General features: G+C 43.3%; 2 protein-coding genes and 1 long non-coding RNA gene across 4 annotated transcripts; 1 reads left to right on the forward strand and 2 right to left on the reverse strand.

Moving 5' to 3' along the window:
- Window positions 1-4,587: 4,587 nt before the first annotated feature.
- On the forward strand, window positions 4,588-50,348 carry CDHR3 (cadherin related family member 3). Its single transcript, XM_081535907.1, has 17 exons — window positions 4,588-4,753; window positions 8,091-8,188; window positions 18,976-19,070; window positions 19,831-19,935; window positions 24,699-24,847; window positions 25,589-25,778; window positions 31,962-32,133; window positions 33,381-33,483; window positions 34,608-34,706; window positions 36,147-36,373; window positions 38,344-38,515; window positions 40,056-40,306; window positions 42,294-42,475; window positions 44,564-44,577; window positions 46,059-46,090; window positions 47,763-47,811; window positions 49,343-50,348. The coding sequence occupies exons 1-17, from the start codon at window positions 4,603-4,605 to the stop codon at window positions 49,645-49,647; spliced, it is 2,394 nt and encodes a 797-aa protein (XP_081392033.1). The 5' UTR covers window positions 4,588-4,602; the 3' UTR covers window positions 49,648-50,348.
- Window positions 37,360-82,354, reverse strand: LOC145524154 (uncharacterized). Its single transcript, XR_014067260.1, has 4 exons — window positions 81,092-82,354; window positions 80,263-80,351; window positions 42,309-42,453; window positions 37,360-38,581 (listed from the first exon to the last, which is right to left on the reverse strand). It is a non-coding gene; the product is annotated as an uncharacterized LOC145524154 (long non-coding RNA).
- Window positions 82,355-99,893: 17,539 nt separating this feature from the next.
- On the reverse strand, window positions 99,894-131,832 carry SYPL1 (synaptophysin like 1). Of its 2 annotated transcripts, XM_081535909.1 has the most exons (6): window positions 131,736-131,832; window positions 131,416-131,487; window positions 108,631-108,752; window positions 107,202-107,409; window positions 103,279-103,467; window positions 100,045-101,456 (listed from the first exon to the last, which is right to left on the reverse strand). In XM_081535909.1, exons 1-6 carry the CDS (start codon window positions 131,784-131,786, stop codon window positions 101,328-101,330), a joined length of 771 nt encoding a protein of 256 aa, XP_081392035.1. In that variant the 5' UTR covers window positions 131,787-131,832; the 3' UTR covers window positions 100,045-101,327. The 2 variants fall into 2 exon arrangements, with proteins under 2 accessions (XP_081392036.1, XP_081392035.1); XM_081535910.1 differs by lacking the exon at window positions 103,279-103,467 and having other exon boundaries at window positions 99,894-101,456.
- Between the last annotated feature and the right edge of the window lie 12,347 nt (window positions 131,833-144,179).

Below are 144,179 nucleotides of genomic sequence, written 5' to 3' on the forward strand. Positions count from 1 at the left end.
TATTGAGATATAGTACACATAGCATGTAATTCATCCATTGAAAGTATACAGTTCAGTGGTTTTTACTCTATTCACAGACTGTCACCACAATCCAGTTTTAGAACATTTTCATCCCCCAAAAATGAAACCTCAAATCCATTAGTAGTCACTCCCCTGTCTCCTACCCTCCTAGGCCCTGGTAACCACTAACCTATTTTCTGTCTTAATGGATTTGCCCATTCTGGTCCCTTCATATGAACTGAATCGTATTGTATTTTTTTTTTTTAATGAATGGCTTCTTTCACTTAAGCATAAAGTTTCAAAGGTCACACATGTTGTAGCATGAATCAGTACTTCATTCCTTTTAATGGCTGAATGATACTCTACTATATGGATATACCACATTTTGTCTGTTTATTCACCAGTTGACAGATGTTTGAGTTATTTCCACTTGGGAGCCCTCATTCTCAGCCTCTTGCAGCCTATTGCCTTTAATGAGGAGGATGTCCAAACTATCTCAGATTTGCAGAGGTTTTAAAGCACATTCACATCCTGATCTCTTAATTGTTACTACTAACACTGATATTATCACTATGAAAATTGTAAATCCCTATTTTATAAATAAGATCGCAATGAGACAGCAAGGTTAACTGATTTGTCCAATATCACAGAGCCAGAAAGGATGAAATAAGAACTTGACTCAGGTCTTTCCACTCCCAGTCTCAGGCTCTGTTCCCTCCATTGCCATGCACAGCTATTACTGTTTGGATAAGCATCCAAATATTTCACTATCATATCTCCCCTCCCCACATCCCATGTGATTTAGACAGGGCTGTCAGTCAAGGAGGAATTCCATCCTGTTCCTGACCCCTACAAATGGAGAATTTCTTAGTCACTCTACTGATCTGGGCTCACATGTTCAGTGTTTGGTCCCAATCCTGGTGCCCTCCTGGCACCACAGCCTGCAGCTACCCAGGACCTTGTGTCAGTACTAGGATGGGCCACAGGTTCACATATTCTTAAGGACTGGTTGCTGCTCCCCAGAAACTACCGGATATCATCAACCATCCCCTCCAGGAAGATCCTATTCTCCAACCCAAACTGCTTACAAGGGCTGTTCCTACAGAACATGACAATGTCATCTCTGTGGTAGAACCTAACTCCTCCTGGACACTCTGCAGTATCACCTAGCCATGAGGTTTTGGGGTCTCCAGCCCACAGGTCTGTCACTCTTGGCCTTGGGACTCAGTCATGTAGGACTTCCTCAGGGTGACCTCCAGTCATGCCAGAGGCCAGGCCACCCTGCTTTTGGACACAGCTGCTGAGACTCTGGGGGTGATAAGGATTAATGATGGAGGGGTGTGAGGGGTATGAGGAGGATTAATGATGATGAGGACAGTATCTCACATTTACGGAACACTTAACATATGTCAGGAATTCCCCTAAACATTTCTGTGAATTCACTCATTTAATCCTCATAACAACCCTATGAAGTGCTATGCTATTATTATTTGTTAAAGGTGGGGAAACTGAGGCATAGAGAGGTTGGGCAACTTGCTCAAATTCACATAGCTAATTGATGGCAGACTTCAGATCTGAGATCAGGCAGGCTGGTTCCAAGAACCCCTGTTCATCACTCCCATGCTGCACTGCCTCATTACTGCCCAGCAAGAGGGATGCCTGAGGCTCATCACTGGGGTTTCCTCCTGGAGCAGCACTAAGAAGGAAAGCTCCCAGGAGTCAGGGAGGTGTGACAGCCAAGTTGCAAGGGCAGGCACTCTCTGAGGTCACGTGGCAGCCACGGCTGCTCCCCTGCCATTGGCCCATCTCTGAGCTTGATACCCCTTTGTCCTCATCTGCTGTCATGAGAACTGTAGACCCTTTAAATTTGCTCAGTCTTGTCCAAAACAACCTAAAACCTAAAACCAAACTTATCATGTTTGACCAAAACTCTACAGCTAGATTGCCTGCCATCAAAGAGGCTCCATCAGGGAATTCCCTGGTGGTCCAATGGCTAATGCAGGGAGCATGGGTTTGATTCCTGAACAGGAAATTAGACCCCACATGTTGCAACTAAGAGTTCACATGCCGCAATTAAAGATTACACATAGCACAATTAAAGATCCCACGCAACTAAGGCCTGGCACAGGCAAATAAATAAATATTTTTCTTAAAAGGTGGGGAGGGTGCTCCACCACTCTCAGCCGTGACTCTTGTAATTCTCTCCCCTCCCTGCCCTGGTCTCCTGATACATGAAATAGGGGAAGTTATCCCAACCTACAACCTAGTTGTTGTGATGATTAAATAAAATACTCCACAAAACAGCTTGGCAAGAGCCTGGCACATGAACATTTAATTAATGCTGGTGTTAGTCACTCAGTCATGTCTGACTCTTTGCAATCCATGGACTGTAGCCCACCAGGCTCCTCTGTCTCTGGAATTCTCCAGGCAAGAATACTGGAGTGGGTAGCCATTTCCTTCTCTAGAAGAGGAAACTTAGCAGAGGATGGTTTTGATCCATCAACCTCTGGGTTATGGGCCCAGCACGCTCCTGCTGCACTACTCTGCTGACATTCAACCAACCAAGACATTTCCTTTGACCCAGAATCAAACCAGCAACTTAAGGATGTCCACATTTATCAAGTCTACAGTCCTCTGCTCTACCTGCTGAGCTATCAAAGGATGCTGATAAAGACAACAACAAAAGCAGCTTTTCCATGTATTGGCAGAAACCCAATTCCTCTGGTTCCAAGAGACAACATTTGAGACCCTTACTTGACTGTTCTAGTTTCTTCCTCGAGGATGGAATGAGCCAGTCCCCAGGAGAAGGGCTGTCAATAGGGAACACTATGGTGAAGGGTCTGGAAACGTGGGATTCAGAAGAGGGCTCCAGGCTTAGCTGGAAGCTAGGGGGTAAGTCAGAAAGCAGAGTAGATCATTGTGATGGGGGAGCAGCTCTGATGGGCACTCATTCACTGAACAGTTTTTAACATCTAATGACAATAAAAGCCAGCATTTGCTGGGTGCTCACTCAGCCCCAGACAGTGATCTAAGTAACCCATGGATTAGCTCATGGAATCCTCACAACAACCCCAAGAAGCAGATGCCATCAGTATCCCCACTTTATAGCTAGGGAAATTGAGGCACAGCAAGGTTAAGCCACAGGAAGGCTGGGCTTTAAAGCCAGTCTGGCTCCAGGGTCTAAGCTCTTGACCTCCGTGTTATGCTGCCTCTCACTGCCCAGGTGCCAAGCAGAGAGGCAGGTCATCTCCACTTTTGTGTAGCCTAGGCTGACTCTGCTTGTGGGTAGTGACAGGACTACTGTGATGTCTCTCCCAACTCTCCTCCGTATATGCTTCCTCCACAGCATGAGTTCATTCACATCTGTGACCATCCTCTCCTCTCATAATCAATCCAGATTTATGCAAAGTCAAATACGACACCCACCACCTCCTCCATGAAGTACTCCTTGACTAAACACATCTCACAATGAATGCTTTCCCCCTGACTTTCCACACTACCCTGATCTAGCTCTTTGTTTTCATATCTTGTATTATACTCCAGCTGTTTAACTACGGTGAGACTTATTTATCTAATGATAGTCATGTGGAAACAAAATCGGAGAAAGGGCAAATAATGTTCCCAAGGTCACACAGAAGTCCAGCGATGGAAACTGGATTGGAGCTAAGTGTTCTTCTCAACAGAGAATACTGAAGGCCTCCTTGCCTGGCCCCAATTGTACTAATAACATTTTGGATATTAAGACATAATTAAGACACTGATGAAATTTAGTCCTTGACGTGCAAAGGGCTCTGGGCCTTCTTGGAGCTTCATAGCTAAGCTGGTGGGAGGGATGTGCATGTTGATGTGAGGGGTCAGACTGGCCTCCAAGTAACCTCAGCAGGGACCTCCCACTATGTACCACCGAGGTTCCTGCTAGCCACAGACTAGATTCCAGTGATATATCTCTGGCCTCGGTTCTTGGTGCCCCTCTCACATCTCCAAAACACTTGTGCAGAGCATACTTTTCCATGTATACATACAGTGGGAGAATGTGTGGAAATACACCCCCAAACCCAAAGAGGCTGTTGATATAAATAAATATCATTTCTTATTTTTGCAGATTTATCCTTCTCCTCTTGTTTAGTCTTAGATATGGCCTTGGAAAATTAGAAGGGAGAAAGACTGAAGAAGAGGCAACTTAACAGCAATCCCAGGGAAGTGAGGCATCTTACTCTTAAAGAAGAAAAACTCAAACTTTATACAGGGTAGCTAAGGGACTTGCCTAGGAGCCTACCCCAAATAGTGACAGGTTTTAAAGCTTTCATGCTTTCCATCTCCAGTAGATGGAACCAGGATGTCTCCTGAATGTTTGTCTTCCTGTGAAGAGCAGCTACACACACAGGAGTCCTTTTAGTGCAGTGTCATGGGGTTTATGTAGGAAGGACTCAGGCAAAACAACTCATTCCCCTGACATTGAAGGAAAGATGGTTTTCAGAATGCTGGTTGCCTCCTTGCTAGTTAATATTCGTTTGCAAAATGTAAACACACAAAACAGACCTTCTTTTCTTAACACATGGTTACTATGACTTCTGCATTTGCTTTTAGGTTGTCACCACTGGGATGGAACAATTAGATTTTGAAGCAGGACCACACATATTTGACTTGCAGATTTATGTGAAGGATGCCATGGCTGTCACTGACCTGCAGGTCCTGACAGTCCAGGTGACAGATGTGAATGAACCGCCCGAGTTTCAGGGAAACTTGGCAAAAGGTGAGACACACTGGGGTGTGCAATGCAGTCCAGACAGCAGCATCAGGCGGGACCCTGGGGGATGGAGAAAAACAGAAAAGTAAATAAACAAACAGCTGTTTCTCTGGAAAAGGCAGCTGCTTAATGAACAGGGAATAAATGAAATGTCCTCCAGCCCAGGACTCCCAATAACAACACCCAATAATTTACAAAGCCCTAGCCATCCGTGTCTTGGGCCTCTCCTGATCCTGGGGAGGGAGCTGGAGCTCAGGGACCACAAGTGGATCATTCTGGAGGAATCTGGGCTGAGACCACTTCAGGCTCAGCACTGGGTACCGGCCGCTGACTTCCATGGTTCATCCTCCCCATGGATGCCGACGCCTCCAGGGGACTGTGTATCTGGGATCTGCTATAGAGTAGACACAGTATAGGGGACTGGAGCGTAAGATAACTTCCTGTGTGATCTCCCCTAAACTCTTGGCTTCAAAGACCATGTATACACTGACAACTCCCAAGTCCATCATTATTTTTGTTTGTTTGTTTGTTTGTTTTGGGGGGTTGTTTTCCAGTCATCTTTATTAACCTATCAACATTATATTTTATACAAACTATCTTGAGGTCTACTCATAGGAATCTGCTTTAGTATAGCATGTTAATAATAAAATCAAGTAAGATGGCCAAACTTCAACCTAGCATTCTACTATCCTCTGGACATAGCAAGCTAGAAACTCAATCACATTACACACATGTAAGAGTTGTGCTCCAAGATAATTAGAAAGCTGCCACACCAGCTTCTCCCTTGAACTCTTGACTCAAATAGAAACTGTCTTACCCAACATCTCCACTTGGATGTCTAATCAGTATCTGTGATGTTGTGATTTATAGTAAGAAATATATATTTGGTCTTCTTTTCCTCCTGACACAGAAATCCTAAAACTCTTGGAATTTCCTAAGTAATGAGAGTGATAAAGGTGTCTTTTGTTACATTAATGAGGTAACTTTTGGACCCCACCTAAGGATGGGGGCTGCCCACTAGGGGAAACAACCATGTGATTAGATGGTTGAACAGTGGAGACGGGGGTAGAGGCAGGAGATGGAGTTAAACTGAGCTCCGTCAGCAGTGGCCAATGATTTCATAGTGGCCTATGCAATGAAGCCTCCATAAAAGCCCAAAAGGGGTTCGGAGAGGTTGGTGAATATGTGGAACCTGGGGAGAGTGGGTGCCTGGAGAGGGCGTAGAAACTCTCTGCCCCTTTCTTACACTGTACCCTATGCATCTCTTTCATCTGTCTGATCCTGACTTATATCCTTTCATAATAAATCAACAATCTAGTAAGTAAATGTTTCCTTGAGTTCACTAGAACACACCCCTCTAGCAAAGTATTCCAACCTGAGGAGGAGACTGTGGGAACCTCCAGTCTAGACCTGGTTGGTCAGAAGCAGAGGGGCCCACCTAGGCCTGTGACTGGCATCTGAAGGAGCGGGGGCTGTCTTGTAGGATGGAGCCCTGCACCCGTGAAGCTTGATACTATCTCTGGGTAGACAGTGTCCGAATGAGTTAGATTGTGGGACACCCAGCCAGTTTCAAAGAATTGCTTGGTGGTGTGGAAAGCCCCCTACACACACACACACTGGAACTGGTGCTGGAATCTAAACTGAAATGTGCCCCCAGACCACTTGACTCCCATTCCATCTCCCTCCTCACCGTTATATTTTATTTTTGTTTAGCAGCTAAGTTGTGTTCAACTCTTTGGGACCTCATGGACTGTAGCCCACCAGGCTGCTTCTGTCCATGGGATTGTCTAGGCAAAAATACTGGAGTGGGTAGCCATTTCTACCCCAGGGGATCTACCCAACTCAGGGATCGAACCCGAGTGTCCTGCTTGGCAGGAGGGTTCTTTACCATCTGAGCCACCTGGGAAGCTCCCCTTCCTACTATCTCTGCCCAAATCTGCTTTTCTCATCTTCCCTGTTTCAGTTAATGGCAACTCCATCCTTCTAGTTTTGTGGGCCCAAACCTCACAGTTATGCTTGACTCCCCTCTGTCTTTCACACCCAACATCAAATCCATTAGGAAATCCCACCAGGTTCTAAGTCTATGCAAAACCCAGCCCCTCCCCAGCATCTCCACCATGGCTCACCTGGGTCACGGCAGTGCCCACCTAACTGGCTTCCCTGCCCTGCAGCCAGAGGGATCCTATTAAACATCGAGAGCCAGAGTCTCCTTAAGGCCCTAGAAGATCTGATGAGCCCCTACCAGTCCCCATCTCCTCTCCCACACATCTCTTCACCCACCTATGTATACCCCAGGCACACTCTACACTGGCATCTTTGCATCTACTGTTTCATCTGCCCCTTCCCCTTCTTCTCTATGTCTCCTCCTTTAAGAATCTTGACACTAATGTCAGTGAACCTTCCAGAAGCCCTCTATTTAACATGGCAATCCAACTTACCATACTCCTTTCCCTGATTTTTCCCCATAACATTGCTCACTAACACTCACATATTTTATTCATTTTTTATTATTGAATTGTGATTCTATTCTTTACCAGGTGAGACAACCCCACAACTCCTCTAAGCCTGTTTCCCTGTTTGTAAAGTGGAGATAATTATTACAATATCTACTCTATAGGGCTGTTATGAAGATGAAAGGAGAAAGCATATAAGTCCTCAGCACAGTGTCTCCAAAAGAGTGAGTTAATGTCAAAATTCGTAGTCACGTCTCAGAAAGGTTCTCAGAAAGAAGACACCGGAGCAGAGATGGCAGCCCCTCAGGCAGGGCTGGTGGTACCCAGTGACCCTGCCTGCCCTCCTGCCACCCGCCAAGAACTCTGAAGTAGATGACACCCGTTTCTGGTTCCTTTTCCTGAGCCCCTGTAGCCCTCTCTCTCCCTTTTCACATCTTCTCTGTGTTCCACTATGAGGCCTCTCATTTCAGCGACTTTCTGCTGAGATGCTAACTGCACTTGAAGGGTGACCTTGGTTCAGTTTGAGAGGAAAGGACACACAAAAGTAGCTCTGGAATGGGAGCAGCCTCACATTGGAAATTCGCACCTGGGGTACTTTCCACTTCTCTACCCTTATTACTTCCTTCCCCTAGTCACCCCTCAGCCTGGGAGATACACAAAGACTTGACACCAGCTTGGCCAACCCTAGCTCTTTATTAATCCCTATAAATGGATCCACCCCTACAAGCTGACCAATGGTCTTACTCACAGCCTTTATTATAGCTGTCTTCTTTCCCACAACACCAATACGCTTGGCTCCCTTTGACTGTGAATGGCTGTCCTGGTTTGGGAATTCCTCCTTTGCTTTACCTAATAAAATGTTTCTTATTCCCCTTTGGACACTGGTATAGGTCTAGACCTCTACATAGTGGAAGGAACAAAGCCTGGATTCGTTTACCAGGTGGAGGCCTTCGATCCAGAAGACACAAGTCAAAACCTACCCCTCAATGTAAGTTTCCTTATTAAATGGAAAAGCAGCTTTTCTGTGTGGCCTTTGACACAGGAGCCTGGAGTCTCAGCAGGGCGGGCTGGGAAGCGGCAATGGGAGGAAAGTGCTGTCTACCTCCAGGCACAGAGCACCAGGAGGCTGGAATAGGTGAGGGGTCTCTGGAGACAGACATCCCACATTGGATCCATGGTTCTGTGTGGTCTTGGACAAGTTCTTAACCTCTCTGAGGTTCAATTTCTCCATCTGTAAAATGGAAGAATAATAGAATAACACGTACCACAGTAAGGAGATTATTAATATTAGATAATGCACGGAAAGTCACTTAGCCTGGTGTATCGAAATTGCTCAGCATTTTTTAATTCCAAGGTAATAAAAAAACAGCTATATTATTCTAAAAATAAACACGAAACGTGTACCTCAAAGGCAGGTAATAACACTTCCTTTTCAAGAGATGAGGCCAAACTGCTTGGAGCCAGTTTTAAAAGAAAATTCTAAGAGAATCCCAGGAATTCCAAAGTAAAGGAGGACTTCCACAAAGGAAAGCAGGAGACTTGAGTCCTGATGCGTTGCCTCCCTGCCTCAGAGACAGCTGATCTCTACCTTTTAATCAGTTTCCTTAAGGGGACTGCCAATGGAGCTCTTCTAACCACTCACCCTCACGCCAAGAGGCTTCTCAGTTTATTCCTGAGCAAGGATGCCTCAGCTCCCAGTTCTGCCCACCAGCAGGGCCTTGTGTACCCACTGCAGCCGGGCAGCCCAGGCTGGAGAGGACAAAACCAAAGCTAATGCCACCTGACTAACCTTGGAAAACCTGCCTTACAGAGAAGCGAATACTTGAAATACGACACCTGGGGAACTGGCAATACAAGGAGGCTGTTCTGTGTTCACTGCATGATTTACAGCTTCAGCAAGACTACTTTCTCTAACAGGAAGAAGAGAGCTTTGGGAATGAACTCCAGGTCTGATAGAATATGGTTCTACAGGGTTTGCAACAAAGCTGTTTTAAGGTTATTAGTTTGTTATCATTAGAAGACAATCCTTCTGTCAAAAAAACAACCAACCGACCCAATCATTCATCCAAGATCTATTTGCATGCATAAGTGATTAACATTCAAATTCTTAATGGGTTCCTACTATGTGTTAAGAGCAATACTAGGTGCTTTAATGCACACTTATTAATAACACACTTGTTATATAAGTTACAAATGTGTTTGTCTGAAAGTAACAGAAAATTTAACCTCAGGGGTGAATATGGGATTCGTTTTCTTCCATAAAAGAAGACCAGAGGCAGGCATGCAAGCAGTCCAGGGCTGGCACAGCTGCCACCCTTAGCAATCTAGGTTCTTCCTATTTTTCTGCTGTTCTATCCAGTGCATTCTAGCTTTGTTCTCTTTTTGTTCACCTCCTTATTACAATATGGCTGCTGTACCTCCAGGCTTTACCTCTAAGTTCCAGGCAGGAAGAAAAAGAAAAAACGAAAGCAGGAAGGGATACAGGGTAAACAGGGCAGGCCAACTTAATTTGTCCCTTTTTTTGGTGGAAAAACCAAGACCCTCCTGGAAACCCTACCCAGAGATCTGCTTACTTCTCACTGGCCAGAACCACGTCCTATGCAACTGTTGCTTGGTAGTGACCGGGGAAAAGGGGATTTTTGGATAGAGATTACATCAGCAACCCAAAGCATAGTACCTCACTTCTACATTTGGTTCATCTCAATATTTACCAAGAATCCACTATGTACCAGGCTTCCTATTAACTGCTCTGGAGACAAAGATGGATAAGATACATCTTTGTACCTCAAGAAGTTTATAGGCTAGGTGGGAGACATTCACGCATACAATAAATAATGATAATTCAATAAAATTATTACTATAAAGTTTGTACAAGAGGCAGTGGGGGGCAGAGTGGAAGGAATCTCAGCTGTGAAGAAAAAGATTTATTTTTAAATCTCCATTTTTAAAATTTATCTTCCCAAAATTAGGCAGAGGAACAAGGTCATGGCCACCTCAAATGTATGTCCTAAGTCAGGTCATTACCCTTTTAGATGAAGGGAAAGTAGCCCAGGTTGGAAGCAAATACAACAGGTGCATACATGCTAAATCACTTTAGTCGTGTCTGACTCTGTGACCCTATGAACTGTAGACCTCCAGGCTCCTCTGTCATGGGATTCTCGGGGCAAGAATAATGGAGTAGGTTGCCATGGCCTCCTTCAGGGGATCTTCCCAACCCAGGAGTCGAACCCGCGTCTCCTATATTATAGGCAGATTTATTTATTTATTTATTTATTTACCACTGAGCCACTGTGGAAGCCCAAAACAACAGGTATTGCTCCCTTAAAAGAAAAATGTAATGCCATCCAAAGCTTTCAGAGAGCAGTTGCAGGGGCTTGGAACCAGGTGGCTGCAACTGTGGCTTCTACAGTGAGTTTAGGATTGTTTGGGGATGGGGCACTGCCGCAGAAATTGTTAATGAAGTATTTAACACCTGTGCTGCGACTAACAGCTGCACTGAAAGTCACAGCCAGCCCGCAGGAGCAGTGAACACAATCTAGAAGGAAACTTTCTGAGACTAGCAAAAGGTAATAACAGTCTAGGAAGTAATATGCCATGACCTTTGTATACAGACATTTTATTCTGGCTGCTTGAGGGTACTAAATAACATATTTTGCTTCCTACAAGGAGAAAGGAGATGGGTTAATTTCCTATTGACCAAACCTGTGCTTCTCAACCTTGGCAGTAAATTGAAACCACCAGAGGAACTTTCAAAAGCACAGAGATCTGGGTCCCACCCCTGAGGAGTCTTATGTGATTCATCTTGGGTGTGGCCCCAGGCATCGGGTTTTCTAACCCTGATCCTCCACCCTGAGTGAGCTCTTGCAAACCCAGGGTTAAGAACTGCTGATTTTTTTTTTTAATTGAAATATATAGTTGATGTACAATAGTATATGTTACAGGTGTCCAATATAGTGAATCACAATTTTTAAAGGTTATACTCCATTTAGAGGTATTATAAAATATCAGCTATATTCTCCGTGTTGTACAATACATCCTTGTAGCTTATTTAATATCTAATAGTTGTACCTCTTAAGCCCCTCCCCCTATATTGCCCCTCCCCACTTTCCTCTTCCCACTGGTAACCACTAGTTTGTTCTCTATGTCTGTGAGTCGGCTTCTTTTTTGTTATACTCACTAGTTTGTTGTAATTTTTTGATTCCACATATAAGTGATATTATCCAATATGAGTCTTTCTCTGTCTGACCTAGTTCACCGCTTTAAGATACTATTTCCCACACTTCCCAGGTCTCTCCCTTGGAGTTTTGGACTCTGTGGGTCTGGGATGGGCCTGGGAATCTGCATATTTTCCAGATACCTTGCGTGACTGGTCTGGTCGGAAAGGCTGGCAACAATGAGTATTTCTCAGACAGTGTTTGCAGCCCTACATGCAGACATACTTAGGATGCTTCAAAACAGGCAGATTCCCAGCCTCTGTTGGAATGCTGAATTGGAACACAAACTTCCCAGGTGATTTTGATACCTTCTGCCCTTTGAGGACCACTGGCCTGAGTAAACAAGCACAGACTTAAAGAAAATACCAGCACATGTGCAGGAAGCTGCCTGGGCTTGGTGTGTACCTTTCATCTTACCTGGTGGGTTCCAGGATCCAGGAGTCACCTTGCTGGTGGCAGCAACTAGAGGAGGAAGGATGAATAAAAAGCTAGTTCTAGGGCAGCTCCAGAACCCCCAACCCCAAGGGTGGAGATTTACAACAAATCTCCACCCTTAGCCAACTTAATGAAGTGAAACTGTGTCCGTCACAGACTGTGCAAAATTGAGGCTAATAGAAAAACCACTGTATTTGCTCCCTTCCTTTTACTTATGTATTTTTAAATTTTAAATTTATTTTTTATTTTTAATTAATTTTGATTGGAGTAGAGTTGCTTTACAGTGTTGTGTTAGTTTCTATTGTTAAGCAAAATGAATCAGCTATACATACACATATATCCTCTCTTTTCTGGATTTCCTTCCCCTTTAGGTCACCACGGCACATTAGGAAGAGTTCCCTGGGTTATACAGTAGGTTCTCACTAGGTATCCATTTTATACATAATATCAATAGTGTATATATGTCAACCCCAATCACTGAAGCGTTTTAGCATCCACGCACATCAATCCCAATCTCCCAATTCCTCCCACACCACCTCTCCCCCTTGTCATCCATACATTTACTTTCTACATCTGTATCTCTATTTCTGCTTTGCAAATCAGGCCTCCCAAGTGGCTCAGTGGTAAAGAATCCACCTGCCAATGCAGGAGATGCAAAAGACATGGGTTTGATCCCTGGGTTGGGAAGATCCCCTGGAGGAGGAAATGGCAACCCACTACAGTATTCTTGCCTGGATAATCTCATGGACAGAGGAGCCTGGCGGGCTACAATCCATAGGGTCGCAAAGAGCTAGGTACTACTGAGCATGCACACACATACCATTTTTCTAAATTCCACATATATGCATTAATATATATTTGTTTTTCTCTTTCTGACTTCACTCTGCATAATATTCTATAGTGAAGTGAAGTCGCTCAGTCGTGTCCAACTCTTTGCCACCCCATGGACTGTAGCCTACCAGGCTTCTCCGTCCATGGGATTTTCCAGGGAAGAGTACTGGAGTGGGTTGCCATTTCCTTCTCCATGGGATCTTCCTGACCCAGGGATTGAACCTGGGTCTCCCGCATTGTAGGCAGACGCTTTACCCTCTGAGCCACCAGGGAAGCCCTGTAACACTCTATAGGTGTATCCATATCTCTACAAATAACTCAATTTCGTTCCTTTTTATGGCTAAGTACTATTCCACTGTACTACATCTTCTTTATTCTTTGTGTTATTCTTTGTTGATGGATGTTTAGGTTGCTTCCATGTCCTGGCTCTTGGAAATAGTGCTGCAGTGAACATGGAGGTGCATGCGTCTTTTTGAATTATGGTTTTCTCTGGGTATAGGCCTAGTAGTGGGATTGCTGGGTCATATGGTGGTTCTTGCTCCCTCTGTTTTAAAGAAAGTTTTAAAGCATATAGTTGCACATTGTTTGGACCTGCACTGCCCAATAGAGCTGGACTGTGAGCCAGAAATGAGTGCTATGTGTTTAAATGTCCTAGTAGCCCAATGAAACAGGTGAAATAATACAAGTGAAATTCATTTTAGTGTAGCTGACCTCAATATATCCAAACTATTATCCTTTCAACATATAACCAACACAAAAATGATTCATGAGATATTTCACACCCTTCTTTCATAATATGTCTTCAGACTCGTGTATTTTACACTTACAGCTCATTTTCTTTGGACCAGCCAGAGTGCAAATGCTGTGTGATCACAGGTGTCTGTGGTTGGTGGCTTCTGTGCTGGATGGTGTGGCTGAGACCCAGTACTTGGTCCCCTGCCCATGCACCTTTTGTATTGTGATGGGTGCAGGTGGAGCAGGCTCAGAGGCAAGCATCAGGACACAAAGACATGCAGAATGGTCCCTATGTGGATAATTATATTCATTGGCATTTCTTCCTGCCCTTTCTCCACCTCCTGAAGGAGGCTCTATGTGCCCCATTCCCTCCCACCCAACTCCCACACTCCCTGCCCCCTGCTGCTTGGAAATGGCCACCGTGACTGTAGCAAAGCCTCCTCAGAGACTCAAAGAACCTTAATCAGTTTCACAGCTGGAGGCAAAGTGATCTAGTGCAGCAATTCCTCCATTAAGGGGCTTTCTCTTGGCCTTTCCATTAGGGAAGGACTTCTGCATAAAGTGAAATGTGCTTTGTCTTCACCAGGGCAGACAAAGGATGAAATCAAAAGAGCCATAACCTTGCTACCAGCTGGGCTACCAGGAGAGGCAACAGGGGAGGCAGTTCTCTCTCCACTTCCATCTCGCTCATAGCTCTGAAAAGTGGTAGCAACTTTTGTCAGATGCCTGCCGGTCCCACTGGATGGGACTATTAAGATGCCTTGAGCAGCATTCTATTTCCTGATGAGGGAAGGAACTGAGGCCCTTGCCGGGGCTAGGTAATACCAGTGAGAACAAAGGGATCCTGCTCATCCCCTTCTACCCCTTTCTGGCAAATTGTCCTTGGTGTCCTGTCCCTTTCTTTCATGAGCGACAGCGCCCTTCCTGTTCCCCCAGGGACGTCCACCCCCACAACAGGTACACACACACATACATCCCATTCACTGCCCCCCAGGCATCTGCCTAACTCAGAAGTCACCACGGGAAGTCTTTGCAAAATGCTTTACACCTCAGGTTCTTGTGAGACTGCTCAAGAAAGGAAAAAGCAGTGCTATTGGATACTTCCTACTCCAAATACACCACTACTGATGACTATTCATACATCAGGAGAGATACTTCCTTGAAGAGAAGGGGATTGTTGTCCTTATGATTAGTGAAGTCTGAATCAAAGACCAGGACCCAGGGCTAATTAGGAAAAAAGACTGACAGAAGAAAGGAAGGTTTGCAGCTTCCTCAGTAAAGGATGGTATATCTATAGCATTTTGCATTAATACATGTGGCTCACCTTAAAAACAAATATTTGTCTATAACCCACCTAGCTCACCCTCATGATAATACATATACAAGCCGAGTCCAGCTGAGTTAAGGGCTTGAACTGGGTTGTTTGTTTTTTATGATACTTGTTCTTTTCTCCTAGGTACCCTTACCTTCCACTCTCATCCCCCACCTCCCACCTCTGAGCTGGTTTGGGGAGGAAGGGTGAAAAGAAAAGAATGGGGCTTTTATAAAATATCCAGCTTACACTGAAAAATAATTGGACTGTGATGTCGTATTTACAACTTTCCCCGGCTCAGTAGGAAGATGCTGCTGTGTCTGGACCTTCTGGGTGGGCTTGGAGGCATGCTCTCAGTGGCTGGTGAAGTTACTGGTGCTCTTTGGACTTGGAAGGAATAAGGGTCCTTCTTTCTCTCTGGAAACTTGGCCCCTGGAAACTGCCTGCTGTGTTCCTATGAGCTGAGAGGCTGAATTCTTGTTGCTTGATTCCACCGCAGGCCTGGAAGCAACCGAGGGCTGCAAACCAGCACAGGTTGAATCATTATTCACCCATGACGTCAAGTGCAGCGGGGGAGCCAGCCCGGAGGTGGCGCATCCTCCCAGGGGAGCCTGACATTTCAGGAAACTGGGCCAGCTCTCTCACATCCTCCTTCCTCCTCGAACTGGTGGCACAATAAAGGATGAATGGGGCAGGAAGCCTGCTCAACGTCCTCCACCCTGAAGCTCTGTGTCCATGAGCAAAACGCTGCTGCCAAGGGGCTGCAAATAGAGAAACCTGGGGTGGCGGTAAAGGAATATTCCCTGCAGGGAGGCTAGAGAGCTTGTCTGACAAGCGTTTGTTCACCGAATTGATCTGATTACTCAGGACTTTTCTTAGCCAGTGCTGGAGCAGAGAGAGGCTGCCGCTGCTTTTCATTCTATTTAATTTCTGTTTTCCAAGAATGAATATCAAGGGAGCAGCTTTGATTAAACAAGCCTTTAAAAAGGGGAGAGAATGCCAGGTTTTACAGAAAGCTTTGCTGAGTCGTTGGCAAATGGCCACATGACACAATATTTTTAGTCTATGGATATCATCTCCTTTCTAAGTACAAAACTGTTATTCCCATTAACACAAGCTCGTAAGTTCAGGGATAAAAGAAATTAGCCTGGCTCTAAAAGAAAAAAAATCAGGATTCCAGGAAATCAGCCTCTTAATAAAATTTAAAAGAAATTCCCCACGTTCTAATTCTCTAGCTCTCTACCTTTTCTGTCGCTGTTGATCTTTTTCTTCCTTGCTGAGATAGGAGGCATAACTGGAGATTTCATACCCCAGTCTAGTATTACCAAATCGAAACAGAATTTTTTTTTTATAAAGGCTGGCAAGATTGTTGTTGTTGTCCTTTTGTTTTGTTAAGATTCTTTAAGGTGGGAATGCTGATCTCAGATGGGAAAAGGCTAGAATAAAGTCCCAATATTTAACCAATATTTATTGAGCATCTACTAGGTGTTACGCACAGGGATAGAGCAGTGAATAAAATGAAGCCCTTTCCCTCGTGGATCCCACATTCTAACTGGACAGTAGTAGTTAGCATACATGGAGGGCTTATCATGGCTGGGCACTATTCTAGAACTTTACGTAATCACTCCATGGGTCATGCCTTAGTATTCCTCTTTGTTGCACAAGTTCTCACATCTGGAAAGTGGTAGAACCAGGATTCAGATTCAGCAGTCTGGCTCCAGTCTGGATCCAGAGCCACTTCATGACTCAACAGCTCTGACCTGTGACTCACGTTCCAGACGGATCTAAGAGTCTTCTCTCTGTGTCCCATCATATCCTACATTTATCTCTCCTAGAGCACCTGGCCCAAATCTTCTTTGTATGTTCCTTTGGTTGACCATCATCTTCAGCAGGGCAGGGCTGTCTGTCACCTCTGCATCCCAAGACTTTGACTGTCTGGAAAACAACCAGATCTGGGGACCTATCTTGTAGAGCATTTAAAAATTAAAAAAATAATAAAATAAAATAAATAAAACACATGCGAAAAGGCCAACCGATTCAGATGCCAGGCTCTGAACCCTACCATTCCAGCACCTTCAACTTGCACCTCTGATATGTGGATACGTGAGGATTCTCCGCAGGAAAGGCTCTGCTCACAGGGCCAGAACTGCTCCACATGCTGCCAGCTGCAGCCCCCGCCAGTCAATCGGTGGGGGGCATGGGATAAGCATCACATCTTTGAGTGCTGCCAAGGTGTTCACACAATTTGGAGAGGAAGTGTGGTGGGAGCTGGGAGAAGGGCAGTCCTTGGCATTGCCCGAATATTTCCTCTTAACAATGGGTTGGAAGCACTTAAGTAACCTGCAAGGAAGGCTTCATAAAACAAGCCGTTACAGTAGAATGTTGTATCATCATTAACCAACCAGGGTGTAAAATAAGACAAGAATATGGGCAAATGCTCAAGCTCTAAATAAAAAGAACAAAATATTATGATTTTGGTTAGAACATCATCTCAATTTTTTTTGGAGAGTGTATGTTTACATAGAAAAGAACAGAAGGCTATTCATGAAAATGATGAGATTTTATAGGTGATTAATATTTTCTTTTTTAAACTTTTCTGTCTTTCTCAATTTTTGTGTTAAAAATACGTTCATTACAGCTAGAAAATGTTATTAAATAATAAACGGAAAGTAAACACTTAAAAATGGTTTAAAAATCTTATATTGGCCCCAAAGGAGAGCTTTCATCTCTTTTCTGTGCATTCTCTCTTCTCTACGGGGAGCTCAGCTGCAATCACAACACAGCAAATTGCTGGGTTGGAAAGCTTGGCTAGCGTTTCCTTTGATTCTAGACTTCAGGGGCTGTGACTCTGGTCACAAAACCTCCATTTCTGATCTGACCAGGGATCATTCCTCATCCTAGTAGCAAATAATGACACCTTCTACCCTTAAAGCCCTTTGGAACAAATGGGTATAAATATGCAAGCCTCACATGTTGCTGCAGCCCTCTCCATTACACAGTGTGCATTTGATTTAATCCTTACTCATCCCTAAATTACAGACAAGGAATGGAATTGTCCCAGGTCCTGAGGTGAGATCCAGAACTTGGACTCAGCTCTTCTGATCCTGGGCCTTCGCCCACTTCTTGACTCCATAATGGGAGCAAGGAAGGGACTCCATGATCCTGATGAGCACCCATGGATGGACAGGGTGGGCCTCCTATGGGCTAGCCCTTAGTAGGATGAACAAATAACCCTGTGTCCCTATCAGAGCAAGTGGTGCTGGGCAGGGGGTCCCTCAGAAGAGCTGGCCCAAGCACTGGGAACCAAGGAGGACAGGCTCTCAAGTCCCCAACTTGTACAAAGACTTGACCAGTTGCCACAGCCCTGCAATCAAATGTTAAAGAGTCCAAGCTAGCTTCCAACTTGGATGCCAGTACCTGCTAAGGTTATTTTCTCTCGCACTTGTCTCTTCCCTTTTCCCTGCCATCATTTTAATGAACAATGCTTGTGAACATTTTCGTACCACATCATGTCCCAAGTTCTTTTAAGGGAAGAGACTGAATCATATTTGCTTTGTTATTGTTGTTCAGTCGCTAAGTCAAGTCTGACTCTTTGTAACCCCATGGACTGCAGAATGCCAGGCTCCCCTGTCCTCCACCATCTCCCAGAGTTTGCTCAAATTCATGTCCATTGAGTGGGTGATGCTATCTAACCATCTCATTCTCTGCCGTCCCCTCTTCTCCTTTTGCCTGCAATCTTTCCCAGCATTAAGGTCTTTTCCAATGAATCAGCTCTTCACATCAGGTAGCCAAAGTATTGGAGCTTCAGCATCAGTCCTTCCAGTGAATATTAGGGTTGATTTCCTTTAGGACTGTCCTATTTCCTAATGCATGGGAGCTGTGTCGAAACAGTGTTGATTAAAGCCAAGACATTGAATCAAAGCCAGAAGTGAGAATATGGTGGTGGGGATAAGGATGTTGGACTCAGAAGCAGGGGGCTGTTTATGTGCATTTTCTGTAACTGAAGTAGGATCCAGTGACCAGCTTCTCAGGGTACTGCCAATCAGGGTCAAAGGCTCAGACCAACTGATTCAGAGTTTTCTTGAATCAAGAACCATTAAGCCAGAGAACTGCCCATTTGGGCTTTCATCCTGTTTCATCAAAAAGGTTCCATGGGCCATGAATATAAAATGGGAAGTGAACAACCTCACTTCCTGGGAAAAGCTGCATAGGTGTACTTAGTTATACTTTTTCCCTTGTTTTTTTTAGTATCTCCTGATTTCCCCTTCAAAGAGTTTCAGAATGTCTGCTAATGGGACCCTCTTCTCCACAACAGAATTTGACTTTGAAGCAGGACACAGCAGGTAGCCTTTGCCAATGACCTTACTTGAAGTACCTTTTATCTGAGGGTCCAAGAGCAGGCCTGGTGCAGCCAGGGAAGCCCCGAGTGATTTGTGGCCTTGCTGCCAGGTTCAGAGGGTAGTGAGCTTCAAAGAGGGATCAGAAGCAAGGCCATTATCCAGAAGGCCTCCTTCCCTGTCCAAAATCCTCCTCTCTGGACTACAGGGATGAAGGTGTGGGAGGGGGCCCCTGGGGCATCTGGAGGATTGCCTTGGATGCCCCTCTGGCTCCAGGGAGGCAGCAATCGGAGCTGTCCACTGACATAGGGCAAAATGGTGGAGGCAAGCAGGCCTCTGAGGAAGGAGGTGAGGAGAGGCCAGGGTTCAAGGATGAAAACACAGAGGTCTTGGGGTCAACCATGTTTGCCTCTGGGCTCTGCACCAGCTGTGAAAAGCAGGGCTAGTTCCTTAATCTACGGCAGCCTTGGTTTCCTTACGTAGGTGTACTAGGCACTTTGCTGGGATGTCGTGAGGAAGGATGAGAACAGAGTGTGCAATGTGGTGACTGTGAGATGGCGGCCATGGATAATAACTGTACGATGAGAAATGGAAGGGTCTTAGAGATGAGGAAAGAAGGGTGTACATAGCAGATCTAACTCTGCAGGGGCATATGGAGAGGGGGTGGCCAGAAAGGGGAAAAACACTTTCCCCACTCCCCCCACCTCATTTGTGGTAGTGTCAGCAAAGCTTGACTCCCTCCCTGACTTGGGCTCTTTCCTGACAGTTATCATCTCATTGTGGAAGTGAGAGATAGTCAAGGACTCAGAGCATCCACGGAGCTGCACGTGAACATCGTGAACATCAATGATGAGATCCCACGCTTCACCAGGTAGGCCTCGGGGCATGGGGAGGGGTCTCAAGTGGCCGAGTCTCTTCAGATTCATTTCATCCCAGGCGGAGGGTTGTCCCTGCTCTGCCTGGAGGAGAGGTAAGAGGCTCCAGACCACCAGGGTCCTTTACCTGGGCCTCTGGACTTCTACCTTCCCCCTCAGCTCCCCCTGCCTCCACAGCCCACAGACACGTGCACCATGGGATTCTGAGTATGTTGGGGAGGGGGTGGGGGCCACACACTTGGCCTTGTGCAAGGCCTGCCAATGGGCACATGGAGAAGGTAAATATGAGGTACTCATAGGATAAAGCACTCACTGTTAGTAAGAGCACAGTCCTAGAGAACGTCATCAGTCCAGACACTTTCCCTCCTCTTGGGATATCATTGTCTGCTCTTGGGATATCATTGTCTCTGACTGAGGGAAGGGCTGTTTTGATGATGCCTAAGGGATCTGCTCACTGCTGGGTGCTCTGAGTTTCTTCCTGCTGTGGTGGATCCAGGACATGTGTCCGGCAGCTCCTCCATCCAGTTTACATGAGGAAGTGAATCTGGTGGAGACAGCCTGTGGGAGTGTGCCCAGCAGTAGCGTAGGCACAAAAGGGAGACCAGAGCCTGTCACCCATAGGAGGATTTAGGAGAGGGAGGTGGGATTCTGAACTAGTATATGACTCTGCAAACAGCCTGACTTACTGGTTACAAAATTCTGCCTGCCCTAGTTTCTGAGCCAGGCTCAGAAACCACCATAAGGAAACTGGCAAAATGCCCTGCCTTGGTTCACTGTATTCATGGAATAAATTCAGCTCAGGATATCCCACCAACAAAAAGCCACTGGGCCCCAGAACTATGCAGAATGCTTGCAAAGTATTCTGAGAGTGAGGTATTAAAGCCACTCACAGGCTAACTGAGTGCCTTTTGGCAAAACACACCACAGTTGTGAAACTTCTGGATGTTATCACAGTCTACAGCCCAGAAGCTGGGTGTCAATGTGAAGGGAACAGCAGCAGAGATACTCCCATGAAATACTTCCCATCCATGCCTGTTGCCAGGTTAAGCTCAGAAGGATGACACAGTACATTCCTGCTGACAGGCTCCTGCAGGAGCACAGTACAGGCAGCTTATAAATGGTTGTGACATCCCAGCCTGGATTCAGACTCAAGTACTGGCCAACATGGCAATGCGGATTCATCGGTGATCCCCAGAGGAAGGTGATGGTGGTGGGGCTGGAGCTGACATGTTCTGTGATTCCCTTCCCAGTCTGTGAGGTGGGAAAGCAGACTATCAAGTTCACCCATGGGGCAGAACTTGTAGGCCACCTGGTTTGAACTATGTCTTTCAAAATAAAGCAGTTCGCCTCTGCAGAAAGAGAACATGACCTTGGCTGTTTGTTGAGGCCCCCAGAGATGGCTCTGGAACTCTGGTTCTCACTTTCAGTTTGAGAGATGAACCTGTTAGGCTCCATCCCAGACAGGAAGCATGAACTATGTGACTGTCTAAATATTTTTTTGAAAAAATAGTCGACTTTCTTTCAGAGTATTCCCCTGGATGTTGGTAGGGATGGGTCTGCAAGAGCTTGTGATCTAGAAGGACTGGGGGCAGGGTGACTGCTCAGTTAGAGCCAACCTAGTCCCTCAGCCATCTGCTCCTTCAACAGGTTTGCTCAGTTTCAGACTAGGTACTGACTTTGAGGGTTTCCTGGTTCCCTTGAACCATGATACTTCTTTTCCCCCAAATCAGTACTAGGACTAAACATTTGTTGTTGTTCAGTCACTCAGTCATATCCAACTCTTTGTGACTCCATGGGCTGTAGCACACCAGGCTTCCCTGTCCTTCACTGTCTCCCTGAGTTTGCTCAAACTCATGTCCATTCAGTTGATGATGCCATCCACCCATCTCATCCTTTGCCGCCCCCTTCTCCTCCTACCCTCAATCTTTCCCAGCATCAGGGTCTTTTCCAATGAGTCAGCTCTTCACCTTAGGTGGTCAAAGTGTTGGAGCTTCAGCTTCAGCAGCAGTCCTTCCAATGAATGTTCAGTGTTGATTTCCTTTAGGATTGACTGGTTTGATCTCCTTGCTGTCCAAGGAACTTTCAAGAGTCTTCTTCAGCACCACAGTTCAAAGGCATCAATTCTTTGGTGCTGAGCCTTCTTTATGGTCCAACTCTCATATCCGTTCATGACTACTGGAAACTTGGGACTAAACGTAAGTTATTTAGTTCAGCATTAACACAATTAATTCCTCAAATGGACTTGAGTAGACCGAGTTTGAGTATGAAGTAGAAGTGCAAAATGTGGAAGCAACTCTTGTCTCTTGACTATTTGTTAAGGTTCTGCAATGAACACAATCAATGCAAGTACTATTTCTGTTTTTGAAAATGTCTCACCATTGTATTCCTGGATGGTGACAAATGTCTCAGTATTTCCTGGACTCGCGACATGCACTCCAGGATGCTGCCATTATGAAAGCTGGGCAGCTGAGTATAAGAGTACCTGACTTAGATTCACCATCTACATCGCAGGCAGAGTGCTCTATATTTTTACAGAGATCCTTGTTTTAGAGTTGGGCAGGGGGGGTTCTTTCTCTTTTTGCCCACCCCTTTTGCATTCAGTCACAGTCCTTTTCAACCTGGTGCCAGATAGTGTAGACACACTTCAGAGGCTTAACAGACACCATCTCAGGTCATCCCGGATTCACAGCATTTCCCCTGAGTGTGGCCATAGGCCCAGGCTCTGGTGAGTCAGTGTCATGGAGAGAAGAGTATGAGGAGAGGTAATATCAGAGCTTCCCCTCTCTGGGAACTGCCAGGGTCCTGGTTTCAGCGCATTTGAACAGATCTCTACTATGGTCTCAGGGTGACACTTCTAAGTAAGTGATATTTTATACACACTTGGGCCTTGGATCCTCAAGCCAAATAAACCACAGATTTTATCTTCTGCCAGGCTCAATATCAAGGTAACCCCAAATTACCAACTTACCCACCTTCCTCAGACTTCCACTGCCTTGCAACAAGACAGATAGGTTTGAAGTTTTAACTGCACAACTTGGTAATTGAATAATTAGCACCCCTGGGAAGCCCAATTCCTTACACAGGTAGTCTTTCTCAAACTTTAAAGTGCATACACATTCCCTGGGCATCTTTGAAAATGTGGATCCTAATTCAGTGGTCTGGAGGGGCTGGAGGTCTGTCTGCAGACCCCTAATCCTCAGGAAGCTGGTTAGAAAGGGAAGGCAGGAACCACATTTGGGGTAGCAAGGGTGAGGCTGTGAAGGTAACATGGTTGTCTATCTCTTTGTTGGAAGTTAGCAGAACCCCCTCAACGTAGCATCCCTCCAAAAAGATCCAACATGTTAGAAATAGGGGCTCTCACACAGTAGAATAAGGACTTAGTGCAGCCTGAGAAGCCAGAGCCAAATCCCTCTCCCCTCTGTCTCTGCTGTTGGTTCCTGTCACCCCTGCTTCCATGGCCACACCAACTTTGTCCATCCCTGGATTCCAGTGGGTGGCAGTTTCCCTGAGAACGAGCTGTGACCAGCCAATAAATGGATGAACGGTGGCTTCTGTGGGACCACCAGTGGTGAGAGGTCCAGAGCCCTGGGGTGGTCTCTTGGCCTGAACAAGATTACTGTCCCCAACAGTGTAGTGAGCCTTCAGAGGGTCACCCCACAAGTGAGGGCAGGCCCAGGATCCGGGGAGGAGCCTGGCTGGGGAGGGCCTGCCTCTGATTCCCCCAGAGATCCCCTCCCCTTTCTCCTCCCTCTGGCCCTGCAGATGATGGCAGGAAACCACAGAGGCATTCAGAGCTCATGAAATGAATTCAATCCTTTAGATACGGGATATAGTATTCCCCTCTTAAAGAAGCTCCCGCGTGGGAAAACCCAAATTTAGGAGACCAGGAAATTAGAGATGACTATTTGCCCCACAGAAGTGATTTTCCCTCCACAAAAGGACTTTGTGCAGAGTTATTTTAAACAATAAGCCTCCCTTGGTACATGCAAAATTACTCAATTACCAAGTTGTGCAGTTAAAACTTCAAACCTATCTGTCTTGTTGCAAGGCAGTGGAAGTCTGAGGAAGGTGGGTAAGTTGGTAATTTGGGGTTACCTTGTAAGAAGTCATCCTTGGAGGGCAGTGTGCTGACATTGGCTTCTGGCGGGGGGCTCATTTTCTCCCTTCAGAGAACTGACCTCATGGTTAACACAACTTGGACAAGCATACATGTTCTGTGTGTGAATTCTGCCTCCTCAGCCTAAAAAAAAAAAGAACTAAAAAGTGAGCAGAGGCACTAAAACAAAGAAGGTTCGCAATTTATTGTGAACCTCTAGCAGCAGCTATGGGATGGGTGTCAGGAAACCATAGCTCTGGATATTGTGTCCAGAGGGATTTTCAAAAGAATTTAGGGGACTTCTGCACACATACTGGGAGAAGAGAAGACAGCTGGACAGGCCAACAATCTTTATTTTAAAAGACGTGAATGCTGAGACTGATCTGAAATGGCATCAGGCCTGCGTGGAGGCAGGGACCGAAGCCGATATAAATTGTTGTCGTCACAGCGTGGTGACTTCTTTGCATCCACAGGGACGTGATCTTTGGAAACACAAAAGGCAGTCACCCCTCTTTTCAGCTGCTGAGTTCTCCTTCCCAAACACTGTTGATGCAATTTCAACAGCTCAGTTCTATATTTAGCTTGAACCAAAATACCCACCTCCCAGACTCCACCCTCCTGTGCCCCTGAAAATTAGCTATGTCTGCTGAAATTCTGTTCCAGCCTGACGCACATGTACACGATTCCAGAGGAGCTGAGTCCAGGAATCATTGTGGCCCATATCACAGCGGAGGACCCTGATGATAGAGGTTTTACCAGCTTCCTTCTCTACAGCATCACTACTGTCAACAGCTATTTCATGATCAATCAGTGTAAGTCAAACACATACATCCTTGTGCCTTCTTTAATTCAGCCATTTGGCTTGTTTTACAAATATTTTCTCTTTTGGTCTGGGGCATGCCTTTATATCTATAGACTATTGTGAGTTATTGGAATAATAGGTATATTTTTTTGGCTGCACCTCATGGCTTGCTGGATCTTAGTTCCCTGACCAGGGATTGAACCCAGGCCCTCAGCAGTGAAAGCTCAGAGTCCTAACCACTGGGCCAGCGGGGAATTTCCTATAATAGGTGTACTAAAAGCAGCTGGCCTAGGGGTTGGGGTCACTGAAGAGGGTCCTGTGCGACAGCTGTATCACTACTTACCCTTTGAGGCAGGTGGGTATCTAGGGGCAAATGAGTTCACTATCGTGAGGGTACCCTGAAGCCTCCTAAACAGAGAACCCAGACTAGCACTGTCCAAAAGAAACAGAATAGAAGTCAGATTTGTAATTTTAAAGTCTCTAGGGGCCACAAAAAGTAGAAACAGGTGAAATTCATTTTAATAAGGCATTTTATTTAACCCTGAAGGCTTCTAAACAGAGAACCCAGACCAATCAATGTCCAAGACAGGAACTTACATGAGGTTTTTTTTTTGTATGTGTATAGAGGATATTCTCTTTGTAAGCCAGTCCTCAGATCCGAACGTTCTTTTCCAGTTTACTCCAAGTCTTCATCTGCCTCTGATTCTTCATTTCTCTCCAGAGAGCCATGTTCTGACCTTTGCTTTCTCAGTGACTGGGACCATCCAAGTGGCGCGCAGGATAGACCGAGATGCAGGTGAATTAAGACAAAATCCCACCATATCTCTGGAGGTTCTAGTGAAGGATAGACCCTCCGGGGGTCAAGAGAATCGCAAGCAGATAACCTTCATTGTGGAAGACATTAATGACAACCCCTCGACCTGCACCAAGTTCACCTTCAGGTATTTGCCTTCTGAGACATGTGCAGACCCGTCACCCCTTTAGGGGCCCTTGGCTCCTCTGCTATAGTCTGGCAGGGACTGAAGGATCATGGGCACTGGAGACATGCTCAATAAAATAAGTTGATTTGAACTGTCTCTTTAGGTGAGAGATTTTCCTTCCTCATCATTTTTTCTTCCCTCTCTTCCATTTTCTTTCCTCTTTGTATGTCCCTTCTCCATTTCCTTACTCTGTTGAAAAATATTCTTATTTTGCTTTCCTCTACAACATGTTCACCTTTGTTGGTGACAGGTTCACAGGACTTGTCAGATCCTCTCTGGACTGTGCCTTTTCTTTATTTATTCGGACTCATGGCAAGACCGTACTGTGGGTTAGCAGTTATAATAGATAATTCAGACTTAGGACCAGTAACTAGGAGCTCCCAGAGAAGCACACCATCAGCAATATGAATAAATCAAACCAAGTATTTGCTTAAAACAAAGCATCTAATTCACCTACACAACTTAATGCCTGTAAACAAAAGACAGCAGAGAAGAGGGGAAAGGCAGATACAAGTAGGATGTAAGTTCTTTTGGATATTTTGACCTGTTTTTTGTCTCACAATCTACTCACCATTATTTTTAAATAAAGTCCCTTGTGATTTTGAGTTAATATGCCTGTTGGAAAACAGTACCATCTTTCTGGGCAGCAGAGGATGAGATGGTTAGATAGCATCACTGACCTAATGGACTTGAACTTGGGCAAACTCCAAGAGATAGTGAGGGACAGGGAGGCCTGGCGTTCTATAGTCCATGGGGTTGCAAAGAGTCAGACATGACTGAGCAACTGAACAACAACAACAACAACTGTCTTTCCACTAACTATTTTGTCTAAATACCACAAGATGAGTAGCTCCCCAGATTAGCTTCATCTCTGTGGTTTCTTAATAGCAAGTCTCCCATTTCTTGGGAGCCTGAAGGTGGCCCCTCCTGGAGTTGGGAGGGCAGTGACCCTTGCTGAGGGAGTGTCCTATGTCTGGAGCAAGGCTGAACACCAGAGCTGGTCTCCCTTTCAGATGTCCCCAGTGAGAGAGTCTCACTCTGAGTTTACCTTTGACTGGTTTTGAGGTTCACTTTTAAGCTCTAGGTGACTTTAGACACAGACCCAATACATAGTGTGGTTGTGCAAAGGACAAAGAACCCTGGACAAAGACTCTAGGGTAAGCAATAGAAATACAAACTCCTGTATTATGCTTCTCAATGTCCCCCTATTTCCCCCACTGGTATGCCCATCATAATGCTAAGAATCAAGTGGCTTTGAGTCTGATATCAAAACAGTTAAACCCTGTTTTGGACTCTATTTGCCTCTTCAAATCCGGCCTCCAGCCTTCCGCACCCTGCTCTTTTCACCAGGAGGCTGACTTCCATGGATATCAACTGCCCCCTTGCCTTGCAGCTTCCGATTGGCTCATGGAAAGCCTTGGAATGAGGGGGGAGATAGAAGTCAGGGTATTTATCCTCCAGATTCCTCCCTCTGGTTAGCTGAATGAGCCCCTTCAACCCCCTGAAGGTCTCCGTTCCTATAAGGCAGGGCCCTGTACACAGCACCTTCTGTCCCTGGTTCTGGCTTTAGGAACTGCTCCCTCTGACTCCTCCAGGCCTAGGAGTAGAAAGGGAGGTCCATTCTTCCTAGCCTGAGATACTGGACCATCCTTTGAGGTTTTCATGTACCCTGTGTACACACTGTAACAGTTCCTTTACTAAACCTCTCAGAATTATCCTAATTTGCCATCTGCTTCTTGCTGAGGCCCCTATCAAATCAATAATAGCCTTGAACATGTGATAAGTTCCTACCCCAACCCCAACAGCAGAATCTGTTTGATGGGTGGGAACAGTTGTCTTGAATAGTTAGGATTGGATTTCCACACCATTTTCTGCATAAATCAAACCCACCTCTGTTAAGAGAAGTCTGGTCTCTGGAACACAGTAGAGATGATCCATAAACTTTACACTCTCACTTTCTTTGTGAATCTAAATCTATGCTAGGGCTACTGGGTAGCTCCAGTGCATCTTGGGAAATTCTCTTCCTCATGTCCTCTTGCTTTCTCCTTTGTTCTCCTGAACTGAGAGGTGGGGGAAGATGGTTGAAGAGTAAGAACTCTGGGTATCAGTGACTGGAGAGGCTGTGCTATCTCCAATCTTCCTGGTCAATTTTCTCCCCTCAATGCATTTCTGATAAGTGTGTCCTGTGGCTTCCTGCAGTCCAGAGTCCCCTGATGTGTGAGATGGCAGTTTGCAGACTGCGTTCCATATTAGCTGGTAAAATCACATTTTGAATATCCTAGACTGTCCAGACAAGCCCACGCAGAGTCCTCCTTTTGATAATCTTCTCTCCAAATGAGCCTTGAAGGTTAACACCAGCCAGGAACTGAACTAACTGTATTTTTTACTAAAGGTAACTCCAAACAAGGTTCCAGGAGGGCTCTGGGCTTTTCCAGCGGGAGTAACCTGCAGTCTCTCCGCAAAGGCCAGAGCATGAGGAGTGGCAACAAAAGGGCTCCTTCTTCGGCCGTCCTGGAAGTGGAAGTTTTTACTTCCAAACCCCAGCCTCATTTGCACACTCTGGGGGCTGGGAAACGCCAGTCTGCATCACCCACCATCCTCCCATGCTTGGGCATCTTCTCGATTCCCACCACACCAGAGCGGAAAAACACTATCAGATCAAAACTGAACCAAATGACAGAACCGGTGTTGCCACAGGCTCTGACAGCCTCGCCCCTGAATGTGCATTCCTTCTTCAGGGATCTTGGCGCAGACCCTGCAGCGGGGTTTGAGAACTCAGGTAGAAGAGGGTGGGAGGGCGCCAAGCTGCCCAGTGGATCCAAAGAGGCAGGTGGCTTTGTGCTGTGTTTCCCACCACCCCCGTGGGTCCAGGCAGCCCAGAGATAGAAACAGCCCGTGCGGCTTTCCTAGGCTGGTGATGAATGAGCCCATGGCCCGATGGAGGCATCAAAGGCACCGTGACAGCCCCGCTCTGGTTGTAAATTGTCAGGCGCTTGGCTGAAAGCACTTGGCAAGCTGTTTGTGAGCCTAAGCAGAGGAGGTCGACGACTCATAAGGCGGCTGAGCCTGTCACCTCTGCGTAGGGAAGGAACCGTGGTCAGGTGACTGGGAGTGAGGGCAGCCTGACTTTGAGGCAGGGAGTGATGAATGAGGGGGAGTGGTATTCCAAGTCATGCGTTTAGGGGAAAAATACCAAGTGGCAGGGGAGAATGAAAAGAACATGCCAGGTGGCCCTAAGCAACTGAATGTGAAGGCCTTTTTTGGAGGGCGTGAAATGTCTGGCTTCAGGACCCGAGAGTCTTTGCATGATTGCAGCCTCCTGGCTTCTGCAGACTTGTAATCGGAGCTCATATTTCTGAACTGTTTGGGGCCTGGAGAGTCACTGATGGAACCTAAAGTAAAATGTACTGTGACTCTTTACACCAACAATAGAGGATGCTGCCTAGATGTATCTGCTTTCTGGGATAGGTCTTGAAACTACTCTGAACCAGTCATTCTTCATCTGTAAAATGGGGACAAGAATACAAACCCCCTGGTGATGAGAGGATGAGAGACAGAGTTTTTAAAGTTTGGTAGGATGCATTGAGTTGGTATTTAACAGACAGTATATGTTCTAAGCATCCAGGACATCATGCAATCAAGATAGGAGCAGAGATGCTGGGACTCCTGTCTGGATGAGACACAGAGGCGATCTTTGCCCATAGAGGCATCATGGAAATGTAGTTACACCTGCAAGAAAGACCACTTTCCCGGAAGCAAACCCAGTTATCTTCAGCAGCCCAAGACCATCCTTGTCGTCAGACTTGGCTCCATGTTTGCTGAGCCCATTTTAGCTGCCATGAGGAGCTAATGTTAAAGGTAGAAAGCAGCATAATTTGGTTGCAGAGAGAAGTGAGAGTACAGAGGATTAGAGAATTTACAGGTGTTGATGCTCCGAGAACAAGATGCCAAGACAGGATTAAAGGTGCAAGGCTTTTATTAGTGGAAATGCCTATGGGAGAAGATGGGGACAGAGCTAGGCTAGGCTGCAAGAGCCATCAAATTGCGATGCAAGTCTGACCTGAGTCAAGGAACAAGGGAGGATGCGTGGGTGAGAATGTTCTAGTCAGCTATGCTGTCCATGAACTTGGCTAGGGCAATGGGGAGTCCTGGAGCCAAAGTCAGCTGTCATAGGACAGGAATGAGTCTGCCTTAGTATCTCTGTCCTGCCCTGTCATTGGCATACGACTTCACTGCAAATCCAGCAATGGGTTTCAGAGCCCGGAAGCTGGGATCTGTGGTCCATTATGTTCCCTCAGGTGAAGGTCTTCCAGGCACATTCTCATGACAGCCACAATATATTTTTGTAAGAAATTCTGCCCAAGGCAAAACATGATTGTGGTAGGTACAGAAAAAAGAAAAGAAAGAAAACGAAAAAGAAACAGCACTCATACAAATCCCTCTCTGCCTATACACAGGCTGTTTTGCAGTGTGATTTTGCCATTCCTCCCATTGAAAGATGGGTATCTCCTTCTACTCCTTGAATCTGGACTTAACCAGGTGAATTGCTTTGGCCATCAGAACATTCACAAACATGGCATGGCAGGGGCTTGAAAAGTGTGTACGCATTGGGTCTTGCCCTCTCTTGCAACTTTTGGAAGTAGCACTTCCTGAGATCTCCATGAGAAGAGCCCAGCCTAGCCTCCTGGAGGATGAGAGACAATACAAAGCAGAGACCACCCACTTTCCCACCAGAGGTGTGAGTGAGGCTTTCCGGGAGCATCAGCCCCCAGCAAGCTGTCAGTGACTGGAGAGACCAGCCAAGCAGGACTAGAACCAAAAGCAAATGCATAACCATTAGTATTGTAAGAAAGAATAAGTGCCCATTGTTTTAAGCCCCTAGATTTGGGGCTGGTTTGTTACGTAGCAGAAGCTAACTGACAAGTCCATTTTCTAGATGGGAAAACTGAAACCCGGAGACACGTGAAGACACTCAATGAACTGAAGCCTGGAGGTGTTAACCACACCTCCTTGGAGTCTTCCACTCCAAGCTGGGCTTGACCAGACGGCTCTGAGTTTGGTGGCAGCTTTACTCATTTGCATGTTATTAATATTTGCCTTGCTCCTGGAGTGAACTGAGATTGGGACCCAGAATTCCACCCTTAATAAGCCTCTATTGAATGAATGATGCTAAGGTGTCAGGAGGACCTTCCATGCCTTTGAAGTCATGAGAACACAAGTAGAGGAATTTCTAATCTTCTAAACATGGGTGTGGAGGGATGTAGGGGTACAGGGATCTCCCCCAATCAGATTATGAACTCCTGCAGGCAGGGACAGGATTTATATTTCTCTTATATTCTTCTTCACTCCTGTACTAGTCCCATAAGCTGCCATTCATTCATTCAACAAATATTTCCTGAGCATGCCAAGAGCAAAGCAGATAAAGATCTTCACCCTTGTGGAGCTTACATTCTTGGAGCCAGGGGTTGGGGGAACGGGATAGGTAATAGAATAAGTAAGTAAACTATACAAGTGTATTGAAAAAAGATAGGTGCCAATCATTAACCATAAAGCAGGGAAGGGGAGAGGGAGCAATGGGCAAGGGGCGTTGACATTTTAGATAGGGTAGCCAGGGAGCCTCCTGAGAAGGTGCCATTTGATTCAAGACTAAAGAAAGAGAAAGAGCAAGCCATGTGCACATTTGTGGGAGGAGCATTGCACAGTAACTGCAGTGGCCCTGAGGCCAGGGCCCAGGGAGTGTCCAGGAGCATAGGGAGGCCAGGGCAGAAGGACAATGAACAAGAAGAGTTAGTAGATGAGCTCAGACAGGTAAGGGGTAGGGGTGAGGGGCAGGCACACATCATGAAAGATGCTATAGATCGGAGTTAGGACTTGGAGTGAAAAAAGGAGCCTTTTGGGATTTAGGAGCACAGAAGTGGCATGATCTGACAACATTTTTCACAGGCTCCCTCCAGCTGCTGTGCTAAGAATCTTCTGAAAGGAGGCAAGGGCAGAGCGGGGACACCAGTTAGGCCGGTACTGCCTTAACCACAGACTTGCTTTCAGTTGAAATGAAAGTCAGGCTGTCTAGCCTAAGGCCTATGTTAGAAGGAACATTCAGTCACCATTTGTTGAGGAAAATATTGAATCGTGTCTTTTTGCCAGCATTATGGTGCCTGAGAGAGCAGCCAGGGGGACGTCGCTTTTGGACCTGAACAAGTTCTGCTTTGATGATGACAGCGAAGCACCAAACAACCGATTCAACTTCACCACACCATCTGGAGTGGGGAGCGGCAGCAGGTTTTTACAGGATCCAGCTGGCTCTGGGAAAATCGTGGTCAGTTAATGGGCACTGCATCATCGAAAGGGCGTTGGGGAGGTTGGTCTAACATGCATAGTGCTCCTGCTGCCCCACAGAGAGAAATTTCCTAGGTAACTTCCTCTCTGACTGTAACTGCAAACTGATAGTGACTCTGTTTTCCCCATTTGTTCTTTATTTTACCCAAGTTCCAGGAATTGTTTATTATGCATGGTTATGCCTGGGGTGCTAAGGATTGGATTCTCTCTTGCATGGCTTGCAGTTTGCAGCCTGCGAGTCTAGTTAGCTGCCTCCACAGTCACCTCTGTTCCTTCTGGGCTCAAGCACTTTTGTTTGTTTCAGGGCTCCTTCCTGGCCATAGAGGTGTGAGCTGAGAGAGAGCAGGGCCTGGGGTCATGAGTGTGTCTTGCTAAATTCTACACTGTAGGACCATGGGAGACCCAAAGGAGGATAAGAAAAAGAGGAGTATCTCCACGAGGGCCAATACAGAAATGGAAGAACATGAGCATGAAACGCGGGTCTCAGTGAGCTGTGTGAGATCTTTCACAACAAGGTTCCCACTGGATGGTTGTAGGGACGAAGAAGGAGAAAGATAGAAGGGCAGAGGGAGGTGGGGATCTTAAAGGGAGTGGTCTTGATGGGGGAGGTGGTCTTTGCATCAGAGATAAAGCCTTAGGAAGAACAAGCAACCCACCAACCATCATCTCATCTACCCCCTTCTTCACCTCCCATCCTCAAGGTTATACCAATTTTATTCATCACATCAACTAAAAATAACTTCTATTTTTTTCTGTTTAACAAATTAATATATGTTCACTGTACTAGGAAACACAGGAAAGCATTACTATTCAGTAATAAGCACTATTAACATGTTGATATGTTTCCTTCTTGTCTGCTTCCCTGTGCACAAATTTTATGTATAGTCTATACATATATCCATAAGTATTCTAAATGATGGAAATAACCCTGTATGTAGGATTCTGTATCACATTTCTCTTCAAGTTACTTGAAGTCTTGAGCCTATGCTGGACAATAGTGCTTGATGAACATCTTTAAACATAGATTCTGTCTCTTGATAAATTCTATCAAATAAGTCCTCTAGTAGTGAGCAAGGGTACGCACATAACTTTAAAGTTCCTTCTATGGGCAAAATGCTTTCCAGAAAGGTTTTGCAATTTATATGTACACCAACAGTATATGAAAATGTCAGTTCAATTAAAATAATTGTTTATGCTGTGTAATCTGATCTCTCTGTTTTAATCTAGTTGATTGGTGATCTAGATTATGAAAATCCAAGTAATCTAGCAGCTGGCAATAAATACACCATGATAATTCAGGTACAGGATGTTGCTGCTCCTTACTATAAAAGCAAGTATCATTTTGATTTATTTCATAAAGCATCTTCCTTAAACTCCAGTGACTAAACTGTGCTAGACCAGGCTCGGTCCTGGGCTGGGGACGTACTAGTATTCAAAAGGAGACTTCCAACACCCCCAACTCTTGGGAATCAGACCGACCAGTCTCCTCTTGTCCTTCACCAAGAATAGTTAAGCAGTCTCCAAATCCTTTCTTCTGTGTCACCTACTAAAATCTCAAAGACCTGGTGCCTCCCCCTCCCCTCTACCCCACCTCCATCCTACTGGTACTGCTCTAATGCAGAACCTCCTCTTCTGTAGCTGAATTACCATGCTGAGTCTTTTAAGAGTCTTTCTGCCCACCTTTAGTCTTGCCCATTTCCAACGCACCCATCACATTTCTGACAGTGATTTTCAGGAAACACAAATGTCATCATATTACTTCCTTACTTAAAGCCCCATATCTGTGTCTCCTCATAGCTGTCAAGTTCCTGTTCAAACTCTTTGACTTGGCACAAAGCAATAGAACGGGTCCCATGAATTTTTTTGGTTCCCAGTGCATATAAAAGTTTTATTTATACTATGCTGTAGTTTCTTAAGTGTGCAATAGCTTTACATCTGAAAAAATAACGTACAGGGGTTTCCCTGGGGGTCAATGGTTAAGACTCTGCACCTCCAATGCAGGGGGCATGAGTTTGACCCCTGATCGGGGAACTAAGATCCCATAAGCTGCATGGCACAGCCAAAATAACAATAATAATAAATTTTAAGTAATGAACATACTTTAATTAAAAACACTTTATTGTTTAAAAATGCTAACCATCACCTGAACCTTTAGTGAGTCATAATCTTTTTGCAATGGTAACATTAAAGTTAATTGATCACAGATTACCATAACAATATAATAATGATGAAGAAGTTTGAAATACTGGAAGAAATACCAAAATGTGACACAGAGACACAAAAATGAGCAAATGCTGTTGGAAAAATAGTGCCATATTTTTCAACTTACTTGACACAGGGTTGCCACAACCTTCAATTTGCAAAAAATGCAGTTATCTGCAAACTACAATAAAGTGCAACAGATCAAGGGATGCTTGTATTGTGATTTAATATTTTTCCTATTTCCACTTACAGATAACATCTACATTTATATCTTAACAAGCCCAGAAAATGAGTTTCCTCTTGTCTTTGACAGTCCGTCCTATGTATTTGCCGTATCAGAACTGAGCCCACGTAAGTAACCTACAAGACAGGGCTGCAGGGCCCTTGAGGGACCCGTTCATATGGAGGCACTTGGGTGGAGGGAGGCTCCCTACCAGAAGCCCTGGTGGTATTATGCACAGCAAATCACCACTGATTTCTGTTTACTGCATCTCTTACTTCTTTTTAAATTGTCTCACTGTGGAGGAGCCCTTCAAGTGAAATCTAGATTTTAAAAACTGTTGACTAAACTGCATTTCTCCCTAACCCCCTGATTGCCTCTTTGTCTGGGTGCCTGATTCTGCTAATCCTCTCTTTTTGCAGCCTAAGTTTTCCCTTGGTCTCCACTGTGATTTTTATCCAGCTCACTCAGAATTGAGATTTAAAAATAGAAGGATTCCCATTTCTAGATTTCTCTCATTTACAAACAAAATAAAGATGCTTTCTCTCTCCATCACAGGACTCCCTGGAGGCCTCTTCTTCCCACCCTTTAGGACTCCTCGATTTCTGCAGGCTCCTTCCAATCAGGCTGAGTTTCTCCCTGTCTCTCCCAGTTTGAAGAGAACACTGTTAACTCTATAATAATCAGTTTATCACAACCTTTGATTGTAGCTACTTCTATACTAAAAACCAAACAAACCCAAAACTCTGCCTCTAAAATCATTTCTGGTTCATTTCATTCTCTGTCTTTATGATGAGCTCCATTTTCTGACATTACATTTTAAAGAAAACACAAACAGAGGGTCTCAAGAAAATGCTTTTAGTTCCTTATGCCTTACCCAGTGAATAACAACTGCAACAGGAATGGGCTTTTTATGAATTTATAGATCCTGATACAATTGTTAATCACCTGTTTCAGGTCAAGCACGTAGTGCCAGCCTATGTATTTGAATAAGAGAAAATTCTGCCCTCGAGAAGTGTAATTTATGAGGAAGAACTTCTACAAAACAAGCAAGACAGAATTCCAGCAGCCACACCAACAAGACTTGTAAAATAAGCCAAATGGAACAGGATTTAAAAATAAAAAATATTCTGATCATCCTGTAGCTAAACCCTTAAAAATTAGTTTTTATTTGGCTTATAAGAGCACCCCAGGCTCATTAGAGAAAATCTGAAAGATAAAAAAGAACAATGCTGCAAAAAGATGTATATGGGAGGATTTTCTTTCCAGTGTTATGGTCATATAATAATTGGCGTACTTGGAGTCTATATAAAGGCATGAATTGTCTTTTACACTTCACTGTATTGCTTGGATTACATGGCCAGTTTCCTAGTGGGTGTCATTAACGTAATTTGAATGTAATAGAATTGAAGATGTAAAACACACAGAGTTTGAACAGCAAAGAGGCCTCCAAAAGTCTGTCGGCCCATGGCACTGAGAATGTCTGCTCCTGGTTCCTCCCCTCACCCCTGAAGCAGGACTAATCTCAGATATTATTCTCAGGAGTAACCACAGGCACTTTATTCTTCCAGCTAGAACCCAGGTTGGACGAGTGCAAGCGACAGATAAAGACTTCCCCCAGAGCCGCATCACGTACTCCATCTCTGCTGGAGGGGCCAGCCAGCAGTATCCAAATATATTTTGGATTAATCCCCAAACGGGAGAACTCCAGCTGGTGACTAAAGCAGACTATGAAACAATCCCTGTCTATATTCTCAGAATCCAGGCCACCAACAGCGAGGACAGCAGCTCAGTCACTGTGAGTGGGGCTGTGATGCATTCACACGTGTCCAAGTGGTTGACTTTGGGTCTCCCTGGCACTCTCCAGGTGTGGCTGTAGCAATAAAGAATCTTAAAAGGGCACCTCCTGCAGGAAATGGCTAATGGTATCCCAGACAGCACAATCAGACCCACACAGGAGTGCCAGGAAATAAAGATTGACATCTGTAAGCCCACGTTTGTGTGTGACTGGGAGAAGCACTGAGATGGAAGGCTGCCCTGGGGGACAAGCTTCCTTCCGTTGCTTTTAAATTTCCCCTTGCTTTTGTGGTGGGCTGGTGCTGTGCATCACCCCCAAGTATTCATAGTTTTCCCCTATTCCTAACTTCCTAACCCACCCCCATCACAGCAGGTGGGCTAGGTCTTAAGAAAAAAACGATCTGGCTAGACATGGGGCTATATTGCTTTGCCACCTCTGATGCTGAGAATCTGGTTACATGTGTTTCTGAGTCAGGAGGTCTGAGTAGGGCCTGAGAACCTATATTTCTGACATGCTTCCAAGTGGTGCCTATGGAGCTAGTCCACATCCATACTTTGAGGAGCCTGGGTTTAAGTGATCTGTGCTAACAGTGTTTAGGACTATTTGAGGATAATATGAGGGCCACAAAGAGGGAAATATTTCTTGGTCTTGCCCATTGATAAAGTGAAAAAGCATAAGGCAAAATGAACTCAGCTAGCGGCAGGCATCCCTATGTGATAGAGAAAATGACTGGTTCAGAGTCAGGGAGGCAGAGTTCATTTCTCAACTTTGATCCCTATTTTCCAAGGGGGTCTGAGCAATGCTAATCTTTGTACCCTGATTTCTCTCTCTCACCTGGAGAATCACCTCATAACCCAATGCCTGAATAGTCCAGTTCCTCTGATGACTTGCTTTGAATTAGTGGGACAATGTTTTTAACAATGTGTGAGGCTCAGCATCACTAGCTAAGGAAAAGATATGCTTAGTTGAAGGTAATTGTGTTTGTTAGGTTGGGTTTTTGAGAGGAATGAATGGAGTCCACTTTGGGAGCTAACTAGAGAGAACATTTCAATTTATTCCCAGGCTCAGGAATAGCTGAAATCCCCAAATTTCAAAGGTAGAATGAATACGACTCAAAAATTCATAAGCTTTTAAAAAGGGTGATGATCACATAAGTCCCTTTCAGGGCTGACATTCAATGTTCTGTGCTGGCAGGCATCCCAGTCCATATTCCAATTCACCAGGCATAAAAGATGGTGATGAAAGAGAACAGGCTGGCCCCTGCTTGTGGCCTGCCAGCACCACCAGCTCAGTGCGGTGCTGATAGCCTGGGTTACAGATGAGAGCCTGGCTAACCGGGTAGCCTCCTTCTATTCCAGTGGTTCTCAACCCTGACTGCATGTCAGAATCAGCTGGAGAACGTAAAAAACAGGCCTGGGCACCAACTTCCAGAGAGTCTAATTCATTTGGCCTGGAGTGGGCCAGACAAGTGGAACCAGTGTTGAGAGCCATTGCTGTATCTTCCAAAGTTAAAGATAGAACTTCCAACTCACAGAGGCAGCAAGCAAGGAAGCATTGGAGGGTCACCACAGACCCATCATTGTTACTGAAAAAACAGCATCATCTGGGGATGAGTGCATGTGTCTAGATGCATGCGTGTGAGGGGTGTGGAAATATATTATTATGTATATTATGCACACATGCACGTACACATACACACACATGATAAGTTAATAACATAGGACTTGGAATAGGGTAAACCTGAGTTCAAATCCCAGTTCCACCACTCACCAACTGAATGAATAGCCTTAGGTCAATTACCTAATCTCCCTAAGCCTCTGTTGCCCCACCTATAAAGTGGTAATAATCATATTATCTATCTTGGGTGAGGTTAAACCTTACTAATTCACAAAAAGCACACAGCCCAGCGCCCGGCACACATAAGGACTAAATGATAACTACTTCACAAGGCCACTTTCTTGCTGCTCTAGGTTATTGTGAACATCATTGAAGAAAATGATGAAAAACCAATTTGTACCCCAGACTCATATTTCCTGGCCATCCCAGTGGATCTGAAAGTTGGCACAAATATTCACAACTTCAAGCTCACATGTACTGACCTTGATTCCAGCCCTAGGTCTTTTCGTTACTCCATTGGCGCAGGTATGATACTGATGTCAGTGTTCCTGGATCCTTGCTGAGGGCTCCTGGTGTTGGAGGCTGCAGCAGCTGTTTAGGTAGAAGGGATGGGAGTCAGAGCTCACATACTGATCTGGGACCGTGTGAGGGGTGGGCTGTCTTGAATGAGGAAAGCAGGGATGAGGAGTCTAATGGTTCTGGAACCCCTCTTTCCTGCCTTGGCTTCCCCTTCTCACCTAATTCTTCCCAGACTCCCATACTTAGCTGGCCAAAGGCCCAAGGAAGGGTGAATCCCATTGATGGTGACTCCCCGCCCTTCCATTCCCAGCCTTCATGATTCATGAATCAGATTAGTGTAGTTAAAAAAATATTTTAGTTCAACTCCTCCCCCAGCTCTTTTGCTGGAAGCCTGTAGTGGGGGCAGGGGATCCCAAACCTCTCTCTGGATAATAATAGATGAAATAGATTAAATGCATTTTGAAACATGTCCTCAGGAATTCTCTTCTGCTCCATTCATTTTCTCTCTTTAAAAATATACCATTGTGGGAGAGAGAAAAAAGAGCACCCCTCAATGGAAATGAGACCAAAATAGCTCATCTAATGAAGTGCTGGGGCCAGAGATTTAAACCCAAACAAGCAGAGCAATTTCACGTGAGAGAGTAAAAATCCAGCTCGGCCACCTGCTGAGCCCTGGCAGAGCAGGAATTCAAGCAGCAGGAAGCCTCTCGAGCAGGCTGTGTCACCAGGGACAGAGCCTGCCTGGAGACAGCAACTGCAACTGCCGGAGATGGAAATAATCCATTCTGAGAACCCTCCAGGTCTTTACAATGGGGCACTTCGCTGCTAAGGGAGTAACAATTGCATCATCCCTTGCTCCATTTACTGGTTTTCAGTCGGTAAGGAGTCTGGAGCCACTGGAGGAATGAGCAAGGGCTGCTTGGGAGGGGCAGCCTCTCTGCTCCGAGCTCCCTAAACTGTGAGCCTGCGGCCCCCACCAAAGGAGGGTGGAGAGAGGCAGATATGGGGACTGCAGTCCCTGCCTGAGCAGGCGGAACCTTCCTTTTGAGGACTCTAGGGTCATCTGTCACCGGTGTGACCAGCCACGTTCCATGAAAGACGTGGAGTGAATTTGGCCTGTGGCTAGGGACCGTGGCCCCCCTTCCTTCTTGCTGCCCACTGATTGGTCTGAGCATGAGTTACACATGGTTACTAAACGAATGCCGACGGTGATCACTGACCACACCAGGATTGTTAGGTTTCTGCCTGACGCTCAGCAGGATGGCAGCCATTCTCCTGAGACACATGTGCTGGTGCCCTTTTCTGCTCTTGTTTTCATTGCAGCCACACTGGTTGTGAGCAACACAACCAGATTTCACTCATGAAATCTCTGGAGCAGTTAAGGACCATATTCTATCATTGACCCCTACCTTGGTACATCAGAAACAATCTACATCTGCGGTGTGGGTGTTTAAGGAAAAAGACTGGATGCGGTTTTCTTTTAAACCTTTATTCCTCATGCTCTTTTCTTCCTTTTCCCAAAATCCTTGCATCATATCTCATTTAGGCAACATCAACAGTCATTTCACTTTCTCTCCCAACGCTGGGTCCAATGTTACAAGCCTGATCCTGGCGACTCGCTTTGACTATGCTAGTGGGCTTGATAAGATCTGGAACTACAAACTGCTTGTCTACATAACCGATGACAACTTGCTGTCCAGCAGGAAGAGAGCTGGGGCTCTTGTTGAAACCGGGACCGTAACACTGAGTATTAGTGTCATTCCTCACCCAACCACAATTATCACCACAACTCCCAAGGTAAGGGCTCTGGGAGCTGGACTTCCTCAGATACATCTCCTGTGATTGATATTGGTGGGGCCCTCTGACCTAGGAAAAATATGGGATGGACTGAAAAGAGTTGAAATGTTAGGATACTGACAGAACCACCAACCATGGGTTGGATAGGATTAGTCACTGGGTGGTAGAAAAAGATCTGGGTGAGACCTTGGGCTTATAGCACCATTAACTTTTCCTAATCTGGTAAAGAAGGATGTGCATTTATGCAGACTTGTAAGAGATCAGGTATTGACCATCCAGAGTCCTTGTGACAAAGGAGCCAATATTCATGGACATGTTGCTGCCTTCACAAGCCCCTCTGCTTGCTCCTAAGAGCTATTGAGAATCATTGTCCATGAAAGCAGCTAAGCTGCCAGTTGCTCTTCTCTACTTCTTTTGAAGAGTCATTATTTGCCAAACTGTACTCTACTCCCCACCTCCACTCCAAAAAAATTCCATTCATTCAATCTGCAGATACGAATTTAATACCTATAATACACCAAACACTTTGGAGAATAAGTAAAAATGATCTCTGCTCTCATGGAGCTTATTCTACTAGTATAGGTCAGTAGTTCTCAGAGTGTAGTCCCCAGACTAGCAACATCACCATCACCTGAAAATTTGTTAGAAGAGCAAATTCTTCAGCCCACCCCAGAACATTAAAGTTATACCTCCTCCGACCATGATCATCACTATGACCTTCAGGGAAGAATGCTGAAACCTGGAATTTCACATCCCCAGGTATACTGGATGAGAAACTCTGCAGGTGGAGTCCAGAAATCTGTGTTTTCAATAAGCCTTTTGATTGCTCTAAAGGTTGAGCACCTCTGATTTAGAGGGGGAGACAGATTACAAACAGGGATGCAAATTAATAAACTAACTACAAATTGTCCTAAACAGTAGGAAGAAAATAAGCAGGTGCCACAATAGAATCAGTGTGATAAAGGAGGGAAGAATCTTAGAATCTGACAAGAGGATTATCACCCCTGACTCCTTGATCAAGTGGCTTCTATTCGTACAGACTCTTCTGTCCCCTTTCCTCCTGCTCCTAGTAAAAGTTGTGCCCTTGGCCAGCAGCCCCACAATTGGAGTACACCAGAAGGAATCAGAACCTCAGAAAGCAACCTATGATAGGTGTTTAAACTCTGCTTCTCAGTCTTACCAAGAGCCGCTGAATGTTCCTCTCCTCTCCTTCCAATGAATGGAGGCATTAGGTGACCTCAAGAGCTTTCAGTGATGGTAGGAGCCAGTCAGTGCCTCTAAATAAGGAACCGCCATCTTTCTGGGACTTACTACACAACCCAGTTGTGACATCCTCCATCTGGAAATCTCTATAACTTGTTTGTTATCTATCTCCTGCTCCGGGAAGCAAACACTGAACTTGAGGTCTCACTGTGATAACAGCCTGCTCAGCTGGCAATGCAGCTGCTAGTGAGTGAACACTGACAAGCCTACAAAGTATTAAAAAAAAAAAACAACAACCAACTTTCATGGCTCATGCCTTCCCAGTGAAAGACAATGGTTATGTTAGTCCCTAGATTATGCCATGATTTGAGAGGGGAAAAAATGCCAAAGGAATTTTCATCTTTGGGTAAGGGGAAGAGAGTAAATGAAATTAAGCCTAGAGTTGCTTCCCAGTTCCCTACATTTTCTGGGCTTTGGTCTATGGTGGTTTAGTTGCTAAGTCATGTCCGACTCTTGCAACCCCATGGACCATAGCCCTCCAGGCTCTTCTGTCCACAGGATTTTCCAGGCAAGAATACTGGAGTGGGTTGCCATTTCCTTGGATGATGTATGGCAAGACTTTAAATAATGTGATGGGTTAAAGCAGCTAGAAAGAGGAGCACACAGATATCAGATATTTAGAGCAAGAACAGAGCAGAACGAACACTCAGCCTCCCGACAAGAGAGGGTGCTGAAGTCAAACACCCACCTGCCTCCACTCACTCTCCTGCTTCTATCATTCAAGCCAAGGATCACCTACCAGATCCTGAGGAAGAACGTGTATTCTCCATCTGCCTGGTATGTGCCTTTTGTCATCACTTTGGGCTCCATGTTGCTTCTGGGTCTCCTGTTGTCCATGATCGTCCTGCTGGCCAAAGCCATCCACAGACACTGTCCCTGCAAGACTGCAAAGCACAAGAAACCTCTGTAAGTTGCCAGTGGGCTGGGTCCCTTCCATCATTTCCTTTCAGAGGACACTGCTTCTGGTGATATCTGGAGAAGAAAAGGTAGACAGTTCAGATTTCTCCACAGGGTAGAGAGGGTGTCTGGAATGAAGGAAGCAAACAGAGACATGGGGAAGGCATCCAGCTCTCCTTGTCCTGGTAGACCTCCTTCACCAACTGCCAGACCAGAAAACCCTTCCTTCGCTTTTCCCTGGCACCTGCCTGTCCTTAATGTGTTCTCAGTGAAATTGGAGTTTCAATTTCTTGGTAACCTTGTCCTGGATAAAAGCTTCAGAAACAAGGCCAGTCATGAGTAGTAGTAGAATATGCTGTGCTGTTATTTGTGAAATATTTAAAAAATGGGATGGAATTAGAGGAAGCACGAGAAACTAATAAGGGAATTAAGCTTTTGGCTCCAGTGACTCAACTGGGCTTTGGTGTGACTAAATAATCATTGTTCTTTTGCATGTGGCCCTGATCCCTCCCTCTTGAGGGCTGTAAACGCAGGTCTGCTTCTTCTCCCTTGGATCCTCGCCTGCTCACTAATATGCCTCTTTCAATGACGCTCTGCAGAGTATCTATTACCAGCTAAAGGGAGGTACTAGAGTGAAGTGCAGAAAGCACTGAATTGTTATAAGATTCTCCAGAGCCAGTTTCTTGAGTCTCAGTAGCTCTTACAACGAGAACACGAGGGTTTCTCAGCCTGTGCTTTGGAGTCAGATAAGGCTAGGGTTCAAATCTTGGCTCTACCATTTTCTGAGTACATGGTTTTAAGCAATGACAACCTCTGTGAATCTCAATTTCTTTATTTGAAAACCAAACAATTAAATGAGCAAATGAAAAGGAAGCACTTAGCACTGTTACTGATGTCAAGTAAATGCATAATACACTAGTTTTAAAAATCTTATTGCATGATTTTTCATGGCTGAGTCCCAGTGAGTACAGGACTTTAGATTCCAAGTTTAGCTCTACACTCAAGTATCTTGTGGTATTGGAACCTCCAATTTTGGAATTTCTCACTGGCAAAAAGAAGGGGTGATAAGATTCATGCATCTTTTTAAGGTATTTTGAAGATTAACTAATACTGTCAAATAATTTTAAGTCTATGGATGAAAGACTGTATAAAAGTATAAGGTATTAGCATAAAGATGTGCATTGCATTTTGCCATATTTATTGGGGATGTTCGTTGCTATTGGCAACCTTGACTTCAAGGTAAGAAATCCCTGAGCATCTGCTGAAATTAAAAAAGGCATTTTTATTTGGACTCTACTCCCAAATTGATTTGAGGAAAAAAACTGGCTCCAAAAGAGTGATGCTTATGCTTGTAAGGATGGTGGTACTCTGCAATGGGATTTGGGCAGAAGTTCTTAAAGGAAGTAATCCCGTAGATACCGTAACTCACATGCAGTTTGTGACTAAATATGCACCTTGAACCTGGTTGCTTTCATTTACATTTGAAATATTGTTTTCAACAAGGTTGACTTAAAAAGGAAAAACTAGCTGGTGATTCAGACCCAGACCTGGCCTCTTTGGCAATTTGTTGTGTCCTATGGCAACCAACATTTGTCCAGTAACAAAGAATAAAATTAAGGTCACAGAACTATAGAATTCAAGATTATCATGGGAAGGGTCTTAAGATCCAAGTGTCCAGCTCTTCATGTTACAGAAAGCCAAAATTTAACTTCTAGTCGTCAAACCTTCCCGGGGTAAGCCACCCCTTCTGGTCAGATGGCTGCTGGGGAAGAAGCCCAGCCAGGAAGAATGGCCCAGCTGTCTGGTGGGGGTGGTCATGGCCCTCCCTCAGTGTGTCAGAGGAAATAGAGTTCCTGAAGTTCTAGAAAGCAGTAGTTTTCAAGCTCATCAAATTCTCAGAACCTCCTTAGTCCCAACCCAATAGTGATGAAGCAGGGCTGGGAGTCCTCTTTACTTTAGTCCCCAGCCCTGGTCCTTCTCTTAATCAAACTCTGAATCCTGGGGGACACAGTTGCCCAAAGGCTTCCATATTATCACGTGTAAACCAGGGCAAAATACTCTCAGGTTAATTCTTATCCATCCTTTCTTCCCTCACAGGGTGAAGAAAGTAGGTATGTATGATGTCAGTTACCTTTGTTTGTTGCTCTTATTGTTTTTTTGCTGGCTCTGTTGTACTCTTGGGTTGGCCAAAAAGTTCATCCAGGTTTTTTTCTGTAACATCTTGTGGAAAAAACCAAACGAACTTTTCGGCCAATCTAATACAAAAGCACTCCAACATAGTGGAAAATCAGGGCATAGTCCTGTCTTGGTGGGTTTTCTGCCACATCATCTGTGGAGGAAATGAAACAGAGGTCACACACAGCTGGAGGGAGGAGAGGGCAGGGCGGGCTACAAGGGGCCTTTGGCCCACTCAGATATCTCACTTGGTCCTGCCTGTTCCTTACTGAGTCTCCTCCAGTCAGTTCAACATCAGCATCTAAAGGTCTGTTCCCCACCAAGCGGGTCAGGAATGGAGAATTCTCTGTGGGTTAAACGCAGAATCTATGCACTGCCGCACACGGAGGGGACAGCTAGTGCTCCGTGTTAGACCAATGTCTCTTTTTTTAAGGATAAATGATACTTTATTCTCAGAGGGTAATGGATTTGGTCATTTTCTCATGTTATTCAGGTTAAGCTAGTTAGAAATGAGGGCTGGGTACAGTCAGATGCACTGGGAGACCCGAGTGATTTCAGGGCATTGGTGAATAGAGCAAAGTCCATCTGAGGAGAGGTCACCACTGCCACCGAAGCTGTGGCCTCAGGGAGAATCCAAGCTATGGGGAGGGACGGGACAAAGAACTGGAAAGAGTGTTTTTGATAAATGGTTGCTCTGACCACCCCAGCCATTGGTGCATGCATCTGACATGCACAAGGGATGTCTAAACAGGGTTAGAAATTCGACTGTAGTAGTTAGTCATCATATCAAATCAGACAGTTGTAATAAATGAGAGTTTTCACAAACTATCTCTCATCCTAGTTACTTTTTTAAAAGGGCATAAGGATGCAAAGAATCCTCACACAACCAATGTAGCAACCTCAAATTTCTTATTTACCTATAAAGCCATTTTGGGCTTCCCAGTGGCACTAGGCTTCCCTGATGGCTCAGACGGTAAAGAATCTGCCTGCAATGCAGCAGACCTGGGTTTGATCCCTCGGTTGGGAAGATCCCCTAGAGAAAGGCATGGCAACCCACTCCAGTATTCTTGCCTGGAAAATCTCATGGACAAAGGAGCCTGGCTGGCTACAGTCCATAGAGTCGCAAAGAGTCGGACATGACTAAAGCGACTTAGCATGCACATACAAAGCCATTTAAAAGCTAGTTTCTAGTAATAACAATAACATGGAAAAAGAATTTTAAAATTGTTTTAATTGTGTATGATGTGTGTGTGTTTCTGAGAAGATGGAAGGCTGTCAACAAATATAACTAGGAACAGAAAATTGTTTGCTGTGCCTGCAATACTAAGCTCAAAGAAGATGAGATCTCATGGTGGAGGTAGAATTTTAAGGTCAATTTAGTGTCCAAGAAGCTTAACTTCTGTCCTCTTCCCTGCAGAAATGAAGAAAACAAAGAGAGAGGTCATGGTGGTAAGGACGGCTGACCCCTGGATACCTGGTTGGGGGAGGGTGGGGTGGTAGGCTCCCGTCCTCCTCCCAGGCAGCCCTGCCACAGCCCCGTGGGAGTGTTTATCATTCAGGGAGATGCCTGTACGTGGCCACTGGAACTGATTGCTGTGTGACGAGCTCCTGATAGAATTTGTTCCCTCCACTGAACTTGTCTGCTGATATATTTGCAGAAGAACTGGATTTCATAAATATTGAATAGTGGTGTTTATTATCCACATCACTTCTCCAGGAGAGTGAGTTGGGGGAGGTGGGGAGGAACTTCAAGACCAGAACTGGTGCTTCAGCCTTCAGTGGGATTTAATTTTGTTTCGCTTTTCCACAACCTTGTGGGAAAAGTGATAGAAAAAGAGTAGTGCATGGGGTTGGGAATGGCTCTCTCTGCTTGGCCATGTGACCTTGATATCGGGGATCCCTCGGCCTCTTTAAGCTTTAGATTCTTCATCGGTGGAATGAGATAATAGGTGGGGAAATATTGTGAAAACTGTGAAGAGTCATGCAAATGCAAAGCGTTATAGGATAGCTGGGGAATTGCCTCTTCACCTGACCTCTTTGTTTTTCTTTCACTGATCTGATGCACCCCATGGGAAGTGACAGATTTTGAAGGTGACCACTCCAGGTTTCCCTGGTCCCTGATAATAGGACTCTGTTATGACCGAAGACCCATGAGTTTGGGAAATGATATGCAGGATGAGGAGGAAATGCTGCTTCAGACCTCTAAGCTCTTATAGGTACCAGTCTGTGTACAAACAGAAGGAAAAGGTGATCCCTTGTCTCCTGGGTCTTATTGTGATGCCACACAGAGACTAAGAATTATGTACAATGACATTCATCGATTAAATAAATCAATTCCCAAGACTGTAAATAGTGAAGCTTCTGAGCTGATCAAATGGATGAAAGCTATACAATCTCCATTCCTTCTCTTTTCACAGCAGGGAGTTGTGGGCAAGTGGGTAGGTAATGGCTTATGTGATGAAAACAGGGGTGGAAGGCCCACTAAACTCCAAACACCATCCTTGTAAGCCTGCTGAAGAATGGCATCATGGAAGGGCACGATGTGAGGGGCGGGGTGTCTCTATGGGGCAGAGGTCAGATACTGGAGGGCAGCACAGAATACAGATCTGGGGAAGAAAAAGGCCTGGAGCCCCAGGCTTAGGTGAGGCAGGCCAGCCCCAGATGCAACGTTGCACTGGCCTCGGCTCTGTGCCTGTCCTGCATATAACATCTGCTTGGCAGATCTTGGATGATGTCGACCTTGGCCAGTGTTGCATGGCATTTCTGCTCTTGCTTCTGTGCAGCTTAGATAGAATTTACTCAGGGTGCTTTCCTACCCCCAAGTCTGCATTAAATGGCTTCTTCCCACCCCCTGCCCCATGACCCCATAGTATCCTATATTCCCTCATCATAGTCTTCATCACTGTATATTGCAATGCCTCTTTGTCAATGGCTCCTGCTTGACTGCAAGCAGTAACCACCCCTTCCTCTCCACCGATGTGTCCCCTGCACCTAGCACAGCACCTATGGAATAAATAAATGTCAGGTAGGCCCTGGCTGAGGAATCTGGGCTGTAAGGAAGAGCAGCCTCACCTGGGAGGAGGAGTATAGAGCTGTGCTTGAAACTGTCTCTTTTCCTTAGGAAACAATCCAGATGAACACAGTCTTTGATGGAGAAGCCGCAGACCCAGGTAATTACATGGCAGTGCCGCCTATCAGTGGGCTCTTCATAGTCCAGGCTGATAGAGTCATGGAGGACCCTATCAGATGTCCTGCTCTTCACTCAAGTCTGTCAATCCACTTGGTTGCGGTCCTACACAATGCTGACTCTTCCAGGCTTCCCTGTAACATGAGATCAGCTCAAAGCAGAGCTGGCTGGCTGATGTTCAAGCATATGATCACGTGTGAGGCTTCAGAAGGTTTCCACCTAGAGGCTCCCCCTCAAGGACCATGCCTCTCTCTAGCCTCCCTTTCCTGAATCACAAACCAACTCAGGGAATTTGTGAATTTAATAACCCACTTTTTTTCCTGCTTACTGGGACTCCATCTCCCCCCACTCTCGTCCCCACTCCTTCCATCCTTTCTGAACACTTCTAACACCATCCTGTTGGTAATGAGAGATATGGAGAAATGGCAAGCTTGGCTTCTTTTTTCCCTTGATCAGGGCCAAGAATTCCTTCTTGGTCGGCAAGATGAACATAAGGTAAAGCTGGCCTCCAGAGCTCTCATCACCCCCATGAAATCAGCTCCAAATTTAGCTCCTTCACACACATCCCTTCACTTACAAAGGCTCAATTATAGACGTGAATAAAGGGAAGGAAACCAAATTCAGGAGGCAAGTGTGTTGGCTTCCTGCCACCCTCACATGTGAACGGCTCGGCTTGGTCCTCCTCGGAAGGAGGATGGCTCCTCTCCAGGGAAGGCTGCTGCGGCTGCTGGAATTAAATTTCCCTCTATTATTAGGTACTTGTTACCATAATGCGCCCACATTAGCATAAGTGCTGGTGGGATCCTCTGCCTGAGAGGCCACTCGTGCTGCAGGAGCAGGGGCATGCTGGAAACTAGATCTTCTGGGGCAAAAGCCAGGAAGGGCCGAGGCTGTTCTCCTACGTCTGTGTGTTTGAGAGAAGGAAAAAGGAAGAAATGAGCCAACTGGACTAATGTGAACAAACACCAATTAGCATCTGCTGGCTCCGACATGATAAAAATGGCTCCCTTGCATCATCTCAACAGGGGCCAGATCTGTGGGTCTGTGTCTGTAAATCTCTGCTGCTGCTGCTACTGCTAAGAAGCTTCAGTCATGCCCGACTCTGTGCGACCCCATAGACAGCAGCCCACCAGGCTCCTCTGTCCATGGGATTCTCCAGGCAAGAATATTAGAGGGGCTTGCCATGTCCTTCTCCAGGGGATTTTCCCGACCCAGGGATAGAACCCAGGGCTCCTGTACTGCATGCAGATTCTTTACCATCTAAGCCACTGAGGAAGAGACTCTCTTAAACCTTTCTTTCCAGGGAAGCATTGAGATCTGCTACCCGTGTGGTCAGAGCCACGCAGCTCAGCTCTTGGAAAGGGCAGGCTGGTGAAGATTGTCTGTGTTTTTCACAAGCCTGCTTTCCTTCTTTCTAGCTGGGGGTGAGATGAGAGCTGAGTGCAGGGGGGGAGCAGAGAAGCACTTGGATTCCTTTGTTTATATATTGGATGTGTATTTCTTTTTCCCCCTAGTTACTGGGGCAATATATGAATTCAACTCAAAAACTGGAGCCAGAAAGTGGAAAAACTCCTTAAACCAAATGCCAAAATGGAAAGAGTCCAGCCCCCAGGGAGGTGCTCCAAGAAGACCTGTCCCTCGGGAAGGGACCAGGCCACCAAGGAGCACCCACAAGGAAGGAGATGGTCTGAGCAGCAAAGTCCAGGCTGAGGATGCAGGCCTGGGGCCCAGGAGCCAGGACAGCATGCCGAGCACCCCAAAGAACAGAAACCCAGCCTTCACGAGAGGGGCATCCCCCAAACCGCACCCAGAGAAGTGAACTGGGCAATGCAGCGAGAGAACTTGACTGTCTGGATGCTGCTTCACCTTACGTTCTTCGAGGGCAGGGGGGGAGGCAGAAAATGTAGGGGATCCAGGGTCCCAGAAGGAATGTTTGACAAACTTTAAACAGAAATGGATTTGATCCCAGAGTTGCCTGTTTCTGAAATGGCCCAGGAGTGGTTTTGCTCAATTATCTGTACCTCTGATCAGCTGGACTGTTAACTTAAATGTGGACTTGTGTTTCTTCTTCATGTTGACTCTAGGAAGCCCCATTCCATTCCATTCGCCCTTAGGAAGCACAGGAAACCTGCTGCCTAAATTCCAAGGGCTCCCCTCTCATCTGGTTCCACCTTTTTTTTTTCCTGCCTTAATTTTAGTGTCTCCCAGATTTCTTCACTGATAAATACAGTTCAACACCATTGTAAGTCACATCTAATCTTTTTCTAAAGAGGCAGAGCAGTGGGGGGAAAAAAAAGATGAATAAATAATAAGTTGTTCATCTGGAAAGAAGAAAACACACTAGATACCTTTAATTCTTTCTCATTAAGGTAAAACTGATAATGCAATAAAGCGCACAGATCTAAGGCACTCAGCTTGATACCATGTAGACTCCTGCCAGAGGCAACCACTATTCGGGTCTTTATTGTCATAAATTACTTTTGCCTTTTTGGAATTTCCTATAAATGGGATTACACAGAACACACTCTTTTGTGTCTGGCTCCTTTTACTAAGCATCATGTCTGTGTGTAACCATCCAGGTCTCTTCACTGTATATCATATCCCATTGAGGGAATCTACCACATGTCATTTATCCATCCCACATTTAGGTGGCTGCTCCCAGTTTTTGTTTTTGTTTTTGTTTTTTACTATTAGAGGTTACAGCACAGTGAACTTCCTTTTCCACATCTTTCGGTAGCACAAACACTTGTTTCTTCTGAGCCTATTCCTAGGAGTGGGAGGGCCAGAGCCATTGCTGGAATCTGAGAAGTCTGAAGTTGGTAGCTCCAGTTTACACTTCCACCAGCAATGATGGAGGGCCCTGATTGCTTTCCTCCCTGGTCAACACTTGGTGGTGTCAGTCCTTTTCATTTTAGCCATCCTGGTGAAAATTCCTCTTGAAATAAAGCTACTCTTTTTTGCAAAGCTAAAACAACATCAACCCTGAAACCTGCCTGCCCAGCTCTCTCTCTACCTCCTCTTGAGGGAGACCATAGGACTCAGAGTAGAGACATAACGGGAAGCCCTAGCCATTCATACAGCTGAGACATTCACTGTGGGCACAAGCAATGACCCTAACATAGGCCTTCCTGTGACGGAACAGGAAACGGAAATTTTCACTGTGTGCCTGGTAGAGGCCGAGCAATCCTCACCTTCACTCCACGTCCTGCTCCTTAGCTGCTGTGACCACAAGAAAGGACTAGATGAGAGTCCACTGGAGCAGTACCCACTTTCCCAGTTGGGGTGTCAGATGAGAACTCCCTCAGGCCCAGGATGGCCTGTACAAGGCAGCGAGGATCCACCTTGCAAATGCAGAACTTGGGAGGGAGCAGCTGCACTGTTTATTGTGTGCCTGCTGTCGTTGGTGTGACTTCTCAAGAAAAAGAAACATTTAGAAAATGCCCCGTCCTGGCCTAGAGCAAGTGTGATTTATTAATAGGGGTTGGTTGCCAGGGAACTCCCTTGAATAGGTTTAAATTTTGCAAAGAAGGCAGAGCTGCTCATTTGTGGAGGTTAAAGTGGGTGAAGTGGCTGATTACGCATTTAAGACTCGGAGCCCCCGAGTAAAAGGCCTTCCTCAGAAGCTCTCAGCCTCAATGTAAGTAAAATGAAGCTCCGAAAAGGCTGAAGGGGGTGCCTGATAACTGTTTACGAGCCCATTAAGGATGATTAAAAGGAGGGTGGTGAACAGCTGTTCTCCCTTCTCCTGTGATGACAGGGCAGGAGGGGATGTGCTTCTCAGACAGAAAGAGAGATTTAGGTTAGGCACAGGGAGGGACCTCTCGAAGCCCAGGGTCTGCTTGAAGAATCATTTCTTTCCCTGTTGATGGGCAGGAAGAGTTGATTGTCTTCCAAGCCCCAAGATGTGAACACTGAGGAGCCCAAGACATGGGTCAGGAGTGGTATCAGGAAACTTCTGCCAAGAGAAACTGCCTTTTTCTTTTGCATATTGGACTATTTGATTGGGGGCATCAGAAGTCTCAGGTCCAGGGCTAGGTCATTTAAACCAGGTTTGAAAAATAAATTATCTGAGTAAAATCAAGCCAGGGACCATTGAGAACCATGTATAACTTCTCTCACATTTCTCTCCCAAGGACTTAATCATATATAAATTTATTGTATCTAATGTTGACTTGCCTGATTCTGAGTCATTAAAAATTAAAGCAAACATGTTCAGAGATCAGGCCACAGAAGGATCCACAGAAATCATGGTGAATTCTGAAGCTGGAGATTTCCCTCGTGCTCAGTAGGAAGCGGGGTCTGCATCGCTGTCCCCTTTTGTTCAGAGCATGTGTGAAGAAAAACTGGGCAATGATGCTTACGCTCCTTATAGCCCTCTCTCATGTCTGTGGGAGAAGGCCATGGCACCCCATTCCAGTACTCTTGCCTGGAAAATCCCATGGACAGAAGAGCCTGGTAGGCTGCAGTCCATGGGGTCTCGAAGAGTCGGACACGACTGAGCGACTTCACTTTCACTTTTCCCTTTCATGCACTGGAGAAGGAAATGGCAACCCACTCCAGTGTTCTTGCCTGGAGAATCCCAGGGACAGCGGAGCCTGGTGGGCTTCCATCTATGGGGTCGCACAGAGTCCGACACGACTGAAGCGACGCAGCAGCAGCATGTCTGTAGGGAGAAGGAAATGGCAACCCACTCCCGTACTCTTGCCTGGAAAATCCCACGGATGGAGAAGCGTGGTAGGCTACAGTCGATGGGGTCGCAAAGAGTCAGACACGACTGAACGACTTCACTTTACGTCTGTAGATCTATCGTTTGCCTTTTTGTGTAATGTGTTTTGTAATGGCTGAGAAAATTAAAGCAACCAAATGAGTGAATCTAGAAAATGATGGCTATTGAAACTTGGCATTTCTCATTTCAAACTTAATGTGTGTGTTTACACCTCCCATTCATTCAATAAATGTTTACGGAGCAAATACTGTGTGCCAGGTGTTGACTCATTGTCAACACAGCAGCCCCAGGGCCCTGCCCTTGCAGAGCTTACACTCTGCCTGCTGTGGCTGCAGGCAGCCTGCTGTGATGCATCCTCAAAGATTCTATTTGCACTCCCATCCTGGTCTGTTTCTTGGTTCCTTGAGTGTTCTATTTGAAAGATAAATTAACCCAAGCCTGGAATTTCCTTTTTGTTAGAAAATATATTTCAGAATCATTTAAATATTAAAAAAAAAAATTAATGTGGGGACTTGTCTGGTGGTCTAGCGGTTAAGATTTCGCATTCCCAATGCAGGGGACACAGGTTCAATCCCTGGTTAGGAAATTAAGATCCTGCATGTTGCTCAGCTTGGCCAAAAAAAAAAATTTCATAGGGAGCCTTTATTAGAAAATACTTGAGATGCCCAAGGAGGGGCCCCAGTCTTGGGTTATCTGAACAGCGTACTGCTTATAACCTCTGGATGGCAGCTCTGAGTCAGGTGTGACTTCCTTATGTGGAGGATGGACGTATCCTGAGGCCAGGAAAAGGTCAGTCACAGGATGGAGTGGGGAATGGGGGGTAGACTCATCACTGAGACCCCACTACATGTATGGAAGGTGAGATGTGGCTCCTGCTCAAAGGACTAACCCAACTGAGATGATAACTAGCTCTTTGAAAAGACAGCAGCCACCCTGCAGGCACTGCACGTTAAATAAATGAGTTTTGTGGGTAGTGGGTGTGGGAGAAAGCAGATGGGGCCACAGCACTCTGAAAGTGTGAGGGACGACCTGGACACTGAAGGACTGTTAGAGCTAGCTGTGAGTCCACAGTGGGAGAGAAGAGAACGTTGAGCGAAGGCTAAAGCATTCAGAACCTTGGTTGTCAATCAATTTTCATCCAGTGCTTGTCCTGTGTCACCTGGGATGAATAACCACAGCCAATATAGAGCCTTCTGGAGGCGTGGCAAGTATTCAACAAACATTTGTAAAACTGAATAGAATTAAGCAAGTTGACAGTTGGTTCCCGACCCAAGTCATGTAGCAGAGTACCACTTCTCTAACTAGATTTACACAAACATGATGGTGATCAACAAACAGTTACTGAGTGCTGATTAGGTCTGAGGCACTGTTCTAGGCTCCAGGAAGAGAGCAGTAAATAAAACAACATTCCTAATGTTTACATTCTAGTGAGGGATGATGATGCTGTGAAAGTACTGCACTCAATATGCCAGCAAATTTGGAAAACTCAGCAGTGGCCACAGGACTGGAAAAGGTCAGTTTTCATTCCAATCCCAAAGAAAGGCAATGCCAAAGAATGCTCAAACTACCGCACAATTGTACTCATCTCACACGCTAGTAAAGCAATGCTCAAAATTCTCCAAGCCAGGCTTCAGCAATACGTGAACCATGAACTTCCAGGTGTTCAAGCTGGTTTTAGAAAAGGCAGAGGAATCAGAGATCAAATTGCCAACATCTGCTGGATCACTGATAAAGCAAGAGAGTTCCAGAAAAATATCTATTTCTGCTTTATTGACTATGCCAAAGCCTTTGACTGTGTGGATCACAAGAAACTGTGGAAAATTCTGAAAGAGATGGGAATACCAGACCACCTGACCTGCCTCTTGAGAAACCTGTATGCAGGTCAGGAAGCAACAGTTAGAACTGGACATGGAACAACAGACTGGTTCCAAATAGGAAAAGGAGTCCGTCAAGGCTGTATATTGTCACCCTGCTTATTTAACTTATATGCAGAGTACATCATGAGAAACGCTGGGGTGGAAGAAATACAAGCTGGAATCAAGATTGCTGGGAGAAATATCAATAACCTCAGCTATGCAGATGACACCACCCTTATGGCAGAAAGTGAAGAAGAACTAAAGAGCCTCTTGATGAAAGTGAAAGATGAGAGTGAAAAAGTTGGCTTAAAGCTCAACATTCAGAAAACTAAGATCATGGCATCTGGTCCCATCACTTCATGGCAGATAGATGAGAAAACAGTGGAAACAGTGGCTGACTATATTTTTCTGGCCTCCAAAATCACTACAGATGGTGATTGCAGCCATGAAATTATAAGACGCTTGCTCCTTGGAAGGAAAGTTATGACCAACCTAGACAGCATATTAAAAAGCAGAGACATTACCTTGTCAACAAAGGTCCATCTAGTCAAGGCTATGGTTTTTCCAGTAGTCATGTATGGATGCAAGAGTTGGACTATAACGAAAGCTGAGCGCCGCAGAATTGATGCTTTTGAACTGTGAGAGAAGACTCTTGAGAGTTCCTTGGACTGCAAGGAGATCCAATCAGTCCATCCTAAGGAAAATCAGTCCCGGGTGTTCATTGGAAGCACTGATGTTGAAGCTGAAACTCCAATATTTTGGCTGCCTGATGCGAAGAGCTGACTCATTTGGAAAGACCCTGATGTTGGGAAAGATTGAAGGAAGGAGGAGAAAGGGACGACAGAGGATGAGATGGCTGGATGGCATCACTGGCTCAATGGACATAAGTTTGGGTAAACTCCAGGAGTTGGTGATGGACAGGGAGGCCTGGCGTGCTTTGGTTCATGGGGTTGCAAAGAGTTGGACATGACTGAGCGACTGTTGAGGGATAAGAGACTGAATATTCAAATGGACGATGGCCCAACCATATATAAAAATAGAACTTGGGCCCATGCAACCTGCAGGAACCTGCCCAGGAAACCAACCCCCTTATCTACAATAAACAGCCTGGGAAGCCAGCCTGCCATAAGTCAGACTTGCAGGAAGCTGAATGGCTGTCTCTAGTAACAATCCAGGAAGCTAAACAATAACTTCTGTAACAATCAGCCCCAAATGGCCAGGACTTGATTAATAACAGTCAGATTCCCTAATTTTTATCTCCACTTCTAACTTAGGACCAGCCAGAGAAAACTAAATGTACACCATAGCATGTACTCCCTCCAGTGAGCTCACTGACAGCTTCCCCAGGCTGACAGCCTCCAATAAGGGCACCCTGAGCCTTCCCTTTGTTCCACTACAAAGCTTTCCCATCCCTCTGCCCGCCTTTGAGTCTCTGCCAAAACAAGAGTGATGGTGGCTGACTTGCTTACTATAGTAAGGTACAAATAAATATGCTTTGCTTTTCTCATATAGTTAAGTGAAGTCGCTCAGTCGTGTCCGACTCTTTGCGACCCCGTGGACTGTAGCCTACCAGGCTCCTCTGTCCATGGGATTCTCCAGGCAAGAGTACTGGAGCAGGTTGCCATTTCCTTCTCCAGGGGATCTTCCCAACCCAGGGATTGAACCCAGGTCTCATATAGTTAGCCTTTATTTATTTCCATAGAAATGATAGATAAACAGGTTATACACATGTACATATATATCATATGTATTCATATCTCATATGTATGCACATATCATAGGTATATATATCCTTTATGTATAAATATATGATATTTTAATGGTGGTAAAAGCTATTGAGAACTATGAACAAGGTCAGGGTTATGAAGGGTGGGCATGGCTGCTTTAAATAGTGTGGTCAAAGAAGGCCCCATGGTTAGGTGAGAGGCAAAGAGTCATGCAGGTAACTGCTAAGAGACCCCAGGCAGAGAGCGCAAAGGGAAAACCAGGTTGAGGATTAGCTGGAGGAACAATGATGAACACCAGGACCGGAGGAAACGCCTTTGCACAGGTGTGTGTGGGAAAGTGGGAGCATATCTGGGGGTGGGGTTGGGGATGTGTAGTCTGTGGAGTGTATGATGAGGCAGTGAGGGAGGAGATGCTCATCATGTAGGGCTTTGTAAACCATGGTAGAGTTTGGCTTTTACTCTGAATGTGATGAGGAAACATGGCAGGGTTAGGAGTGCAACATATTTTCTGTTTTAAATCCTCTCTCAGAGTGCTGATTTGAGAATTCACTTGAGGGAGGCAGGGAGCAGGGGTGGAAGTAGAGAGGCCAATGAGGTGGCTTTTGGATTAATCCAGGTATTAGATGGCAGTGGCTTGGTTCAGGGTGGTGGGCACATGGAAACCTTGAAGAACCTTTTGGAAGGAGTGCTTCAGCTGTGAAAGAAGCCCTGAGTTCCCCTGGGCCAATTCCCATCTTAAATATAGGTGCCCTTGTGGGGTCTAGCCACTCCCTCAGTGGAAGCTTCCAAATACAGTTATTTCACATAACACCAAACAATGCTTCCTGAATGCAACTGCCCCCTGACCAGGCTGTGAAACCCACTGTTATTGCTGTCTGGAGTGGTGATGGTGGTGGTGGTGGTGGTGGGTGTGTGTGTGTACACACGAACACACTATGAGAGAGAAGCCCTTAGAGTTTCTATGTATTGAACTGAACCCTGTCAAGATTCCAAACAGGCTTCATAGAAGCAGAGCAAACAGACTTGGATGGCATTTTCTCGGTCTGAACTCAGTGCCCTGCTATGGAAAAGGTCGCAGGTACCTTATTCATCCAAGCCATGTGTTAGATTAGCTCACAATCTAAAAAAGTACAGTTCTGATTAAAAGCCTTTTACCAGGAGACCTGAGTTGTACAAAAAAACTGTGGCCTGTGACTTCCAAGAAAGTCTAAAGTCTTAGCAAATCAGTTTAGAAGGAAATAGGGAGGTGAGTGTGTGCTGGAAAACTGGAGCCTCAAGATGGGAGTTTTGGAGACAGTCACTACTTAAAATGGTATCTCCTACCATTCCTGTGAGTGTGAACCTTAGTTATCAGTCCTGATTTGGGGTTTGGAGAACATGATCCTTGCAAGTGTTAAGCATGCTTGTGAGCTTTGCAGTTTTCTTGTGTGGTGCCTGCTAAGTGAGGCAGGCCCAGTGCTTAGACGAGAGCATCCTGCTGCCCATGTGGGGCCCCAGTGCACTCAGAAGGCTTGTGATTCCTACAGGGTCCAGAAACAATCTGTGGCTGAGGGAGGGAAGCTGGTTAATCTGATTTAGAGATGAGGCTCACAAGAGCTCCTCCATTCCCTGTACTGCCCATCTCATCTGTTCTTCCACAGTCAGAACACCCTCAAAATGATATGCTAAGCTGTCTTTTTTATTTGGTAACAATTTTATTGGTTTTGTGATTTAATTCACATACCAATAAATTCAGTGGTTTTCAAGTATATTCACAGAGTTGTGAAACCATCACCACTATCTAACTCTCCAAGCTCTAACACCCACTAACCTACTGTCTGTCTCTATGGCTATTTCGTATGAATAGAAAACATATCATATATGTCCTTTTGTATTATCTGGCTTATTTCACTTTGCATGTTTTCAAGAATTATCTATGTTGTAGCAGATATCAGCGCTGTATTTCTTTTTATGGCTGAATAATGCTCTGTTGCATGAGTATACCACGTTTTATTTATCTACTCATCAACTAATGGACATTTGGGTTATTTCCACCTTGTGGCTATCATGAATAATGTGCACTGGATATTAGTGTACAAGTTCTTGTATGGACACACTCTGTAATTTCTCTTGGTTACATACCTAGGAGTGGAAATGCTAAGTCATATGATATTTCTATATTGATCTTTTTGAGAATCCATGATACTCTTTTTCAAAGTCCTTGCACTATTTTACGTTCTCACCAGCAATCCACTAGGCGGTCACAAACTTTTGAAATAAACAAATGTTTTAAAATGTTTTATCACATCCTTCGGCCCAGGATGCGATAGTGTCAGCCCTTCCCAGACACTGTCAAGCTCTGGCATGAGGAGGTAGTCCATGGTCTGGAGTGCTGGTTGACCTCACTGAACTTCCTCTGCACCTGAGCAGTCTGCAGACAGGTCTGGACAAACCTCTGGATTGCAATTGTGTGTCTAACATAGGCTGGGTACACTAGTTACATGAACTCCAAACCCTCAGAGCCCTCTGAGGATAGCCTGGTTAGCTGCATTTTAATGAGAAAGCTGAGGGGTGGAGAGATAAGGGACCTTGCCCAGAGGTCACAGAGCCAGGACACCAACCTGGGTGTGCCTCCTCAGAGCCTATGCTGAAGGGCTCAGTTATGTCCTTCGATTTGTGTTCTGGTGTGGAAAGGTGTCAGATAACTGAACCCTCAGACGGATCCTCTGACCAAGTAGCTCTTCCCTGAAAGCCCAAGGCTTCTCACAGCTGCAGAAATCAACCCTCACACAGGCAGCATCACTACCAGCTTCTGGACCAGCAGACGTACTCTGAGAGCATCCTCTCCCATCTGGCTTGAGCTGGGATCTGAAATAGCCACTCGCCTCCTGCAGCCCTGCAAGCCCAGCGCATGCAGCTTTGGGCTGTGTGAAAGGCATGGTCTATTCTTTTCTTGGTTCTACACACATTCCCTACCAGTCAGCTGCTCAACAAAAGCAGTCTCATCTTGGTTATGAGTCTTCAAGTGCTTTCCAAAGACGTTAAATCAAGATATGGTTCACTCAGAAACAGCCTCCTCCTCCCCAAGGCGAAGGGGCAGCAGTTATGTATGTTGGTCAGCAGGGGCTCTTTTTGCCACTTGGCTTCCTCTGAGTGGTCCAGAAACCACCTCCAATACACTGGCTCCTCTCTTTACAACTTCCCCAAAGCTTTTCAGAGTATGAGGCCACAGGGCCTACAGAGAGCAGCCACAGGGCTCCCACAGTCAGGATTCCGCCTTCCCACAAAAACCCACAAGAGCAGTGTGGTTGCTGGAAACCAGGACAGCCCTACCAAACCTGAAGGAGGGAGTGGCCAACTCCACTCATGAGTGGCCTTTTCCTTGAAGACCACAGGACAGTGACCAGGGCATTTTTCCAAGCAAACTATGGTTATTGATGAAGACATCTCCCAGCTAGACTCAGAACAACTTTATCACTGTTGACTTAAGTACAGAGAGGGTTAGAATCTCTGAATAAATACCCCTGGATTTTGTTCCCTTAACACACCATCTTGCCACAGGTTCCAGAGAATGTTTGTTTGAGTGTATGCTGATGTGTCTAAGTGTCCGTATAATAATAATTAAAATCACTTTGCGTTTATAGAATGCTTATAATGTGCAACATCTCATGGAGTCCTTTGTATTTAAAATGTTTTTTAATATGACGCATCTGGAGGTACTCTCTCACTTACCTATGAAGAATTGAGGATCAGAAAGGGTGAGTTACCTCCCAGAGGTTTCAGAGCTAGAAAGTGGCAGAGGCAGGTGGAGTCTGAAAGTAGGTGTGGCTTCTAAGTGCCTTCATGCTGGACCAGGGTCTGGAATTCTGCTTAGCCTCCTGTTGCTCCCACCCCAACACTGTCTTAATCTTGGAGTTGTTTAGAAGAAGGGGCAAGGCTGAGTGTAGAATCAGAAGGGGAAGGTGAGGACAGAATGTACAAGCTAGTTTTTGCTGGAGCTTGTTTGGATGTCTTGAAATTCACCAGGGCTTGGACCATTCTTCCAGGATGGGGCCCTTCCCATGGAGCAACTGAGGGCTCATTAGTGTCACTGAGGACCAGGTGAGAAAGATAAAAAGGGACGTGAAGAGGCAAAAAGGGAGGGGGACAACAGGGCTGAAGCAAAGGATGAAGAGCAGAGAGAGAGGAGAGGTGGCTGGTGGCCTGAAGACCCTTGCCTGGGAGCCCCCTGCCTGGGGAGCTGGTAGAGCAAGCACAGCCTTCGTTCTCTCGCACAGGGCCAACAAAGGGCAGCTGAATCACAGGATTTCTCAGGAAATAAAAATTCCTAGCACACCCCTGGGGCCTCGGGTAGAAAAACTGACAACGTGTTGATTGAAAACAGACCCAGCTGAAATGTGCCCGCAGCGTGAGGCCGCGTTCTCAAAGGTTCACAGCGACACCTAGTGGTCTCTGTGGGCACCTGCCACCTCCGTGGAAACGATGAGGCCTGTGGTCTGGTGAAGAGAGTATTCTGGGTCTAGAGCAGAAACGTCCTCTTTTCCCTAGCTGTCAAAGACCATATTTTGCTTTGTGGAATACGTCAGTATTCTGAGAGGAACTCCACGCGTTCCCAGGAGCCAAAGACTGGACTTCCTGCTTCAGTCAGTTATGTATATTCAATTGACTGCAGCGGCTAGATTTTCTGATGTGGTCATTATTTATTCTGGTTTAATTATTCTCATCTATTAACTCTAACTGAATGTATTTAATGGCATTACCTTTACATAAATGAATTCACCAATTCCAGACATTTCTTTGTTAGATCACGTGTTGGGAAAATATAATGACTATGCTTCTACATTAGGTCAAAGACCTTGGCTTCCATCATCACCCTGATCAATAAGTCTGCTTAAAAATGAAAACTAAGCATCTCTTTCTGAATAATGGCACTTGAACATTTTCATCCCCTTCCTTGCTTCCCTTCACACCATTTGAGCTTTGGCTAATTTACTTGTCTGAAGGCTCCCTGGGGGCAGAGTATGTCCAGTGTTAGTACAATACCTGGGACATAGTTAATGCTCAAAAACTCTCTCTTAATTGAATGACTTCAGCTCCTGATCAGGCAATGGAAGGCACAGGATGGAGGTCAGATAATCCAATTTCCTGGCAAGTGCTGCTATAGGATTCTAGACTCCAGGGGGAATTTATCAGGCCAAGAAGACCCTTGCCTGGCAACTCAGCTTCTTGTCAATGGCTGGGGATGGTCTGTGGTTAAATAGTAGCCCAGGGTGGCACATGTAGAGCTCTGTGAAAAGGCCTATTAAATTTCTATGGGCTGGCACTCTTGGGAGGGCTCCATGAGGCCATGTTTCACTGGGATCATCAAGAGACCCACTGAAGGCTTTCATTTTGATGAAGAAACCATGAGCTCTGGCAATCCAGTCTTGCTGGCAAGGAAATACTTATCCCCAAGCTAAATTTTATCTAAATGACATTGCCAAATTACCCATGTTAACTGGGTTCCCTTGGTCACAAAAATCAGATACTCACAGATATAATGGGAAGCCACTTGTGGAAATAAGGAGCATTAGCCCCATTGTGTGATCTCTCCAAAACCCAGAAGATGCAGAAGACCTGACTATTTCGAGTGTGGTGTAGTGGATGGGGGTCACATTGGTGCCAGCCCAGCATCATTTGAATAGCCTTTCTAAGTTATGGAAATAGGCCATGGTAGGGCCATTGCCTCACTGGGATGGAGATCAGAACTCAGTTTCCCAAATCACTTCTGCAGCTCAGACACAGACATTTGACCTGGGCTCTGCTAGTTGGATGCAGCAACTTGAAACTTAAATAGAAAAGTAAAAAGCAAGGGAACAGCTGCCACACAGGACTGCATCTTTGTGATGGGGGAGGAGCATGGCAAGGAGTGTGGAGCCCCCAGAGGCAGCAGGGCAGAGATACTCCCAGTAACAGGAGCCAGAGGCAGTGGGATCAAGCCTGTGGCTGGACCAGGGTTTATGGCTGCAGAGCCTCAAGCCCCCTTCTCTAACTCTGCCAGAGAGTCTGTGAGCCACTAATAGCCTCTCATACACTGTTCTTCTTTTAAACAAAGTAGAGTGAGTTGTTCAGTCGCTCGGTTATGTCCAACTCTTTGCGACCCCATGGACTGTAGCCCACCAGGCTCCTCTCTCCATGGGATTTTCCAGGTAAGAATACTAGAGTGAGTTAGTTGTTTGTTAATAAGAACCCTGATAGATAAATCTGCCATTAAATTATAGTTAGTTTTCATGGATATTGGAATCAGAAAGTCATTCAGCATTCAAGAAGGTTCATGTCAGGAGTTCAAGGATCATTACCTCAAAGAGATTATAGTTAACTACTTTGTTGGGGGCTGAGGTGGATATATGGTGTGACTGCCTATTCAACAATGTCTCCAGGGACAACCATTTTTCTATTGTTAACTTAAGCCCTGTCTTCTGGTAGTACTGACATCTTACCCTAGATCCAAAGCTGCAGCACAGGACTCAGGCCAGGCTAATTAGATTGCTGCTTTTCCCTGGCCTCAGTGATTGGTTCAGGGATGGATACATGTCCCAAGGTGGACCAATAAGCACCATCCCTGGAACTTGTGCTGTATTGCTAGGAAATTACTCTTATTCTGCTGAGGCTGCTTGGCTGGGGGGAGGTAAGCATGAAACATGAAGCCAGTGCTTGCCACCATGTCAAGTGTGGGAGTTGCTGCCAACCAAAGAATAAAGCCTATTGGAGGAAAGCAAGAATTAGATAGATACTAATTTCCAATGATTTAGTCACTAAGTCATGTCTGACTCTTGTGACCCCACGGACTGTAGCCTGCCCAGCTCCTCTGTCCTTGGGATTTTCCAGTCAAGAATACTGGAGTGGGTTGCCATTTCCTTCTCCAGGGGATCTTCCTGACCCAGTGACTGAACCTGGGTCTCCTGCACTGCAGGCAGATTTTTTACTGACTGAGCTACCAGGGGAGCCCCTAATTTCCAATGATACTGCACATTTGGATCCAGCCAGGACCAAAGTCAGTTCCATTCTTTAGATTTTTCAATTATATGAGCCATGAATTCCCTTGTAAGTTAATTTGAGTTCAGTCTCTTGTCACTTAAAACCAAAAGGGTCTTACTAATTCCATGGTGCACGTTCAAACACTAGAATTTTTGGCAAGGCTTCAAAGGGATTAAATTACATCCCCACTTATATCATTCACTTGATTACTCTTCAAGCCTGTGTTTTCATTTGAGGATAACTGCTATGGCCCCAACTGTGCTCTCCTCTGTATTCACAAAACCAAGTTTGCACACACCCTAGGAAACACGAGGTTCATTTGCCCATGCTTGTCGGTACACTCTACCTCTCACACCTCTCCCATACAATGTGCCCATTTGGGATTCTCCTATTCTACATGTTGAAGCACTTCTCTCAACATTCTGTCTGAGGTGCACTGTTGTAACAACATATATCTTCAGTTACAAAAAAAGGTACATCCTCCACCTTGAACACAATATGGTACCCACCTGTGAGGGTAGCTGCCAGCCCGTGTGCACAGGCATTTGGGTTCAGAACCATTGGTCCTGGATTTCCAACATCAGGGTGACTCAGCGATCTCAATATTCACACCCCTCTTCTAAGTGTATCTCCATGATTCTTGTCCCACTACCAGCTGGCTCGTTTTCTCTTTATTTCCAAAATCAACTCCCGAAGAGAGAAAGATCTAACTTGAATGATCTTTGATCCGGCTGGACCACATCTGACAATACCAGTCAGTCCATGCATGGAGGTCCTGGGCCAAGCATCCTCCTCTGTCCAATCACATGTGGCCAAAGGATGATGTAGTCAAAACATGGCAAAGTCTGGATGAGCAATGCCTTGGGGACGCTTCTCTCCTTGGAGGCTATGACCACAGCAGTGTTCTTAGCCAGGAATGGTGTGTTTGATCACCCCCATGATCAGTGTGTCTGATACCTTCTCCTGTCCTATAAATAACAGAATAAAATCATAATGATGAGGGATGTGGATGCTAATAATAACTGTGAAGAACTGGCTTCAGGTTCAGTACCTCTATTCTTGCTGCATCACACGTACTGGCTGTCTCTGAAAGTTGTCAGCTTTATTTGCCTATAAGCCAAAGGGTTAACTGGGTTTGAGAAACTCTGAGGAGAGAGCCTGGATTTAAACACCCATTTCCCTTGACACAGAGCTCCCAGCTGCTACCCTCATTGTAGGTCGAGCGCCTTTAGAGATGTGAACATTCTCAACTCCTTTCCCTAAGCCTGGTGATGGCCTATTTCCCCTGTCCCTAGGAGAGGGCTGTGAATACCCATGTGCTGGCATCCCACTTGTTCCTAGCTTAGTCTGTGGTATTGCATCAGCCCACTAAGGCCGACTCCAGAACATCCAGCTTTGAGCCAAAGTGCTTTCAAAATAACAAAAGGTTCATACCTGGGAGGCCCATCTCTGACCAGCCACACATATGGAGTATTGCAAGCTCTAGCATTAACTCACCATGTGATTTTTCAGCAAATTGAAAAATACTAGGCTGTCTCCCTTCTTAGTAAAAAAAAAAAAAAAAATCCATAACTAGCAGGCTTAGCAATGGGAAGGAATCTGGTGAGAAGGGTGAGCTGCACCAGAGCCCCCCCACCACTTCAACATGGAGTTTCCCCTGGCCTGACATCGACTCTGGTTGGGCTAAGATATTAAACCAGGGGTGCACCCTCTCCCCCTGGACTGACTGCTTCAAGGTCTAGAACACCATCTGCTCATGCTGCTAAGTCGCTTCAGTCGTGTCTGACTCTGTGCGACCCCATAGACGGCAGCCCATCAGGCTCCCCTGTCCCTGGGATTCTCCAGGCAAGAACACTGGAGTGGGTTGCCCTTTCCTTCTCCAGTGCATGAAAGTAAAAACTGAAAGTGAAGTTGTTCAGTCGTGTCTGACTCTTCGTGACCCCATGGATTGTAGCCTACCAGGCTCCTCCGTCCATGGGAATTTCCCGGCAAGAATACTGGAGTGGGGTGCCGTCGCCTTCTCTGAGAACACCATCAGTGAAGTCTAATTCCTTGTTGCATCTGAAGTTGCCTTAGTAGCTCATTTCTCCAAAGTTGCGGGGTCTTTGTTCATTGTGTATTTAATTCACCAACCGAGGACTCTTTTCACCTCGGCTGCCAAACAGTATCTCATGACAAAAGTGGCCTCTAGTTTACATGGACAAACCAAGGTGACTTATTCCCACTCTGGAGGAGATGTGGCTTAGTGGTTAAAGGCATGCAGTCTGGTATTGCATATACTTGAAGTCAAACATTTGTGACCTTGAGTAAGTCATTTAACATTTTCGTGCTCCATTTCCTACCCTGTAAGATAGGGATGATGATGCTGTAAGTCTGCCCCATGGAGAAGTGTGCAAGTTAAACGAGATCTTGTACATGTAAGCAGTAAACACCCTGCTGTTTTTGTTTTATTCTTTTTCCAGCTAAGTGGGATTTTCCAAGGAGACACCAGAGCTTCCCCTAGAAACCTTCTAGGGCTGCCTGCACTTTGAAGCCCTTCTAGGTAAAGGTGACAGAAACATCATACATCGTAGCAGCCACTACAGTGTTCTCCTCACAGCTCTGTTCCTCCTGCCTCCCTGGGGGCCATGTCATGGGTTCCAAAGAAGACGGCCAAGGTGACAGCCAACTCGGAACCTGCAAGTCTGGACTGGGGCCCCTTACTGTGTGGGAAGTGTGTTGAACACCGCTGGGCGTTAGTGATCCGCCCCTCTTCAGTTGGGCCTTCCTTTTCGGTGTACTGCTGCTCGATGTCACTGTGCACAGGACGTCAGTGCAGGGGATAGACACGGGTGAGGGGCCCCCAACCCCCCCCACCCCGCCTCCTGGTCTGTGAAAGTCACGTGGCTCTGAGAAAGTGGCTCAACCGGACAGGCCTCCCAGGTCCTGGCTCCGAGAAACCTAATCCGGGCTCAGCCAGGCTTTTGTTAAATCACTGATCTAAGAGTCTGGCAAATCCATTAAGAACAGTATCTGGGAGGATTTCTGGACCAAACAGGGCTCCCAGAATCATTGTCCCTAGAAAGGCTGGTGTGTCCAGTGCTTTGGAGTTTGCAGGGTTTTGATGCACCTCGGGCCAGTCACAGAACAATCCTGTGGGGTGGGCAGAGTTTAGAAGAGAGAAAATTCCCCGTGGAGTTTTAAATCTGTGAATAGCTTTGAGGTCAGCTGCTTCAACTCCTTTGCCATATAGATAAGGAGAGGAAAGTCCAGAGAGGGCTAGGTGACTGAGTTAATAGGAGCAAGCAGGGCCCGGCTCGCTGTCTGGGACCTCTGTCTCTCTCCCACGTCAAGCTGCACCTAAGACTGGGAACCCTTGCCTGACTGGGAAGACAGACACCCTGAAAGCCCATGCCCAGCTTGAGGCTGCTTTGTGCCTGAGCCCAGGTTCCATGTGGCTTCCCTGACTGCTCAGCAGGTAAAGAATCTGCCTGCAATTCAGGAGATGAAAGAGATGCAGGTTCTATCCCTGGGTTGGGAAGATTCCCTGGAGGAGGAAAATGGCAACCCACTCCAACATTGTTGCCTGAAAAAAATCCCATGAACGGAGAGGAGCCTGGAAGGCTATAGTCCGTGGGGTTTCAAAGAGTCAGACACAACTGAGCAACACACACACACACACCAGGTTCCATCACAACACAGCTTCAGCAACAGTCCTTTGTGAGGGAGAGGGGACAAAGCTAGCCTGGGTGACTGCTCCAGCTTTTAGCTGCTCTCAAGAACCTCCCTGAGTCTTCTCGAGTCCTAGACTGGGAATGTCAAACTTTAGGCAAGAATTTTTCAACCCGAGGATGAGTCAACCCAGAGCATTCCCTGGCCTGTCCTGCTTCTCTGGGAATCTCCTAAAGTGCTGGAACTTAGGGTGGAACTTGAAAGATCGACCCCTGCTTTTAATCCATCAAGTCTGTTGAGGACAGATGATTTTGTCAGCACTGGACTGGTTGGTACCACTCGAGGGCAGGGGCCGTCCCTTCCTCACTGAAGAACCCTACAGTCCTTAGCATACAGAGGAAGGGAGGGGGTGGAGGGGAGGAGGAAACTTTATGGAGGGGGCTGGGTGCCATTTACACTTTCAATTCCCCCAGATAGGTGGCTGGAGCACTCTCCTGGGTACCAGAGGCTGGCTGCGCCTGTGGTCTGTCTGGGTGGAGAGGGTGAGGTTGCCCATACAAGCACATTTCCTCAGAAACACATCTGCTCAACCGCACAAAAAACAGCAACTCTGCTGACTTATTTAGCGCCCATTAAGTTCATATTCAAATGAACACGCGGGAAGGAAAGGGGTGGCGTTACAACAGTGCAGAGGCTGGGAGAGGCATTTAAAATGTATGAAGATCTGTGCACCAGATGTTTGTTTCACCTCAAGAAAATAAAATGATAGAACAACACAGAACGAAACGTCACAACCAAATCTCTGACTGTGAGGGCAGCAAGGGAAAGCCTGCTCTGTCTACTGCTCTGCCTTCTCCGTCTACTCCAAGTTCAAGTTGCAGAGACTGGCGCGAGTCCAGTCACAGAGTCTCAGCTCTTGGTGTGAGCGGCAGTTACAGCTGAGGCCATCAGTACACATGTAAGACTATTCGAAATCTTGAACAACACAGACTCTCTTTGCACATGAAGGGTCTCAGCCAGCTGGCTGGTGTTCAGTGGGCTGTGTCAGAGGCAGACATGAATGCTAATGAGTGTGCAGCTGCCCACAGGTCACAGTGCAAAGGGAGGGAGCCCTGGAATGAGTCCCTGGAAGCTCTCTCTACGTTGTAGAGTTGGTCAGCTAGCTGGTACCAAACCTCGTCTCCCAGCAGGAGGGGCTGCACCCAAGCAAATGTTCATGCAGACCGAGGCTTCCTCTCTACCAGCACCACCCCGCTCCCAGGAGGCATCACAGCATCCCAGGTAATGCCTGCACATCTCCTCTGCCTGGAGCCCAGGAGCATGTGTGTTCCTTCAGCGATTTGGTGAACCCTTTGGGCCCATTCACCCTGATACCAGGAATGATGACAGGATGGGGGAATGTGACAATGTTTGCCTGTGTCTTGGGGCTCTCCATTGGTCTCTTGAGCTTTCCCTCTCCCCCATTTTCCTTAACCCATGTTATGGGACTGCCTCAAATCCAGTTTCTGAGGGTAGGGATTCATATAAGACCCACGTGGCAGGACCCCAGGATGAGGGATCTAGTTACTCCTCAGAGCTGCCTCCACTGCACTTAGAACCACAAGAGCCTAGTGACAAGGAGCAGCACTTTTAATGCCACCACAAGCCTGGAGGCACAAAGCCAAAGGGCAAGAGTCTCCAAGGAACTGTGGGGAGGAATTTCTTTAAGTGGTGACTGCACAAGGGAAGGAGCTGTGGCTGCTTATGGTGATGCTCCTGGGACAGTCCTCTTCGTCTGTCTCTCTGACAAGCCCAGCCTTGCTTGACCTCAACACCTGGCCTATCACTGCCTGCTTTATGACTCTCAAGGTCTCCCAGAAATGGACAATTTTACAAGGTTGCGGGGATTTTTCTGAAATCTTTGCGATAACTAGCATTTCTCACTGAGTAAGGTAGATGGCCTTGTCTTCAGGCGAGCTCATGGCCCTGGGGAAACAGGCTATTTCAAATCCTAAAAGATGATGCTGTTAAAGTGCTTCACTCAATATGCCAGCAAATTTGGAAAACTCAGCAGTGGCCACAGGACTGGAAAAGGTCAGTTTCCATTCCAATCCCAAAGAAGGGCAATGCCTAAGAATAATCAAACTACCGTACAATTGCACTCATTTGACATGCTAGCAAAGTAATGCTCAAAATTCTCCAAGCTATGCTTCAACATATGTGAACCAAAAATTCCATATGTTTAAGCTGGATTTAGAAAAGGCAGAGGAACCAGAGATCAAATTGCCAACATCTGTTGAGTCATAGAAAAAGCAAGAGAATTCCAGAAACACATCTACTTCTGCTTCATTGACTATGCTAAAGCCTTTGTGTGGATCACAACATAGTGTGGAACATCCTTAAAGAGATGGGAATACCAGACCACCTGACCTGCCTCCTGAGAAACCTGTATGAAGGTCAAGAAGCAAGAGTTAGAACTGGACATAGAACAACGGACTGGTTCAAATTGGGAAAGGAGTACATCAAGGCTGTATATTGTCACCCTGCTTATTTAACTTATATGCAGTGTACAGTATATGAAATGGCAGGCTGGATGAAGCACAAGCTGGAATCAAGATTGCCGGGAGAAATATCAATAACCTCAGATATGCAGATGACACCACCCTTATGGCAGAAAGCGAAGACGACCGAAAGAGCCTCTTAATGAAGGCGAAAGAGGAGAAATCTGGCTTAAAACTCAACATACAAAAACTAAGATCATGGCCTCTGGTCCCATCACTTCATGGCAAATAGATGGGGAAACAATGGAAACAGTGACAGACTTTATTTTCTTGGGCTCCAAAATCACTGCAGATGGTGACTGCAGCCGTGAAATTATAAGCTCCTTGGAAGAAAAGCTATGACAAACCTAGACAGCCTATTAAAAAGCAGAGACATTACTTTGCCAACAAAGGTCCATCTAGTCAAAGCTATGGTTTTTCCAGTAGTCATGTATGGGTGTGAGAGTCGGACCATAAAAGAAGGCTGACTGCCGAAGAATTGATGCTTTTGAACTGTGGTGTTGGAGAAGACTCTTGAGAGTTCCTTGGACTGCAAGGAGATCAAACCAGTCAATTCTAAAGGAAATCAATCCTGAATATTCACTGGAAGGACTGATACTGAAGCTGAAACTCCAACACTTTGGCCACCTAATGTGAAGAGCTGACTCATTTGAAAAGACCATGATGCTGAGAAAGATTGAAGGCAGGGGGAGAAGGGGACAACAGAGGATGAGATGGTTGGATGGTATCATTAACTCAATGGACATGAGTTTGAGCAAGCTCCAAGAGATGGTGAAGGACAGGGAAGCCTGCAGGGAAGTGCTGCAGTCCATGGGGTCATAAAGAGGCAGACACAACTGAGCAACTGAACAACAACTGAAAAAGTGGGAGAGGAATGGTCTGCCCCAAAACCTTCTATGCCCTGATGAGCAGTCTCTGTAAGCTTAGGCGGGAGGGGTAGCTGGGAGAACAGCCACTGAGGTCACTTTCACTGAGTTTCTTTCGGTTCCCCAATTGCACTGCGCTTCCTCACATCTCAGAGCGCTTGGACCTGCAACCCTGCTGTCCGGATTTGGTCACTCATTCAGGCAACATACATCTGCCAAGCTTCTCTTACACACCAGCCACTGTTTTCAAGGTGCAGGGTGAACTAGCTGATGGTGTGGTGGGCTATGAAAATGACAGTGAGGTGTGGCCCATGCCTTCCTCATCTCAGTACCCCATCTGCCAGTGCATCACTGTGAGGACATGTGACCCGTGGTTCTCAGGGTGGATCAGCAAAGGAACCCCCAGGGGCACAGGGGTGGAGAGAGAAATGCCAGATCCTGAGGGTGATCCAGGAGGACTGGAAATTCAACCCCTCTTTTCCCCAATACTCATGAAGGCAAGCTGTCAACTTTTTAACCAAGATGCACTATAAAAACATCTCTAGCATTACAATCCAGTACACATATACATATATAAGTATATGCACATGAATATACTCACAGCTGCAAAATGTTCCGTTATCAAACTTTACTATGTATGATGAATTCTGATATTTTATTCTCTTATGCTATCCTATCCTACCCTATCCTATCCTGTTCTAGTCTATCCAAAAACTCTGGTCATAAGTTTTGCAGCACACTAAACAATGACAAATATCCATTTAAAAAACACCAAAGTAGGGAAAGGAAGGAAGGTAACACTTTGTGTCAGGAAAAAGTTACAATATTATCCTTAGATTCCTCTATAAATCAAATCAATCTACTCTTAATTTGCATTGATGAGGACCCAACCTTCTGCTTTGGAGTTTGCTTAGAACAAAGTATGGCCTACCAGCCAGATCTAGCCCTCTGCCTGTTTTTATAGACCCATGAGCTAAGAATCATTTTAAATGAAAAGAAAAATTTCCCGACACATGAAAATTACATGAAATTCAAATTTCAATGTCTGTATTTGTTGGATCTCAGCCACACTCATCTGTTTGAATACCGTCTGGGGTAACTTTTGCGCTACCATGGCAGACTCGAGCTTGGCCTGCAGAGCCTAAAATATTTACTATGGGGCCTCGACCCCTGGCTTTAAGTGTGGTATTTCTTATGCTATGGGGTGACCCCCAAAGACATGGTTTTGCTGGTGAAGGACCTTTAAAGGAGAAGCTGGATGAGATAACCTGGCTTTCCTGAGGCTGCCTCTGAGCCCTCTTTGGCCGGCAGGAGCATCATCCTAACCCCAGGACTAACTGACGGGCGAGCAACTGTCCAGGGGCCCCCGCCACCCTCAGGTACTGCACAGCCTGGCCTAGGGAAGGTTGGGGCCAGAACTCAAGAAGCTTAGCCTTCGAAAAATCAGCCAGCACTAGACTCAGACCTCTCCCCTTGCCCTTTCTCTTCCCAATCGTCTTGCTGTTACTAGCAACACTTTTCTCTGGTCTTTTTTAATTTTTCTTTGGGCTTGTATGGTCTCTGGGTCACACCTTCCCAACAAAGGATATGGCAAAGTCAATTTTTTTGGAAATATTAATAAACGTCTTTCCCCTCCCCCTGGACTTTAACATCTCCTCTCTTCACACTCTCTGTCACCCCCAGGAGCCAAGCTGTTCTGTGCTCTGTCTCGAGGCAGCTGCCATGAGGGAGCATCTCTGGCTTCAACTTCATAATAGAAGCCACATATATAATTTTAAAGTCTCTGCTGCTACTGCTACTGTTGCTAAGTCGCTTCAGTCGTGTCCGACTCTGTGCGACCCCATAGACGGCAGCCCACCAGGCTCCGCCATCCCTGGGATTCTCCAGGCAAGAATACTGGAGTGGGTTGCCATTTCCTTCTCCAGTGCATGAAAGGGAAAAGTGAAAGTGAAGTCGCTCAGTCGTGTCCCACTTTTAGCGACCCCATGGACCGTAGCCTACCAGGCTCCTCCGTCCATGGGATTTTCCAAGCAAGAGTACTGGAGTGGGGTGCCATTGCCTTCTCCGTTAAAGTCTCTAGGGGCCACAAAAAGTAGAAGCAGGTGAAATTCATTTTAATAAGGCACTTTATTTAACCCAATATATCCAAAATATTATCATTTTAACTTATAATTAAGATTTTAAAGTTACTCATGAGATATTTTATATTATTATTGTTTGTGCCAAGTTTTTGTTGTGTATGTTATATTCGTTGTGCTGTTCTAAGTCGCTTCAGTCCTATCCAACTTTGTGCAACCCTATGGACTGTAGCCCACCAGGCTCCTCTGTCCACGGGATTCTCCAGGCAAGGATACTGGAATGGGTTGCCATTTCCTTCTCTAGGGAATCTTCTTGACCAAAGCTGTTTCAGGCTCAGGGCTTCCCCCACCGTGTTCTCAGGGCAGAAGGGGATGGAAACAGAGGGGGAGGCTCTGTGCAGAGAAATCAGTGGGGTGAGGGGGGATGCAGACCCTGAAGATACAGAGTTCAGTCCTCAGGAGTTGTCAGCAGACACAGTGACCTTCACTGAGGGCCACTGGCTGGCCTCCCCTCATCATGGTGGGAGTTTCTTCCGCAGCAGCCAACACATCCCCACAGGACACAATACCATCCCAGCCTCCAGCTATGGCTCTGTCTTCATCTAATCTGCCCTCGGAGTTCACTGCCCTGCCACTTCCCCAGATCTGATGTAATCCCAGATGGAGAGAGAGACAGAGACAGAACAACTGGACATCTAGTGGATGGAGCCAACCTGAGATTCCTTTCCGACCTGGGACAAGCTTGGTGTGTGAAAGTGACTGACATTTCAGTACCCCCTAGGGCATGTGTGTGTTCTGTGCACTCATGGAGTTAGTGTGTCTGTGAGGGTATGTGATGGGGTTTGGAATGTGGTGGAAGTTAAGAATGAATGGATGGAGAACAAAGTATCCAGACAGATGTCCGGAATGAGCAGAAGCAACACCCACTTTCCATACAACTGTCGAGCCTGCTGGGCCTGGAGGGAGCAGGGCCCCATGCCACCACCATGACTTCGGGATAGGTCTCTGCTTTTTCTGCTCCATTCCTAATGTTGCTTCTTCCCAGAATGATCCCGCAGCCGAAGGGGGAGTAGAGCGAGAAGAGGTTGAATTTCCTCATCTCCCCACATTTCTGACCCGACCATGGACCTGTGGTAACTTTGCCTAATTTGAGAGGTGGAGAGGCTTTCTTCAGGCCCCCTTCTGCTAATGGACAGCCACAGAATTCCTTCCTCTCATCTGCCAGGCTTTGAAAGCTTGACCTACCTTTCACAGAAGTCAGCTTGAGTTCAATTACAGTAGATTGCCTGATCTCATTTATTTTCTCCTGTATACTTGAAGTTAGGACAGCTACAATTTGAAATGGAAATTTATGCAAATACTATGTAAATTAGGTCATTCCCAGATTAACTGGGGGGGAAAATCTGGTCTTCTTAGCAGGCACCATCTGTTCCCTCCTCATTCTTTTCATATCTGCACCCCACCCCTCTTTCCCAATCCACTTTGAAACTTGTTTTCCTGTGGCTGAGAACAGATATTTCAAGGGAAGGACACAAACCACCCATCTATGTTCCAGGTGGGCTGTTCGAACATCTCTTCACCTGTGGGAAGAGGCTCAGGTGAGGGATCAGAATGAGGTTTAGGGTTAGCTGCTGGCTAATGGTTCCTCCTCGAAGGAGAGAGCCACTGAGGCTGGCTGTACAGGCCTGTTCTGAACTGTCTGGAGAGACCTGCCACACCCCCCATGTCTTCTGTGTCCCCCCTCTTTCCTCCTTGCCTCTGCTTTCATTATGATTCTTCTTTCTTCCTTCTCATTGCCTTTGCCCGAAGTTCTCTTACAGCACCCAGAAGCTCTCTTAGTCCCCTACTGTGGCACTGTAGTAGAAAGGTTTAGGGACTGTGCAACCTTGGGCACTTCTGGGTCCAGGTGGATGCTGGCTGGCAGCAAGAGGGCTCCAGTGAGGGCTCCAGTCCCTTACCCAAGGCTGCAGCCCATTCCTGCTTTGGGGCAGTGACAGCTTCAGTCCTGCTCTGGGAAGGCAGAACCTAGTATCCCCATAGCCAGAAGAATGGTCTATTCCACAACTCTGAGCCTTCCTTTCCTCATAAAGGCTGTTAATGGGTGGCAGAGGGGGAGAGGAGGGCTCTGGGCTACTTCATTCAATATCACTTTCTCCTTGAAGGGGGTAAAAGTGAGAGACTGCCCTGCTGTTCATTAGCTCCTCCAATCTGCAATGAAGAAGCCTCAAAAATCAAAGCCATAGCTGACTCTCAGTAAAAAAGTAACTTCAGTGTAAAGATTTTTGTGGCTGTTAGTCACTGAGATTTTGAGGTTGTTATTGCAGCAAAACATAATGAGAACTAACTAATATACCCTCTATAATTTTTATTAGCCTTTTCTCAAAGCCCCCCTCAAATTCCAAAAAATTCTTTAATGTGCTCATGTGATATTTTCTCAGTGTGAGGTCAAATGAGAATAAAATCAGCTTCATAAAAACTCCCTTTTTTCATGATTTATGACAATACTAACTATATTTGCATAAATAGCTTCAAAAGCACACCTCTAGGCAGTTAGGACTGTCAATGCAAAGGCCCTGAAGCCAGAAAAAAATTAGTCCAGTATCAGAATAGTAGGCAATGAGGTCAGAGAATTGGGAGTGGAAGGTGGACGGTGGGGTCTTGAGCTTGGGCCCATAAAAGGTGCAGTTTCAAAACAGAAGCACAAGGTGGCACCATGACACCCCTCACAGTCATGGTTGACCACACATGCTGATAGTAGAGGAGGAGGCAGACACCCCTCCAGAAAGGTTCTGCCAGGGAATCAAAGTCCAGTAAGCATCATAGAATCATGAAAGATTCTTAGAAATTAAAGAATTTTTGAGATCTCCCAATCTAATCAGTTGCCACATGGGGTCCATGTGACAGGGAGTCCAGGATTCTTGAATTGCAAAAAGCACTTTTCAGGGAAAATTCCAAGGAGTCTATCACCCAAAAGGGTAAAGAACCTCTGACTCCAACCAGTCATCCTTCCAGGATCAGACTTGAGAATTTTCTCCAGCATAGACAGCTTGGGCCAGATCCACACTTAACCAGGTACCCTGGATCCAGTGGCTCTGGTGGTAAAGGACCCACCTGCCAATACAGGAGACATAAGAACTGAGGGTTTGATCCCTTGGGTCAGGATGATCCCCTGGAGGAGGGCACGGCAACCCACTCCAGTATTTTTGCCTAGAGAATCCTTGGCAGGCTACAGTCCATAGGGTCGCAAAGAGTAGGACACAACTGAAGCGACTTAGCTACACATGCACTGGATCCAGACCTGGGTCTATAAGCCCTGTTCTCTCTTAGTGGAGGAATCAAGAGAATGCCCTGAAGCTCCAGGCTTGAGGATATGGGGTCTCCTTCAAGAAACTAGAGCTTTTGTGAGGGGTCTTCAGACTCTCCACTGCTTTTCCCCTGAGTAAACAATAAAGTTTTGCACACCTATGCACTGCTGATTTTCAGAGGTGCCTGCATGTTCATTGGATAAATAAAATATCACTTAATGTGGTTACTGAATTCATAGTCGCTTTGCTCATTACAGAGTTTCTCACCTACTGGATGTTCTCTCTTTATATATCTTACAAGTCTAACATATAATTAGTCTAATACTAATATATGTTGGATTCCATATGAGTCTATTATAATGGGAGGTTGTCTGTCAAATATTTTGAGCTAAATGGAAATCTTTATACACAAACTGTTGGAATCATAGCCCATGGAAAGAGAGGGGAGACCATGTGTGAAAGTGTGATGACCAGGGGTGGCCAAGGGATGGATGCTTGGGCAGGAAGTTGTGGCAGGTGGCAGGCAGAGCGTGGAGGCAGAAATGAGACTCAAGCCGTGGGACCACTCAGGTGGAACCACAGAGACCAAGGCTTGCTCTTCTGACTGGGAAGATGCAAATTTTCAATTAAGCATCTTGCTTAAAAAAAAAAACCTCCTGACACCACTGTATTTGCTATTGGTGTTTTAAAAAACCAATTTAAATACCACATTTACTGGTAGCCCTTCTCAAAACCGGACTTCCCCCTCCTTGCCTGAGAGCTGGGCTTCAGAAAACCCAAGCCTCAACCTCGGGTGGTTAGACCTGCAGGTGGGCAGTTCCCTGGGGACCATTCCAACCAAACCTAGAGCAGAAAGGCGAGCTGAGGATTGGGGTTCCTTTCAAGGGCTTCTATCAGCTTCTCTCCACTTCATTGCCTAAGCATGTCCTCCAGACGCAGGCCCAGGGACCAGAGTGACTCATTATTTATCAAGGGCCTCCTGGAGAATGTGGGAGACTGAGAACAGGAAAATCATGTTGTGGTGTCCGCAGACCCTGCCTGGGTGCTGGCCAAACTTGACAGGTTCAAGTTGCCCAGGTGACTGTTGAGACATGCCCTGCCCTCCCATCCACCTTGAGAGGCATGTGTGGACTTGGCCACTGCCAGAGGTTGCCTGTTGTTGCCATTCCTCACACTGACCACTCTGCTCGCCCAAACCCCACTGTAGCTCCATTGTCCATGGTGGCCTGGGCTGACCAGCTCGGCCTGGAGCCCTGCCCTGGGAGGATGCAGGCTACCACGGCATCACAAAGCACTGCTTTGTGGCCCTGACAGGAGGAATTTGTCATTAGCTGTGAGATGGTCCCTGGCAGATCCTGGCATGTGGTGAGCAGACAGCTCTGTGCTGCTTGCAGTATACTGAGAACTACCAGGCGGATGTGATGCCTTCACCTCCACGTGGACTCCTGCAGCCTCGGGTTCACTGGCACCTTTTGTACTGACCCAGAGCAGAAGTCGGGCTGGCACAAGAGCAGTAGTAGTTTGTGCCCAGTGCCTGTTGCTGTGCAGTTGACAGCACTGGCACTGTGAACAGTGTGCCCTCACCTGGTAGTCCTCCTGGCATCAAGGCATGCTTGGAGCCTGACCATCCCGCTTGGGACCCAGGCCAGGTCCCTAAACAGCGGCAGCATCCTGTGGATGCCATATCCAACCAGAAGAGAATGGAAGTGGGTCTCATGGGGTAGGAGTAGTCACACACGCACAAAATCAAAAACCACAAAATTAAAGATGAATAATTTCAACTACTTTAAATTTGAGAAACTCAGTCCACCACAGGTGCTTTAAAGAAACAAAAAATAAGCCACAAACCAGGAAAACATATGCACACATAAGTGACAAAGGATTCAAATCAAGAATATATGAAGTCTGGTACTCCAAGTCATGTGGAAAGGGTCTGAAAGAGACCAACAGTTAGTAGAAAAACAGGCAAAAATGATGGGCATTTTACAGAAGAGGAAAGACACAGAGCTAAGTAAACATGGAGATGCCAACCTTGTCAGTATCCAGAAAAATGCAAACCAAGACCATAATGAGGTCTAGCTCCTGGGGTGAGGCATGAAGGGCTCCATGTCTGGAGAACTCTCCTCAGATGGTTCTCAGTGACCCTGGCCTTTCCCAGGGGAAAGGGGGGCCTGATCTGCTGGGTCTTGCAGTGTGTCTGCTTTGTCCTTCCCCCAAGTACCTTCCTACCCGGAGTCTGAGTGGGACCTTTGTCCTTTCCCTTCCTGTCCCCACCAGTAGGGGTGAAGATTCCCCAGTCTCAGGCAGATCCACCACCCCCCACCCTAGGCCTCATTCTCAGCATCTTCCCTCAGCTCTTCTTTCAGGTCTCAGCCTGGTCACCTGGGCTGCAAAAACATCTTTTCAGTCTGAAATTAAGACAGATATTCAGTCCACATCACCTCACAAGCCCATGGGGACTTCAGACTATTTATGATAAGGTAAATATGCTGAAATTAAAAGACACTTGCTCCTTGGAAGAAAAGCTATAACGAACCTAGACAGCATATTAAAAAGCAGAGACATTACCAACAAAGGTCCATCTAGTCAAAGCTATGGTTTTTCCAGTATCATGTACTGATGTGGGAGTTGGACCATAAAGAAGGCTGAAAGTCGAAGAACTGATGCTTCTGAACTGTGGTGTTGGAGAATACTCTTGAGAGTCCCTTGGACAGCAAGGGGATCAAACCAGTCAATCCTAAAGGAAATCAACCCTGAACATTCATTGGAAGGACTGACGCTGAAGCTGACTCCAACACTTTGGCCACCTGATGGAAGAGACGACTCACTGGAAAAGACCCTGATATTGGTTGATTGAAGGCAGGGGGAGAAGGGGACAACAGAGGACGAGATGGTTGGATGGTGTCACCAACTCAGTGGATGCGAGTTTGAGCAAGCTCTGGGAGATGGTGAAGGACAGGGAAGCCTGGTGTGCTGCAGTCCATGGGGTCACAAAGAGTTGGACACAACTGAGCGACTGAACAGCAACAACAAGTATGCTGAAAATTAGCACCTTCTAGACCAAGTCCAGGTAAAAGAGGGGCTCCCTTGTAACCAAGTAGGACTTTATGGGGACTTCCTGTGGTAGAACCCTCCTCAGGTCCCCTGCGGCCTCCTATCTGAAGAAAAACATTGGCCTAGGCCTTCCCCAAGTTTTAAGGACTAAATTTTAGCCAGTGAAGTGAGAAACATGCAGACAGAAAGCAGCCAAGCAAGACAAAATAATAATAGTTCAGCCACTAAGCAAAGTCAAGGATCTTTAGTTCCTCCTCAAGGGCTATAGATAATATTCTGAGCCAAGTCCTTTGTGCTATATTGAAATCTCCACCAGGTGGACGAAGTTAACTACTGTATGCTGTCCACAAGCAGGAAGACCCCTCCAGACTGACTGGAACCAGGTTGATGGTATTGACTCCTGATTACCTCAACACCAAGCAGAAGAATGTCCATGAACTGATCACATACCCTGCAACTCTCTCCCTCAACCTATTTTTAAAAACCTTTCCCTGAAAGCCACCAGGGATTTCAGGCCCTTTAAGCTCCAGCTGCCTGGACTTCTTGCTTGGCCCTGCAATTAATAGTGCACCTTCCTTCACCACAACCCATGTCAGTAGATTGACTGTATTGCGCCCACGTGGGCAGACCAACATTTGGCTTGGTAACTGACTGTAATCCTCAGTTGTAATCCCCTCTCCTTCCTTGTGGACAGCACTGCCCTGCCATTGGCTGAAGCAGAAGCCATGTGTGACAAGGAGCACGTGCAGACCTGGGCTAGCATGAGGAGACCCCACACCCAACCACTGCTCCCTTGGTCTGCCCATTCCAGAACCTTGGTTGCACATTTCCTTTGGGGTTTAACCTGGAAACCTTTCCTGGTCAGCCTTTAAGAACTAAATAGGCAGCTAAATGAATATCCTGAAGGGACAGAACCCACGTTTAGAGAACCAGATGCAGCTTAGCCTACAGTGAGCTTTTGCATAATGATGTGTTCAACAAATAAACACTAAGCAGTGGGGTTGGGTGCCACTTCCAACCTCAGTCCTCTTAGAATGGTGAGACCTTTAGTCAGGTGTGACTGAGGGACGGCCATGGTCCTGGGCAGCTCTCCCCCTGCTCTGCTCTTGGACCCTGTCCACACCAGCCTGAGAGAGAGAACAGGTCAGAGGTGCCTCCTGAGGCTTCCTAGCCCAGGACCTCAGCGAAACAGGCCCTAAGCAAGCCCTGGGGCCTAGGGACAGCCTGAAGGTGCCTGGGGCAAGAGTAAAGGTGTTCTCAGACTCCAGAGATGGCCACAGGCCTGTAGTCCCTACCTACTGTTTTCTTAAAGTGAGGTCTATAGAATGGAGTCAGGGGTAACCTCCCATGTCCCTTCCCTGCCCACAGTGACAGGAAGCTGAACCCAGGAAAGAAACACATGTGTGTGTGTGTGTGTGTGTGTATGTATTCAAAATATCTTCCCAAACTCAATACAAGAGGCTGAACAATGGCTCTCTTCTGCCTGGCCTATTATAGGGAGAGTACCAAGTCTAGAGGGAATGAGTGCCCATTCTTCCAGTAATAAGCTGTGTGACCTTGGGCAAGATGCTCAGCATCTCTGGGACTCAATGCTTTTATCTGTAAAATGGGGCAAAGGACTCCTTTCCTACCTGCCTTGAGATTCGCAGTGAGGATCTCAGGAAAGTGTACCCGAGTGAGCTCTGTACTCTCAAGTGACATGCACAACCGTCTTCTTACAGCCACTGAAACACAGAATTCCACCAGAAGGAATAGCTGTGAGGTTTGTATAGATTTAGGTCAAGCAGGGGTTAAAATTCCTGCTCCCTGGAACCGGCCACTCACAGTGAAAACCCTCCACTCTGTTCCAGAACCATTACTGGTAAGACCCACCCCTCCCCTTCCTCCTCAGGACCAACAACAGGTGCGAAGGCTGGAGGCGGGAGGCACGGGGTGAGCAGTGGAGAGAACAGATGCTTAAGGACCGGGTTGTGGGGAGGCCCTTCCAGAGGGCGGGATCACACCACGCTGTGTTTAAACAGGGCCCTGGACACACCCTGTCACCCCCTTCGAGGCCACAGCCGCAGCATAAGGGCTCTCGTTAAGCTCAGTAGCCCAGCAGATGTGCCCCGCTCTCCCGGTGGTGACAGATGTGACCCTAAAACCAGGAAGGCTCCTCCCCGACAGGCTCAGCCGGCTTCACACTCTCCCTCCGGAGGGAAGTGATCAAGGATTCCAGTTGCTCAGAAAAAGAGAACTCTCATTTATCGGGCCTCCTCCTGCTTGCCATATGTTACTTTGTTTAGCGCACCCATCCGCTCCGTGAAGTATTAGCCACATTTTACATCGGAAAAAGCCAAGCCCTGGAGCGGCGGAGGCATCCAACTCGGCCCCACATCTCCAAGTGGGAGCCGAGATTCGTGGGCCCCAAAGCCTCCTCTGACAGGGCTCATTATTAATGAGACAATAAACACTGCTTAAGTACCTGTTGGTCCAGGAACTGCTGAGAACGTGAACCAACCGTGCAAGAGGCAAAACGTGGCCTCCCCGGCGTGGAACAAAACTAGGGGGACTGCAGGGGTCCTGCAGGGGGTGCGTTTCTCTGCGCCCTCGACCGCGAGGGCCGCGAGGCCCAGGGTGCCCTGGAAGCTCCGCTAGGAGGGAGGTGTGGGTCCTCCCCGCCAAACCTCTCTGAGGCGCGGGCCCTGGAGCCCGTGAGTCACCGACTCATGCTCGGGTGATGAAGCGAGTGAGCTGAGCCAGCTCTCAAACTCCCAGCCCAGGCCTCTCTGTGCTCCCACCACCGGTGAGGCAAGGCTTGAGGGGGTGTGGTGGGCGCGGTTGCGCCCGCTGAGGGACTCGAGCCTGCGCTCCGCCCCCTTCTCCAGAGTCTGCGCACATCTGCGCTGAACGAGCCCGCTGTCCGCCTGAGCAGCTGTTTTCGCTTTCCGGGGAGGATCCGGGTTCTGGAAGCCAGGCCAGCGTTCTGAGCGATCCCCTTCCCTTTCCTTTTTTTTGTAGAATAGAAGACAGCTCAGGGCTGCCAGAGTAAGCAGCTTGCTCCTGGGTGCCTTGCCGACCATTTGGTTGGCCTGGAGGCGAGGACTCTTGGGAGCCGCCTTTTTCTCTGGGGATGGCCATCTGGGCCCTTCTTATCCAGCAGCTGCTGGAATCCACTCTTCTGTAGCCGCTGCCCTCATGGGGCGCCTTTTTCCCAGTCTCAACCTCCTGCCTTTTGTTCAGAAAGCAAGCAGCACTACTGAGCCAAACGTGCGTCCCATCACCTACACAGAGTAAAGCCAGTCTACTGACACCAGGTTGTGGTGATGGGAAAGTGTAGCGTTTTATTGTAAGCGATCAGACAGGGAGTTGGAGAAGGCAATGGCACCCCACTCCAGTACTCTTGCCTGGAAAATCGCATGGACGGAGGAGCCTGGTAGGCTACAGTCCATGGGATCGCTACAAGTTGGACACGACTGAGCGACTTCACTTTCACTTTTCACTTTCTTGCATTGGAGAAGGAAGTGGCAACCCACTCCAGTGTTCTTGCCTGGAGAATCCCAGGGATGGCGGAGCCTGGTGGGCTGCCGTCTATGGGGTCGCACAGAGTTGGACACGACTGAAGCGACTTAGCAGCAGCAGCAGCAGACAGGGAGTCCTGTGCAACTAATGCTTAGAAATCCCCAAACTCTCAGACTGGTTTCAGGGAAGCAGTTTTAAAGGCAAGGTGGGGGCAGGGCAGTGTGTCACAGGGTATGTGATTAGCCAACAGCACAATTCTCTGATTGTGAGGTAACAGGGTAGTGTCACAGGGGTTGATATTACCAATCCTCAGGCTCTAGCTGGTCTGGGGACTACGTGATTATGGTCATCATGTAGTTAACTTCTTCCATTTGGTAGGGGGTTTAGCATCTGTAAAACAACTCAGGAAATGTGCATCAGATACTGTTATTTAGGTACTTCAGGCTTCCCTGGTAACTTAGCTGGTAAAGAATCCACCTGCAATGCAGGAGACCCCGGTTCAATTCCTGGGTTGGGATGATCCCCTAGAGGAGGGCATGGCAACTCACTCAAGTATTCTTGCCTGGAGAATCCCCATGGACCGAGAAGCCTCTCGGGCTACAGTCCATGGGGTCACAAAGAGTTGATCAGAACTGAGCGACTAAGCACAGCACAGCACAGGTACTTCGGTGAGGAACTAGAGATTCTATGACTGCCATGTGGCTGATTTACTATTCAAACTGTTACCAGTTTTCCTGGCCCAATTGCTGCTTCTGTCACTACATGTTCACATCCTTTCAGTCATTAATTCTTGAGCCAGGCTTTTGTGACTCAGAGGCAACCTGGGAGACTACAAATTTTATACAAACAAGAGGCAGGCAGAGGGCATGGAAGGGGTCTGTCTGGGGAAGACCCCATAGGCTCTTGTTCAGCTTGTCTGTCAGTCTGACACCTCCAGTGGAAGGGGAGTCTCCTTGGTGGAGTGCCCAGGGACAAGGTCTCGCTGGCCATGGTGACATGGGTGACTTAGAGGCAACTTGACCTGGAACTCTCTGAGGTGTGAGAGCTGAGTTTGAAGCAAGGTGGGGGAAGCTTCATTCACCTGTGTTCCCCAGCCCCTTCCCATGCCTCCAGTGCTGGCCATTCCTACATGAAATACAGTGTACTAGGGGTGAGCAGCACTCCTTTCTGGAATGATCTGTGATTTGCTTGCTCGCCTCACTAGAAGGCTTCTCCCAACCTCCAAGTGCCCCGTGCCAACTGCAAATTATTCCATGCAAACTTCATGTGGAAGTTTCATTTATAAGTCTCTTGTTTTCTTAAGTGACTTTCTCTGGAGGATTTTATCTACATAAGCTCTACTAGGTAAATAGGAAGGGAGAGTGATTCACTATCCTCAGAAATTAGGAAGAATGCAATTATACAGGCTCTGACACTCCCCTGACACTCCTGTCGGCTCGCAGCCAGAGGGTGCCCTGCCCTGAGCTGGGCTGTGCTCCTCGGCACCTTCCTGGTGGTTGGGCAGCTCCCTTGAGGTTCTTCCAGGCCCCAAGGACTCCAGCTTCCTTCATTCATGAAGGGTGAGTTAACAGGGTAAAGAACCCCATGTTAGGGCGCCTAACCCCCTGCCCAGGGTACCTCTGAAAGTTAAGTAGTGTAAGAGGAATTTCCATTCCTTTAAGTAGTTCCCCTTTGGTCTGCAGATTTCTGGAAGCCACCACAAGTCACTGGTGTCACCATCAGCTTTTTAGCACTGGGCTACATGTGACTCTGGATTGGTTAATTTAGCCTCAAGATCTGTGATTATTTTCCATACAAGAAAGTTAAAGGCAGTGGAATTCCACACAGTCATTTGAAAGATAGCACTTTTTAGAACCTAGAGAAGTGTGAGCCAGGCTTGGAGGTCTGCTCATGTCTGTTGTTCAGTCGCTAAGTCATGTCCGACTATTTATGACCTCATGGACTGCAGCATGCCAGGCCTGCCTGTCCCTCACGTGTTTATGCTCATGTTTACCCAGTCTCTAAAGTGCAGTATGCTGGAGGTGAAACAGTTAAACTATCTGAGATCAAATTCTGACCCTGCTGTGTGACTTAGGGCAAATTGATTAACCTCTCTGCACATCTGTTTCTTCCTCTGTCAAAGGGGAATAACACTATGCTTCGCACTGTGTTGCTGTGAAAATTAAATAAAGAAACAGATGTAAACTCCCTCACAAATACCTGTCACATAACAAGGGCTTATTCAATGAGAATTTTTTTTCTCTTCTGAAATTTCTGTGGTTGCCTGAGATGTCTAGCATTAGAAATCTCTCAGCATTTCAGTGGAGTTGCCTGAGAGATCAGAAATGTCTAGGAAGGGGCTTAGAAGGGAAATAGGGTCTTGAGAATGTCATATGGTCACCAGGAATCAAGGACATGAGAAGTTCTTCAGCAGAAATTAGGAGGTTACCTCTTTCTTTTGAATCCTGGTGATGGATGCTTTACAGCATGAGCATGATTACACAGAAATGAAAACCTTTTCCACTTATGATAAAGAAAAACCATCTCCCTGATTTTGGGCCACAGGCTGTAGGTAGCTCAATTCCACTTTCCAATTACATGGGACCCCATCGTAAATCCTGGTTCAACCTCCCTCCCCACCCCTGGCCCTTGGGAAGTGTAAAATTCTTCATAAATGTATGAAAATAATTGCTGCAGACCACCGGTGTGTTCTCCCAAATTGTCTTGCTCATCAATAAAACAGAAACAATTGCCATAAAGTGACATTACTCAGGGTCACTGTGAATTGAGTTCCTGTCCGGTGGGTGCTCCTTGGACCTGCCAGCTGCAAAGGCTATCTTGTTGTTGTTCTTGTTGTTCAGTCACCCAGTCATGTCTGACTCTGCTACCCCATGGACTGCAGCACGGCAGGACTTCCTGTCCCTCACCATCTCCCAGAGTTTGCCCAAGTTCATGTTCATTGCATCAGTGATGCCGTCCAGCCATCTCATCTTCTGATGCCCTCTTCTCCTTCTGCCCTCAATTTTTCCCAGCATCAGGGACTTTTCCAATAAGTCATCTGTTCGCATCTTATGACCAAAATACTGGAGCTTCAGCATCAGTCCTTCCAGTGAATATTCAGGGTTGATCTCCCTTAATATTGACTGGTTGGATCTCCTTGCTGTCCAAGGGACTTTCAGGAGTCTTCTCCAGCACCAGGCTATCTTAGGCACGACCAAAAAAAAAAAAAAAAAAGAGCAGAAGCCTGAAGGTAGGGATTGCTTGCCACCCTACACCCAAGTGTATGCCATGGTCACCCTGATCTCCTGGCAACTCCTAGAATAGACTGTGATCCCTCCAGCCTCAGGGCCTTTGCATAACTGCTTCCTCTGCCTGCAATGTGAAGGGCCTGCCATCTCTCCCTACTTCTGTAGCCTGACACAATTCATAGATGTTGGTGGAAGATATGAGGCCCCTGTGTCATTATCCCCAGAAATCATAGTAGGCAACAGTATCAGCATTTTTTCCACTGTATTTTTCAAACCACAGATGACCCATCACCAACATTCAGTAATGAGGTCAAAATAAGTAAGTAAACTGTTATGGAAAGAGTTGAGACCATAACAATTAAAATGAGGAGAGTTAAGAAAAGAGTCTTTGGAAGTGACTGCACAGAACTTTGGCATTGGCAGAGGTGATGGAAGCCCCTCCCTGAACAGTTGCTACTCCTGTGAATTTGCTCAGGGTCTGTCTGGTGGGGAAAGTGACACGTCCACAGATGAATGGCAGAACTGTACTCATAGGCCCTGGCAGAGACATGCACAAAGAAAGCCCACAAGATAGCCAGGAGGAGACCTCTGAGGCTAAATCTTGACTGAGGGGCAGGAATTCCTCAGGAGGATGTAAATACTGGTCTTGAAAAGAGCATTGCATACAGGGAGGACAAGTTCATTTCTGAGACAGGAGCTCCTAAGTCTCACATTTATGCAATAACATTGAGTGTTTTTGGTGGAATAAGGCAGTATGAAATTCCCTACAAATGCACCCTTGGCTGCCTGCCCACATGAGGTGAACTTCCTTTCAAGTACTGCCTAGCAACCAATGAATGGGATGAGAGGGCTGCAGGCTTGGAGGTGCAGGGGGCATGCGCTCTGCGGCAGGGTTGTTGTGGTGTTCACTCTTCCAGAGCAAATCCTCAGCTCCTCTGCAGCCAGAATCAAGTCTGGCTCCTCGAGGGAGAACACACCCTGATTCCACCAGGCCTGCTCCCCACACCCAGTTGGCAAGATTTCAGGACCAGTGCTACCACAGACCACTCCCACTCACCAGGCAACACAGGGAACCCTGGTGCCAGCCATAGCTGTCTTTGGTTTCTGGAGTCAGGATGATGCCCACCCATCCCACCCCAACCCCCACTGCACTCAGGCTGGGCTCTGTGCCCAGAGAGCAGAAAGCTCGGCAGAGGTGTGCGTGAAGGGAACCACAGACGTATCAAGCCAGCAAGACGCATCAGATGCCTCTAACTCCTTTATCTGACCGGTGATGAAATGGGGGCCTGAGAGGGCAGGGGACCTGAGCTGGGGGGTATAACTGCTTGGTAGAGAACTCACTCCTCACCCCAATCCGGTGCTTTACTACCCTTCTTTCAGGTTTCTCCCAGGTCACCTGTCAGAGCCCAGCCTCTCACACTGACAGCACCAATGAGCTTGTCCCCTCATCCCTGGACTTGGAGCTTCCTGAGGGAAGAAATGTACTGTCCCTTTCGGGCACACAGGGGGTGTCTGAGGAGCACCTGTTGAGAGAGGCATTAAGTGAATGGAGGCTGTAGGCTGGTAGGGCTATTTTGGGTTTTGCTCTTAGTCACAAATGATGGTGCTTAGCTGGACCCAACTTCAGAAAAAAAGGTTTGTCTCCGTTTAAAAAGTAATGTTACAAATTAACAAAAAACAAACAGCCCAACGTTTCCTTTCCAAATCTGTGAGTGGGATTGAGGAGATGATACCATTTTGATTCCATAGCTGCTCTCATCCCTCCCATCGCAGCCCAGCCCCCAGCTGCATCGTGGTCCTGTCCTCCTTACGCTCAGACCCTAGTTTGAGAAGCAGGATAGGGGGAAACTAGAGTGAGCAGGTGACTTAGTTCCTGGCTGTCGCCACCCCTGCACCCCCCGTCAATTCTCCTGCTTCCCGACCAGAGGGCCTCTCTCTCTCTCTCTCACCTCTTGTCCGGGCCTGTCCACTTGGTCTGGATGGAGAAGGAGGAAGTCAGAAGCTTGGAGCAGGGTGGGGAACGGGTAGAGGGAAATCTCAGGTGTGCCCAGGCACCTGTGAAGCATTGTCCTGTGCGGTGCCTGAAGGAGTGAGAACCCCCTGCTCTTTCTTCACCCCTGAGGAAACAGCCCTCCTGGTGAGGAGGGGGGATGCGAATGAAAAATGTTGCCTGCCACATCAGAAAACAAAGGAAGTTGCAGCCGTCAAGCCACTACAGTCAAACTGACAGTGAGCCCTGAGGGAACTCAGGACAAAGACTAATGGGCTGCCCACTGCCAAGCCCTCAGCCACTCCAGTCACCCCCAGCAATGCACCCTGGGGATTCAGGATGGAGAAGCATGAGATACTGGCCCTAGATAGCTAAAGCACATATCAAAAGAACAATTTCAATGAACTCAGGCTCTTGTATCTTCCATAGGCAGAAAAGCAGTAAATTCATTAACATGGAGAAGGCAATGGCAACCCACTCCAGTACTCTTGCCTGGAAAATCCCATGGACGGAGCAGCCTGGTAGGCTGCAGTCCATGGGGTCGCTAGGAGTCGGACATGACTGAGCGACTTCCCTTTCACTTTTCACTTTCATGCATTGGAGAAGGAAATGGCAACCCACTCCAGTGTTCTTGCCTGGAGGATCCCAGGGACTGGGGAGCCTTGTGGACTGTCGTCTGTGGGGTTGCACAGAGTCGGACATGACTGAAGCAACTTAGCAGCAGCAGCAGTAGCAGCAGCATTAACATGAGGTACCTGATTTTCTTTAATAGTCAGCTTTTCAAGTCCAAGTTACCTACCTGATCTTTGTTGCAAAACTCCTATTGATGCTTTTAAACTGCAGTGTTGGAGAAGACTCTTGAGAGTCTCTTGGACTGCAAGATCAAACCAGTCAATCCTAAAGGAAATCAGTCCTGAAGGAAGGACTGATGCTGAAGCTGAAACTCCAATATTTTGGCCACCTGATGCAAAGAACTGACTCATTGGAAAAGACCCTGATGCTGGGAAAGATTGAAGGCAGGAGGCAAAGGGGACAGCAGAGGATGAGATGGTTGGATGGCATCACCAACTCAATGGACATGAGTCTGAGTAACCTCTGGGAGTTGGTGATGGACAGGGAAGCCTGATGTGCTGCAGTCCATGGGATCACAAAGAGTCAGACACGACCGAGCGACTGAACTGACTGAACTATATACCTTGGCTCCTCCCTTACCTCTTGGGAGTAATCCCTTAGAGCTACCTATCTGAGAGACTGCCTCCTGGGCTTAGAGTTCTCAGAAAGACTGCCAAATAACACAATTCTCAACCTTTATATGTGTTTTTTTTTTTTTTGGTTGATCAGGAAAGGCAGGAGTGGGTGAGGAGGAAGGCATCAAGCCTCTGTCATGTTGTCAACCCTATCCCTTTTTCATGCCTGAACCTTCTGCTCTGAGCCCTGCCCTCAGCACTAATGTGGTAAATTTACAGGAAACACAATTGAGCAGACATCCCCTTAACACTCTGCAGAGTAGGGTGCCATTCTGCTGCAGCTTCATGCATGAAGCCCAAACTCCACCAGGATTCTTGCCCCAGAGACTGTCGGTGGTCGGTGGTTGGCAGCCATTGGGACCTTGTAAGAACCTTGTGTATGTTCTTCCAACTTCTTGGGAAACAACCTTTGTGGGCATTAGAAAGTAAGAGTATTTCAAGTTCCCTTCCTGAGCCTCTTAGGCAATATGAGAAGCTAAATACCAATTCTAGGGATGGGTGCTGGTTTGGCATTTCACCCACAAAGGGAAGGAGGCCCTGTCATGCCCACCCAACTGGGAGCATGAAGGTCCTGCCTAGAAAAAGAGAAGGATCAACTCTGGGCAGCTCTGGGCCTGCAGCAGGCATCGTGTTCACGATCAAATACAAGGGTAGATGGAGTATAGCAGTGGGTTAAAGAGATCATTTATCTTCCTGTCGATGACAGGCATGAGCTTTGGCTCAGGGCCCAAACTTCTTATCCTTTAAAAACACATTTTACAGATTGCTGGCAAAAACAGGCAACCCAGATTAAGCCGCCAGACCTAACTATTTTCGATCTTCCTCCTACTCTTCTTGAAAAAAAAAAAAATGAGATAAAGATTTTCTGCTTCTTCCCTGTCTCTCTCCCACCCCTAAAAGACAATGAGAACCACCATAAGGAAGGAAGGGGCTCTGTTGGGGGTTTGCTCCCCTCCAGAAAGCCCACTTCAGGCCAATTCAATAAGGAGAAGAGTACTTTGCATTTCAGAAGGATTCTTTGGTTTCTAATAGGATTCTTTCAAATGACAGATTCCTTAGGACATTTAGGATTTATTTACAGATCATTAATTCACTCATCACAGAGGCTGAAGGGCAGAGAAACTCTGAGCTGACATTTTGGAGGTGCCACCTCAAAGGGTGATTCAAGCAGAAAGATAACGCGCTTTGAAATGATAATGTGAAATAATGAGGACAAGTATTGGTTTCATAGGGCACCATTTTAGGAAAACATTTATGGTATAAATACACCAATGATGTAATTAATATTTCAATGAGGGGCAACTCTCAGTTGTCACTATAAAAATTTTCTTGAAACCATCACATAAATCAGATCATCATAAAACGTGTTTCTGCCTGGTGGATTATATTTTATATCATGTGATCAGGGTTATAAACTTCGGAGTTACATTCCTAATTAGGGATTTGACATCAAACACATCAGATATGATTTGATGATTTCTGTCAGAAATTGCAAAAATAATTCTAAACTCCGTGGTCATTATAAATAGTAAAGTCGTGCCCCAAGTACTATAAAGGTATTCCATGCATCCCAATGGTCCCCTGTTGTTGTTGTTCAGTTGCTAAGTCATGTCTGACTCTTAGCAACCCCATGGTCCTTCACTATCTCCCTGAGTTTGCTCAAACTCATGTCTGTTGAGTCGATGATGCCATTCAATCAGCTCATCCTCTGTCACCCCCTTCTCCTCCTGCCTTTAATCTTTCCTAGCATCAGGGGCTTTTCCAATGAGTCAGCTCTTTGCATCAGGTAGCCAAAGTATTGGAGTTTTAATTTCAGCTCAGTCCTTGCAGTGAATATTCAGGGTTGATTTCCTTTAGTATTGACTGGTTTGATCTCCCTGCAGGCCAAGGGACTCTCAAGAGTCTTCTCCAGCACCATAATTCAAAACTATCGAATCTTCGGCACTCAGCCATCTTGATGGTCCAACTCTCCCATCAGTACATGACTACTGGAAAAACCATAGCTTTGCCTATATAGACCTTTGTCGGCAAGTAGTCTCTTATAGCTGCCCCCCAACCTGCTGATCCCTTGACCACTGACTGCTGATTGATTCCATGTCATTACACTAACATGACGTCGAGAAGTATTAGGTGTACAGATCTTAGGTACAGCTAGTTGGAATCACAGCAGGGACTTATATAGTGGGTTTTCTTTTTTCTCCTAAGTTGGTCACTTTCCATTTATCAGTGTCCACCCTTTGAAGCATGGCCATGGCAGGGGTGGACTTCGTATTTGCTGGCATTTTCAGGGGATGCTGCTCTAAAAATACACATTCTAGCCTCCCAGATTCCTTTTTTGGGTTGCTCTTTCTAAATCTGTCTATCTGTATGGAAACTGAGGGCTATACAAAGTTCTCAAGAAAATTTTAATCATGACTCACACAGAAGTACAAAGTGGGTTACAATGTAAATGTGACCCAAAACGCTGACACTTACAATAAACATTGACTTTGCAACACTACAATTTGTTTTTTCTAGGATTTAAATGAGGCTTTTGAAACCAGATTTTTAAAATACACTAGACACAGTTCCTGAGGAGCCTTAGCTGACATCTTTTTTCTTTCCTAAAGTTCCCAGCCAAGGTTTGCCAAATTATTCCCCTGACCTAAGAGCTGCTGGAAGTGGCACAAGTGGCTTGACAGTTTGTTGACAAGAATAGCAACACTTCACACTTCAATGGAAAGTCATAAAGGCATGTTCCAGGTCATTAACTGAGACTTTTAAGAGGAGTTGCTTGCTGCACTGGTATAGTGGGATTAAACTTTTCACAGCCTTTTTTAAAAAAAATTTCAAGTGCACAAAATAACAATTAACATAAAGTCTTGATTCATGACACACTCTCATCGTTGTTCCCTGCATGGCTTTATTTTACAGTGTTATTTGCTAATGAACACCTGCTGAAAACAACACCTAGCCAATAACTTCACCACCATCTTCCCTTGCCCTAAGGGCACCCTCTCTGTCCCTGACTTCTGCCTCTCACATAGGTTACTGCTCCCCTAAATTTGGCGTTTGTCATTCTTTTGCTTTTTAAAATGAGTTTTATCAATATGCATATATATATATATCTAAATAGTATATAATCCTATTTGCTTGGTTAATAAAATGAGTGTCACATTATACTTTCTTTTCTGTAGCCTGTTCTTTTTATTCAATATTGTTTCTGAGACATTCATGTAGTTAGTAGAACTGGAGTTCATTATTTTCACCTCTGTTATAGTTCATTATGTGACTCTACTAAATTCTATTTTTATTTTCTCCTGCCAATAGATATTTGGGTTGTTTCCGTTTCTTCTTCTAAAACAAACTTTCCTGCTATGAATAGTCTCCTCTCTATTTCATATTACACAGGTGCTAATTTTTCTTTGGGGTATATACCTAGATATGGAATTACTGGGTCTTAAGGCAATGGCACCCCACTCCAGTACTCTTGCCTGGAAAATCCCATGGATGGAGGAGCCTGGTAGGCTCCAGTCCATGGGGTCGTTAAGAGTGGGACACGACTGAGCGACTTCACTTTCACTTTTCACTTTCATACATTGGAGAAGGAAACGGCAACCCAATCCAGTATTCTTGCCTGGAGAACCCCAGGGACGGGGGAGCCTGGTGGACTGCCGTCTATGGGGTCGCACAGAGTCGGACACGACTGAAGCGACTTAGCAGCAGCAGCAGCAAAGCATGAACAACTTTATAGATCAATGACAAATTATTTTCCAAAGTGGTTATATTTACACTCTTACCAGCATCATGATCACATTGATTCATATAGCCTTCAAACTCAATGTGTCAGACTTAACTTTTCTTAATAGCTGTAAAATTGTATTTCTGTAAGGTTTTCATTTACATTTCTCAAATGTTTCTTCGCTCTATTTCCTTTTCTGTGAAACACCTGTTTGAATTTTCTGTGCAGTTTTCTATTAGTTTATTTTTTTTATTTGTCTGTTGAAATCTTTATTCTGCCTAGTGATTGTGTTGTATTAACTTCTCCCAAGTTGTAGCTTTTATTTTCTTGAAAGTATCTTTTCACGTTTTGATGGCTCATTTTAACATCTGAATTTGTTAATGTCATCTTTTATGATTATCATACTTATATCAGAAAGATATTCACTTATATTTTCTTCTAAAAGTTAGAGCTTGCTTTAGATATTTAAGCTCTTAATGCTTCTAGATTGGATTTTTGTATATGAAGTAAGGTCTCCTTTCAGTTTTTTGGTCCCATCTGTTTATTAGTGTTTCCTTTTCCCACTACTTCCAGTGTGACTTAAAATTTCAAATAAGCAAATTTAATTCTGGACTCTGTATTTTATCCCTTGGACAGTTTGCTGGTATAGTCCTGAACCAACACCACACTTTTTAAATTATTCTAACTTTATAATAAACCATTTTATCTGCAAAGATAGGCCCCTCTCCTCATTATTTTCCTTCTTCAGTTATATCTGGGTTATCCTTGGTCTTTGTCTCTAAAATTTTGATTTTTCTATGTATAAATTTTGCACATCTTTTGTTAGATTTTTTCCCTTTGAACTTCATAGTTTTATGGTATTATGAATCAATATTAATATTTTAAAATGCTTTCTATTTGTGTCTGGTGTATAGAAATGAAATTGTATTTCTTGTGTTCATCATATTGAAGTCTTTTATAATGTCTAATCATTTCTTTTTAGATTTTTTGGAGGATTTCTACATAGACAATCATATTATCTGAATAATGACAGTTTTATTTCTTCCTTTTCAACGATTATGTGTTTCAAATTATTTTTCTTGAGTTATTGTGCTGTGTAGGGTCTCTATAGAGTGCGGAAATGAAATTTTTTCTGATTTTCAAAAGAAAACTTCCAATGTTTTCCTACTGAGCATGGTTTTTGCTGTAGTGGTTTTATTTAAGATTGGATTCTAATGAAATGTTTGCAGTCACACACACTTTTTTTTTTAAGTATATTATTTATTTGGCTACCAGGTCTTAGTTGCAGCCTGTGCGATCTATTTCCCCAGCCAGGGATTGAACCCAGGTCCCCTGCATTGGGAGCACAGAGTCCTAGGCACTGGATCACCATGGATGTCCCCCCGCCCCCCTTTTTTAAAAGCATTTTATCACACAACATTCTGTTTTCAATCAGTTGGCCAGAACTTAGCCATCAAGCTACATATAGCTGCAAGAGAGCTGGGAAATATATAGTCTTTTAGCTGGTGGCAAAGGGCAATTGGTGTTCTGTTCAAGATAGAAAGTTAGAATGACTATTGGTTGGTAATGAGGAGGCTCTATCATATATTGGGGATGTTGCCCAGAAACGAAGATGAGCAGTTAGGCTAGTTATCACAAATGTCTTAAGTCCTTCTGTGAAGTTATAAAAACAAATTAGAACACTGCAAAAAAGCTGCAAGTTACTTCCTTAACCCATAGATCAACCTCATGTACTTGCTGATCTCAGAGTTCCATTCTGGGCCAAATCCAAGACTTCCCTCTTGTCAGGGAGGGAAGAATAGAAACCACATCACTGATCATTTCATTTAAGATGCTCAAAGTGGAATTAGCAGGACCAGAAGTATGAAAATGTTCATGGTAGAGTGTAAATTCAAGGTCCTAACTGGTTGTAAGCACTGGTGCCATTTGTTACGCCTGCATTTTTATATAAATGACTTTAAAGTGAGACAACATCTCATCTTTTGCAATTTCAAGACTCTAGGTATATATCGTGAAATAGCCCAGAATATGGGCTCCTCAACTGCAGGAACAGTATATCCATCATGTTTGTATCCCTCCATCTAGCAGAGTGCTCAGCATTTAGCCGATCAATATTTATTGGATAAACTGTTTTCCGGGAATGTTATTAGCCATTTTGTGTTTCTCCTTTAAATGTTGGGCATTTAGTTTTTTTAATCAATTTGAAATTTATTTAGGGGAATAATGTTAAGAATCTAACTTGCTTTTCCCCTGAATGTCCAATTTTCTCAATACCAGTTACTGAATGATGCTTTTATAATCCATTGACTTCTGACACTTCCTTTTATTCTAAGTCACTATTTATAAGATGGTACATTTCAGGGCTGGGTATTATATCGATGTGTCAGTAATGAACTGCTATCATGTTTGTAGTAATGGCTCAGAGGTTAAAGCGTCTGCCTGCAATGCGGGAGAGCCGGGTTCTATCCCTGGGTCGGGAAGATCCGCTGGAGAAGGAAATGGCAACCCACTCCAGTATTCTTGCCAGGAGAATCCCATGGATGGAGGAGCCTGGTAGGCTCCAGTCCACAGGGTCGCAAAGAGTCGGACACGACTTCACTTTCACTTTGTAGTAATCTGTTATAGAAGGCTCAGGAAATGCATACAAATGGTGAAGAGGGGGAGAGCTGCCCAGGAAAGGTTGCCAAGGAGACCTAGTAAAATTTCAGACATTTAAGAGTAAATTGGGCTTTCCTTGTGGCTCAGTTGGTAAAGAATCTGCCTGCAATGCAGGAGACCCTGGTTCTATTCCTGGGTTGGGAAGATTTGCTGGAGAAGGGATAGGCTACCCACTCCAGTATAATTGGGTTTCCCTTGTGACTCAGTTGATAAAGAATCCTCCTACAACGCGGGAGACCTGGGTTCAATCTCTGGGTTGGGAAGATCCCCTGGAGAAGGGAAAGGCTACCCACTCCAGTATTCTGGCAGAGAGAATTCCATGGACTATATAGTCCATGGGGTCGCAAAGAGTTGGACACAACTGGGTAACTTTCACTTTCAAGAGTAAGATCAATCTGCACAGCTGAGTGGTTTTGTCAAGCAATATGTCCAGTCTTAACGTAGGAACAGAGAAAGCTGAAAGAATGATCTGTGGTTGGGCTTCTGTGAGGCAAGGAAGTTGAGAATGCTGGGATGAGAGGAGTAGCTAGGTAGGGAAGAAAGTAAAAGCAGAAGACATGTCCAGAACGTGAGGAGACTGACCAGCAGTTCTGATAAGATCAGAGAACAGATGCAGTGAAATTATTAAAATGAGGGTAAGAAAGATTTCAGAGAAGGAGCAATTAGGGTAAAGAGGTCTAGTGTGTGGTTATGGAGCTAAGAGAATAAAGTGTAATGGAGACAAGGAAGACCAAAGTATCCCCCAGGACCTTGAGAATGATACTGTGATGAAGGCCCTATTTATTTATCTGAGATCTCTACTACAGTCATATAGCTCCCTTCTCAGTTCTGATGATAGACCAACACATGCTGTAAAAAGACTCTGCTCAGTCACTCAGTCATGCCTGACTCTTTGCAACCCCATGGACTGTAGCCCGTCAGGCTCTTTCTATCCATGGGATTTACCAGGCAAGAATACTGGAGTGGGTTGCCAGTTCCTTCTCCAGGGGATCTTCCTGACCCAGGGATTGAACTTGCAGCTCTTGCATTGTCAGGTGGGTTCTTTACCACTGAGCCACCAGGGAAGCCCACACTAACCATTATAGAATTGCAAATTAGGGTCACAAAGATATACACACCTATTAGAATGACTAAAAAAAAGACTAACCATACCAAGTGTTGATGAAGATGTGAAGTAACTGAACTATCATACACTACTGGTGAGAATTTAAAATGGTACAACCACCTTGGTGGTTTCTTAGAAAGTTAAATGTTTCTACCACATGATTCTGCTATCCCATCCACACTGAGCTATGTACCCAAGAGAAACATGTTCATACAAAGACTTTTATATAAATGTTCATAGCAACTCTATTTGTATCAGCCCCAAACTGGCAACAGCTAAAGTATCTACCAGCAGGTGAAGGTATAAACCGTATGTGGTATATCCACACAGTGTAATAGTTATAGGAATGTAATAGCTAAAACAATGAGTTGTTGAAATATGCAACATAGAGCTGAAAATAATTATGCTGAGTGAAAGAAGTCCAACAAGAAGAATACGTGTTCTATGACTCTATTACACACAACTTAAAAAAATGTAAACTAGTAGAAACAAAAATCATTAGCTGCTGAGGAATAGATGGGTAACGGCGATTATCATGGAGCATAAGACCACTGGTTACGATTCCGTGCTTCCACTGCAACGGGTGTGGGATTGATCCCTGGCCAAGGAACTAGATTCTATACGCTGTGTGGCACAGCAAAAAAAAAAACAAAACCTGAACAGCTAAATTTTTCAAATTTGACTAGCAAGTAAGGCTTCACTTGTAATTACTGTTCTTATACAAGTAAAATCCAAATTCTAACAGTAGGAAATAGACTCTGTATGACAATACTGTAAATTATATAATAATATTTATCACTTTAACTGGTAACTATTTTCCATTTATTTGGCTGTTTCATAATGTAAGAACTATTAATATTGACCAAATTTTACATATCACTAGAATGACCAATATACAAGGTGGTGTAAATCTGTGGTTGTTTACTATACTGAAGCAAAATGGCAGCTACTGTATTTTCAAATAAGCATATTTTCTATTTTTCATAGACTCCAATGACAAGTATAATATAACTATAATTACAGATAATAAACATTTACTCTAATTTCCAAACATAATGAAAAAATAAAACTATCAGTTTGCAGATAATATAATTATCTACATAAAAAGTAGAGGAACCTACAAATTATTAAAATTACCAAGAGGTTTAGAGGTGGTGAGGGGTAAAAGATCTTGCCTGTCAATGCAGGGGATGCAAGAGATGTAGGTTCAATCCCTGGGTGGGGAAGATCCCTGGAACAGGAAATGGCAACCTGATCCAGTATTTTGCCAGGAAAATTCCATGGACTCAGGAGCCTGGCAGATTACAAGTCCATTGGATCGCAAGAGTCAGACAAGACTTAGCAACGGAGCATACACATACACACACACACACATGGTTTAGAAAGACTGCCTTGTAGAAAAATGAATAAAGTCAATAAATAATAGAGAAATCCTGTATACCAGCAATAAAAATTACAATTTAATTTAGAACATAACTTAAGTGTTACTATGTACAATAATAACCAGGGCTACAAGATACAAATGTCAATCTAAATCTTATGCAGAAAATTATAACTTTATTGAAGGACATAAAAGGAGACATACATTGTGCTCATAAATATATTTTATAAATGTGACAATTCTCCAAAACTGATATATAAATTCAATGCAATTCTTTTCAACTGAAACCCCAAAGGTTTTTAGGAACTTGACCAGCTCATCCTAAAATTTATGTGAAAGGGTACAGGACCCAAGAGAGCCAAGACCACTGTGAATAACAACAATGATGGTGCTTTGGCACTCATCCTCTCAGATGGCAATTCTTTCTGTAAAGTTACATAATTAAAGGGTGATAGGGCTGATACGGATTGGTGTAGAATGTAAAGAGCTACAAATAATACAGAAATGATATACGACAGAGGGAACAAAAGATGAATTTTTAAATAAATACCATGAAAATTGGGAGTATTTAAAAAATAAAAATTAGATCCCTACCTTATACATATACAAAAGTATACTCCCAATGGTTTAGAGACCTAAAAGTGAAAAACAAAACTAACATATTCTGAAGAAAAGAGGGGTGAAATCTTTATGACAGTGAGAAGAACTTTTTAAGACACAAAAAGCACAAACCATGAAGACAGTTAAGTCAGTATTAAGACAAACTTGTACGACAAATCACAAAGTGAAAATACAAGCTATGGAGAGGAAGACGACGGTTGCAATCTACATAAATGTCAAAGGATTAGTATCCAGAATAAAAAGCACCTCACATCAATAAGAAAAAGACAAAAATAGACAAATTGGCAAAGGATATGAACAGGCAATACAGAGCACGGCAAACCTAAGTGACCAATAAACACAGGAAAGGACAACCAACCTCAATCGCAATCTGAGAAATACAAATTCAAAAATATCAGACACTATCGCAAACCCATTAAAATGGCAACAGTCCAATAACATCAAGCATCAAGCAAGGGCAAGAACACAGGCAACAGGGACTCTTACATATTCTTAGTGGGAGACTAAACTGACACCATACTCGCACCTTATTGAACAATTTTTTACTACCTAAGTTACAAATGAAAATGTGAATACTTCACATGCCAACTATTCTACTTCTAGTGGTATATCCTAGAGAAGCCTTCACATATTTTGTAAAAATATTTCAGTGCTATCTGTAATAGTGAAAAGAAAAATCTACTTCAGCAAGGAAAAGGCTGTATCTATAATGCTTTATTTCCTTAAAAAGACAAAACCAAATCTGACATAAATAAAACAAAATGTTAACATTTGTTTTCCTTAGTGGTGGAAACTTGGTTCTATACTATTTCTTATACTTATCTTAAAGTGTTAGTCACTCAGTTATGTCTGACTCTTTGCAACCCCATGGACCTTAGCCAGCCAGGTTCCTCTGTCCATAGTATTTTCCAGGCAAGTATATTGGAGTGGGTTGCCATTCCCTTCTCCAGGGGATCTTCCTGACCCAACCCAGGGATCGAACCCAGGTCTCCGGTGCTACAGGCAGATTCTTTACTGTCTGAGCCACCGGGAAAGCCCATACTTATCTTAAATGCTACATGATTTTTAATTTTTTAATTAAACGTGAAACAAAGTACATAGCAAGCAACTGACCTTAACATTTATAGCATATATTTATTCAAGTGACTTCAATTCACAAAAACATTGGTAATAATGCTGTTTATAAAAAATTCTTTGCAACCTATCACCTGGTAAGTCAAAGCTTTTATTGCTTCTGTCCTGGAAATTATACTAAAAACCCTAACCCTGTAACATTGACTCAAAATCAGAGAGTGAAAGGCAACAGAATGGACTTTTTCCTAGATCTATGATCTCATTATTTATTAACATTTAATGCCATTAACTTAAAACTCTTTGAGGTCAGCATTTTTATTCTCATTTTTCAGATAAGCAAACTGAGGCACACAGAGCTAAGTAATTTGCCTAAAGGTAAAGAATCTGCCTGCCAATGCAGGAGCTGCAAGAAACGGGGGTTCAATCTCTGGGTTGGGAAGATCCCCTAGAGTAGGAAATGGCAGCCTACTCCAGTATTCTCGCTGGGATAATCCCACTGACAGAGGTGCGTGACGGGCTACAGTCCATGGGGTCGCAAAGATCAGACAAGACTGAGCCAACAATGAGCTCGTAGGTGGTGAAGCCAAGATTCAAATTCAGGCAGTTTGGCTCCAGAGCATACACTTTTAATTAAGAATCTCAACTGGACAGTCAATTAGAAAAGGTTTATCAGTAAAACTCAACCTGAAAGTTACAAATAAGCATTTTAAAAATGAGATTGAAAGAAAAATAGAACCAGGGTCTCCAAAGCATTTTTTATTCCTTGCCAAACATTAAACAAACAAAAAAAACACTACTGTAATATTCTATTTCTTGCTTTGTAATGAATTCCATTTTCTACTGCTCATGCCTTTAAGATGAGTTTCTTTATAATATAACAATCAGTGCACTCTTTATTTTAACTTCTTTATTAAGGTGGAAACACATTCTCATATTAACAATTCTTGTGAACAAAAGAAACCAAAATAAGGCGATAGTAAGATGTGCTTCACATAAAAACAATCATGTGGCTAAAAGGAGATCTGGCCCTGTACAACAGAAAGATTAGGAAGCAAAACGTGAATAAGCCCTATATTCCAGAAGCTACCCAAATGTGTGAGCAAAGACAGTACACCCATAATATAGCTCACTTATGTTCCTTCTTTATGATGCATAATTCCTTAATTATCCATTTGTGAAATAAGAACAAACATTAAGAAATGTGAAATCCAAATTGCATTCATTTTCACAATATCAATACTAAACTCAAGACAGCAACTTCATTGAATATAAACGTTTCAAAAGTAAAAGGCAATCTTAATTTTTTTTTATTCTATGAATAGGGTCTGCAAAAAAAAAGTAGATTATTTTACTCTACTTGCAGGAGACTAGGTCTCAGCCTGCACTGAAGGAGCATAAGCAACAAAAGACAGCAAACAAATATCACTAGGAATAATGCCCATACATATCAAAGTATCTAGGTGAATCATTTTTTACTTATGTAGCAAATCTATTAAATAACCAGCATATGGAAGCTTACACCTCATGTGAGAGAATTACCAAATTAACTACACATCTATCAGAAACCTCTAAACCCCACTCCCCACACAATTTTAGTACACCTACCAAGTACTGTAGGTCGTTTAGAAAAACAAATAAAACATACATCAGCCTTTGTAATTAAGTGTTTTTCATAACATATAAACAATGTTCAGATATAAACTGTTAACTAAATGTTTTTTCTAAATATGATTTATGTAATCAAGACTTTCTTAAACAAAGACAGGTCTTAGGAATATGATCTGTACAAACTTACAGTAGTGTATATTCCAAAAGAGATTTTCTTCCTATTATGATATGACAATAAAACTCTTTTCTGAGTGAAGATATACATTAAGGCTTAAGGTGTAAACACTTTGGAAGGAAAACAACTTAGTGAAGAAATTACCGTTCATTTAAAAATGTGTACTATCTCATAATAGGCCCCTGAATTTTCAAATTCACATGTGAGAATACATTTACATCTTAAATTTCTAGGAAAAGTACAAGCTTTATGCAAAAAAGCAGCAAAATTTTAAACCCATCAATTTACTGAAAAAGCCATTACTTTTATTAGAAACAAAAAATGCTTCTCAAGGTGTTGGCAACAGGTCATAGTACAGACATTTATTTCATACAGTGTACTTCTCCCTTCAATTATATTCCAGTTGGAGGAGGAATACCTCCTTGAGAAGTAGAAGTATTTGATGGACTGTGAAAGCTGGTCTCCTTGTACACAAACCATGCATTTCCTCCCCAAAGTATCATATTCAGAAAGCCAAAGATCTAAGAAAGAGAAAAACAAACATGAAAATCTAGTATACTATTAAAATTTCATACCTATCTTAGTTTTCCTATAAATATTTAATATTTCCAGGCCACATACTATCATTTCATTTGAAGCCTGAACTATACATCAAGTGGAATAAAAAAGGAAGACTGTATTTCAATGCCCGATTTGGATATATAATGACTTATTCCCAGTGAAATCTCTAAATCTGTAACATATCAAATCATGACTAAAAGATATCTTATTTTTACATGTGCATTATTACCAATTAAAAAAAGGAATTAAATTTATTTGAGAAAAGTAAATAAACCTTCCTTTTATTACTTTATATTTAGACTTTAGTGGTTCTAGGTGAAGAGAACAACAGGAATCCATGGTTCCTTCACTAGGAGGGGTTTTACTTTTCTCCCATCTGAATGGTTGTAAACATCCTTTGTGCACCTTTTCCTACTTCCCTACCTACCATCCCCCTCCTACCATCACCTTTGCTTCGACAGCTGCAGCCACAAGAGAAAAGGAGTCACAGAAGAAAACGTTAACGTCACATCCTGTATTAATCAACCTAAAAGAAATCAGCCTTCCCAGGTACAAATCTGAAAGTTGAAAGTCTCAGAGATGAAGCAACTGAAGATATCCTATTTTCACAGTAATTTTTTTTTTTTTAAATAAATACAAGAATAGTAGTGACCTATGAGGTAAGAGTAGGGTAAAAAGCTTGGGTACTATCATGTTTGTGCTGTTGTTGTTTAGTCGCTAAGTTAAGTTTCGCCACCCCATGGACTGTAGCCCACCACGCTCCTCTGTCCACGGAATTTCCCAGGCAAGAATACTGGAGTAGGTTGCCATTTCCTCCTCCAGGGGACCTTCCCAACCCAGGGATAGAACCTGCATCTCCTGCACTGGCAGGTGGGCTCTTTACCAATGAGCTACCAGGGAACCCCCAAATTGCTTTCTTCTTTTTGTATTATTTGGGAATAAAAACACTTCTGAAACCATCTCAGCTCACAGTCAACATATATGCAAAAAAAAAAGGACTTTTAAAACAAAAATTTGGCCAAATTGCTTTATAAGGCAAGACCAACTTTATCCACTGAAAAAATACTTTCTTGAAAAGACATGAAACCTCCTTAAAAATAATACCCTCATTATATTAATAATATATCTGTATTTGGATAAAATACCAGACAAAATAATATTTAAATTTAGAGACCAAAATTTTAGGATTATTTAAGGAACTATGAAAGTACTATTTTCAGAGACCCAGAGCAAATCAAATTAGAGAAAGGGCTAATGTCCATGGACAGAGGACAGTTCATGGGGTCACAAAGAGTTGGACGTGACTTAGGTACTAAACAGCAACAACAGAAGTCAGATCTCGTTCAGACCTTGGCTTTGCCAACTTACTAGCCCTGTCACCTTGAGTGATGTAACATACAAGCTGTATTCTTTCCCAGTTGTAAATGAAGATAATAATACCACTTCCCACATTCCTCTCAGAATTGACATATGTGTAATGACCTTAGCACATAGTCTTAATATATGTTATATTAGTGCCTTTAGGGTCAAAGTCTTGCCTAGTTAATGTTAATAAAGACATACACATGATCTTGTCTAAGCTTGTTTACAAGTAATAATTTTCTTCACAAACTTTTTTTTTGCTGTTATAAAGACTACACGATAACTAGGATTCTGATAAGCTTGTTAAAGATAAAATCAATATATTCATCCAGTGATTTATTAAAACTATTGTTTTCTTAAATCACTGTAAGGTTTTTCTAATAAGTGAAATAAAATATTTTATAAACACTGCACACTTACCACAGATACGTTTAGGGATCCCATACTAGTCACAGAGACAAACTGGCACATCACATCTTGAAAATTACAAGGCTTAAGTTCCTTGACAATATTGGGACCGGTAGCTGTTTTAATATCTGTAAGAGCTTTAGCCCAGGCTGAAGTGCTCACCAACCACAAAAAAGTTGCAACAATAGTAATTACAAAGTCCTAAAGCAAAAATAAGTATGAATTAATAATGAATAAAGATACAAAATTTCAAATCCACCACCAAGGAAATCATGTTGAACTCTCAGTCCTGAAAAATGACATACTTTATAAAAAAAGGCCACAATCAACACAGCAAACACTGCTGTTTACTATTGCCAGGCCAGTGCCTGAGCTACAACAGTCATCTTCTGCAGGGTCTAAGATTTTTACATGGAGAAATCAAAGTTTTATGAAGCCCTCATCACAACCTTATCTAACTAAGCCTCTCCCTCTTGGGATCATATATCAGACTCTGTTATCACTAATAACTGTATACCTCCATAATATCTGTTTTAATCACCCCTCTCAAATATCACCTCTTTCTAGCTCATTCTCTTTGGCACCCCAACCTTAAAACTTCTTTGACCTCACTGACATCTACAATCTGATCTCCATTTCCCTCAATTTAGATTCTAAGGTTCTCCATTATAATCTCTTACGTATACTCTCAATCCCCTTATCCTCCCCTGCTTTCTCATATTGTTCTGGCAAACCTCTAACTTTAGTTAAATCTAATGCTCTATGATATGAATAGTGAAATGGTGAAAAGCACATATCCAGGATGACTTGTCTCTTTTTAAATTCATGGCTACAAAATTTTAAGAATGCTCATTATATCAAGAACAACAACAACAAAATCTCCTTCAAAACACCCTGTCACTACCAGTTTTCTATTAAAGTGTTTGCTACTTATTACAGTTCAAGAATAGGAGTGAATTTTTAATATTTTGGATAATTTCTTATTGAACTAGTAAGAAAAAAATTTACTCTCCTTAATCTATTCTGCTGGGGAACTAGAACTCTGTCCACTAGTACTGGCTATAAAAATCTAAGTAACACTTTTTTAAAGTATGTATTTGGATAGTATAAAGTGTAAGTTTCCATCTCCTTTGGTCTTCCTTTAAATTAACAACCAAAGTGGGAACAATGTAAGATTTGTATCTTTTAATGATGTATTCTGAGCATACACAGGTATGCTCAAGACTGTGAGTTCTCACTATCTGCAGCAAAAATCTCTCCAAGCTCAGAAATGGGTTTTGGAGCTTATCACAGAATTTTTTTTTAAAAAAAATAAAGCTGGTTAGTTTTAAATTACTTTTGCCAATGAGCTTTTAGTCATTTATGTCAGATAAATACCAGTGATCACATATGAGATATAGAAACTGCTATATATAGCTTGTCTACCTGGTCAAGCTGGCACTGAATAAACGCCTTGCATTAGAGAACCGAAACAATGACTAATTTTACAAGCATGGTGGCAGGGTATTTGCATTTAAGCTCTCCACTGCTACTGGTCCTCTTTAAAAAATGTATATCAAAGAGAAAAGAATAGAAACATTAAGTATTTTGCACTGCGGGAGTACTCCCCTTTTTGCTGCTGTACTCTGCTGTATTTTGTGCTGTGGCAAACGTTTTCTAAGCACTTGCTAGAAAGAGCTGATAATTAGTATGAGATTATCACATGTTAAATTCTCTCTGGGCTAAAGTTCATCACTTTGACCAATAGATGTCAAATCTTAATTTTAAGGTTTCTTCCTTCCAAATTCCTAATCAAAAAAACACAATATTTTTTCCTGATTATGCTCTTTATGTCCAAGCTATTAATGGCTTATGGATGACATTTTTATATTTCAAAAGCAGGTTCTTTTCTGACAATGATGCATGAAGTAAACTTAGGATGAGGGGAAGTGGGAGAAAGTGCGGGCCTCTGAAGACAGTCCATGTGACCCAGAACTCTAGCTAGTTCTACATGAACGATGCCACCTGGAATTATGCGATGCACAGCATGCCTGTGGCAGCCCTAGTTTGACCAGTAAGAAGGATATAATTCATAACAGAGCTTTAGGATTTGGGATACCCTATCTTTGTTTGGTTTCGTTTTATGGTATTTCTGATCCTCCACACAGCCTAGAACCCTTAAGCTCTCGTTATTTAACATAAAAATGTGCTGAATTTACTTAAAAACTAAAGTTGATTTTAAAATGTCACAACTGAAATTCTCCTAGAGATATCTTAGCAGAGAATTGAGAGCACTGATGAAAGAGCACACCGTCATTAACAAATGGTACTTTAAAAAAAACTCATGTCATGTTTGGCTATAGTTAAAAATTTAGGTATCACAAAAAATTTTTTTTACATTTATATGGTTAAGGTAAAATCCAAAATTTAATTTAGAGGCTGGACTTTTACAAATAAGAAGTATCCATCATACATTGTATCAACAAAAAACCACTTATGGGACTAATTCTGGATTATGTCTCTATAGGACCAGTATTATTTCTCTATATGATCACTCTGAGGTGGAAAATTACTTTTGACTTTTCTGAATGATACAACTAGATCAGTTTTATAGTTTTATTAGGCAGAAAAAGCCTCCTCTAAAGTAGATTTGAATGCTGCTTTAAAAACTGTCATATTTTTAAGGCTTAATAAACAAAATAAGAGAAATAAAAGGTTCATTGCTAGATTTAACTTAAAATTTGTTGGGATAATGACAAGATGTCAAGAAACATCTTCATTTAGAATTTAATCTATAAAGAACTTTAACAAAATATAAATAAGGCTTGAAAAGTCCACAGAAGTTACAGATTACTAACATGAAATTTCTGTTAAGTACTGCAAATTAAAATGGCTGATGTCTAGCTTTTGAAAGTCACTTAACAACCAAGAAATGTTTTATGAAAATATCAGGTTTGAGAATTTCTTCTCAGATACATGAAATGGAATAAATATGATGGATAAAATATTGTTTTATTAGTTACTTACCATTTGCATTCTTATGATCCAGGCAGCAAAAATTAAAAATAAATAAGTAAATAAATAAAACCTGTTATTTAATAATTTGGCCTATCCTTTAAAGTAACTTCACAAATAATAAGCAGATGTGAATAGTTACTGTTTTCATAGGATATAAATGATCAGTATCACGAAAATATCTCTGTTGTCCCTTCAAATCAGTAACACCAATACTGACTTTGTAGTTATTCTTTGGTAGTGGAGGTCCACTTTAAAACTACAGTTTATCTCTGGATTTGCCACCAATAATCTAGGGGAATTCTACTAACTAAATCTCAGAGATTATTTTTATTTCTAGCTCAGTAGTCCCTGAAGCCCAAAAAGGTATTAGGATTTCAAATCCAAATCCTCTGTTGCCATCTTAAAGATTCAGAATTAGCTCATGAATGCCACTAATGCTAAATTCTATAATTTTTATAGAATTACCTTGGTCAGATTTTAAATTAAAGAATTTAAGAATATAGACCAGGTGTCAGGTATAAAGGGGGTATCTGAGAAAAGAGAAAAAAGATAAGAAACAGGAAAACAGTTATGAGACTACTAGCACTGTTAGCAATTCTTCAAATGAAATACATTAATTTCTACTTAATTTCCCTGCTATTTGCAACCTAATATGCTTTGTCACATATTCGAATTCTTTCCAGGTTAAAATGGAGTTAGATACAAACAAACCAACCTCTCTCTGTATAAGGAGTACAGAGGAAGTGTTGCAAACAGGCTACAAGAATTGGGTTAAACATGACAAGGGCAAGCATAATCTTGTGGCAGAAGTCAAGACATGTTGAAACTGGTTTATGCCAAGAGTTTTTTTTCCCAGTGTAAGAAAATCCATATTTAAATTCAAATATAATATATACCTACATAAATTATTTTTGTATAAAAAGAAAGTGATTACTTACAGTCATGGGAAGCTTTCGACTATCACGATACAGGTTCGTGTAACCAACATAGAGCAGAAGAGCAGCAATGCAGTACAGGAAGACAAAGACTGCAAAAGTAACATAGAACTGCGCAGAAGAGGAGTAATCTCCAATAAGGACAAAATTTTTCCAATCTGTACCACAGACATTTAGACCTTGAGGTGTCTGAAATGATGCTTCATTCAACCTATTAAAAAAAAAGGCACAAATTCAAGAATTACTTGGACTCTTCTAACAGAAACACATAGGCAGAATATTTAAGTAAAATATACTCCCCAAATATATTAAAACACTTTCCTTTTAAAAAAAAGTGAAAAATTCAAATATTTAAGTAAATTAAACTTTTCATAAGAAAAGTATATAAATAATGTATTACACCTGATACTTGGTTTATGATAGATTGAATACAAACTGAATTAAACACTTTCACACCCAGATACTATCTTCCTGTAACAAAAACTTAGCAGATTAAGTGCATTGTTACAAAATCGTTTACAATTTGAGAAACTGTATTCCATTCTAGGAGGCTGAGTCTGTGTGACTAGCACCAGGAGAGTCAATTATAATGATTCACATTTTAACTCTCATTAATTAGATAACTCCACAAAGTCTTTAATTTTCCCTATCCATAAATCACAAAAGCACTACCACTAAAGATGCTATAACAGTTCCTATACAGGAACTTTATAAGAGAAGGACTGAGAGATGGAGAGGCAAAGATTGATTACCAAGCACTTGCTATCTGACATATCTTTAATGTAAGATTTTATTTAATCATCAAAGCAACCTTAAATGGTTTAAATTCATTGAACAGAAAAACTGAGTCTAGAGAATTAAGCAAGTAGTAAGTGGAGAAAGATTCACACCCTCACTTAAACACAGGAAAGATGGAGTAAACATTTAATGAATACTGAGGTCAAACAAAACAAAATAGCCATAAATATTCAGAAAATCAAGATTTATGCTGCTGAAAGAAACATAGGAACTCTTCACTTTATATAAATACACGTCTTAAAGCTACACATTGCACATTAATAACTGCAAGTACATGAGAAAGTTGGATTTTTCATAAGCTGTGTTTGCTTCTACAACATGGCTTCTCAAACTAAGGTGACAGAGCAGTCTTGTTTTGAAATTTCCAATCTACTGTGGGACGACAGAATAAAAGTGTCAAGGCAATGTCATATGAAAGTTTCTGAATGCTTACTGTCATTTTCTGTATTTATTTCATTACAGTTCAGGAAAACAGTCCGCAGATAGGCACTGGTCCACACACCATACTTTCAGTAGCAATGGTCACTACTTACACATGAGCATGAAATTAAAAATGTGTAACTCCCAAGATCAATAAGTTGTTGGGAAATCTTAATGAGTGAAAAGAGTTGTTAAACCACAAAAGCAAACTTACCTGAATGGATAACCAAAAGCAGCTGTAACTGTTTTATTCTCAGGACCTTTAGCACAAGACACTTGAATTTCTGTTTTGCCCTTAAAACCTCCACAGGTAGCAAAAGCAAAGATAGAAGCAATCTACACAAAGACCAAAGAAAGAAAAGAAGAAGCATTACTTTACCCAAACATAGGTCATTAAAATCTTAAATACAGTGACTATTAAAAATTGTCTCACTAACATTCTTAGAATTCTTATTTACAAATGAAGATGGTGAAAAATATTTAAAAATGTATCTGTAACCTCTATGACCTCCCAGCTTCATGCACTAGTCACCAACTTAATTATGAACACAGGCAGACCTTATTGTATCTGTTACCTTCCTATGTACACTGCTTATATTATACAATTTCTTCTATGACTGCTTTGGTTTGTCTCTGAAACAACGGACCCTTCATTCCACCCCAAAACCATGATCACTCCATGACAACTAATACTTCCTTTCTCTTTTTTCATTTGTTATTTGGCTACGTCAGGTCTTAGTCACATCATGGGGAATCTTTTGTTGCAGTGAACAGACTCTCTTGTGACATGTGGTCTTCAGTAGTTGTGGCCCGCTGGCTTAGTTGCTCTGTGACGTGTGGGATCTTAGTTCCTTGACCAGGATTGGATCCTAGTTCCCTGACCAGGGATTGAACCCATGCCCTGCATTGCAAGGCAGATTCTTAAACACTGGACCACCAGGGGGAAGTCCCAATGATTTCTTAACAGCAAGTCATGAGTTCAAATTTCCCAAGCTGATTCATATTTTTTAATAATAAGTATTTTTTTCAGAGTCTGCACATTATATTTGTTTAATATAAAATTTGTTAAGTCATGGGTTTCTCTCCATAGCCCCACAGTTCTTTCTCATTTATTATTGAAGAAACTAGGCCATTTGTCTTACAGAGATTTCCATATGGCATGTGGCATAATTCCTCTATCTGTATTTTCTAAAGAGGCTAGATTAAACTCTGGTTTGTGTTTTCTTTTCTTTACTTGTTTTGTCTTGTTTATTTGTGAGAATGCCAATTTTTAGTTGGTTCTCTTGTCATGATGTTAAGATGAATTAGTGGGTTCAGGTATTGTCAGCCTGATCTATCCTTTAAACTTCTCCATTAGACTTTCCTCTAGTGGTTTTAGCAGCTATGGATGGTCATGACTTGGTTCCATTATTTTATTAGAGGTTGGGAAATGTAGCATTCTGTCATTTCTTTGTTTGTTACCTGGAATTCTCCTGCGCCTGTGCAGAACTTTGTCACATAATCATTTTGGTTAACCTGAGGTATGGTTCATAGGAGGCAAACAGTATAAATGCTTGGCTCTTTATTTTTCTTTACCAATTTTTAGAATAGTAAACTAGTTTCTTAATATCTTCCAGATGTTAACAACTGGATTATTTTTAGCATTATTGTAAATTAGGTTTAGTATATTTTATGTTTTCCAACTGTTTGCCTTTATTTTTTTAATACTCAAATTGTCTTGTATTTAGCTAATGGTAGTCTCAAGTGGCTTTCCTTTTTTCCCCCTTGACTCTCACAGTTTTTGATAGTTTACTTGTTTTCTGGACACAATATTTCAGGATAAGACTGTACATTTCCTGCCTTTATTGTGGTTTCAGCCAGTCTATTATCTCCAGGGAAACTTAGTTCCTTGAATGAGAAATGATAGTTACTAATCACATTCTGGAAACTGGGGACCATACTTTTAAGATAAGGAATTTTTAAAAATTGCTTTAACTTGAAATATAGTTGATTTACAATAAATTTCTGCTTTACATCAAAGTGACTCAGTTATATATATAATTTTTTTTTCGTATTTTCCATTATAGTTTATCACAGAATATTGATTTTAGTTACCTGTGCTATATGATAGAACCTTGTTTACCCATTCTATGTATAATAGTTTACAACTACTAACTCCAGACTCCCTTCCCTCCCTCGGCAACTACAAGTCTGTTCTCTTTGAGTCTATTTCTGTTTCATAGATAGGTTCATTTGTGTCATATTTTAGAGTCCACATATAAATTATATCATATGATATGTGTCTCTCTCTGACTTACTTCACTCAGTATGACAATCTTTGGATCTATCCATGTTACCGTTAATGGCATTTCATTCTTTTTTATAGCTGAGTAGTGTTCCATTGTATGTTTATACCATGTCTTCTTTATCCATTCATCTGTTTATGGATATTTAGGTTGTTTCTATATCTTGGCTATTATGAATATTGCTGCTGTGAAGACCAGGGTGCGTGCATCTTTGTGAATTATAATTTTATCCAGATATATGCCCAGGAATGAGATTGCTGGATCATACAGCAACTCTAGTATTTGTTTATTGGGAAACCTCCATACTGTTTTCCATAATGGCTGCACCAATTTATATTCCTACCAACAGTGTAAGAAGGTTCCCTTTTCTCTACACCCTCTCCAGCATTTGTTATTTGTAGACTTCGGTAAAAAAATTTTAATAATGAGAAAAGAAGCTGGCCATGTTAGCCATGCTAGCAGAAAGGAAGAAGAAAGGAAGAATTCAACAAAGCAAGGGAAAGCCAAGTGTGGGGTCCTTAGAAATAGCTTAGGATATTGGAGGGAAACTGTATTCCTTGCTGTGAGGGGAAGATGAGAATCCAGATTGTCATAATGTGAGAAACATTTTAATTGCGTCATTATTTTGTACTCCTAACAAAAAAAGTAATGTCCATTAAAAAAGAAAAGAAGCACAAAGAAGTTAGGAACTTCCCAAGGTTACATAGCTAATAACTGCTAAGTCAAGATTCAAATTTGGGCAGTCTGGCTTCAGAGTTTGTTTTTAACCAGGATTTTATACTGCCTTCACCCTACCAAGCATTGGTTTTCTAAAATGTTTTAAAAAAAAAAAGGAAAAAGGCAGTAGTAATAGTATTTACTGCATAGAGTTATTGTGAAGGTTGAATTTAAGACTCAATACAGTATTTAGCATATAGTAGCACATGCTGAGGAGAAGGACACGGCAACCCACTCCAGTCCTCTTGCCTGGAGAATCCCAGGGACAGAGAAGCCTGGTGGGCTGCCATCTATGGGGTCATACAGAGTCTGACACGACTGAAGCGACTTAGCAGCAGCAGCTGCAACCTCTCAACAGATGTGATTTTATTTTCCTGAGTATAACATAGAAATTAGTATAACAGCCCATATAACAACACATTTGCTCCTATTACAATGTACCTACTAAGTATTAGTATGAAATTCAAAGGAAGTCTTATCTATTAGTATCAAAATCAAAAGGGGATAAATTGAAACCCAAGGGTAACTATAAGGCCAAGAAACTATAAGCAGAAATGTTATTTCATGAGCTTATAAGGCCTCACTTGTGGCTATTTCCAGGTCTCAAAAAGTAGTTGAAAAATTTGTTTCCCTTATCATACATATGCTTAAAGAAATGTACTGATGCTTTCTCAAATGCTATCCACACAGGGAAAAACCTGAAAGCATCCTAAATACTGACAGGGAGTCAAATAAACTGTAATTCATTCCTGCAAGAGAACAGTATGCAGTCATTAAGATGCTGGGCAGTATCTAATGATAGAGAAAAAGGTTCATTACATATAAAGTTTGTTTAAACAATGCATTGTGCATGAGTCTATATCTGTGCACATACACATAACAAAAACTAAAAAGGATATGCATCAAAATTTTAAGTGGTCACCTCTAAAAAGAAGACAAAAGATAATTTCTTTTCCTATTTGTATCTCATGAATTTTCTACAAAACAAAACAAACAAAAACCCAAGATATAGTGTAGTAACCAAGAGCTCAATGTTTCAGCAAATGCTGATGGCTCTATTTATGAAATATATTCAGAACTTGATAACTTTTCCTACCATCATCACAACATCCTCATCTAAGCCACTATTACTTCTTGCCTGAATTATATGCTAATAGTCTTCTAAGTTGATCCTCTTACTTCAGTCCCTGCCTCTTCTTCAATCTATTTTCCACATCAGCTAGGGTCATCTTTTAAAAATATAAGGCAGAAAACTTTATCATCAGCTCAAAACTCTCCACTGGCTTCTGAGTTCTCTCCAAATACAACGTTTATACAATGGTCTACAAGATCCCTTCCTCCTTTTAATACTTCTCATGTAGCTACTTTTTCGCTTGCCAAACCTCTTTACACAAATGTTCTCCCTGTTATTCTTTAAAGACATGGGATAAACTCCTTCAGAACCTTTGTACTAACTATTCTCTCTGCTTGGAATACATGGTTAGCTTCCTACTCCACAGCTCCCTGTTCCAATGTGACGTTATCAGAAAAGCCTTTTCCTAACCATACTATATTAAATAACAGTGCCCATCCCACTCCACGTTATCAGTTCTCTTTATTTGTACTGATCTATTTTTCCTCCATTATAATCAACAGTGTCTGACAGTACTTCATTATTTGTTTGTCCATTTTTCTCTACAATGTAAACTCAAAGAGAGCAGGCACTGTTTTGCTCAAGGTCACACAGTTCAATTCAGTTCAGTCGCTCAGTCATGTCCAACTCTTTGCGACCCCATGAACTGCAGCACGCCAGGCCTCCCTGTCCATCACCAACTCCCTGAGGCCACCCAAACCCATGTCCATTGAGTCGGTGATGTCATCCAGCCATCTCATCCTCTGTAGTCCCTTTCTCCTCCTACCTTCAATCTTTCCCAGCATCAGGGTCTTTTCCAATGAATCAGCTCTTCACATCAGGTGGCCAAAGTACTGGAGTTTCAGCTTCAACATCAGTCCTTCCAATGAACACCCAGGACTGATCTCCTTTAGGATGGACTGGTTGGATCTTCTTGCAGTCCAAGGGACTCTCAAGAGTTTTCTCCAACACCACAGTTCAAAAGCATCAATTCTTTGGTGCTCAGCTTTCTTTATAGTCCAACTCTCACATCCATACATGACCACTGGAAAAACCATAGCCTTGACTAGACGGACCTTTGTTGGCAAAGTAATGTCTCTGTTTTTTATTATGCTGTCTAGGTTGGTCATAACTTTCCTTCCAAGGAGTAAGCGTCTTTTAATTTCATGGCTGCAGTCACCATCTGCAGTGATTTTGGAGCCCAGAAAAATAAAGTCAGCCACTGTTTCCACTGTCTCCCCATCTATTTGCCATGAAGTGATGGGACTGGATACCATGATCTTAGTTTTCTGAATGTTGAGCTTTAAGCCAACTTTTTCACTCTCCTCTTTTACTTTCATCAGCTCTTCTTCACTTTCTGCCATAAGGGTGGTATCATCTGCATATCTGAGGTTATTGATATTTCTCCTGGCAATCTTGATTCCAGCTTGTGCTTCCTCCAGCCCAGCGTTTCTCATGATGTACTCTGCATATAAGTTACATAAGCAGGGTGACAATATACAGCCTTGATGTACTCCTTTTCCTATTTGGAACCAGTCTGTTCCATGTCCAGTTCTAACTGTTGCTTCCTGACCTGCATACAGGTTTCTCAAGAGGCAGGTCAGGTGGTCTGGTAGTCCCATCTCTTTCAGAATTTTCTCAGTGCAAGTCTGGTATCAAAACCTATCCTATATTGTTGAACACTGACATAATGCCTCCCATGGATTAATCCGGGGCCTTGAATCAGGCCATCCATAATCAGGATCGTAACTATCCATGGAATTTTTTTTCCATGAAGAAAGAGATATATGTAAAGGAATTTAGTTACAGATATGAAGAATCTGGTATAATGTCCACACATAGTTTGGTATCTTAAGAGTTAAAAAATTAAGAAAGAAAAATACTATTTCAGCATAAATATATATGAATATACAGTGAGAACACAGGGCCAGGAAATGAGTCCTGGGCATATATCCATATTTTGAATTAGAAAAAAGAAACAGGACACACACAACTGAATCAACAGAATAAAGAGGCCAGAAGCAGACTTGTGTGTAGAGACAAACTGTATCTAACAGAGCTGGCTTTATAGGGCACTAAGGAAAGGAGAATGGTGGTTTTAAAGATACATCCACAAATTCCTTGATACTCCTCCCCTCAGGAGGTGGAGACTTAATCCCCACCTACCCCACTTAAATGTGGATAGAACAGTGACTTGCTTCTAGTGAACAGAATACGGTAGAAAGAATGGGATGTCCTTTCTGAGATTAGGTAATAAAGAGACAACAATTTTTATCTTCATTTCTCACTCCCTTGAATCATCTGCTTTGGGGGACACTACAAACTATCAGAAAGTATTTGCAAAATTGTTACAAATGATTAGTATTTTCTAGCATACAGATCTAGGACAGACTCTTGCTCATGCATACTACATGACAAGCATAAGAACGTGCACAGTAATATTGTTTATAATATCAGAATATGGGGAGAGGGGAAGCAACAAGAAAGCAGACAAAATATATTGGTATACAGTACTTACAATGAGAACTTATACAGCAATGAAGATGTACAACTATAGCTACCTACATCAACAAGGATGAACTGTAGAAACCTAATGTCATTCTTTTAAATGCTCTGTTTACCTGGAGAAGGGAACGGCTACCCATTCCAGTATTCTTGCCTGGAGAATTCCATGGACAGAGGAGCCTAGTGGGCTACAGTCCATGGGGTCACAAAGAGTTGGACACGAATGAGTGAGTAACACGTCTTGTCTACATCACTCCTGCCACTATCTTTGTTCAGGACCTCACCATTTTCCCCTTGGACTAACCCAACAGACTCTTCACTTTTAAACTCATTCTCAATGCTATCTATCTTTTACTGTGAGCTCTAGAGCTGCAGTGTCCATTAAGGTGCCATAAGCCACATGTGGCTACTGAGCACTTTAAAAATGGCTAGCCTGACCTGAGATGGTTGTACGTGTAAAATATACCATGGTTTATGAAGAGTTAGTACGAAAAAAAGAATGTAAAATATCTAATCAATAACTGTTTATACTGATTACTTGTTAAAACAATAATATTTTGGATACAATGGGTTAAACAAAATGTATTATTAAAATTAACCTCCCCTGTTTCTTACTTTTTTAGTGTGACTAGTAGAATGCTTAAAGTTACACTACGGCTGGCATTTGTAGTCTGCACTGTGTTTCTATGGTATAGAGCTGTTTAGAGTGATGTCATACTGATATGAAATAAAAACCTGGTCATGTCATTCCCATGGTTATGAGATTTCCTGAATGGCTTTCCAGATATAAAATTAAGAAAACATATAAAGCCCAAAGTTCTTAATTTGGCATAAGAGGCAGGGCTGAGAAGCACAGCATCAACATTATCTTTCTAGATTTATACACTGTACTCCATGCAAGGACCTATACAATTCTGTCATATTGCACTGTATACTTACTGTTCCTGAAACATACCAAGTATTTATGCCTTGAATGTATGTGTTTTTCTGACAGGATTTCACCCTCCATCCCCACCCTGCATCTCTAACAAGCTCATCCTTTAAGGCCCTGTCCAATTCTTTGCGGTAGAAATATTCTGACTCCTGGGCTGCCACAGACTTGAGTTTACTACTTCTGTTATAGGCATTTTTCTTGTGTATCTTGCTTATTAAAACAAAAACAAAAACCCCAAAATAATAAAAACTAGTTTCCCACTTAAGACAAAATTAGTAAATAAATGGCAAACTGTACCACAACTTATATCTACTACTGTGGGCAGGAATCCCTTAGAAGAAATGGAATAGCCATCATGGTCAACAAAAGAGTCCGAAATGCAGTACTTGGATGCAATCTCAAGAATGACAGAACGATCTCTGTTCGTTTCCAAGGCAAACCATTCAATATCACGGTAATCCAACTCTATGCCCTGACCAGTGACGCTGAAGAAGCTGAAGCTGAATGGTCCTATGAAGACCTACAAGACCTTTTAGAACCAACACCCAAAAAAGATGTCCTTTTCATTATAGGGGACTGGAATGCAAAAGTAGGAAGTCAAGAAATACCGGGCGTAACAGGCAAATTTGGCCTTGGAGTACAGAGTGAAGCAGGGCAAAGGCTAATCAAGTTTTGCCAAGAGAACGCACTGGTCATAGCAAACACCCTCTTCCAACAACACAAGAGAAGACTCAACACATGGACATCACCAGATGGTCAACACTGAAATCAGATTGATTATATTCTTTGTAGCCAAAGATGGAGAAGCTCTATACAGTCAGCAAAAACAAGACCAGGAGCAGACTGTGGCTCAGGTCATGAACTCCTTATTGCCAAATTCAGACTTAAATTAAAGAAAGTAGGGAAAACCACTAGTCCATTCAGGTATGACCTAAATCAAATCCCTTATGATTATACAGTGAAAGTGACAAATAGATTTAAGGGACTAGACCTGATAGACAGAGTGCCTGACGAACTATGGACAGAGGTTCGTGACACTGTACAGGAGACAGGGATCAAGGCCATCCCCATGGAAAAGAAATGCAAAAAAGCAAAATGGCTGTCTGAGGAGGCCTTACAAATAGCTGGGAAAAGAAGAGAAGCGAAAAGCAAAGGAGAAAAGGAAAGATGTACCCATCTGAATGCAGAGTTCCAAAGAATAGCAAGGAGAGATAAGAAAGCCTTCCTCAGCGATCAATGCAAAGAAATAGAGGAAAACAACAGACTGGGAAAGACTAGAGATGTCTTCAAGAAAATTAGAGATACCAAGGGAACATCTCATGCAAAGATGGGCTCGATAAAGGACAGAAATGGTAGTGACCTAACAGAAGCAGAAGATATTAAGAAGAGGTGGCAAAAATACACAGAAGAACTGTACAGAAAAGATCTTCATGACCCAGATAATCACAATGGTGTGATCACTCACCTAGAGCCAGACATCCTGGAATGTGAAGTCAAGTGGGCCTTAGAAAGCATCACTACGAACAAAGCTAGGGGAGGTGATGGAATTCCAGTTGAGCTATTTCAAATCCTCAAAGATGATGCTGTGAAAGTGCTGCAGTCGATATGCCAGCAAATCTGGAAAACTCAGCAGTGGCCACAGGACTGGAAAAGGTCCGTTTTCATTCCAAACCCAAAGAAAGGCAATGCCAAAGAATGCTCAAACTACCACACAATTGCACTCATCTCACATGCTAGTAAAGTAATGTTCAAAATTCTCCAAGCCACGCTTCAGCAATACGTGAACCGTGAACTTCCAGATGTTCAAACTGGTTTTCGAAAAGGCAGAGGAACCAGAGATCAAATTGCCAACATCCGCTGAATCATCAAAAAAGCAAGAGAGTTCCAGAAAAACATCTATTTCTGCTTTATTGACTATGCCAAAGTCTTTGACTGTGTTCAGTTCCGTTCACAATAAACTGTGGAAAATTCGGAAAGAGATGGGAATACCAGACCATCTGACCTGTCTCTTGAGAAACCTGTATGCAGATCAGGAAGCAACAGTTAGAACTGGACATGGAACAACAGACTGGTTCCAAATAGGAAAAGGAGTACGTCAAGGCTGTATATTGTTACCCTGCTTATTTAACTTATATACAGAGTACATCATGAGAAACGCTGGGCTGGATGAAGCACAAGCTGGAATCAAGATTGCTGGGAGAAATATCAATAACTTCAGATATGCAGATGACACCACCCTTATGGCAGAAAGTGAAGAAGAACTGAAGAGCCTCTTGATGAAAGTAAAAGATGAGAGTGAAAAAGTTGGCTTAAAGCTCAATGTTCAGAAAACTAAGATCATGGCATCTGGTCCCATTACTTCATGAGAAGTAGATGGGGAAACAGTGGAGACAGTTTCAGACTTTATTTTTTGGGGCTCCAAAATCACTGCTGATGGTGATTGCAGCCATGAAATTAAAAGACGCTTACTCCTTGGAAGGAAGGTTATGACCACCCTAGATAGCATATTTAAAAGCAGAGACATTACTTTGCCAACAAAGGTCCGTCTAGTCAAGGCTATGGTTTTTCCAGTGGTCATGTATGGATGTGAGAGTTGGACGGTGAAGAAAGCTGAGTGCCGAAGAATTGATGCTTTTGAACTGTGGTGTTGGAGAAGACTCTTGCAAGTCCCTTGGACTGCAAGATCCAACCAGTCCATCCTAAAGGAGATCAGTCCTGGGTGTTCATTGGAAGGACTGATGTTGAAGCTGAAACTCCAATACTTTGGCCACCTCATGCGAAGAGTTGACTCGTTGGAAAAAACCCTAATGCTGGGAAGGATTGGGGGCAGGAGGAGAAGGGGACGACAAAGGATGAGATGGTTGGATGGCATCACCGACTTGATGAACATGGGTTTGGGTACACTCCGGGAGTTGGTGATGGACAGGGAGGCCTGGCATGCTGCGATTCATGGGGTCGCAAAGAGTCAGACACAACTGAGCGACTGAACTGAACTGAACTGAACTGAAGCACAACTTATTGCTTTTAAGATTATTGCCTTTACCTCTCCCTTGGCAGACTGTTGTATCTTTGCATTTGTCCTTATTCAGGGTTTTCAGCGCTTACCTAGCAGAAGGCCTGACATACACCAAATGCTCACTAAATAACTGCTTAACTAAAGCAAAAAAAAGTCAATACTCAATAATGTACAAATAAAACCATATTTCAAGTCTTACATCCTTATCATTTCAAGTTTGTCATTTTGTTATGAGGATAAATAAATGTCATGTTTGCCATTTTGGTCTTTATCTTATGGGAAAAAAGGGATGAGGTACACACTTTTTACTAAATGAAATACAAACAATCTGAGGGTAAGCTATCCAACCATCTCAACTTTCCCTGTATTGTACTAGGACTTTGATTTCAATCAGAACTTATATACTGGCAGCCACAGGTGAAACCTGACCTGAAAACAGATTTATGGTCTTCCCAGTATTCATGAAAAATGTGAATCTGTTGTCAGTATTTTATTATCATTGTGCTGCACATAAAAATTTGGATTTCCCGCATGGGTATGGGGAAACGAAAGTTATAGCAACATCAGACCTATATTCCCATGAAGTGACAGTCCCATGGAGATGAGTGACAGATGACACTTAAGAAATGGTATGTGCTTTCCAGATTGCTGTCATTTTCTATCATCTCTCCACTCCTCAGAATGCATGTTAGTTACCAGTAATCAATGAATTATATTATTCTTTCTTCTTCCAAACAGCTTGTTATACTCATTTACTTTATGAGGGGTTCCAGTAAGCACTTCAGTTTGTACTTCTAGTCTAAAATGAGTAGTAGTGGTATGCTGATTTACACTTCCTTGCCACTTATGAAACTAATCCCACCCCCCGCCCCCACTCTATCCCATTAAGAATGGCTGAAGCTGCTGACATGAAATTCCACTTGTAGGGTAATGACTAAGAATCCAAGCACAGGATGAGAGCAAGCTTCTGTTCAGGTCAAAAGGTCCCATATTCACGACGACAGTCTGAAGTTCCACTTATCTCTCTGCCCACTGGACCCACATTAGAGACACGACAGATGCCTCACTGATTTAGATATTTGTAACTCATATATACTTCAGACTGGCCCTCTAGAATATTACTCTCTAAAGTAGACTGGAGTACTCAATTTAACTGGTGTACAAGAAGAAAATGTGTCTATTTATATCTACTCTTAGACTTAAACAAGGAAGTAAAGCTTCATTAAATTTAATATATTGCTGAAACCCATGTTGGGCCTGTATGTCAGAGAGTCAGATGTTGGGACAGTATGTGGGGTATCCTGAAGGTAAGGGAGTCCCATAACATAGGACAGACAGTGATACCATCACATATTCTTCCAGTTCAGAGTTCATGTATCATAATGTGAGTGTTTATGGCTAAGTGACTTTATAGAATAAATTATTTACTTTTAACCAAACTAACCTTCACAAAATGGACTGGTGGCTTAAAAATGTCTTCACAGAAATTACTCAGTGACAATACAAAAACTCATGTCCAAGAGCATTAATACTCTTTGTGAATTGGATTCATCAGCCACATGACCAGGTTAAAAAAAGATTCTACTTAATCAGAAAAAGTTGGGGGAAGAAAAATTATTAGACAAATATCTGAAATAAGGGTTTTTTAAAATTTGAATGAAATTTAACGAGGTTATATAATATGCCTTAAGATAACGACAAGGTAAAACATGCATCTGGGGCTTTGTGTATAAAATCTTATACTGATAGTCAGTCAGAGTCCCAGTTCCAGCTCCTACTCTGACACTGCACAGCTCACAGAAGATTCTACTGGCGAACATTGGTACTCATCTAATTTAGGGATATCTTTTACATGTTTTTAGTTGCAGGGTCCTCTCTGCTATTTTGTTTCATGATTGAGCTGTTCAGGAAAATTATATAATTGAAATCTTCAGAAACAGACCTAAAAGTATACTGTAAATGAGGGTTTATGTCCAAAATCAATGCATGCTGTTTTACTAAATCAAATGACCATTCAGTTCTTTAGATGAACTATCATAGCATGTCTGCTTTTACAGTTTGTCAGATTAGATGCCTAGAGCCAAGGTATTGATTTTTCTAAGTCAAAGTCTGAAGCATTTATTAAAGATATTCATTTTTAAAAAACATTTTATTACTGATGTTGATATTTCAGTTTATTTCCACTGTGCACTGAGCAGTAAAGTCAGTTTCAAAGTGCTTCAATTTCACTTTTCTATTATTTCAGTCTGTTTGAAAAGTACAATCACAGAAAGTTCTAAATAGCCTGCTAGTAGTTTCCATAAACCACAAGAAATTTTTTTTTTAATAAATTTATTTATTTTAGTTGGGGGCTAATTACTTTACAATATTGTAGTGGTTTTTGCCATACATTGACATGAATCAGCCATGGGTTTACATGTGTTCCCCTTCCTGGACCCCCCACCCACCTCCCTCCCTATCCCATCCCTCTGGGTCATCCCATTGCCCCAGCCCTGAGCATTTGTCTCATGCATCGAACATGGAATGGTGTTCTGTTTCACATATGATAATATACATGTTTCAATTCTATTGTCCCAGAATGTCCCACCCTCACCGTCTCCCTCAGAGTCCATAAGACTATTCTATGCATCTGTGTCTCTTATTCTGTCTCGTATATAGGGTTATCGTTACCATCTTTCAAATTCCATATATATGCATTAGTATACTGTATTGGTGTTTTTCTTTCTGGCTTACTTCACTCTGTATAATGGGCTCCAGTTTCATCCATCTCAATAGAACCGATTCAAATGTATTTTTTTTAATGGCTGAGTAATATTCCATTGTGTATATGTACCACAGCTTCCTTATCCATTCATCTGCTGATGGACATCTAGGTTGCTTCCATGTCCTGGCTATTGTAAACAGTGCTGCGATGAACATTGGGGTACACACATCTCTTTCAATTCTGGTTTCCTCAGTGTGTATGCCCAGCAGTGGGATTGCTGGGTCATATGGCAGTTCTATTCCCAGTTTTTTAAGGAATCTCCACACTGTTCTCCATGGTGGCTGTACTAGTCTGCATTCCCACCAACAGTGTAAGAGGGTTCCCTTTTCTCCACACCCTCTTCAGCATTTATTGCTTGTAGACTTTTGGATAGCAGCAATTCTGACTAGTGTGAAATGGTACCTCATGGTGGTTTTGATTTGCATTTCTCTGATAATGAGTAATGTTGAGCATCTTTTCATGTGTTTGTTAGCCATCTGTATGTCTTCTTTGGAGAAATGTCTGTTTAGTTCTTTGGCCCATTTTTTGATTGGGTCGTTTATTTTTCTGGAATTCAGCTGCAGGAGTTGCTTGTATATTTTTGAGATTAATTGTTTGTCTGTTGCTTCGTTTGCTATTATTTTCTCCCATTCTGAAGGCTGTCTTTTCACCTTGCTTATAGTTTCCTTTGTTGTGCAAAAAAGCTTTTAAGTTTAATTAGGTCCCATTTGTTTATTTTTGCTTTTATTTCCAATATTCTGGGACGTGGGTCATGGAGGATCCTGCTGTGATTTATGTCGGAGAGTGTTTTGCCAATGCCATAAACCATAAGAATTTGAACCATGAGAAGTAAACCTGAGTTCCTGTTGAATAAATAGCAAGATGTTTTTTGCTAACTCGTAAATTATTACATGTTGAAAACATCTCTATGTCACCTTTATTCTTAGACAATTTTTTAGCTGCATATGGAATTAGAAATCTCTGAGGAACCAAAATATACCTATTTTAAAATCATTCAGACTGTTCTATTATTTTTACATCTTTTGGAGTGAATCAGTATTCCGACTCTTGATCTGGATGGCTGTCTTGAAATGAGTCTGTCACTTCACAGAAAACTGCGTATCTCTTACCACTGATATAATCTGAGCTTTTAGGTGAACTAGTTTTCTTCATGTGTTTCAGGACATTTGATGCAGGCTCAACTTGAGTATGTTATTTCCCCCTTTTCCATCTTGGTCTAGTGGTTTTATAAGTCATCTCCCTGCCCAGTAGTTTTATAGTCATTTCTAACTCCCTACTTCGCAAACACTGTATCTATATTTTGGGACCCCAAACTACTAACATAGGAGAATATTCAAGTTATCACAAATCCAGACCTTAAGCAGGTAGACTGATTCAAGTCTTTGTTAGTACTTTAAGTACTCTACTCCATGGAAGTCATAAATCCAAAAAATAGGTTGAAGCTTTTTCTTAGATTTATTTCCCAGATCCAAGAATAGTCCTTCTCCCACCCATATTTCTGTTCCATTGCTGGTCCCCAACGATGTTTACCCTGTATGAGAAAAGCAATTCTCAGTGTGTGTGGTCTGTGGATCCCAAGGAGTACCCAAGACTCTTTCAAGGGGTCTATGAGGTCAAAAATACTTTCACAATATTATTACATTATTTGCTTTTTACACTATGTTGACATTTGTGCTGATCGACACAAAAGCACTGATGGGTAAAACTGCTAGGATTCAGCAAGAATCAGCAAAAGCATCAAACAGTTCATTGCCATGCACTTGCAGTTAATGAAAAAAGCCAGTTTTACTTGAAAGTGTCTTTGATGAAACAGAAAAATTATTACTTTTATTAAATCCTGACTCTTGAGTTTTCTTAAAATTCTGTGGGATGAAACAAGATGTGCAAATACTTTTACTACTGAAAAGACAAGCTAAGGACTGCGAGTAAATATTTGCGAACGATGCAACTGACAAGGGTTTAATTTCCAAAATATACAAACTGCTCACACAACTCCATAACAAAAAGGAACCTAATCAAAAAAGGGCAGAAGACCTAAATAGACATTTCTCCAAAGAAGACATACAGATGGCCAATAGGTACCTGACAAGATGTTCAGCTTCGCTAATTATCAGGGAACTGTAAACAATGTGATATCACCTCACACCAGTCAGAATGGCAGTCATCAAAAAGTCTACAAACAATAAATGCTGGAGAGAATGTGGAGAAAAGGCAATCCTCTTATATTACTGGTGGGAATGTAAACTGGTGCAGTCACAGAAAACAGTATGGAGGTTCTTTAAAAAACTAAAAACAGAGTTGCCATATGATCTGGCAATCCCACTCCTGAGTATATACCTGGAGAAAACTCGAATTTGAAAATGCACCAATGCTCATAGCAGCACCATTTACAAAGCCAAGATATGGAAGCAACCTAAATGTTCACTGACAGATGAATGGATAAAGATGTAGTCTATAAATAGAATGGAATGCTACTCAGCCATAAAAAAGAATGAAATAATGCCATTTGCAGCAACTTGGATAAATCTAGAGATTTTCAGACTAAATGAAGTTAGTCAGAAAGAGAAAGACAAATATCATAAGATATCACTTATATGTGGAATCTAAACATATGATACAAGTAAACACAAAAAACAGAAAGAGACTCACAGACACAGAAAACAAACTTATAGTTACCAAAGAAGAGTCAGGGAGAAATAAATTAGGAGTTTGGGATTAGCAGATACACACTACTATAGAAAACATAAATAACAAGGTCCTACTGTATAGCACGGGGAACTATAACATACTGTAATAAACTATAATGGAAATGAAAAAGAATATATGTATGTATAACTGAATCACTTTGCTGTACACTAGAAACTAAAACGACATTGTAAATTAACTATAGTACTTCAATAACGAATGAACAAACAAAAATCACTTTTACTGCATACCGAAATACAATGGTTGTCTCCAGGGAGAGCATTTAAGCAATTGAGTTGTTCCTTGAATCAGTCACTTTTTTCGATGAATACTATTTTTACTTGAAAGAATGAGTAATAGACAAAATATAGTTATTCTGACTCAGATATGTCAGACCTTTTTTTTAAAATGAATAAAATGAGCCTTTTACTTTAAGAAAAACCAGCAGCATTTGTTGTCACTGATGTAATCTAACTTTCAAGTGATTATTTTAAAATAAAAAAAATTTTTTTAATCTCAGCTTAAATTTCTAATATGGTAAATACTGACTGATATAACCTACATACACAAAAGTTCTTTGGGGTGCTCAATATTTAGGTGTTTAAAGGGGTTCTGAGACCAGTGTTTGAGAACACCTTATTATAATAAAGCATTGCTCTGTTACCTCAGATTTCCCTTTAATGTTTTATCAGGAATTGTTATTTGTGTGAGGTAAGTGCATATGTGTATATGTTTGTGCATTCTAAAAGCACTGACTATATATATGTACATATATATATACACACAACATAAATATATATATAGTCTATGGAACAAACATCTAGTATATTCCATGAGTGTTCAAAGTAAATACCGAGAGGATTCCAGGTAGAAGAAACAGAGAGCAAAGGGAGGGGGTAAGTCAGTCAGTCTATTACAAGTTTTACATGTACAGAGAGATCTGTTAGGCACAAAATACTATTTGAAATCCTTTTTTTTCCTTTCCACAATAGAGAAAAAAAGTGAACACAAATGGCAAGGTTAAGAGAAAGAGAAGTTTCTTAAAAAGCAGTCAGTGTCACAGACTGATAGCCTAAAAGTTTAAATATTAAGCAAATGGATGAAACAAACATCAGTCGAAGTGTGCCTCATCCCCTGTACTCTGTAACACAATCTGTATTTTCTGTGGTGTTCCTCTGTGCTATATTATAAACCACAAAATTGTAATAAAACATGGTCCCTGTTTGCAAAAATCTTAGTAGTCTACTTGGGATGATTATTCTATATAAACTAGCACATATTTCTGAAAGTATGCTGTTTAAACAAACTGATATATGTAATGCTCAAATGGTTATAGGTTTTCTTAATCATTGTTTTTCACACTAACTTTCCTGGAGAATAATTTACCCCAAAGCAATGAAGTTGCAAAAGAGTCAGACATGACTGAGGGACTAAACAATAATGTTTTTAAATGTTCTTTTGAATTTGCTCATTAATTATAAGTATAAAATCAGAAAAAAACATTCAAACTTGATAAATGAATCAAGAAACCCCTACTTGTTTTTAACTTCTAAGATCTAGTAGAAACATGAATGTAACAAGAAAAAAATTACATCAGGAATCTTACATTTTTGTTTCTTAAACTTGAAATTTTTGGTAATCTTTTCATTAACTTTATTAAAAGACCAATCAGAAACACAAAAGGAAGTTACTGAAAAGCCTAAGAACAGATTTTTGAGTCCAGGATATAGTAATCACAATCATGGGATACTGGGCAGGTTACTTAATTTCTCTGAGCCTCAGTAACACAGAGATAACAACAGTTTTATATATGCATATATATATAAAACTACTATGCATATATATATATATGTATATATATATATATATATACATACAGAAGGGGATGACAGAGGATGAGATGGCTGGCTGGCATCACCGATTCGATGGACATGAGTTTAGGTAAACTCTGGGAGTTGGTGATGGACAGAGAAGCCTAGCGTGCTGCGATTCATGGGGTCGCAGAGTCGGACACGACTGAGCGACTGAACTGAACTGAACTGATATATATATGCATAGTAGCTGCAGTTTAGAAGTTTTATATATGCATATATAAAACAGTTTTAAAACAGTTTTATATATGCATATATATATAAAACATATATATATATAAAACTACCATGCATATATATATATATATATATATATATATATATATGCATAGTAGCTGCAGTTTAGAAGCAAAGTAGAAATGCTTCTGCTTTGGCAACTGGATTTTTATCCTGTCAATAAATATTTACTGGGTGCTTGCCTTCATGTCTCTGAGGCCTTCAGATTTGTAACCCCTTGAAAGTTACATATTATCAGATTGTATCTTACTCTAACATCTTCTAGAATCTTGTTAAAGACAAACTGATTTGGAGGATTATTTTGATAGTAATATTTACAATAAACAGCCTTTATCTAGATTTTATATTTGTTTGTAAACTTTTTGACTATTTTTAGAAGCAACCCATACATCTTTCAACACCTTATGAACTTCAACAATTCATTCAAAACACATTTAAAAATTCCTGCTATGGGCCTTTCTCTTCTAGAACTTTGTCTTATTCCTCTCAGCTTCTGTTTTAAACCTTCTGTTCAAAAGTCTCTTCTCTACAGTGTACACACACATTCAATCTTTCCCATCTTTAAAATAGGTTTCCACCCAGGCTTTCCTGCTGGCTCAGATGGTAAAGAATCTGCCTGTAATCCTGGAGACCCAGGCTCAATCCCTGGGTCCAGAAGCACCCCTGGAGAAGGGAATGGCAACCCACTCCAGTATTCTTGCCTGGAGAATTCTATCAATAGAGGAGCCTGCCAGGCTACAGGAGGTTGCAAAGAGTCGGACATGACTGAGTGACTAACACTTGCATTCTCTCCCATCTTCACAGTCAAATAGTGGTCTACCCTCACTGTATTCTTTCTTACATACATCCATTTGGCCTACTACCATCTGGTTTCTGATTTTACCAAAACTGCTCTTACTAAAGCCTACTGCTTACCAAAATCAAGATATGGCATTTTAGTAATTATTTTACTTAACCTATCGCACCTAATCTGCTTCCCTGGTGGCTCAGATGGTAAAGCGTCTGCTTACAATGCAGGAGACCCGGGTTCAATCCCTAGGTCAGGAAGATCTCCTGGAGAAGAAAATGGCAACCCACTCCAGTATTCTTGCCTGGAAAACTCCATGGATGGAGGAGCCTGGTGGGCTACAGTCCATGGGGTCGCAAAGAGTCAGACACGAATGAGTGACTTCACTTTCACTTTCTTTAACATTGCACCTAATATTGCTGAGTACTCTTTTCTTGAAATAACTCTCTTTTCTTGAAATATCTCTAATAGTGACAGATATTTCTCTCCATTCTCCTAACTAACTATTCCCTTTTTCCTTTGCAATCAAATATTTGCTGAATCTCCAGCCCGTATTTCTTTTAAATTCTAGACCTATATATCTACAGGGTACCGCCACTTACATGCTCTAAAGAGACCACAAACTTAATATATCCAAAACCTTATTGACCTTCTACCTAAAATCTGCGGCTTTTCCTTAGTGATCTGTCTTAGATAGATGTGCCACTACTACTCCAAGTCAGAAGCATGGCAGTCATCTTAGAGCCCTGCCTTTTCTTCATCCTACAAATATTCTTGGGAAGCCCTGGTAACTCAGCAGTAAAGAATTCGCCTGCCCACTGTTCACAACAGCTAGGACATGGAAGCAACCTAGATGTACACTGGAAGACTAATGGATAAGGAAGTTGTGGTACATACACACAATGGGATATTACTCAGTTTTAAAAAAGAATGCATTTGAGTCAGTTCTAATGAGGTGGATGGAACTGGAGCCTATTATACAGAGTGAAGTAAGCCAGAAAGAGAAACACCAATACAGTATATTAACTCACATATATGGAATTTAGCAAGATGGTAACAACAACCCTATATGCAAGAAAGACAGCAAAATAGACACAGCTGTAAAGAACACTTCTAGACTATGTGGCAGAAGGCGAGGGTAGCATGATTTGAGAGAACAGCACTGAAACATGTGTATTACCGCTACTGCTGCTAGCAGCAGCAGCAGCAAGTTCAATGCATGAAGCAGGGCACTCAAAGCCGGAGCTCTGGGACAACCCAGAGGGATGGGTGGGGAGGGAGGTGGGAGGGAGGTTCAGGATGGGTGGACGTGTGCACCTGCGGCTGATTCCTATCAATGTACTGCAAAAACCACCACAATATGGTAAAGTAACTGGCCTCTAATTAAATAAATTAATTAAAAATAAATAAACAAAATTCAGGAAGAGTTAAAAACAAAAAAGAATTCGCCTACAATGTAGGAGATGTGGGTTCATTCCCTGGGTGGGGAAGACCACCTGGAGAAGAAAATGGCAACCCACTCCAGTATTCTTGCCTGAAAAATCCCACAGACAGAGGAGTCTGGTGGGCTACAGTTCATGGAGTCAGAGATGGACAAGACTTAGTGACTAAACACACTCAAACACACAAATATATTCTAATTTATAAACCTCTTGCTTTCTAATTCCACTGCGATTAGTTTTAGGCCTTCATTATACTTCAAACAATAGACTTCCCTTTCTTCAATTATGGTCTTTCCTTTTCGATTCATCCCCCACACTGCTGACAAAATAAAAATTTCTAAAAGGCAAATCTAATTATATTATCCATTTATTTATTTACTCTTGAATGAGTGAATCCACTACACACAATAGGAATTCTGGTCTTAAGTGGAAGCTGTACAATAAACAACACAAAATTCTGTACCTGCATGTATGCATTTTCTTAAGGGCCTAGATTATCCAAGGTTAACCCAAAGGGTTAAGAACCACTGGCTCATAGAATAAACTCCAAACTATTCTGCAAGCCCTTTGAAACCTTTCAGAATCATCTCAAAATGCCATCTCCTTCCCGGTAAAGACTGCAGTCAACCTCAACTACTGAAGTTCTCAAATTGGGCTCTGCTGCTTCAACTTTTCACACCACTGAACATAAGCTCCTCTTTACCTAAAAAGCCATTCCCCACCCATTCCCCAAGTGAACAAGTTCTTTAATCTATGAAATCCTCTCTACACCTCCAAGCAATTTGATTTCTCCTTCCTTTCACCTACTACACTTGACCTATACCTTTATTATAGTATTGGTCATACGGCATATTTATATTTCTTTTCATGTCTTTTATTAGGTCATGAGGAAAAAAACCACGTTTTATTCACCGTTTGTTAGCGCTTAGCACAGCACCAGTATATAATACACACTCAAATATTTGTTGAATAAATAATTCTCTACCTCATCACCAATGAATATTCTTTTCATGAGTCTCTGTATAATAATGAGTTGTTCAAACTGAAAGTATTTTCCTAAGCTTAAAAATGCTTTCTTTCAAAAATGTCAGACCTATGATCACTAATAAACTTACCACTAATATTTTAAAATATTAAGAAAAAAAGTTGTTTTAAAAAAGACTGATGAATAATGTAAGCACAAACATAAACAACTGACTTCATTTAAGTGAAATTTTAAATTAATTATAAGTTTAATTATAATCCTCAAGAAGCCTAAACTACTAGGTGTGAGATTTTTTTTGCCTTAAACTTGGTATTTGATTAGCCCAGTTAAATGTGTTTTTCCTCTTGCAATGTAAAATTTTTATATACTCAAATAGAATTCTCTTTATATTTACATCTGGACAGATGTTTATAGAATCCTAAATACGTACATTTAGGTGTCTTTAACGTAAACGTTTGTGTGAAATTAGCACAGTTTTCAGAAAACACCAAGTAAAACTTTGGGGGAAACTTTGGGAAATCAGATTGAGCATTCATTAGGAGAATCTGAGTTTCTGTGTTACGTCCGCAGGTTATTTAAAACAGGAAATCTAAGTTCTTGCTCTTCACCACTTTATCACGAACATACGGGGTTGAAGAGATACGGATGTAAATATTGCTAGCTACAAAAGCAACTTGCCTGCGCACTGAACAGATGCCAGCTGCCTACTAATACGGGCCTGAAAACCAGCACTGGAATATGAACTAGGCCACTAACTCTGAAGGCAGTGCCTGGTGTATTCACTAAGCCCTCCAAAGTGATCATTACCAAGGTCGAAGTAATAAATCTGCTTTGATGTTAATGATTGAGAGTGTCCCCAGGGAAGGACTGAAAGCTGACTGCAGGATGCTTTTGCGAAATACCTAAAACAAACTGGATTCCTAACTTGTGTTCCCAACTTGCGATTCCTAACGTGTGTTTCAGTGGATCAGACTAACAACGCATTTTGTTTAGAGCTTCTCCCCCCACCTCCGCCCGCTTCCCTGTCCCAGTTTATTTTTATCTTTTTTAACTTGGAGCCAATCTTAAAAGCATATTAAGACCCAAGAGCTCGTCATATCGCTTGGAGAAGGCACACCAACTTCTGAGGGAGCGCGGCCTCGAGTCCGCAGGGGACAGAAATGCACTGGCTGGCCCCTTCTACTAGAGGCGCAGAGGCAGCGCCTGCCGGCCTGAGCGCGACTCCAGCCCGCCGGGTTTCGGTTAGACCGCAACAGGAAGTTTTCTCTTCCCTTGCGGAAAGCTGTGAAGCCAAAGTGAAATTTGAACCCCCACTCTCCCGGGGACACTCAGAGGAGAGCTTCGGAGTGTGTGTGTAGGGGTGGGGGTTGGGGGGTTCCGCCTGCGACGGAGGCAGCCGAGGGACTCGTGATTCGACGCCGACCGCAGCGTCCCCGCCCCGCGCGGGCTCAGGCCTCGGCCTCTCTTCCCCTCCCCGCGCGTCCAGTCCCGTCCGGGGCCGTCCCCGGGGGCAAAGGCGGCTTCGCGGCCCGTGCGGGGCGCGCTGCGCCCCAGTTCCCAGAGATCCCAGTCTCCCGGGAGAGGGCGCCGGAAGGGGAGCAGGAACCGGAGCGGGCGCGGCGACGCGATTCCCAGCCTCCCCGGCGCAGGCTGCACTCACCCACTCGAGGACTTTGATGAAGCCGAGAGGCTCCTTGAGCGGGTTGAGGTTGAGCTGGAAGGAGGACATCCTCTGAGGGAAGGAGGGAAAAAGTGTTAGGACGGCGGGGCGGAGGAGGAGGGGGACCGACCAGACAGAGCTCCACGGCCGCGAGGAAGGGCAGGAGAGGCGTCTCCGGGAGGCGGGCCTGGGAGGCCGCGGGGCGGGGCGGCGGCGGTTGAGCCGCTTGCCGAGGCGCTGGGGCGGAGACGGAGAGGGGCGGGCGCGGGAGGCGAGGGCGGACACGGGCATGGAAGGGGCGGTGCCTCCCCTAGCCGTACCTGGCCCAGCCGGCTGATCCGCTGGCGAACCAAGTAGATGTTGGACGCCATGCTGCGTGCGCCGCGCCCCCTTCTCTCAAGTCCAGCCTCCGCGCTCGGATTCCTGCCGCGCATGCGCGCGCTCAGTCCCACGCCAGCGTAGCTGGGGCCGCTGCCTCGCGCAGCGAAAGCTATCCGGCGGAAAGCTACGGCTTTGGCCCAAAAGCTTAATTACACTGGCTTCCCGTCACTCTTCCCAATGTTTTAGCTAGGTTTATAACATACTTACACAAATGAAGGCGCGATTCAAGGCTGGTGTTAGAGACCTTCCATTCTTTTAAAATGATGGAAAGTTACTTCAGAACAACGGACTTTGAGCGACCACGCTGTACAGGGTCTTTCTCAGAAGCGTGATTGATCAAACATTCTTACGGAAATTGTTTATTTTCAAACTTACCATTGGAGTCAGGGTTGAACGATGTACAAAAAAGGTTATACCTAATAGAAAAAGACTTGGTCCGACAGGCTTCTTCTAACCCATTTACCCAGCTCTCCTACCCTGTCAGTCAAGTTTTCTACGTGGGGCGCTCTTGGAGTCTACAGAAGGCTAACCGCTGCTCCCCATTCAAGAGTCGCCTAGGTGACACCTTCCTTCTGGCACCCAGTTATCGGAGCCCCGAAGAAATGATCTTTTTGGTTTCCTTAGTATCTTGGAAGTTCTTGGAGATGAAATGCTGGCCTTTTGGCGTGTATGGTAAGGGGACTAACATCATGTACCCCTAATAAGGAAGAAAGGAATCTAGCACAACGGAATCTCAATATACCAGCTCCCAAGTATTTACCTATGTATACTGATTTTCCAAGCACTTATCTATGAGTCAGCAGATTCCTCGCCATTGCAGTTATTCAAGTGTTACTGACCTTCTTTCTAAGAAGCTAACCCTTTCTCATTTGAGACCTATTGACCTCCTTGTTTGTTTCCCAGAGAATGCAGAGAACATATTTCAATTTCCTGGTCCATAGAGACAATCTTATTCTTTTGATTCTGACTTCCATTCTTCAATCCCTGCCCAGTGCCTTATATTCAGTGGACACCTAGTGAATGATTACAGATTCCTCTTACCAAACAAGAAGGCTTCAGAGATGCTCCTTAAGGCAGAATCAGTGGAAGGTGACCATGCATTAGTACCCAGTACTCCTGAGACCACTGTAAGGAATACCTCAGGTCCTCCTGCTCCCCACCCCCTTTTAAAAATTTTTCTACTGGCAGTTATGGAATTCCCATGGTAGTGATCTCCATACTGGCTTCCTTGCTACTCTTCTCATTGTGTTCTCTTTAGTTTGCTTTTCTAAACTTTTACTCTCTGTTGAGGTTTTGGGGTTTGCCCTGGAGTTGGGTTGTGGCTAGCAGTGCTATTTGGCTTGGGCTTAATATTCACAAAGATTCAAATTAGACTCTCATGTTATTTCCAAATCAGATACACACTGACAAGTCAGAACGATGCTCACTTTGCAGCTTTATTTGTTCATGTAAATAAAAAATATACTGTGATGTAGTAAGCCAGTTTGGGCATTTCTGTATCCCCCCCACCCCCACCCCCGCCCCGCCACTTTTTGAAGGTTTCTGAAATTGGAATTGACATGGCCCTTTCTCAGCCTCTGAGAAGTTTAACTTTCTGTTTCCTCTCTTCTGCCTCTTTTTTTTGTTTGTTTTCTCTTCTGCTCCTGGTTCACACCCACTAATGGAAGGCATGGTTGTTTCTCTTCAGGAAGCCATTGGTGCTAAGAGAATGTGCCTTGAGTATTAAGTTCTCTCTCGCTTGGCTGTGTGCCACTAACTTTTAAAAGATAGAGATCACAGAAGAATAGTATCTGGTCACTTATCAGAACTCATTTACATACTCTGACTGGGCAAAACCAAGGGGGAGTGAGCTACTGCTGTTACCCTCGGTGATGTATAGTCCAGTGTATAGTTCAGCACTGCTTCTGCCAGTCAGCTGAGTTCAGAGGAGCTCCTACTTCCCTAAGAAGGAGCTGGGAGTGGCTGGCAGAGAAAGTACAATCTGATTAGGCAACCAGATAGTTGTGAATGTTTTGAATGCTCAAAAAACAAGAGTGTTTAAACAGCATCTCACTGAAGGCACAACTGTTCAAAATCTGAGAAGAATTTCAGATAACTGTTTAACATTGACTCTAACATTGGTCATATTCTGATTTGTTCTTGGAATCTGAGGAAAGACCCAGAAGTTCTGGGCACAACACACTCTACTCTCTACCAGGTTCATTATGGAAAATAATGCTTGTAAAGCAAAACTTCCCTGTCTGAGATAGTATTATTGAGACTTACCTATGGTAGTATAATTATGGCTAAGTTACCTACATAACTTGTTATCTTTTCACTCTCTTTACTGTTTATAAAGCATGTGCCAGGTTATGACATTGGGATTTAAGGATGTACAAGAGGTCAGGAGGAAGCTGTGTTTAGGGAAATCTTATCATTGGCTAACTGTAACATTGCTTTGTTTTTCTCAATGGCAGTACAGAGTCCTGATCATTTTATTGGTAAGATAAGACTATAACTCATTCTCAACCAATATTTGTCCTTTTTTTTAAAGTTTTTATTTGATAGTGTTTAATACCCATGAGTTTAAAGTCTGAGTTTGGGGTTTAGACGCAGTTCTTTTCTTATTTCTACAGTCATTTTAGAAAAATACAGAAATCACTCTAAATTTGTCTAAATTGTATAATAGACTGACTCAATGGACCCAGTAAATTAATCTCAAAATAATTAAACTGAGGTCTTTTAAAATTTTAACTATAATTTTAGATTTACAGAAAGGTTGCAAAATACAAAATACAATAATCCTAACCCTAAAATACTGAAAATCACTTGGGGCAAAAGTGATAATCACTCAGTCATGTCTGACTCTTTGTGACCATTTGGAATTCTTCAGGCCAGAATACTGGAATTGTTCCCTTCTCTAGGGGATCTTCCCAACCCAGGGATTGAACCCAGGTCTTCCTCATTGCAGGCCAATTCTTTACCAGCTGAGCCACAGGGAAGCTCAAGAATACTAGAGTGGGTAGCCTATCCCTTCTGCAGCAGATCTTTCCAATCCAGGAATTAAACCAGGGTCTCCTGCATTGCAGGTGGTTTCCTTACCAGCTGAGCTATCAGGGAAGCCTTAAAGGTCATGCTAATCCTCTCTGTACGGGTCAAGTTTTAATCTATTTGTGGCTGACGTAAGCACAGTTCTCATTCCCATTTTTAGTTTAGCTCACGTTTAAGCAATAAGCAGGAAACATTCTACTTTGTGGAGGCAAATTTCATAATAATCATCACAAGTACTATAATTAGGTTCCTGAAGAAAAAAGGCTTATTGTATTATAACTTTTATAATAACACAACCTGGAGTTTATGTAGTGTTCTGCATTTTTCAGAGACTGTTTGTTTTCATTTCTTCCATGTGACCCTAGAGTTAAGGGAAGGTACAGTAATTAGGATACTCATTTTGCTGAGAGGGAAGCTCAGAGGAAAGAAAGCCTATCAGGAAAGGCCTTGTGGCGGAAGTGATATAGCACTGAAGCCTGAGAGGTATGAAGCGAGTTCCAAAGGTGGATGAGAGGGTTCTCTTCAGAGGTGCAGCAGAAGGTAGGGCGTGGTGGCAAAGGAGAGAGGAGTTCTCTTGGGGCACCAAATACCTCAGATTTATGTCTGATGCTTTGAGTAGGAGGAGCAGTGTGGAGGAAGGGATTTATATGCCTGCCTAGGAGTTTGGACTTTATTCTCTGGCAGTGAGTTGTTTTGAGGCAAAGGAGAGACACATGGTCAGATTTCCATTTAGGAAAATCACTATAGGAGTAGTATAGAAGATGAAAGATCCTTAGCGGGTAGGTTCAAGACAGCTGATCTTTTCTAAACCTGTTGGTCATGAGATCTCAGGTCCCAGATGTGGTGACAGTAAGCAGGAGTAGACAGCAGGTTGGCACCAGCAGCACAATACTGCCAACAACAAAAGCATAACATCTAGAAGCACAAACTACTGGTTCCTGCTCTAGCTTTGTCAGATCTATAAATTTTCCTGGAGCATTACCGTTTGATATCCTTTGACTTACTTCTGTTTAATGGGAATATTTGTAAGGTGCCAACTTTACGTATGTTGATTAACATTTACGTAGTTCTGACAAATCAGGACTTGGGAATGAAGACAAACATGAAGATGTCATAAGCTGGTTCCAGAATCATATCCAGGGATGGAGGGGAAGAGGTAGCCTAGGCTATGGAACATGGTGGATATGGAGATTTTAGAGTCCAATTCTGAGCCATTTTTTAATCATAATTAGTTATTTTTAAAACTTCCTAATTTTTTTGTCTCCCTGGAAAGCAGATTGCCCCCTAAGTTTTACATAGAGATTTCAAGTTTAGTATTGTATTAGGTTAGTGCAAAAGTAATTGCAGTTTTGCACTGTTGAACTTTGCCATTTGATATTGGAATAATTCTTAAATGTGATTATATTATATATCATTTTAATGCACATTTATTGCCTTTTTGTTGCTAATGACATCACTTGCTGTTTATTTTATATTTACTTTAGACTATAGAAATGATGTTAGACAAAAAGCAAATTTAAGCGATTTTTTATTCAAGTTCAAACTGGGTCGTAAAGCAGCAGAGACAACTCGCAACATCAGCAATGCCTTTGGCCCAGGAACTGCTAAAAACCATACAGTGCAGTGGTGGTTCAAGGAGTTTTGCAAAGGAGATGAGAGCCTTGACACAGTGGCTGGCCATTGGAAGTTGACAGTGACCAATTGAGAGCATCATCAAAGCTGATCCTCTTAAAACTCCACAAGAAGTTGCCAAAGACACAAAGATAGAAATATAGATCAATGGAACAAAATAGAAAGCCCAGAGATAAACCCACGCACATATGGACACCTTATCTTCGACAAAGGAGGCAAGAATATACAATGGAGAAAAGACAATCTCTTTAACAAGTGGTGCTGGGAAAACTGGTCAACCACTTGTAAAAGAATGAAACTAAAACACTTCCTAACACCGTACACAAAAATAAACTCAAAATGGATTAAAGATCTAAACGTAAGACCAGAAACAATAAAACTCCTAGAGGAAAACATAGGCAAAACACTCTCCGACATAAATCACAGCAGGATCCTCCATGACCCACCTCCCAGAATATTGGAAATAAAAGCAAAAATAAACAAATGGGACCTAATTAAAATTAAAAGCTTTTGCACAACAAAGGAAACTATAAACAAGGTGAAAAGACAGCCTTCAGAATGGGAGAAAATAATAGCAAATGAAGCAACAGACAAACAATTAATATCAAAAATATACAAGCAACTTCTGCAGCTGAATTCCAGAAAAATAAACGACCCAATCAAAAAATGGGCCAAAGAACTAAACAGACATTTCTCCAAAGAAGACATACAGATGGCTAACAAACACATGAAAAGATGCTCAACATCACTCATTATTAGAGAAATGCAAATCAAAACCACAATGAGGTATCATTTCACACCAGTCAGAATGGCTGCTATCCAAAAGTCTACAAGCAATAAATGCTGGAGAGGGTGTGGAGAAAAGGGAACCCTCTTACGCTGTTGGTGGGAATGCAAACTAGTACAGCCACTATGGAGAACAGTGTGGAGATTCCTTAAAAAACTGGGAATAGAACTGCCATATGACCCAGCAATCCCACTGCTGGGCATATACACCGAGGAAACCAGAATTGAAAGAGACGCGTGTACCCCAATGTTCATCGCAGCACTGTTTACAATAGCCAGGACATGGAAGCAACCTAGATGTCCATCAGCAGATGAATGGATAAGGAAGCTGTGGTACATATACACAATGGAATATTACTCAGCCATTAAAAAAAATACATTTGAGTCGGTTCTACTGAGATGGATGAAACTGGAGCCCATTATACAGAGTGAAGTAAGCCAGAAAGAAAAACAACAATACAGTATACTAATGCATATATATGGAATTTGAAAGATGGTAACGATAACCCTATATGCGAGACAGAATAAGAGACACAGATGCATGGAACAATTTTATGGACTCTGAGGGAGAAGGTGAGGGTGGGACGTTCTGGGAGAATAGCATTGAAACATGTATATTATCATATGTGAAACAGAACACCATTCCATGTTCGATGCATGTGACAAAGGCTCAGGGCCGGGGCAATGGGATGATCCAGAAGGACGGGATGGGGAGGGAGGTGGGTGGGGGGTCCAGGAAGGGGAACACATGTAAACCCATGGCTGATTCATGTCAATGTATGGCAAAAACTATTACAATATTGTAAAGTAATTAGCCCCCAACTAAAATAAATAAATTTATAAAAAAAAAAAAAAAAGAAGTTGCCAAAGAACTCAATGTTGACCATTCTACACTCATTTGGCATTTGAAGCAAATTGCAAAGGTGAAAAAGCTCAATAAGTGGGCACCTCATGAGCTGACCCCAAAATCAAAAAATTCGTGTTTTGAAGTGTCGTCTTCTCTTATTCTATGCAACAACAATGAATCATTTCTCAATCGGATTGTGACCTGCAATGAAAAGTGGATTGTATATGACCACTGATGATGACCAGTTCAGTGGACCGAGAAGCTCCAAAACACTTCCCAAAGTTAATCTTGTACTAGAAAAAGGTCATGGTCACTGTTTGGTGGTCTGCTGCCCATCTGATCCACTACAGCTTTCTGAATCCTGGTGAAACCATTACATCTGAGAAGTATGCTCAGCAAATTGATGAGATGCACCAAAAACAGCAATTGGTCGATAGAATGGGTCCAATTCTTCTCCATAACAATGCCCAACTGCATGTCACACAACCAGTGTTTCAAAAGTTGAATAAATTGGGCTACAGAGTTTTGCCTCATCTGCCGTATTCACCTGACCATTTCTTCAAGCATCTCGACAACATTTTGCAGGGAAAACACTTCCACAACCAGCAGAAGGCAGGAAGTGCTTTCCAAGAGTTCGTCAAGTTCTAAAGCATGGATTTTTATGCTATAGGAATAAACGAACTTATTTCTCATTGGCAAAAATGTGTTGATTGTAATGGCTCCTATTTTGATTAACAAAGATATGTTTGAGCCTCGTTATAACAATTTAAAATTCACGGTCTGAAACTGCAATTAATTTTGGACCAACCTAATATTTTACTCTCTTAAAATCAGGTGGAAAATAAAAATCAAAATGTCCACGAGTTCTCTATGAAACTAGTTTGTTTATTCTGTTTGCAAGTGCAGAGAACTGACTTCCTGCCAGGGAGAGAACAGGGTGTGATAGATATGGAACAGTAAACTGAGCAGATGAAGTGCTTTTTCTTTGCAAGCTGGACAGGTTTGCTTCAGGATCTGAACTTCCTGTACCTAACATAGAAAACCCAAAGAAATGCATGGAAGCACTTCCCTCCTGATTCTGGCCCTGTCGATTTTGTGTCAGGACCACCATGATCTTCTGAGTGGCATTTATTAAGAGAGAACAAATCACCCAAATGACCACTGTCAGTGTTGACCAAGACATGCCCAGGAAGTCTGTCCTCTTATCAACAACAAAAACCAGTCTTCTTAAGTGATACAGAAGAGAAAATAAAGACCTGAGTAGGAGCTGACCTTGAAAAATCTGATGCTGATGGAATGATGGCAATGTAAGTTTGTTTATAATTTCTCTAGGAGGCAAAAGAAAGTGTTTTATCCAGTAGCTTGATTCCTAAAAAGTTAACTGTAAAGATAATTTTTGTAAATGAAATTTTACTTTAAATACACTTTAAGAGTTGGCCATTTAAAGGATTCTTTTGGAGAACCTCCTTGTGATCATTCTTTATGCTTCGTCAGTTTGTATATTTTATGCTTCCCAGTTTTTTTTAAAGCAAGTATCACTTGTAATTTTCTCACAAGCTAGATAAATTGGTCTTTGCTTTCTGAAACAATTTCTTTGATTATTGTTATTTTCCTTGCAAGTAAAAGCAAGGTTTTTGTTTGTTTTTAGATAAACTTCTGGTTTCTTGTTTTCATTTTTTTTTTTTCATTTCCTGAAATGACCAAATGATGAGAAGCCTAGGAGTTTATCGACTTTGATTTTGTTATCAAGTTATAATCCTAAGAGAATGAGGACAACCCTAACCACCCAACCCTGGAGAATGACTGCATTAAGTGGTCTATTACAGCATAATACTTCAACAGAAAATGATCTGATTATTTTTCCTCCTGGCAGTGAGAAAAGTGGGAGTTTTAATTGGAATGTAGGCAATAAGGAATAATCTTGGAATCTGGGGCACCATCCCAGGAGGACAGTCTTAACTAAAGGAAGAAGTTCCTAGCTGCCAAGAAGATGCAAAAGGGACTCTGAATGCCTGGAAAGTATGGGGAGAAGCTGCTCAGTGTTGAAGAAAAGGAAAATGGGAAAACAGAAATAAAACAAACTTGGATTCCTTCACAATTTAGTTTAGGGAAGACTGAATTTTCTTAGCATATTTACTTTTGATGCTTGCCAGTCATTTGAGAAGAAAGAGAGGCATGAAGACAGACCTGTCCCTTCCAATATTTATTGATTACCTGTACGGACCAGGTACTTTGGTAAATTTTAGTCACATAAAGCTGAATAAGATATTCTTGTCCTCAGAGAGTTTACATTCTAAAAGGAAAGATAAGCTGAAAGAAAAAATAGCAAACAAAAAAATACTTTCAAGGGACTTCCCTAGTGGTCTGGTAATTAAGACTGAAATGTCAATCAGAAATACCTTACTTACCTGGGAAAACGTGATGAAGAGATAGGAAGACCAAGATGGCATCCAAGTCCAATATAATTCAGTTCAGTTCAGTTCAGTCGCTCAGTCGTGTTCGACTTTTTGTGACCCCATGAACCGCAGCACGCCAGGCCTCCCTGTCCATCACCAACTCCCTGAGGCCACCCAAACCCATGTCCATCGAGTCAGTGATGCCATCCAGCCATCTCATCCTCTGTCATCCCTTTCTCCTCCTGCCATCAATCTTTCCCAGCATCAGGGTCTTTTCCAACGAGTCAGCTCTTCGCATCAAGTGGCCAAAGTATTGGAGTTCCAGCTTCAACATCAGTCCTTCCAATGAACACCCAGGACTGATCTCCTTTAGGATGGACTGGTTGGATCTTCTTACAGTCCAAGGGACTCTCAAGAGTCTTCTCCAGCACCACAGTTCAAAAGCATCAATTCTTCGGCGCTCAGCTTTCTTTATAGTCCAACTCTCACATCCATACATGACCACTGGAAAAACCATAGCCTTGACTAGACAGACCTTTGTTGGCAAAGTAATGTCTCTGCTTTTTAATATGCTGTCTAGGTTGGTCATAACTTTCCTTCCAAGGAGTAAGCGTCTTTTAATTTCATGGCTGCAGTCACCATCTGCAGTGATTTTGGAGCCCAGAAAAATAAAGTCTGTCATTGTTTCCACTGTTAGCCCATCTATCTGCCATGAAGTGACGGGACCGGATGCCATGATCTTAGTTTTCTGAATGTTGAGCTTTACGCCAACTTTTTCACTCTCCTCTTTCACTTTCATCAAGAGGCTCTTTAGTTCTTCTTCACTTTCTGCCATAAGGGTGGTGTCATCTGCATATCTGAGGTTATTGATATTTCTCCCAGCAATCTTGATTCCAGCTTGTGCTTCATTCAGCCCAGCATTTCTCGTGATGTACTCTGCATGTAAGTTAAATAAGCAGGGTAACAATATACAGCCTTGACGTACTCCTTTTCCTATTTGGAATCAGTCTGTTGTTCCATGTCCAGTTCTAACTGTTGCTTCCTGACTATAATTAGCCTACTTATTTTTCTCACACAGCAGACATTAAGATGTTTGAAGGCAGGTCCTGCATCTCCCACTAGTTGGTCTTCAGGTCTCACACAGCCACAGAATTCAAGCATTCTAGTGAAGCATTGAATGAGTAAGTCTGATATAGCATATAGAGATAGAGGCCCTGAAATATTTAGTCAGGGAAATCCATTGCTTTGGATTAAAACACTGCCTCTCCAAGCATTCTCTTTAAAAATGCAAATACCCAGGGTAGACATGAAATATTTCCTTGTCAACCAGCAATTCTTATTTTTGGCAGTTATCAGAACAAGAGGGACTATAAAAAGTGAATTTCAGGGAACACTCTTGGTGTGATAGAAAGGACACAAATTTGTGTAACTAATTTGGAAAACACTTTGGCATTATCTTCTAAAGTTGAATATTCATATACATATGACCCAACAATTAATTCACACTGTGGGATGGACCCAAGGGAAACTCAAGCAGATATACAGCAGGAGAGGTGTGAAAGAATGTTCATAGTTGCACTGATCACAATGTGAAAACCTGTAAACAACTCAAATGCCCATCAATACGACAGCGAATAGATGAACTATGATATATTTACACAACTGAATATTTCATGGCAATAAAAACACATGAACTACACTAGTTCTCAACAATGGGGATAAATGCTAGCAATGAAACAAAACATTAAGTGAATAAAGCAAATGCTCAAAATGTATACAATATGACATAATTTTTATAGAGTTGAGAAAACAAATATGAGTATACTTTATATAAAAATACATAGATGCAATAAAACTATATACTTTAAAAAGTGAAGGAATTCTGGATCATGGTTATAGTTGTATAGGGAAAGATGGGGAATGGGATGGGAAGCCACATGGTTAGATGAAGGTTATGTCAATGTTCTAGCATTTGTTTTGAATGGTAAGCTTGTAGCTACTTATCACATTATTAAGAACAATGAAATAAACACATAGCTAAGTGAAAACAAAACCAGAAAGCCTGGGTTCCCTAGGATACAGCCTGAAACTGGTGCTTTACTTAGAAAGTGCCATCTCAGAGCAACGATGGTAAGGGAAAAGTGAAGGGAGTCAGGGAAGGATGGGAAGTGATGCCAGGGATGTTTTCACAAACAGCTCTACCCCAGGGCCTGTGAGTTCATAGGTGTGTCTGTTTAGCTACACGGGAAGTCTTTAGGGAGGATGTTCAGAGAGACTGTGCCTGGAGCAGTCCTTGGGAGAAAGGAGGTAGAGGAAAATTGTCAGCTTGGGTCTCTCTAATGAGAAGGTAACTTTCCCTGGGCACCACTTCTGGGTTGCTTCTCTGGCCTCCTTTGGTGGCAGTCAGGGAAACCAGATTTCCAGGAAATCAGCCTGCATTTTTAGCTAAGTCCAGAAGTGATGGGAGAAGCCAAAATATCAGGCCGTGTGGCTTCCCGGCCCAGATCCCCAACAGTAGCACGGGGCAGGTCCTGACACTCTAGGCAGGACTTTGGTTGAGCCCAGGTGGTGTAAGTTCTTGGGAGGTAGAGGCAACTGATCGAGAACTGGTGGCCAAGGGCCCAGGCCAGAATGACAAAAACAGAGTCTAAAAGGTAAATAAGACTGTCTCGTATGAGCAGGAGCTTGTCAAGACCTAGGTTTGAATCCTGTGTGAATTTGGATAAATTCCTTAACTTTCCTTGAGCCTCATATGGAATATGGAAATAGCGGTAACTTCTTCCAAGAATTGTTGTGAGAATTCAAAAGAACTAATGCAATGAGCAGAATCTTTGGCACCTAAGAAGTCCTAAAAAAAAAAAAAAAGTATCTTCCCCTTGGTCCTGCCTCATGGCATCAAGCACAATCGAGACAGTATTGGGTGCAAGAACAGGCCTAGCTTCATTTTGCATTTTTTTCTCCTTTGGCCACATCAGTCTTTCCTGACCATGGGCAGCCAAAGGGTACTGGGCACTTGTGTGAGGGGTGAAGGAGTAAAGATAATTTTTACTCCCTTTTCAACATCAACAATCCCGGTGCTATACCACCTCCCCTCTGTGCTCTTGGTTTAAAAAGCTGCAGAGTTTAAAGAGGCATTCCAAATAATAATGAGTGCTTCAAGCAGGTGAATAATTTGCCACCTCCTTTAAATGATACTCTTCAATTATTTGTTCAATATTTACTTTGGTTGGGGGCAGAGCTGGCCCCAGCAGGATGAAGGCACCTTTCATCAGTGTGGCAAGAGTTGGGCATGGGGACCAATGGCAGATTTCCAATTCACTTTAGGGATGTGAAAATGACTTGCTACCCCAGTCACCTGACCACCTGGTCATTCCTTCCCATATCTAGAACCCCTCAAACCTGGTTTCTAGGTCAGCCAGACCTCTTGGTAACTGATGGATATCGTTTGAATTCAGGCTCTCCTTTGCTTTCTGTTTATTTAAGAATATCCATTTTCTGGTTTGCCTGTCTTATATAACAAAGTGCAGTGTCTTTCATAACATCTCCATAGGTTCTTGTGTTTGAATACTTGGCACCGATTAAAATGAACACACACTGCTCTTTTGCTGGTGAAATGTAGTATTGAGGAAGCAGAGGTTTTAAGTTTGTAGGTTTAAGCAACTTAAAATTTTCCTTTCTTGTTCTTAATTTCT

Source organism: Giraffa tippelskirchi, chromosome 10 (assembly GCF_054371585.1).
Source record: "Giraffa tippelskirchi isolate mGirTip1 chromosome 10, T2T-mGirTip1v1.2.pri, whole genome shotgun sequence".
In the NCBI taxonomy this organism is placed as follows: domain Eukaryota; kingdom Metazoa; phylum Chordata; class Mammalia; order Artiodactyla; family Giraffidae; genus Giraffa; species Giraffa tippelskirchi.

Excerpts from the sequence above, each read along its gene's own strand:
- CDHR3 (XM_081535907.1), top strand. The coding sequence starts at position 4,603 with ATGGAACAATTAGATTTTGAAGCAGGACCACACATATTTGACTTGCAG. Across the intron at positions 24,848-25,588 it reads CTATTTCATGATCAATCAGT|TGACTGGGACCATCCAAGTG; the intron begins GTAAGTCAAACA and ends TTGCTTTCTCAG. Across the intron at positions 32,134-33,380 it reads CTGGCTCTGGGAAAATCGTG|TTGATTGGTGATCTAGATTA; the intron begins GTCAGTTAATGG and ends GTTTTAATCTAG.
- SYPL1 (XM_081535909.1), bottom strand. The coding sequence starts at position 131,786 with ATGGCGTCCAACATCTACTTGGTTCGCCAGCGGATCAGCCGGCTGGGC. Across the intron at positions 131,488-131,735 it reads GGATCAGCCGGCTGGGCCAG|AGGATGTCCTCCTTCCAGCT; the intron begins GTACGGCTAGGG and ends TCCTTCCCTCAG. Across the intron at positions 103,468-107,201 it reads GTCGAAAGCTTCCCATGACT|GACTTTGTAATTACTATTGT; the intron begins GTAAGTAATCAC and ends TTTTTGCTTTAG.